Source organism: Erpetoichthys calabaricus, chromosome 11, assembly GCF_900747795.2.
Source record: "Erpetoichthys calabaricus chromosome 11, fErpCal1.3, whole genome shotgun sequence".
NCBI classification, from domain to species: domain Eukaryota; kingdom Metazoa; phylum Chordata; class Cladistia; order Polypteriformes; family Polypteridae; genus Erpetoichthys; species Erpetoichthys calabaricus.
In genome coordinates this window covers 91,501,812-91,613,488 of record NC_041404.2, presented here as the reverse complement: position 1 = coordinate 91,613,488, position 111,677 = coordinate 91,501,812, and the positions used below count along the sequence as shown (strand labels likewise).

The 111,677-nt window shown below is 38.8% G+C and overlaps 2 protein-coding genes across 2 annotated transcripts; one reads left to right on the top strand and one right to left on the bottom strand.

Annotated features, from left to right (window-relative positions):
* Positions 1-4,542: 4,542 nt before the first annotated feature.
* On the bottom strand, positions 4,543-45,848 carry scaf1 (SR-related CTD-associated factor 1). The gene is made up of 9 exons (XM_028813608.2): positions 45,701-45,848; positions 13,796-14,050; positions 12,347-12,471; positions 11,654-11,775; positions 7,020-11,483; positions 6,534-6,616; positions 6,134-6,415; positions 5,828-5,956; positions 4,543-5,414 (listed from the first exon to the last, which is right to left on the bottom strand). Exons 2-9 carry the CDS (start codon positions 14,048-14,050, stop codon positions 5,214-5,216), a joined length of 5,661 nt encoding a protein of 1,886 aa, XP_028669441.1. The 5' UTR covers positions 45,701-45,848; the 3' UTR covers positions 4,543-5,213.
* Positions 45,849-47,382: 1,534 nt separating this feature from the next.
* kcnj11l (potassium inwardly rectifying channel subfamily J member 11, like) lies at positions 47,383-110,639 on the top strand. Its single transcript, XM_028813606.2, has 6 exons — positions 47,383-47,980; positions 65,405-65,784; positions 66,316-66,555; positions 66,657-66,926; positions 95,264-95,471; positions 109,624-110,639. The coding sequence occupies exons 2-6, from the start codon at positions 65,626-65,628 to the stop codon at positions 110,043-110,045; spliced, it is 1,299 nt and encodes a 432-aa protein (XP_028669439.1). The 5' UTR covers positions 47,383-47,980; positions 65,405-65,625; the 3' UTR covers positions 110,046-110,639.
* Positions 110,640-111,677: the final 1,038 nt, after the last annotated feature.

Sequence of the window (111,677 nt, the reverse complement as noted above, 5' to 3'; positions counted from 1 at the left end):
GGTTAATTACAATCAGATGCATTACACTAATAAACAATATGCAGTTAGTTTCAGTGTATTTATAAAGCCTCGTCAGGAATGTGGATCTAAGAAAGAAAGGGTGACCACACAGGAACAGTAGCACTGCTTTGATGCTAGGTGCCGCCAGTCTGCAAAACCGAGAGGAGAAATTGCGTACGCCAGGGTATGAGATACTGTGGAAATATGCGTGGCTTTACGCCAAGTTTAGGTTTTATACATCGCAATTTGAGCGTGGAAACGTTCGTAAGCAACATATCTGTGTGTACACACTGTTTATACATGAGGCCCCAGGTGTGTGTATCATAAAATGTCTTGGTTATGTAATGTACTGTAAAATCCACTTTTTTGGAGAGAAATCCCTAAATCACAAAATATTTGTGTTTCAGTTAGCTGATATTGGTGTAAACAAAGGTTTTTAATCATATAGACTACTTTCTTTAAAATTTTGGATTGTTGGACTCACTACTCTTCAGCCATTTGCAGTTCCTTTATTACAAAAGCAGAGTAATAGCCGTTTATTTTTAGGTATGTAATTTAGGAGTAATAATAAAATCAAAAACCCCTTAGTAAGGAGTTAATCGAATATAAAAATTCACTTCCAAAATAGAGCAGCACAATTGGTCTTTACATTATGTATTTCTCTGTTCTACATTACACAAACTTTACAGAATGTATTTCCTACTTATTAATGAATAAAACAACTGAATCAGATATGCACTACATTTTGGATCCATTGCAACTGAGCCATTTTTACATTCATTAATTTAGTGTAGGCTTCACCCATGCCCCACATTATGCACTGCATTTTGGATCCATTGCAACCGAGGTCATTGTTTTTAGTCCCGACTACAAACAGATTCCATCTTTTGGCCTCGACTCTCTTCCCACTCCAGTAACTTCGTCTGTCTTTAATCTCGGAATCAAAATTGATTCGTTCCTGAAAATGGATGCTCAAGTCAACAGCACAGTAAAATCCTGTTTTTTCCAGCTCAGGCGTATCGCCAAACTCAAGCCTATTCTGTCTAACCATCTCCTGGAATCAGTAATCCATGCATTTATTACGTCCCGGCTTGATTACTCTAATTCCTGCCTTTATGGTATCAGCAAAGCCACTCTTTCTAGACTACAACTGGTTCAAAATGCGGCTGCAAGGCTTCTAACTGGGAGTGGCAGAGGCCAATATATTACTCCAATTTTAAAAACCTTACATTGGCTGCCGGTTAGATTCAGAATCGATTTTAAGATACTCCTCCTAACTTATAAGGCATTAAATGGTCTAGCCCCCGCCTATTTGAGTGTTTTTCTCCATCGATACAATCTCCCTCGCGTTCTTAGATCCGCAGATCAGCTGCTTCTAACCGTTCCCAAGGCACGTTTCAAAGCTCGTGGTGAAAGGGCTTTCTCCGTCAGTGCACCCAGGCTCTGGAACTCCCTACCCTTAGTGGTTTGGGAAGCCACTTCAGTTGCCACATTCAAATTACGCTTAAAAACGCACTTCTTCACATTGGCTTTTAATTCTTAACTTGTTTCATTTTCTACTTGTTTTTCGCTATTTTCTCTATTTTATTGGGTCCTCTGACCTGTTTTTAGTTTCTTAGTTCAAATTCTCTCTTAATGTTTGCTTTTAATATTTTGTTTTTAGTCCTATTTGTTTTAACTGTACAGCTCTTTGGTCGGTTGTAATGCTGTGTTTTTAAGCGCTCAACAAATAAATATGGTATGGTATGGTAGCCTAAATATGTCCATTTTTACATTCATTAATTTAGTGTAGGCTTCACCCATGCCCCACATTTGCAAAATTAATTGATTTATTCCTTCACTTGTCCTTTTTTTATGTTGTGTACTGTAATTACTTCAGCTTCAGTATAGTCTCTTTCACTTTTGTAATATGTCTCCCATTTTTCTTTATATTCAAAGACTGGTTTTGAGTGTTGCAGCCGACTATAAATATCTTTCCAGGCTGAAGAGCAGTACCTCATCTGTCTAACTCACCATTCAGCACTCCAAACCTCAATGCACTTTTTACAATAGCCCATGCCGTACCTTCAATATGAAAAGAAGGCACTTTTCTCCTATTACAGTATATGACAGCTTTGCTTCTAGCACTTATTTAAGCACCTATTAGTTACCCTCACACTAGTATGTTCTACATTTATGTGTAATTGTGCAGTTACCATTTAATTTCTCAGTTTGCTTTTTTTAATTTTCTTTACTCACTTCTTGGATCTCTCTCTCACCCTAACACCATAAAAGCCATCCAACTTGTCTTGCCTTTTTTAGTTGTATTTTTCTATTGGTGAGAGTATCCAGTTTCTCTTCTTAAATAACTTAAAAAGAAAATTTCCAACCTGTTAGTATTCCAGAGATGTTGCTAGAAGCATCTGACATGGTGCAGCCTATTACAGTTTTATGTTTCTACCAATGTCTACACCAGGGGTCTCCAACCTTTCTTCCCCTGAGAGCTACTTTCACAAAATGAAAATAACCGAGAGCTACTCATGTTTTCTGAAGTTTATTCTCATAGCTTATTTCAACCCAAACAAACTGAATAAGCTTGGTTTACCTGAACATTTACAAAAGGTTGGTGTTCACAACTTTACATTAAAACATCACAAAAAATATTTGGTAGTTCACCTGTAAGTGCATTTTGTATGTCTGTATGCATTTTCTAGTGTTATCTCACACTATTGAATTAAAACATGAATGCTGTCAAATACAAAACAATGCAATTCCGAATACACAGATATTACGTATTCATTTGTCATTTTGTTACATGTCACTGTTTCACTTCACAAGAGTATTCACATGTCCAGTTGCATGTGTGATGTGTTTTTTAGTTAGTGAGATGACTGGCACTGCATGGAGTCAACAAGAGAGGTGTATGGTGGAGTGTAGCCACTTAGGTTCACTCTTATGGAGTCATTTAAATGTTCATTTGTCAGTCTTGTTCTGAACTTTGATTTCATGACATTCATGTCAGAAAAGGCAGACTCGCAGAGGTATGTAGATCCAAACAAAACAGACATTTTCAGAGCTGCTTGGTGAAGATTCTTATAGTTATCTGGCTCTACTAAGCTCCAGAAATGCTGAGAATGCTGTTGAGACTTTAACTGCACATTATTTTGAAGGTTTACCAATATATAATATATAAAATCCAATGTCTCTCTGTTTGTCCGCTTTTCATGAGAGAACTACTTAACAGATTTAGATTGGGTTTTTTTCTCTAATCTGCTTGACCATTCTGGTTGATTTTGCGACTTCTCTCATTTCACTATGTATCATAGTTTGCTTGCAGTACCGATTTATTTGCGCGAATCCGAGACAAAGGCAGCGGGCCGAGGGGAGGGGCCTTCCTCACTCACCTGCCAGCTTCGTGGCGTGTTCCTTAACTCCGCTTAGCTAGCGAACGGGAGAACAGTTGAATTCAACTTTACTTGATATTTAAAATAAAGTGTTACTTAGGTCTTGATGAGTTTGAGTCCGGATATTCTCTTATGTGTATGCCACATTGAAAAGATAGATTGCAATTCAGATTGTGGATCGTGATATGATTTTTTGGAAAGATCGCCCACCCCTAATTTGGCTAATAAAGTTTTCAATTTTATGTAGGATTCATTAACACTTAAGTGAGCTACTTGGAAAGGGGCTGCGAGCTACCAGAAGCTTGTGAGCGACGTGTTGGAGACCCCTGGTCTACACAATACCCAAGTTCATTTATTCAAAAATTACTATGTTCACAAACCACATGCAATACAAAAAAATCTTGCAACGGCCACACAGCATCAAGATCCTCTACCAAGATGGACCTTGCTTGGTAGTTGAGCCGTCAGCAATTACTACATATGGAGTTTGTTGATCATGTTCCATACCTTGCCAGAGAACTGCCTTAAAATGCAACCACTGAGGAAGAACTTCAACATAGAATCAGCTATGCCAGCATGTCTTGAAGTCAGGGTGACATGGGTTACTTACCACTGTAACCTTAAAACTACTGAAAGGATCCATCAGTATTGCCTCCAAAAAACCCTCCTCATTAACTGGAAGAACATTTACATCAATTCCAGTCTTTACCAAAGAAAATCAGCATTGAAGACATGCTCTTGTTGGAGTAACTTAATTGGAAAGGCCATGGAATCTGAATATCAGATTTCCATCTCCCAAGACATGTCCTCTACATCTAAATCAGTCAAGGTCACAGAAACTGGAGTAGCAATAGGATCAGATCAAAGACACTCTTAAAGCAGTATTAATATCTGGGAGACTTAAGCTACTGAACAGTTTTTTGGCGCTACATGATTCATGAGACAGCACTTAAACTTGAGAATGACTACAACTCTTAAAAGAAGGAAACAACATAAAGACAGGGAGAAGAACCCAGATTTGCTGAAGCAGCTTTCAACAAAACCTCCTGTACACACTGTTGATCAAGGGGTAGACTCCTCAGTCATCTAAGACAGTTTGATAGGCATCATTCTTGAGTGGCCACATAGAAAGAGAAATTAATCAATACAAAGTAGTAGAAAAAAAAAGATTTATGATTTTCTTTAATGGATAACAATCATACAATTTTACAGCATTACAGAAATGTCACACAGGGTGGAAGCATTTCTGCTGTCCCTTTTTGACATACTGTCTTTTTCCTCCATTCCCTAAATAACTGTACAGAAGGTTAAAAAGGAAGAAAGGTATAACTTTAAATTCCAAAAAAGCAAAATTGATCTGCCCCCACACAGCTAAATATCTGCAAGAGTTTGTGTATGTGGTCTTGCTTATTAGCTGTGCATCCTTTTACAAAGACAGGTGATTATTACTTCCGGTATAGGTAGATACACAGGAAGAATAAAAAAAAGACCATTCCTATTCACAAAACAAGAATATGCACTGGGGGACTTAAAAAATAAAGTTAAATTAAAAATCTATCAGAATGATACACTGCAGAATCAAAAAAATGATGATTACTTGTGATCATCTCAGAAAATTGATTGCCACACGACAAAATGTGGCTTGAGCACGCTCACCAGGTCTTGCTAATATTTCCTTGTCTAGGTGCCTATTTTAAAGAACATGTGCAGAGAAACTTGCCTTCTAAAGCACCTTCCGGCTCTAACAATAATCCTTTATAGTCCCACTGTGATTGATTACTTTGAGTAGGAGCAGCATCTCTGTGAAGTTCACCCAAACAAAGACAAGTCTTACATTGGTGGCAGTGGAGGCAGTCCAAGCAGATCAGTGCTTGAGGAACCTCCCCCTACCGCCCCTCCACTGCCTCTAGAGCTGTCATCATCATCCATTCTTCGTCCATGTTTCCTGAAGTATTTGTACCGCTGGACGTAAAGTTTAACCAGGTTGTTGACTTTGACTGGATTGATCTCACCTTTTTTGCTGTGACATATCTGAAATCAAATAACAAAGGCATTCAGTGCTGAGGAGCCTGGCTATTTGTGGGATCAAGAACCTGAAACTAATTAAACAACCTTATAGTTACTACTGCATTCAATTTTTTTTAAGAAGCAGGGATACATTTTTGTTTTATCCAGAGCAGAAAGAGGCTTAAATATTTGGTTTTAGAGAACAAGTTGTTTTTATTAAGTACTATTTTATCTGACAAAATTTAAGAATCTTCACTAAGGAAAAAAACTTCATATGGTCCACGAAACAGAATCCTTCCTCATAGTTTTATGAAATTTATATGGAGGGAGGTTGGGGCAAAAGGCGAGACATGCTTAATTAAATAGTTGTTAACATTCCACATGCCAAAAGATTTACAGATTATAACTTGCTAAATTAAGACAAAGGAAAAACTGACCTTATGTACAGCCTTTCTCAGAATGTCTTTGTACTCTTCCTTGGTGATATCTTTTCTCTGGTAATATGGCTTAATGGCAAGCTTGACCTCCTCTACAGCACGCTCCTGTGTATGTAATTTCTTCAGGTACTGCAAGAATCAATACAAAAATTGAATAAACAATAACAAAAAGTGTTAGAACATAAGGATTTAAAACTATTTTACCTTCTTTATGAAGAGTAAACATGAGTGCCAAAATAAAAATTAAATAAAAAAAAAAAATCTGGAAGTTTAATTCACTAAATACAGGGACTGGAATATGCTAACCTTATCTGAATCTTTGCCTTCTACATCTGTCCATCTGTGCTCATCTGAGGTAAGTATTCCTTTTGTTCCAGACATTAGCTGTGAATCATTGACAGTTGAAGGAGGCGGAGTTTGCAAGACATGGTGAAGGTGAGGAGAATTTTGAGTATTGCCCATAAGTGGTAAAGAACTATGAAGGATATATTGTGATGCAGGTGCAGAAGGTGGGATCAACGATGACGAAGTTGATGAGGACGAGCCACTGATAGGAGCCTGGGAGTTTTTACTGGCTTGAGACAGAATCTGAGAAATTAAGTAACAAAAAAAAAAAGACAATACAACCCATTAATAAAATCCTAAAAGAATCGTATAAAGCTTAAAAAGGATGATATACAATTTAGGAAGCAGACAAATACTATACCTGACTAGTTGCCTGAATAAATTCTTGGGCTTTGGCACGGCTGGCAAGATTAGCTTCCTCCATCTTAAAAAGCAGAGCTGTCACTGTAACAATATGACATGAATTGCATATCATTAATTTATTATTTGTCCAATAATGTGCTTTTCATTGCATATATAAGTAAAATTTATGTGAAATACTTCTGAACTGTAAAAAGATTAACACAGGGCACAGCAGACAAGCAAATCAGGCAAACATTTAATAATTCAGAGACAGCATAATGGTGGTTTTATCAGGATGACAACTGTGAGAAATTTGAACACAAGAAACTGTGCCTCACATGCCTGCTATTCCTGCCAATAATAACCAACAAAAAGAAACACTGTTAATTTCATTCTTTTGTTTATAAGGCAAATCTGAGTAGGGGAAAATGCACTTAGCAATTAGATCTTTTTAGATGACATAAGATTATCAGCAAGAGACAGAAATAAAAAGGTAAGTACTCACATGCCAATACTCCACCTGCTGCACAGTCTACACCAGTCTGTAAGTTCCATGGCATTATCGCTGCACCAGGAGGTGTTGTCTGACTTGGTTTAGAAGATGTTGCTTCTCCTTGAGCAAGACTAGAGTCAGAAGCTGTCAGTAATGGAGGTACCTTTTTATCATCAATTACACATGCCTTACTCCCATCAAAAATATTTCCAAGGAGTCCAGTGCCACTGTCTAAGCTTTCGGAACTTCCCTCTCTCTTTTCTGACTCCTCTTTGATGTCTCGACTCTGAGAAGAGGGTTCATCAGACAAGAAACTAGGTTCTGGTGTCTTGCAACTACTATCAACTGTCTGAGAGTCTGGTGTTAAATCTTGTGCATCTTTTTTGAGGCCAATGGCAGAAACTAATGGTGAAACTTGCATTGGGGGAGGAAGGGGTGGGCTAGGTGGTTTTACTTTGCCCTCTGACTCAGACCATGACACCCCACCTATGCTGTGTCCAAGTCCTTCCTCTTGAGTGTTAGAAGAGGTTCCTCCGATACATTTACTCTTGCCAATGTCTTGCCCACTACAACTGTCAGCCTTAGATTTTTTAAATCCACCACGCATCCCATCATCTTTCTGTACTGAAGATGAACTGCGAGATTTTTTCTTCTTTGGCTTTCCAGTCACAGTTATGAAAACCCCAGTCCTATCACTCTCTCCACCAGTGGATGATGCTGCCATCTTTACCTTTTTCCCACTGCCACTCTTGGAGATTTTGTTTGATTTATTTCCTCTTATCTTTCTACCTTCCCGCTCTAAACCAGGAGGTGGCAGCAGACCTTTGCTGTTGGCCCCCGTGTCACAAACTGCACTGGGTTTCAGAAATGGGGAACGGCTTTCCTTGTCACGACAGAAAAGAACAGCAATTGAACTTCCACCAGGAGTTACAGAACAATCCTTTGATGATGGCAGGCTAGCTACACTTCCTGCAAGTAATGAGGATTTTGTGCTGGTACTACTAGTGGTGCTACTCACACCTTCTCTAATTAGCACAGACACCTTAGACTGAAGCTTTGCCTTGTGTCCTACTGTGTGGCCTGCAGCCGAACTTTTTTTGGGGACTTTTACTTTCTGCTTTGTTGCTTTCATACCCTTGAAGGATTTAGTCACTCTTGGAACAGCAATAGCCGTGCTCAGCCCTTCAGTGCTATGAAGGTCAGCCATGTGGCTTCCAGAACTGCTGACTCGTTGCTTGATCTTCTGGTGTTGTCGCTTAATAGGTTCTGCTTTAGAAATCCTGCGTTCACCAGAAATGGATGTGTCCCTGACTCTCAATTCATCACTCTGTGTTTCAAAAGAGTGGTCCTCATCTTCTTGATAGTAATCAGACATATCCATCTCTTCCCCATCTAAAGAGAGAATTTCCTCCTCTTCTGGGCTTTGTGTGTCTAGTTTTCTGTCTCTTTCTCGTTCTCTTTCTCTAACCTTCATGCTAATGTTTTCTTCTTTCCTTCTCCTGTGCCTTCCTCCTCCCAAATGTAGCATCTCATCATCTATTTCTGAATAGCCTTCTGAATCATATGCTAATGTGCGGGAACGTGGTGTGGTGGAGGCAGGAGATGCAGATGAGAGTGGACTCTCTTTTCTTCTTCTATGTCGTGTCTCCCTCTCCCTCTCTCTTTCCCTCTCCCGCTCCCTTTCCCTCTCCCGCTCCCGCTCCCTCCTGCTTTTCAGGTCTGCTCTGCTACTGCTTGAATCGCGAACTCTGGAAAAGATACCACTACTTGATTTTCCATCTCCCCTTTCCAATCTGTGCTTGTCAGATTCAGAAGATCTCTCATTTGTTGGTGAGGTGCTTGTCTGTGGGACAGTAGTAGTGGTGGTGGTTGTCACAGTGATGGTGCGTTTGATAGCAAACAAGTCTGAGCCATTGAGATCTTGAATAGAAGGAGGAACTACCGGGCGTCCATCACGAATGCTCAACCTCTCTCTTTCTCTGTCCCTATCTCTCTCAGAAAGCCTACTTTCAGTAAAATTGGATCTTCTTCGCTTTTGGCTATGGCTGTGGTTTGAACTCCTACTTCTACTCCGTTTTCGGCTCTTTTTTCTTCCTTTTCTAGACTTTCTAGTGTCTTCCTCTTCTTTCTTATCTCTGTGCCTTTTTCTTCTCCTGTGATCTCCTTCACGGTCACCCCTGTTTTGGCTTCGGCTGCTGCTTCTTTCTCTCCTTTTCTTCTTATCTCTCTCTTCTCTAGGTTTTCTCTTATTAGATCCACGATCAATAGACCCAAAGCCAGATGGGGTCGACCATGACCGTGAACGATGCTTAAATGAGTCACGAGAATTGGAAACAAAGTTATGTGTTCTTGTTCGACTGCTGCGACTTCTGCTTTTACTTCGGCTTCTCCTTCTCTCCTTCTCCTTTTTCCCTCGTTTTCTACTTGCATTTTCCCCCTTTCCCTTCCTGTTCTGTCTAGTCTCACTCCTTGCTCGCTTTTTATTCTTCTTGCTTTCTCGTTTGTTTTTTCCTTCCCTGCGATCACTTCCTTCTTCTTTTTTTGGAGTAGAAATTGTTTTACTTAAAGTTTCCTTTCGTTTTTTCTGAGGATGACTACTACCGCCATCATGAACTGGGCCTTCAGCTGAATGAGAAGTAACAAGGCCTCCATCCACAGTGATGTCCTCTACTGAACTCCCTGTCACATTTGAAGCACTAGTAACAGGCCCATGAGAACCAGTAGCATTTAGCACCACTGCTGTTAAATTGCTACAAGAAGTAGGAGAGGACTGAGAGGGTGAAGTACAAGTAGGCAGTGGACGTGGTCTATACCGTTCTTTCCTACGGGTGACAATTTTTCTTCTCAAGTCAGCCATGCCAACACCCCTTCTCCATGCCCCAAACCCATCATCTTCAACTAGCTGACTTCTTGTGTTTTCTCCAATTCCCCCATCTTCTTCATCCCCACCAACAACTACTCCATCCTCTTCTTCTGCATGAATCGAGATGAAGTCATTGCCTTCAAGCACACGAATAATACCTACTGCCTTACCATGGTAAGGAGAAGAAAGAGAGGTTTCTTTTGGCCTTGTAACTAATCGGCATGGTGTCTGAAAATGTCCTCCAGAATACTGGCTTTGCACTGGATGACACAGTCTTCTAGGGAGTCTCAAATTGTGGTCATCATCTGCTGGTACAATTTCTCCTTCCTCAATTTCCGAATCAGAGTCTAGAAATTTGCTTATGACAACTCCACTAGATTTAGAAATGCTTCTCCCAGTTTGTTTCCTAAGCATATTCTTATCCATATCTCCATCTTCACTTTCCACTGCTGTATTTGGCAATGAAACATGTACAGGTGACATTCTTGGACTTGTTTTGTCAGTTAATTTGAACGAGTCTCTTGCAGTAACTGTTACTCTTCTGTCAAGTGCTTGTATCTCTTCCTCATCGGGATGATCTGCTTCTGCGGGAGAACTGTTTTTTACTGCAGAACTGCTTGGTAAAAAATCCTCCCTATCTTTTGCAATTCCAAATACCTCCAAAGTATATCCTTCTGTTTCACTCTCTCCACCTGTCCTATCTAAGTGAGACAACCCTTCTGTTCCTGAATCATCATCACTACCATCTTCGTCCTCTTCTTTTACTAAGGGTGAAGAAACTTTGCTGCCTGATTCTCTAATTCTTTCTGATTCATTATCCCGGGTATCTCTGTTATAATCCTCTATTCCTTTGCTGTCTCTCTTTAAATGAGCATCAGTGTCTTCAACAGTCTCTGTATCCATTGTCTCATCTTCCCCAGTGCTAATACTGCCATTACTATCTTGATCAGTCTTTTCACCACAGTTGTCTGATTTTTCTTCAGGAGAACTAGGATTTGAGCCTGTTGGCTCAAAAGGGTCATACATTTCTTTTCCTTCTTCTTCTTCTTCTTCTTCTTCTCCTTCCCTCTCATCTGTTGGATGAAATGGATCATAGAATTCAATTTCAGAACTTGAACCAGAATCATCACCTCCTCCTTGCTGTAATACAGATGATTCTGTAGGTGAAGTAGAAGAAACAGGCTCTCCTCTTTCCCCAATATTAGAATAAAGAATTGATGTACTGCGATTAGAATGTCCTTCAGAATTAGCGGTGGAAGAGGATGATAAGGGCAATGCTGTACCCTTGCTTCCTTTCTCTTTATGGACATCTCCAGTCCCCAACTGAACTCCAAAATCTACTACATGTCCATCATTAAAAATTATTCCTCTATTGTCTTTTTTAGGTTTTGAAATCAAGCATGGAATTCCTTTGGTCATCTGACAGTCATTTTTCTTTTTCCTGCAGCTGTTCTCAGATTTTCTAGTTCCAGTAACTGATAACTTTTGAAAGTTGCATGATTGTATCCTTGTCTGAGCGTCATTATGAGATATCCAGGGATGAACCAGCGCCAAGGATTGTTCTGGCAAAGATGATGATCTCCCATCAGTGATTTTCCAGAAGCCCAAGATGGCTAGAATCGGGTAGGCAAAAATAAACACTTAGTGGCTTACACTTACTTTACACAAAAATAATCATTTCTTAATAAAACCACATCAATATCAATATACAAGACATTTATAACATGAAAATATGAAATGCAGTATTAGCTAAGTACGAAAAATACTTTTAAAATTTATTTACCTGATTTTGTCTGATCTGTCCTGCAGAATGATGGGACAGAAGAGGAGAGGAGAGATAGTGAGGATGTTTCTTCTGTTTGAATTTCTGTTACCAGCTGAAGTTCAGCTACCTCACACTGAGGACTGTGAAGAAACAATAATGAAAAAACTTAAAACCACCTCTACTAGCAAATAACTATACCTATATATGTATTCACTGGTAATAAAGAAAACAGCAAACTGTACAATGAAGATTAGAATTTGTTGAACATATTTAAAGTAGCAGTCATTTTTCTGATATAGAGTGACAATTACTTTTTTAAATAAACTGTTTTGTGTTTTGCAATGTCTTGAGTACATAGAAAACCTCTACTAAAAAAACATCAGCAGTTACTTTATTCTCAGGGAAAATAAACATGCAAGTATTTCAGTATGTTTTATCATATCTGTAATAGTATAACAACAGATTACAACAAATAATACAGTTTACAAGATGGCATCATTACCAAGGTTGTCTTTGTATCCAAAGCCCTACCCTTATAAACAGCCAAGTGATAACTACAGATCACTCACTGCCCCTTCTATCCTATACTAAGGACCATGAGAGGCAAGTTGGAAATGTATCAGTAAAATGAGTTTCTCGTAAGTAAGCATTAATGTCAGCCTCTGATAACAGTATCCTTTCCGGCATCACTACATTCAAACTTACACTCACCAGTCAAAATCCAGGTCCGGCCTGGAAAATTCTTGAAGTGTATGTGGGACAACTGAGCATAAACTCAAGAGTGAAAGAATGGCTTCTGTTAACCGGGAGGCTATTTCTTTCTGTAGTTCCCCTTCCTAATCCAAAAAGAACAAAAATATTTCATACTTCATACATAAATTTAACACTACAAAAGACACAAATACATTGGTAATATTCCTATATCTTCAATGTCAGACAAACATCTGCTGAACAGCTGAATTCCATTAGCCTAAGCATATATAATATGTGTTTTAAGTTTTTTTTAAATCAATTTGAAGTACTATTTTTTTTTTCTAAGGAGATGAGGCTACAGTCTAAAGTGAAATTATACTAATGGTGTGGAAGTTTTAGTTGTAAAATCAATCTGTCTTTAGTTTGTACAACAGTACTGTTTAATTAATATTGTTAAAGAATGCATTACACTGATTTATTTCCAGTGTCCACATAGATACAACAGCAGTAGATATTAAAAAAAAAAATCAAATAAGCAGAACTTATTTATGGTGAAAAAAGTGTACCCACCCATAAATACAAGTAAAGCAAAGTAATGAACAGAAGAGAAAAGCGAGGAAACGGCTAAGAATCCAATAATCAAATTCATGTTGCCAGCTGATTCAGAGCAGGAAACACAGGTTTTTAGTATTTATATGCTGTTTATTCATCCTGCTCAAGCCTACTTTGAACTAACTGTATTCATCTCGCTGAAATACTGTATATTGTAAAAATTCATTATCAAAAGAGGGAGTACTATGGATCATAGATTTCATGGTTTGAATCATATTTTGATTTTAGGTTCATAATTCAAATTAAATCTCAGTTCAAAAATTAAATGAATCAAATGTTTAATTTACCAAACATGTTTTTAATTTTATATAAAGGTTAAAAAAAATCAAGTATCGCACTTGAAGAAAAACAAAGAATTAGCTATCCTTTACAGTTTTCGAAAAAATATTAAAAATTACTCTTCCCAATGATAAGATTGGGGCACTATACACAAATACAGCTAAAATGAAAACATAAAAGAACATGTAGCAAAACACTGAAATATACACATGCACATGTATTTGGGTACTATAAAATGATTTTAAAAGATTATATAATTAATTGTACATTCCTTAACCTGTTCAAATAAAAAAAAAGGTTTTCACTGAAATACAGTGAACTGGATTTGAGAGTCAATGAAAATGAGAAACAAATTAATTTGAATTAAATAATATTACTTAAAAGCATAATATCATCCACTGGAAAGACAAAATACACATGTAAAAATCTCTGACCAAAATTTTCCTGAAGACTCCTTTTTTCTGGGAGATATGGGAATGTAAAGGTTTCACATTCTTCAATCGAAAATCAGCCTAATGCAGTGAATGAGTATTCTTGTTACTAAACAAAACTAAACAAAAAAAAAACACTACATACTTCAATTTTCTCTCCATCTCCAAGAGGCTTGCTAATTTTGCATTTCAATTCATTTTCACAGTCACTCTTCTTGCAGCTTGGCTGGAGTTTTTGCTCACATCCCCTTTCACGGCGACACCTCTGCTGCACTGATTCCTCCTCTGACGAGTTCTGCTGTTCTTCAGACTCTCCCTCTACTGGTGAAGCATTTGCATTTTCACCAGTTTGGGAGGTGGACTCTGTTTTTGGGGGTGTCCGAAACCCCTTTTCACCCATCTACAACAAGATTTGGAAGATACATTAGTAGGAACTTGACAAATATATTTTTTTATTTTTAAGTGATTAGATGTAATACTTACAACTCATACCGTAGACTATTAATGTGGTGTGTTACTGAATAACAAAATGTTAATTTTGGCACACAGTGCCTTGCAGGGATCACTTGCTTTACTGAACCTCAAGCTGCTTACTTGCAATTTCAGAGTGACCTATGAAGATCACCGCTTCCTTGTACTCAAACACCTTCTGGTTATAAGATTATTCGCTAACCAAGAAGAAAACTATAACTGCCAGCATAACTTTCCTATTAAAGTCAGTACTTGCATTTGTCAACAGTACCTTCATGCAGGCTTTAGAAGATCCCAAAGAACTAACAACATAAATTTTTGTAGAACAACAAATAGAAGAAAAATGCTGGGAGCAGCAGCACAACCTATATAAATCCTTCATTAACTGACAAAGGTATCTGACTCCATAAATTGGAAAGCAACTTAGAAGATCCTCTTTCTTCAGATGTCCTACCACATGTAGCTTTAGGCTGCTGTAAGACCAGATAAATGCAACTGTCCTTTGCAATGGAATGGGAACACATCCCTTCCTAAACTTGGTCAAAAAGGGTTGTATTATTGCATTGACCTTTTTTATTATTTATCTCCATATTACCCTGCTTCTAAACTTGATTCATTAGCCCTATTTCATTAAAATGTAATAAGGGCTGAGCCATTTGTTCATGATACCATCCACTGCTGTTTAGAGGGACACACCATCGATTGGCTCCAAACAATTTCAAAACCATTACTTTTTTTTTTTTTTTAATATAAATCTTGCGCGTCTCACAAGAATGCTGTCAGACACTCAAATCTGCAGCAGGAAGACGTGTGAGATTCCCATGCTTAGCTTGGTTAGCTGGAATGCACTATGATGGAGTGAAGGCATCCTGATTGGTGCCTCACGAACATAGTGACAAAATGACTACCTGCAACCAATGATGGTCACAGGAGAGGGCCCGGTGTTGGCTCACTATGCAAAGAGACAAAGAGTTAAAAACAGGAGGCACAGCAGGCTGTGGAAGTTGGAAGGGTCACCAAGTAATGAACAGGACTGAAACGAGCAAAAGTGCGCAAATCACAATAGCGATTTGGGGCCGAATGATACACCAGAGCAGCCATAACAACAAGGAAGTGGCAGTCATGGATATAAACAGTTACAGCTTACGTCTTTTCTTACTGTGACATCACTTAAATACACTATTCTTTTTTTTTAATCTTTATTGTAACCTTAAAGAAGACTAAACCTTTGTTTTTTTTCTTCCACAGTCCACGTTGTCCTCTCTTGTCTATCTACAAAGAGGGTTGCTACAAAAGAAATGTAACTGTACTCTGTACAAAAGATATACACCTGAAATAAACTGACTACACTATACATCAAAGCAGTGTCTTATATTTTTGTAAAAAGCCAGTGCCATTGACCACCTGCATGTACATCGCACATTTCAAGCTCACAATACCAATCAACACTCAGCTTTATGTGCTCTTTACAGCATGTCACATGCATGCATTATAAGAAAAGGCACATTATGCATTATACTGAAGCCAAGCCATGATCTAACATAATGAAATATGTTTTTGTTCTATAATGCATGCAAAACTGCTACTTTTTGATCAATAGGTGGTAGAAAGGGAACAGCTGAGGAAGTTGTGTCTCAGTGAGTACAAGCAATTAACTTCTAGTATCCCGTTGGTAGACATTTATTGAAATCCATTTTATGAGGCGGCAGATCTATTTTTAGTGTTTCATGCCAATACGGCATTGTAATTTGCAGTAATTTTATATGAACTTAGAACGAATCACTTTTCAATCACTGTAATAACATTACTGAATACCACTACATCTGCTGAGCTGTAGCAATCTGTGAGACAACAAAATTACTACATTCTGAGCTAAAACACCCAACACAACAATTCCCCACCACACCCCTCACAGCCCAGTGTAGACACTTTCCACGGTACATTGGTAGAGAAGCTAATTATTCATAATCCAGAAGAATCTCTTTATCTCTACACACCCAAGGTGATGGCATTGTACACTATCATGTTTTGAAATAACAATATGAACTTAAGACATTGTACAGCACTAGACTGAATGCTGATTTCCACAAAAAAAATCCAGTGTTGTTACCAAGTCAAAGACAACTATCAGTGAGGCCATGATGCTCCAAAACCAACTCTGACAGATGGGACATTAAATCAGAATGCTTGACTCCTGTCTCCCAAAACAAATCCTGGATTCAGCTAGGCCAATGTCAGATAATCAGGCATGACCAAAGAAGAAGCTCAAAGATTCCTTCAAGTTACGGATGGTATGCTAACTTCATTTCTCATTTGATAGCAGTGCATGAGTGAGGTTTCTGATATAATTCACTGTATACTAAAACCTTTTAACCCATATCGCCACAAGTAAATGGAAGCTGTTTCCTCTATTCTCAAGAACAACCCACTATATAATAAAATGCAAAGATCTGTGTGTGTGTCTGGCTCCTCCAAGGAATCTGATTAGTGACGTGATCACAAAAGGAACTGAGCGTGTGCGACACACAAGGAAGAGTAAAAATGTAGGAGGCACACTGAGAGTCACCTTCAAAGAAGGAAGTATTAAAGTGGACAGGAGATGAACAAGACACCCGAGTCTGAAAAATGGGCTTTACAGGAAGGTGTTCGACAGAGAAAGTGCTGGTCAAAGGAGGTTCAGTCAAACAAGGATACCAAGGAATGGTGGTAATGGTACACGTAGGGCAAGAGACCGCAAATATTTTAAAATTTATTTTATTATTTGTCTTAACAGGTAATGTGGCAGGTGGAAGGTATTTCAGGGTTCCCACTCTTTTTAAGGAATCATTTTCCAGGACATTTCCAGGACATTTCCAGGAGCTTTTTCCGGAAATTCATGACAGGATCTGGTCATACAGTCATACACTTTAGTCGCAGGCTTAACGCCATTTTAATTTCTCTTTGATTATGCAGGGACTTAGTGTCACCGATATGCTAAATTACATAAAGGCAACACCAATTAATGCACTGATATATAATGGAGTTGTTTGACCTCTTTTTGTTACACACTGTTTTAAACTGCAAAACTCTTTTAAAGAAATAAATGCCTCTTGGATTGTGGAAAACTATCCAAACACTGACATATACTGAGCAATTCCATAATGTTCAGTATAGAGCTGTTGATCACACCATGAAATAGGCTACCATAGTGACCTAATTTCAGTAAAAGTTACTTGCATATTACATATTATGTCATTGTTTGTATCAAATAAATTTATGTACAATGTTAGTATTAAACAAAACTGCATAAAGCCAATTCATTGCCTATATCATGTGTATGATGCCTATAACACTAATATATGCAAAAATTGGCACGCGACAAAACAAAGTCAGAGTTAACTTTCAACTGGTAGCTTTACTGGGAATACAGCAGCTGTAGAATTTGCATAAGTCAACGACAAAGATTATAATAAAGAACTTATCTTTGTGGGAAAAGAAGCAAAATACATCCATTTTAAATCATGATAGCCTTGCCATCAATTCCTGAGTTGAAAACTTGGTTAAACTAGAAAGAATACTAGGAACAAAGGATAAGAGCCTGAACTCCAGTATATTGGAAAAAAAAACAATCTATAAGTCACTGTAGTGTAACCTATGAAAAAGACATCTGGTGTAGGCCTAGGTTTAGAAACAATGCTGGTGTTGCTCCTTGAGGTCTGATAAAACTGCATCCAGACCGATGACCTCTTTCTTTTTTTCAGCAACACTTTTACGATAGGCATTAGATTTTGTGAGCAGTGTAATGTCCTGTTTTCTCTCAGCCTTCTCTGCCATTGCATCTGCTTCTTCTTGCATTGCCTCAATGCTAGTGATTATTTTCTGTCTCTTTGCTGCCACTTTTGTGATTTCAGAGCGGAGCTCTTCTCTTTGCTTGTCATTTTCAGTTTCCTTTTTCTTCTTTTTTTCATCATCAAGGTATTGGACATATCGCATCCTGGCATTTCTGCAATGCTGCAAGAGGGGCTTTGGCAATACTCCATCAAATGAGCCACCAGTCAAAGAATCATTTATAAATATAATTGCCTATACATGTCTCAGTAGGTGGAGACATTGCGCAGCAGAGGCCACGACCTGCTCAGCTGTCATCATATCTAGACTTACGAACAGCAAGCTGTTTCAAACAGAAAAATTAAAAAGCGAAAACAGAAATAAAATTCCAGGACAAGAAAGATTATTTCCAGGACATTTGGCCATTTCGATCAGTTTCCAGGTCATTTCAATGACTGAAAAATAACCCTCAAAATTTTCAGGTTTTCCAGGACGCGTGGGAACCCTGTATTTGCAATTAGACAGATTTTTTTTCTTATTATAACAGGATTAAAATTGTGCTTTTAAGAGGTTTTTACTGTTAGTCCCAAAAAAACCTTGTAGGGAAAAATAGAAGAAACCTTGGGAAAGGCAGTTCAAAGAGAGACCCCTTTCCAGGTAGGCTGGGCGTGCAGTGGGTGTCAAAAGAAGGGGGTCAATACAATACAATGCAGTTCACAGAACAGAACAATTCCTCAATATAGTAAGAAATAAAAAATATAAATTTTAGAAGTACAGAGCAGAATTTAACAGTAGATGATATATCCCATAATAAGATTTGGATTTGTGTAGAGTCCTGGAGACCTCATCCTTCAAGCTGCCTCCCCCATTTGGCCATTCCACGGCTGAAACAGTGCTGGGCCAGCCAATCCGATGAAAGGACCCCTCTTTCCCACGATTCCTGCGATCCTCCATCTGGGATGACTTTTAAGTGTGCCTCTAATGTCTGTCTGGGTCAGGTTGGGTGGCTGGCACACAACCCAGTGGTCTTGTTACAATATATACAGTATATATTATATATCTCTCGTATATACTCGGGCATAAGTCGGATCTTGAAACTTGAAAATCGATCAGAAAATCAGATCCCGACTTATACGCCCGTTCAATAATACATTTACATTTTTACTTATTTATTTATTTTACATCTTCTTGCTTCCTCCAATCTCGCACCACTACCTCAGACACATAGAATTTTGTTGCAGCAGGGCAGTTACCAATTTATTTCGCCATTTCAATGGCTTTTAATTTAAAACCAGCTTCATATTTTCTTCTAATCGAATGCTCCATCATAGATAAGGGATGCTGTTACGATAAAGGTGTGTAAGGGTGTGAGATATAAAAAACACAAATCAGTGCAAACATCGCTTCGGAATAGTTTGGGTATTACCGTGTGGTCACGTAGGCACAATACAAAGAAAAAAAAAAAGGCAGTGTGCTCCGTGGTTTCTCTCTCAGGAGGGCGTTAGCATATCATAATCTCTTGGATCAATAGCGTTAAGTTTTCCGCATTTGACTTATATGACTGACATTATAAAATACCAGAAATTATACGGTAAAATTAAGCCCCGACTTTTTTGTGGGAAAACTTAAATGCGAGTATATACGGTGTATATACACACACAATGCATAAACAGCAAATATATATATATTTACCCCTGTCTGTCTATCTCTATATAAAGCTATGTATCCTTGATTGACTTACGAACTGCCTAACTGAAAGGAAATTCTTACCTATTTGCAGACAACCTAAGAAAAAATTGTTTTCACTAAAAGATAAATGTCATGGCATTCAGGCCAACAAAAATTCACACTCACTAAATGGTTAATTTTATTTGAAAAAAATAAGAGGAATCCACAAAAATGTTTTGCACCTAATATTTGGAGAAGGCAGTCTTAAAGCCTAGATTATAGCTTTTGTAGAAACCCGCAGAAAGTAGCCTGTACAACTGCAGTTCAGCAACACTGTGGTTCAAGTCGGGCTGTAACCCTTTTGTTTTTTAATTTTCACCTTATTTATGTTTCATATATAAAATATATACATAAGACTAATTATAAATGCTACATAACTAATATCAAAAAGTAAAAACTTATGTGTTACAGTAAAATCATTGTCCTATATTATTGTAAATAATTTAAGACTGTGTCTTTCAACTGCCAGTCCATGGACTGTAACCAGTCCAAAGAGATTTCTGCTGGTCCATAGAATGATAGCGGTCCTATTCAAAGGAGTGACATGTCATAGGAGTGACATAAAGGAGTGAAACCTCAGATATAAATTTCAAAGGAGTGACAACCATCCAACCAACCATCCAAGTGGTAGCAACGATTTTTTTGGCGAGTGTACTTTCAGTTGTGTGTGGTAGGTGTCTCCAATAAAATGTCACTCCTTTAATACGGTATTTATGTCACTCCTATGAAGTGTCACTCCTTCGATACAGATCCAATAACAAGCTTGGAAATTTTATAAATCCTGCTATTACTGACACCCAGCAGGTAAAGTGGTGTCTATGAAATGTCTCTGCGAAGCTCTTCCATTGAAACTCCAAGGGGTACCTGTTCTTGTGGGCCACCCAAAACGCTAGGGGGAAAGCAGCTAAAAACTCATCTTGTCCCTAAGCATTTCATACAATATAAAAAAACTGTCCACTTCACAAAAAGGTTGAAAACCACTGATTTAAGATATTCACTCCATTCTGCCTTTTCTTCTGTTTCTTGTATGCATCCAGATATTTCAGACTTCAACTTTATTGTTTTATATATTCAGTACAATGAAAATCTTAATTCTGTGAGTTCTCCAGCAATAAACAAGAATACACAACAAAAGACACGAAAACACAATAAACAAAAACACTCAGGTGAAAAAGTAATGCAAAAACAAACAGAAGTAAGACTGCACATACAAATAAATGATTTAGTGCAAGCTCTGCAGGTATATGGTCTCAAAATGGCCTTCCATTGTCCAAACACGCACTAGCCTGCACGGCTGAGGGGAAGGGCAGTGGATGGGTTCTATTTACAAGCCTGATGGCATAAGGGAGAAAACTGTCTTTTGGCCTTGATATTCTAGCTGCTATGCTTTTAAAGCGTCTTCCTGATGGTAGCAGTATGAACAGGTCATGAAGTAGGTGGGTTGTGTCCTTAATAATGTTATGGACCCACCTGAGAACTCTGGTGTTATGGATGTCCTCTAGTGCAGGGAGTGCTGTTCCAATGATATTTTGTAGGGATGCACCGATACCACTTTTTTGGAAAACGAGTACGAGTACGAGTACTTGCATTTCAGTACTCGCCGATACCGAATACTTAATAAAAACATGATTTAAATTTACAGGTAACAGCTTTAGTCATATAATTTAACAAAAAAAACAAGAAACTCTCGTCTATCCACTGGGAGGTTAGGCTAATTAGCGACACGGGGCTAAACTGCTTGTCCAAATATCTGTGGTGAAACTAAACGCAGAGGAGGCTTGCAGTAGACTGTGGATATGTTTTTTCACGGAGTCGTGTAGTTTAGGCAGCTCCGTGTCAGTCATGTAGCGGCGGCTTGGGACATCATATCTGGGCTCCAGAACATGGAGGAGACGCAGGAATCCCACATTTTCTACCTCCGAGAGTGGCTGGTCACTCAATGCAATGTACTCGATAATTGCCTGTGTTATTTTCACAGCACGTGGATTGTCTCTGGACATTTTCTCTCGTCTTGCAAGAGTTTGCTGCAGCGTGGGTTGTGTTGGTTTAGAAGCGTGGGTAAACTCTTTGTACTCGTTGTCGTGTTGGGATTTTAGGTGCTTGATTAAATTACTTGTGTTAAATGCGCTACCTTTTGAGCCACCTCTGGACAATTTTGCTGAGCACAATTTGCAGTCCGCCTTTGTTTTGTCGTCTTCATTCACTTTGAAATAGTTCCACATGGCTAACATGTCTCGCCTCGCCTTCTCCCCGCTCTGAGCTGCAGCCGGGGCCTGGGGGCGGGCACTCGGCGCCTGTGATTAACCAAGAGTGTTATGGAGGTGAAAAGAGTGTCAGAGTATTGATTATGAGCTGGAAACTGGAGGTGTGATGATGAATGTTGTTAGCGCATATGCCCCGCAAGTTGGGTGTGCAATGGATGAGAAAGAAGATTATTGGAGTGAGTTGGATGAAGTGATGAACAGCGTACCCAAGGGACAGAAAGTGGTGATTGGAGCGGATTTCAATGGACATGTTGGTGAAGGGAACAGAGGAGATGAGGAGGTGATGGGTAGGTATGGTGTCAAAGAGAGGAATGAAGAAGGTCAGTGGATAGTGGATTTTGCCAAATGGACAGACATGGCTCTGGTGAATACGTAATTTAAGAAGAGGGAGGAACATAGGGTGACGTAATAGAGTGGAGGAAGATGCACACAGGTAGATTACATCCTATGCAGAAGAGTAAATCTGAAGGAGATTGAAGACTGCAAAGTGGTGGCCGGGGAAAGTGTAGTTAAGCAGCATAGGATGGTGGTCTATAGGATGACGTTGGAGATCAAGAAGAGGAAGAGAGTGAGGGCAGAGCCATAGGTTCAAATGGTGGAAGTTGAAAAATGAAAACAGCAAGGTTGCGTTTAGGGAGGAGGTGAGACAGGCACTGGGTGGCAGTGAAGAGTTACCAGACAGCTAGAAAACTACAGCAGATGTAGTAAGGGTGACAGCAAGAATGGTCCTTGGCATGACATCTGGAATGAGGAAGGAGGAAAAGGAAACCTGATGGTGGAATGAGGAAATACAGGCAGTCCCCAGGTTACGTACAAGATAGGGACTGTAGGTTTGTACTTAAGTTGAATTTGTATGCAAGTCAGAATAGGTACTTAATTTTAATAAATGCTATTGTTGACCGACTGTGACCAAGTGCTCTGCCAATGAATGATGGAGTTTCACCTCTCTCTGACCTTTGTATTATTTCTACTTTATTTTCAATGGTGATGGTTTTTCTCTTCTTTACTGTATCACCAGCACTTGCATCAGATTTGTGTTTCAGAGACATTCTTGAAGGGTGAAGACAAAAGGTTAAGATGATCTCTTCTGCACAGCACTGTACAGCTATCACAGCAGGCAGGCATTCCTCGTCAGCACGTCTGGTGTACTGTCAAGAGACAACTTCCTGCTATGTACGAAACAGTATAAGCAGGCTTGCTATTGAGAATGAATGGGAGTAGCGAGGGGCAGTTCACCACCCACCAACCATACAGTCACCTCCATTACAGTATGCAGCCTGCAGCATGTGTCCGCCCACTGAGACCAAACACGGTGCGGCCAAAGGCGTGTAGTGAATTGCCCAGCACCACCCCTATTCAACAGGCAGCCACCAGAAGCACACTACAATGCTACCCCTCGCCACCCCATTCACCCTCAATGGCCTCCGTTCAGCCACAACCGGGTCACCGCTTGCAGCATTACCAGCCGCCCACCGAAAACGATTCGGGGGGAGCCGTGTGTAGTGGGCGGGCAGTGAAACGTCTTACACCGCTCCATCCAGCCTGCGTCCAGTCAGGAGCAGTAGCTGCGGCGGTGTAGTGGGCGAACAGCGAACCGCCCCATTAAGCCTCCGTCCTGCACATGAGCGATAGCTGTGGCCCCAGTGACTATGGACCACGGGTCACCGCTCGCTTGCCGCCAAGAGCTGCCCAAGGGACACTACACTGCGCGAGCAGCTAAATCACACCCCTCCGGCCACTACTTGCAGCGTCCTCCGGCCAAAGATGACGGAGCGGCAGTTAATGAGGCGCATGCGTCACAGCTGCGGCCTCGTTCGTAAGTCATAGGTTGGATGTCCGTAACCTGGGGACTACCTGTACAGGTGAGTATACAGAAGAAGAAGATGGCAAAGAAGAAGTGAGATAGTCAGAGAGATGCAGAAAGTGGACAAGAGTACAAAGAGATAAGGCACAAGGTGAAGAGAGAAGTGGCAAAGGATAAAGAAAAGGCATATGATGAGTTGTATGAGAGGTTGGACACTAAGGAGGGAGAAAAGGATCTGTACCAATTGGCTAGACAGAGGGACCAAGCTGGGAAAGATGTGCAGCAGGTTAGGGTGATAAAGGATAATGATGGAAACGTACTCACAAGCGAGGAGAGTGTGTTGAGTAGATGGAAAGAGTACTTTGAGAGGCTGATGAATGAAGAGAACGAGAGAGAGAAGAGGTTGGATGATGTGGAGATAGTAAATCAGGAAGTGCAATGGATTAGCAAGGAGGAAGTAAGGACAGCTATGAAGAGGATGAAAAATGGAAGGGCCGTTGGTCCAGATGACATACCTATGGAAGCATGGAGGTGTTTAGGAGAGATGGCAGTGGAGTTTTTAACCAGATTGTTTAAAGGAATCTTGGAAAGTGAGAGGATGCCTGAGGAGTGGAGAAGTGTACTGGTGCCGATATTTAAGAATAAGGGGGACGTGCAGGACTGCAGTAACTACAGGGGAATAAAATTGATAAGCCACAGCATGAAGTTATGGGAAAGAGCAGTGAAAACTAGGTTAAGAAGTGAGGTGATGATTAGTGAGCAGCAGTATGGTTTCATGCCAAGAAAGAGCACCACAGATGGAATGTTTGCTCTGAGGATGTTGATGGAGAAGTTTAGAGAAGGCCAGAAGGAGTTGCAATGCGTCTTTGTGGACCTGGAGAAAGCATATGGCAGGGTGCCTCGGGAGGAGCTATGGTATTATATGAGGAAGTTGGGAGTGGCAGAGAAGTATGTAAGAGTTGTACAAGATACTGTATGTAAAAGGGAAGTGTGACAGTGGTGAGGTCTGCGGTAGGAGCGACAGATGCATTCAAGTTGGAGGTGGGATTACATCAGGGATCGGCTCTGAGCCCTTTCTAATTTGCAATGGTGATGGACAGGTTGACAGACAAGATTAGACATGAGTCCCTGTGGACTATGATGTTTGCTGATGACATTGTGATCTGTAGCGATAGTAGGGAGCAGGTTGAGGAGACCCTGGAGAGGTGGAGATATGCTCTAGAGAGGAGAGGAATGAAGGTCAGTAGGAACAAGGAAGAATACATGTGTGTAAATGAGAGGGAGGTCAGTGGAATGGTGAGGATACAGGGAGTAAAGCTGGCGAAGGTGGGTGAGTTTAAATACTTAGGATCAACATTACAGAGTAATGGGGACTGTGGAAGAGAGGTGAAGAAGAGAGTGCAGGCAGGGTGGATTGGGTGGGGAAGAGTGTCAGGAGTAATTTGTGACAGATGGGTATCAGCAAGAGTGAAAAGGAAGGACTACAGGACGGTAGTGAGACCAGCTAAGTTATATGGGTTGGAGACGGTGGCACTGACCAGAAAGCAGGAGACAGAGCTGGAGATAGCAGAGAAATGAGTCAAATGACGGTGGTATCGTCCGCAAATTTAATAATACTGGTGTTATGCTGGGAACTGACACAGTCATGAGTAAACAGCGTGCACAGCATGGGACTCAAAACACATCCCTGTGGGGTTTCTGTATTTATGATTATTGTTTTGGAAATGTTGTTCCCCAGCCAGATTGACTGGAGTCTGTCTGTTAAAGTCCACAACCCAGTTCTACAGAGTAGTAGGCACAACTAAAGTGGAGAGCTCGTTGTTTAGCTTAGCTGGTATCACAGTGTTAAAAGCCAAGCTGTAATCATTAAACAACAATCAGGTGTAGCAGTCCCTGTTCTCTAAGTGTGTAAGAGCTGTATGCAATACTGTGCTAATTGCGTCCTCTGTCGACCTGTTTGGCCTACATGCAAACAGTAGGGTGTCCATTGTGTCTGGTATGAATGTCTGAATATGGCTCATAATGATTCTCTCAAAGCATTTCATCACTATAGGAGTCAAAGCAATGGGCCAGTAGTCATTCAGTTAGCTTTGCCCTTTTTTGGCAGTGGAATAATGGTGGATGTTTTGTATCAGGTGTGGACTGTGGCTTGCATAAGGGAGAGGTTAAATATGTCAGCCAGAACATCAGCCAGGATTGAAGCACAAGCTTTGAGTGGACATCCAGCGATGTTATTAAGGCCAGCTGTCTTGCTGGGGTTTATCCTCCTCAGAGACTTTTCCACATCTGTGGATGATATTATGAATGGTGGCAATGAACCCTCACTAGCTCCTTTCCTGCACATTGACTCAGTATTGTGGGCTTTAAAGCAGGCATAGAATTCGGAGAGAAACAGCTGTCAGTGGTTGACCCACTACTTCTGTCTTTATAGCCTGTGATGTTTCCCAATTCCAACCACATACAGCAGTAGTGTAGTGACCTTACAGTTTAAGTCTGTATTTCTTCTTGGCTTCTCTAATAGCTCCTTACAGATTGTAACTGGATTTTTTGTACTCACTGGTATCGCCCGAGGCATATGCCTTGAAGTGAACACGAAGCGGGGAGCGGACCTCTGAATTAATCCATGATTTATTATTTGGATATACCTAGACAGATTGGAAGGGCACAATAAAGTCAGTGCATGTACTTATGTACCTGGAAACCACTAAACTGTATTCCTCCAGGTTAACTGTGCAATCCTCATTTATAGAAGCTGTCTTAAAAACATTCTGCCAAGTACACTGAAAGTTGTCGTGAAGCTCCTGCTCAAACTCTTCTGTCCACACTTTAATAGTTTTTCCTTACAGTGGGAACTTCTTTGAGGAGCTGCCTGTATGCCAGGAATACAGAGACATGATCGGACTGTCCAAAGTGAAGGAGGTACAGCCTTTTACGCTCCCTTCACTTTACTGTACATGTGATCCTGTGTGTTCTTCTCACATGAAGGAAAAGTAATGTGTTGTTGGTATGCTGGCAATACTGTCCATATATTACAGTGGTTAAAGTTACCAGCCACTACAAAAACTGCATCAGGGTATTTACAGTATATCGTATTATTATCCAGAAACATAACATTTTAATTCCCTTTGACCTTTCATAGCAGTCTTCTGTATTCAGTAATTCAAACTGAATACGTTTCCAATGTCCCTTAAGAAATCAGAACTATTGCTGCCTCTGTCAATCCTGCATTGCTCTTTCTGACTTGACTTGACTGATTGTTACTGAACTATTATTTAGCTGGGAGTTTAAAATCATCACTCTGAATTGCAATTTACACCACAAGGTACTTGTGCCTCATATGCATCTATGTTTGTTTCTTTTTCATTCATTTCATGAATCATTTCCCAATGAAACAGACACTGAACAAACAAAAATTAAATTAATTAGCACCATACATTTATGTTCCACATCAAACTAAATCAAATGAATACAGGTGGAATCCCCTTATAACAAAACTCACAGGACCATAAAAATATTTCTTTATAACAGATATTTTGTTATAATGAATACGGGGAAATATGTATAATATTGTGACAGGGCCCACCGGCAATTCGCCATGTCTAACAGCAGCGGTGCAAGGACAACTCCATAGCTGCTCTGCTGTGCCTGGTAAACAGTCAACCAAGGGCAAAGCAATTAGCTGTCCTCTACAGGATCAGGCTTAACGCATACTGTACTTGTCCAACAATGTTTAACATAAGTGGACTTTAACCTGCTCTTCCTCACACTCTCCTGATCTGTCTTCTTCAGACCGTGTCTGCCACACTGGTAATTCCGAGCCTAAACTGTAAACATATTTTATTTGAAAATGAGGTGTTAGACATAACTTTTTTTTTTTTTATATATAGAAATACAGGTATGAAAATACAGAATGAAAACGAGACGTTAGATGCAACCATTTAAATTAGAAATACAGGTATGAAAACAGAACAAAAATGAGATGTTAGATGTATTTTTTAATAGAAATACAGATATGAACACAGAATGAAAATGAGACGTCAGATGTAACTTTTTTTGAAATAGAAATACAGGTATGAAAATACAGAATTAAATGCTATTGCCACGTCATTTTTCTTTCTCAACATTTTTTTGTTCATTTGATAAGCACTATGAAACTCAAAGAGTACGGTATCTACACACAACTACCCACGCTGTCCCTCGGTGGAGCACTGACTCAGAACTCAGCTATACCTGTATGTTGTTGCGCCTACATGCTCGCTGAGACAGGAAATTTTGCAACAGATTTTCTCCCTCTTTGAAACGACTTGTTGCAGGGTTCCTGAGACTCGGCCTGGAAAGTTCAGCAGTGGCACTAAGTATTTTTTGCATCACATTAGCTTCTTCAGTGGCCATTTTTGGTGGAAAAAATGTTCATTATACTGAGATTTACATTTTGTTAAAATGAGATTCGTTTAACATGATGTTCTACGAATGTTTGTCCAGGCCCACAAAAAGTACTCGTTATTCTGAAAATTTTGTTACTTTGGTATCCCCTCTAACGGGACTTAACCTGTATTAGCGCCCCTTCTCTACTCAATTGGGAGGCATATGTGAGCACAAAACATAAAAAGGACCAATTTGTGTATATTAATTTAAAACATTAACAAATTCTAGTCAAATTTTTAAAAAAAAACACCACCACTTTGTGCAGTTCTGCATAGAAAAAAATGCCTTTTCATAGTTTAAGTAAAATAAAATGTTATTTTGTCACTGTGTTATAGAGACACGAATAGAGTTGTGTCAACTGAGTAAGATAAGACAAAATGCAGTAGTGTAAGATATAAGAAAAGTTTGTTTTCTTACTGTCTGTTATCCCATCAGGTGCTACACAAAACAATGTCATCATAGGATTTGAAGCATCTGTAAATCCAAACCTACCTGACAAGTATGAAAAACTTTTCAGTATGGTCTTGAAATTAGCCTATTCCTAAAGCATTAAAGAGCAAGGTAGGTACTTCATGACGACATTCACAATTCAGGTCTTCTTCTTCTTTCGGCTGCTCCCGTTAGGGATTGCCACAGCAGATTATCTTCTTCCATATCTTTCTGTCCTCTGCATCTTGTTCTATTACACCCATAACCCGCATGTCCTCTCTCACCACATCCATAAACCTTCGCTTAGGCCTTCCTCGTTTCCTCTTCCCTGGCAGCTCTATCCTTAGCATCCTTCTCCCAATATACCCAGCATCTCTCCTCTGCACATGTATAAACCAACGCAATCTCGCCTCTCTGACTTTGTGTCCCAACCGTCCAAATTGAGCTGACCCTCTAATGTACACATTTCTAATCCTATCCATCCTCGTCACACCCAGTGCAAATCTTAGCATCTTTAACTCTGCTACCTCCAGCTCTGTCTCCTGCTTTCTGGTCAGTGCCACTGTCTCCAACCCATATAACATAGCTGGTCTCACTACGTCCTGTAGACCTTCCCTTTCACTGTTGCTGATACCCGTCTGTCACAAATTACTCCTGACACTCTTCTCCACCCATTCCACCCTGCCTGCACTCTCTTTTTCACCTCTCTTCCACAATCCCCATTACTCTGTACTGTTGATCCCAAGTATTTAAACTCACCCACCTTCAGATAGATAGACAGATAGATACTTTATTAATCCCAAGGGGAAATTCACAATAGGAGTGATCAATACAAAATAATAAAAAAAAGAGAAAAATAAAAGGTAGAAAAATAAAGTCGTAAACTGAGCTGCTGAAAAGGCTGCCACTCTCGGCGGCACCTGAGTTATTATAATATTATTTATTTACACACATGTATTCTGTCTTGTTCCTACTGACCTTCATTCCTCTCCTCTCTAGAGCATATCTCCACCTCTCCAGGGTCTCCTCAACCTGCTCCCTACTCTAGTTACAGATCACAATGTCATCAGTAAACATCATAGTCCATGGGGACTCCTGTCTAATCTCGGTCAACGTGTCCATCACCATTGCAAATAAGAAAGGGCTCAGAGCTGATCCCTTATGTAATCCCACCTCCAACTTGAATGCATCCGTCACTCCTACCGCAGACTTCACCACTGTCACACTACCCTCGTACCTATCCTGTACAACTCTTACGTACTTCTCTGCCACTCCCAATTTCCTCATACAATACCATAGCTCCTGTCATAACCCTGATATAACCCTGTCATATGCTTTCTCCAGGTCCACAAAGATGCAATGCAACTCCTTCTGGCCTTCTCTAAACTTCTCCATCAACATTCTCAGAAAAAAACATTGCATCTGTGGTGCTCTTTCTTGGCATGAAACCATACTGCTGCTCACTAATCATCACCTCACTTCTTAACCTAACTTCCACTACTCTTACCCATAACTTCATGCTGTGGCTCATCAATTTTATTCCCCTGTAGTTACTGCAGTCCTGCACATCCCCCTTATTCTTTAATATCGGCACCAGTAACACTTCTTCTCCACTCCTCAGGCATCCTATCACTTTCCAAGATATCATTAAACAATCTGGTTAAAAACTCCACTGCCATCTCTTCTAAACACCTCCATGCTTCCATAGGTATGTCATCTGGACCAACAGCCTTTCCATTTTTCATCCTCTTCATAGCTGTCCTTACTTCCTCCTTGCTAATCCGTTGCACTTCCTGATTCACTATCTCCACATCATCCAACCTCTTCTCTCACTTGTTCTCTTCATTCATCAGCATCTCAAAGTACTCTTTCCATCTGATCAACACACTCTCCTCTGTGTCAGTATGTTTCCATCTTTATCACCCTAACTTGCTGCACATCTTTCCCAGCTCGGTCCCTCTGTCTAGCCAATCGGTACAGGTCCTTTTCTCCCTCCTTAGTGTCCAACCTCTCATACAAGTCATCATATGCCTTTTCTTTAGCCTTCGCCACCTCTCTCTTCACCTTGCGACTTATCTCCTTGTACTCTTGTCTACTTTCTGCATCTCTCTGACTATCCCACTTCTTCTTTGCCATCCTCTTCCTCTGTATACTCTCCTGTATTTTCTCATTCCACCACCAGGTTTCCTTTTCCTCCTTCCTCTTCAGGTCTTGGACATATTTTGGATAATCCAAATCAGGATATAATTTTGTGTAAAAGTGTTAGTTCACCCCAAAAAAGAAATTTAGCAGGGAGTTATCTGGGGATAAGTGTGTATGTATTTCTAAAAATAATATATAGCATTGTAATAAATACAAATAAATGTCAACATAATTAATACCAAGAATGTCTTAAAAAGTTATTTTTAAAAAAGTGAATATTATGTGTGGCCTCCTTTAGAGTGTAACATAAGCAGCAGGAGATATCCAGAGTTTGTCAGGTACTCTGCTGAGTACGTTTTTCAAATAGTACTATGGTAAATTTTTCCATGCAACTTGCAGGACTTGCCATAATTCTTCTTTTGACTTTTGCTGTTATTTGTTTTTTCTTATAAAGCTTCAATTATGTTAAGGTCAGGGTTTCAAAGCGACCAATTTAATACTGATAGTGTTTCATCTGAAGACCTTCTAGAAAGGTTGGATTGCTGACACGCCGAAAGATATAGTTTTTGCCAATAAGTTGTTTTTCCAAAAGTACAACATGATGAATCAAAATTAATTTATAGTTTTTGTCCATCATCAATCCATCAGTTATGACCATATCCCCCACACCATTAACTTAAATACACTACTGGAATATAACAAGTTTATAACTGTGCTAATACAAAAGGTTGTGAACTGTACGGTTGACATGAAACTGAAATGCCTAACTTTAATGCAATACACTGAAAAGTATCAATACTCAGTACTATTTTTGATACTACAAAGAAGTGGAGTTGAATTACACACAGAAATTTGAAGATACATTGTAAAAAAAATTTTTAAAAAGATAAAACTATACAAAGATAACCACATTTTCAAGTGGGTGCACTTGTATAATAGCCTTATGAGATTGGCACACATTCCAAAGTCAATTAAATTCCAAAAAAGAACAGTAGCATAGTCTTCTGTACACATTAACAATAGCTTACAAATTTTACATTAATGCAACAAAATACTGTTTTTTGTCAAGTTACACCTGTACACACACCTGATACCCTCAGATCATACTCTCAATCCTTTACTATCTGTCTTAATCAAATACTAACAAGATGCACCACTGAATAGGAAATTTAGTAGTGAACTCAATTAAATGAACTGCAGGAAGACAAAGGAGACTAAATATGGTATCCACCTCACATTCAACAAGCATGTAAAGTGGGCATTACTGCAAGCTATTTAATGCTCCCTCTCTTTCAGAGATCGAGCTTTCCCAGTTACATACTACTGAAAACAGCAATTGAGAGTTGTAACACATCACTAATGCATTTCCTAAGCGAGAACACAATGGCAAATCAGAGGTACTCACATCATATGGCTCATAACAAGCAATCGCACCAAGTGTATTTTTAGGAGTCTGATCCCTAATAACATCTTTTTAAAAAAAGTATGGAATTCTTTCTCTTGTGTTTGCCACAGCCCCAGAAAATACTGAGAAGTATAAGGAACACTGAACCTAAATCACCTGACACTCCTTTAAAATGTTTTACTATCAAAATGAGGAGAATTCTTCATAATTTGGTATTATTTTGTTTCCAATAGGGATGATGTTAATCAAACATGCAAATGGTGCCAACTGCTACAGCACTGCAGAAATGCGCAACTTGTGCAGAAAGGGCACAGATTAGAAAAAAAAAACAATTAAAGCATTGAGGGTGTCATTTGTGGGTCACAAATACTCCTGCTTTTAGACTTTGGAAAGAATCAGATAGCAATGAATCTAGATCTATGTTCTCAGCCATGGAAATGAAATGCTTCTACTATCACCAGACAGAGGCATCATTCACTCAAAATGTGGAAACAAAGTACCCTAAGTTCTTGTCTATAAGCCGCGGCTTATCTAAGGAAAAAAGTTGTGAAAATGAAAAAATAGAATATCAGCTTATACATAAATCTGGCTTATACAGTAATCCCTCCTCCATCGCGGGGGTTGCGTTCCAGAGCCACCCGCGAAATAAGAAAATCCGCAAAGTAGAAACCATATGTTTATATGGTTATTTTTATATTGTCATGCTTGGGTCACAGATTTGCGCAGAAACACAGGAGGTTGTAGAGAGACAGGAACGTTATTCAAACACTGCAAACAAACATTTGTCTCTTTTTCAAAAGTTTAAACTGTGCTCCATGACAAGACAGAGATGACAGTTTTGTCTCACAATTAAAAGAGTGCAAACATATCTTCCTCTTCAAAGGTGTGTGTGTCAGGAGCACAGAATGTCACATAGATTGAGAAAATAATCTCTAGCAAACAAATCAGTGGTGCTGTTTGGCTTTTAAGTATGCGAAGCACCGCGGCACAAAGCTGTTGAAGGCGGCAGCTCACACCCCCTCCGTCAGGAGCAGGAAGAGAGAGAGAGAGAGAGACAGAGACAGAGACAGAGTTTGTTTTTCAGTCAAAAATCAATACGTGCCCTTCGAGCTTTTAAGTATGCGAAGCACTGTGCAGCATGTCTTTTCAGGAATCAGCTTTACAAAAGATAGCAACGTGAAGATAATCTTTCAGCATTTTTAGGCGAGCGTCCGTATCGTCTAGGTGTGCGAACAGCCCCCCTGCTCAATCCCCATATGTCAGGATCACAGATAGTCAGCGCAAGAGTGAGAGAAAAGTAAGCAATCTAGCTTCTCAGCCATCTGCCAATAGCGTCCCTTGTATGAAATCAACTGGGCAAGCCAACTGAGGAAGCATGTACCAGAAATTAAAAGACCCATTGTCCGCAGAAATCCGCGAACCAGCAAAAAATCCGCGATATATATTTAAATATGCTTACATATAAAATCACAATTTAAATGACCGCTACGTGCGCGTGTTGACTCGGCAACGCCCAGAGCAGAAAGAACGCGCTCCGGCCGCTTCAACCACGCCATGCGGGGAGTGAGAGAGACGCCAATATCTCACACTCTCTCCCCCTTAAAGAAATTAAATGGGTGCGAGTGAGACCACTGGCCTCCCTCCCTTCTATTAGTTATAGGTTATAGTACGTTCGGCTTATCCATGAGTCCGGCTTATCTATGATACGATTTTATTTTAAAAATTCGTATGATTTTTGGTCTCCGGCTTATACATGAGTCCAGCTTATAGACAAGAACCTAGGGTAATAAACACTTTACAGCTAGAAGATATTCTCAGCTGCTCCAATGCACAATAATCACATATTAGAACCTTACGCAACCAAACCTGTACATACATCTATATTGACCACAAGTGTGCATACTTGGAAAAACTACACTGCAAGTGTAATCTTCCACCAACAGACTACTTCTTCCATATGTAAGTTAGAACCTCTGTGAAAAGGTATTTGTCCAGTTTCCCTAATGTTTCTACAATATCTATGCTTGTCTATCTATAGACTTTATTGTTAAAGCACCAACAGGGGGTGAAGTCTGACTGGATTTAATATTTTGTAATAATCAGGACAGAATTGAGGGTGTAGGGTCAAATGACCACAATATAATACAATTCTCAGTGTTTTGTAACAGTGAGGATGCAAAGACTAAAATTGTAAAGTTTAACTTTGGGAGGACAAATTTTGAGCAGATGCGCCAATCTCTAAGGAGAATAGACTTGGATAAGATTTTAAGTGTGGAGACAGTCACGGAGCAGTGGAACCGGTTTAAAAATGTTTTACATGAAATGCAGGACAGGTACATACCTAAATTTGAAACTAATAGGAAATTAAAAAAAAACTCTGCAGTGGGTTAATAAAGAGTTAAAAAAATCTGCAAAGGAAAAAAAAACAGCTGTATAAAGCGTTACAGAGTGATAACTCCAAAGTGAATCTTAGCATGTATGACAGGCTAAAAGACACCTGGAGAGGAATATAGCAGATAAGGTGAAAGACGACCCTGAGTGGTTCTTTCAGTATTTTAGTAGTAAAAGAACAGTCGGTCAAGTAGGAGCTGAAGTGCATCAGGAATAGTAAAGGGGAATTAAAAGATACAGACAGTGAAATAGCGAACACTGTAAACTAGTGCTGGGCGGTATGACCAAAATTCTATATCACGGTATTTTTCATAATTGTACTGGTTTCACTGTATTCAACGGTATTTTTTTCCCCGTGCATGAGTTAACCACATTTTCCACTGCAATTACTGCAGTAGACTGGCTAAGAATAACCTATTCCACTGTCATGAGAATTGTACATTGTAAAAACAAACATTTTAATGTGCACACAAGTATTAATACAGGTTTGCATGGCCCCATAATGTGATAGTTTTCAAGGAGGGGGGCACTAATGAAGAGAAGGAATCACATTGCATGACAGTTGCTGTCAAAATATACAACCTTTTTATTGAACAAATTTTGCAAATAGCTCAAACTAAAATTTTGACAACATATTGTCAATCATCCAAAGAGGCATTTAGACTTAGTAAAATATCCAGAGGTGCTTGTCAAAAGTTGTATTGCACTGAACATGTCTTAGAAAAGGAATAAATGGTAAATATTTTTTGTAAACCAACTACACTTTCTGTTAATGTTAACAATCTCTGTCCAATGACACGTTAAAGTGACTTTTTAAACAACTTTACCATCATTAAACTGCATAATATTTAAACTAATAAATAATAATAAAATAAATAATAGTGCAACTTCCAGTAATAATACTACTACTTCAAAACTTCAAGTCCAGGTACATTGCACAGTATTCACCAAAATAAAATAAAACAAGTTCAACTTGGTGGTGACATCTTTACCAATTGAACCGTCCTTAAGGCAAATTGCATTAATATGGACCTTGCTTCAAGCTAAGCTATATACAGTGCATCCAGAAAGTATTCATAGCGCATCACTTTTTCCACCTTTTGTTAAGTTACAGCCTTATTCCAAAATGGATTAAATTCATTTTTTTCCTCAGAATTCTGCACACAACACCCCATAATGACGTGAAAAAAAGTTTACTTGAGGTTTTTGCAAATTTTTGAAAAGTAAAAAAACTGAGAAATCACATGTACATAAGTATTCACAGCCTTTGCTCAATACTTTGTTGATGCACCTTTGGCAGCAATTACAGCCTCAAGTCTTGTTGAATATGATACCACAAGCTTGGCACACCTATCCTTGGCCAGTTTCGCCCATTCCTCTTTGCAGCACCTCTCAAGCTCCATCAGGTTGGATGGGAAGCGTCGGTGCACAGCCATTTTAAGATCTCTCCAGAGACGTTCAATCGGATTCAAGTCTGGGCTCTGGCTGGGGCACTCAAGAACATTCACAGAGTCACTTCTTTGATATCTTGGCTGTGTGCTTAGGGTCGTTGTCCTGCTGAAAGATGAACCGTCACCCCAGTCTGAGGTCAAGAGCGCTCTGGAGCAGGTTTTCATCCAGGATGTCTCTGTACATTGCTGCAGTCATCTTTCCCCTTATCCTGACTAGTCTCCCAGTCCCTGCCGCTGAAAAACATCCCCACAGCATGATGCTGCCACCACCATGCTTCACTGTAGCGATGGTGCCAGGTTTCCTCCAAACGTGACGCCTGGCATTCACACCAAAGAGTTCAATCTTTGTCTCATCAGACCAGAGAATTTTCTTTCTCATGGTCTGACAGTCCTTCAGGTGCCTTTTGGCAAACTCCAGGCGGGCTGCCATGTGACTTTTGCTGAGGAGTGGCTTCCGTCTGGCCACTCTACCATACAGGCCTGACTGGTGGATTGCTACAGAGATGGTTGTCCTTCTGGAAGGTTCTCCTCTCTCCACAGAGGACCTCTGGAGCTCTGACAGAGTGACCATCGGGCTCTTGGTCACCTCCCTGACTAAGGCCCTTCTCCCCCGATCACTCAGTTTAGATGGCCGGCCAGCTCTAGGAAGAGTCCTGGTGGTTTCGAACTTCTTCCATTTACGGATGATGGAGGCCACTGTGCTCATTGGGACCTTCAAAGCAGCAGAAATTTTTCTGTAACCTTCCCCAGATTTGTGCCTCGAGACAATCCTGTCTCGGAGGTCTACAGACAATTCCTTTGACTTCATGCTTGGTTTGTGCTCTGCATTAACTGTCAACTGTGGGACCTTATATAGACAGGTGTGTGCCTTTCCAAATCATGTCCAGTCAACTGAATTTACCACAGGTGGACTCCAATTAAGCTGCAGAAACATCTCAAGGATGATCAGGGGAAACAGGATGCACCTGAGCTCAATTTCGAGCTTCACGGCAAAGGCAGTGAATACTTATGTACATGTGCTTTCTCAATTTTTTTATTTTTAATAAATTTGCAAAAACCTCAAGTAAACTTTTTTCACGTTGTCATTATGGGGTGTTGTGTGTAGAATTCTGGGGAAAAAAACGAATTTAATCCATTTTGGAATAATGCTGTAACATAAGAAAATGCTGAAAAAGTGATGCGCTGTGAATACTTTCCGGATGCACTGTACATAAATAATAAAACTTCAACTTGTATTTATAATGCTATTTGTGGTTTAGTAGGTCCATGGCTTCAAAAAAAATATATGGTCCGTTTTTAAATCCAGTTCGTATCCATCTCTGTGGGCGCGATTGCACGAACGCAGGGAGTTGATGAGGTGATTGGGGCGAGTCACACCCGATCGTTCTCAATTGCTTCATCGGCTTACTGCGGCGTGTGAATAAGGTGCTGCTCCCACGGAGATGTATATTTATGGGCCGGCAGGATAGGGGGAAGGAAAAAAGAAAAGATAGAACACAAGAAGGTTAAAGAATGGAAAAGGCAGTCATGGGAGACGATCCAGACACCAGGAAGGAGAAGGCAGCACGAGCTGGGGCTCCGTGAGGGAGCGTACGCTTAGGCGATCTAGGGGCTGGTTCATCCCAGTGACTAAGCATGTAGAGTGGGGTGATTGAAATGTAAGGCCTCCCATGGTGTTTTGGCGGCAGCCAAAACAGGGGTTGGCAGAAAGCAGTTTGTGTTGCAAACGCTACGCCAGCAATGGGTGAACCGTGGAGACAGAATGTGGTGTGCTGCGATCAGGCGAGGAGAGAGACTGCATTTTAACGGATTTATTTATTATGGATTTTATCCCCAAGTTTCACTGGCTTTATGAATTTGCTATTTATTTGGGTACTGTATATGCTGAACACTGCACAACGGCTATTTAAACCAGTGTTCCGGAATAAGAAAAATCCATATCATAACAAAAATAAAAAATGTTTTTTGGTATGAACCGGTATACTGCCCAGCACTACTGTAAACTTGCATTTTTCTGAGGTCTTCACAAGTAAGGAAGTGGGTAACATCTCAGCAGTAAACAGGACTACTAAAGATGTTCTGAGTGGTTTAGAAATTGTAGAGAGAGAAGTACTGCTCAGATTAAATAGGCTGAAATCAAACAAATCACCGGGACCAGATAATATTTACCTTCGAGTTCTTAGAGAGGTTAGCGAGTACAGATATAAATCATTGACACATAATTTTAGGAAGTCACTGTGCACTGGGAAAATTCCAAAGGACTGGAAAATGGAAAATATTATCCTGTTATATAAAAAGGACGACAGGGAAGATCCAAGCAACTATAGGCCGTTAAAGTGCATCACAAGAACATTGATGGAAGGAATTATTAAGGATAAGATTGAGAAGCACATGACAAGTACAGGAATTTTTCTGAACAGTTAGCATGGCTTCAGAAGATGGATATCATGTTTTACTAAAATCCTGGAATTCTATGAGGAAGCAACAAAAAGGATACAATCAAAGAGGAGCATACGATAATATTTAACATGACTTTCAAAAAGCATTTGATAAAGTGTAGCGTGGTAGACAGTAAGACTTTAGGGACTTTCTAAACCAGACAATGTTTTTTTTAGAAGAATTAAGTGGATGGGAGTGTCGATCTTTATTGGGCTGAATGGCCTGTTCTTGTCTTGATTGTTCTAATGTTCTATCAACTAGTTTTACAGTGAAGTCCCCTAAATGATTAGATTTGATTGGATAAAACTAAACTTTATTAATCCCAAGGGGAAACTTAAATCTTATATAAATGATGGGAAAGAGACTGCTCAATTAAAATTTCAGCTAAGGAATGGATTTCACCCATTCACAATATACATTCTTTTTCAGTCTGTGCAAAGAATGGGGCAATTCAGAATAAACTTGTATATCACATACTAACTGAAATAAATTATCTACATTTCAACAGAGACAAGATTCTCACTGTAAGTGATGCCATCTAGTATCAGCCTCTCTAGGCCATATCTTTGGAAATTACCCTCACTCAGACCAATTTGGGGGAAAATACTTTCTTATTTCCCAGATAGTGCTGGGTTTATAATTCTTCACAATCCTTTAACAGCATAATTTGGAGTAACACAAGATAGACTAAGATTAAGCAATGAAAAAAATATTGCCAGTGAATTGGGAAACCTTTTTATTTTTGTTCTCCCCATCAGATGACTAAACAGCCATTTTTCTTACATACACCTCTATAAATAAAAACACAAAAAAGGCTATAACTCTAAAGTTAGGACTGGTTTATACTTCACACTCAGAACACGTACACACACGTGTTATGAGTGCTGCACGTTCCCAGTGTTCATTTGACGAGTCCTCTGAGCACGTCCTCAGAAGTACCAGCAAAAAGTCATGGTGGCACAGTGTGATCAAGTCAGAACGTGATGTCAGAGTCTCTGTTTACTATCTACATGTTACAGAAAGCAGCTTTGCAGATCTTACGGTATTGATGTGCGTGCTTCGATGGTTGAGGAATGGTTCGATGTGGTGAAGCAAAATGTCGATATACAAATGCATTCATGGTGCTTTTAAATTCAAGTGTTGCATATTCCCCAACATAATGACACGATACATTTTAAAAGTCTCACATACCATCTTCTGTGCCATTTTTTTTTTTTTTTTTTGCACCTTCACAACAGCATCAGAATTTACGCCAGCGTATTTGAGCCACAAAGAAAAAAATGAAGGACACAGTGAAAAGGTCTATTTTGTGATTAAAGTGGAAATTTCGGCTTTAATCTCGAAATGTCCACTTTAATTTCAAAGTTTATTTTGTCATTAAAGTAGAATGTCGCAAACGTCATCTTAAAACCGACCCAGCTGTTAATCGCTACGTGCTTCTGGGGCTTCCTCCTCAACTTACAGCAGTGGCAAGCAGCAATTGCTACACAGAACACATTAAATTTATGATATTCCAACTCTCTGCACATTTAGAATCCTTAGATTTATACTTGATATTCACTTTTATGATGAAATTCATTAAAGTATGTATGTTACTTTATGCATAAGTCGTTAACTTCATTTAAATAATGAATACTGTTAATTACACAAGTGGGAGCAGCACGGCGGCGGAGTGGTAGACGGCCGCCTCGCAGGGAGTCACGTCCCTGGTGTTCCCTCCCTCGAGTTTGCATGTTTTCCTGGTGGGTTTCCATAGTGTGCTCCGGTTTCCTTCCAAAGACATGAAGGTTTTGGGATTTGGTGACGCTAAAATGACGCCAATGTGTGTGTGCTTGTATTCACCTTGCGATAAGCTGATGCCCTGTCCAGGGATTGCTTCTGTCTCTCTCCCAATTCTTGCTAGAATGGGCACATTCCTGGAATGATGGATGTAATCATTAAACATCCTTTTCAGAGATATTGTGGCAAAGCTTCCTCAGAATTTAATAGATGTTTCAGGCAATTCACAACACAGCGAAGCCTAACGTTTTCTCACTGTGAAAATAATTCGCTTGCGTAGCAGTAGCGTCCACAGGAGCACAAATCGTGTCACATGAAGTATAAACTCGGCCTTAGGAGGCAAGCTGAAGTAAACTCTTTGTTTGGAGGGTGTGCCGCCAAAACTGTACAATGGAAGATGGGAGATTAGACAAGAGATATCTAAAAAAGATTTGTTTAAAGGGGACCAAACACTGAACAGAAAGGTTAGAACTTCAATACATACTAATGAAGAAAAAGCAAATTGCAATGTTTTCTGGATTTAGAAAACATAGTTATGGCATATGTACTTTGCAAAAGAAAATAGATAAGAAAGGCCATCAATCAAAGCTTGGGTCAAAACAAGACAATCCCCACACTTAGCAAAGTCTTCTGTACTTTACATAATAAACTGAATGTCACCAGCAGCAAGAGAGAGGACCACTAGCATTGTGCAGGCAGGGATGGCATGTGCCAGCGTTGCCAAACACAATGAATTAAGCCATGTCAGTATCTTCCAACTGCAGGCATAGTTTCAGAAAAACTGTAGGACTGATAACCATCCAAGCTCTAGCTTTCTTCAACTGACCACAGCAGAGCAGGAACAACATATAAGATTGATCCATCTGATAGACTGTTTCAGATCTTCCTGTGTAGACACAGTGATTGCATCAGTGACAGAACAATGAGGGACAGGCTGAATACTGCTGTACTTAGAGCAAGGCAACCTGTCAGAAGCCCACTGCATAAACCTCTTAGATGTCTGACCCTACAGTAGGACTAGGCCATACCACACACACCTGCTGTGATGACAACTACACTGAATGATGCAGGTGCTTCCTTGATTTTACTTCTCTCCTGACATTAGCCCCTTGCAACACCTTTGCGATGCTCTGGACCACAACACTCAGAGATGGCTTTGTGTATCTGAGGTTTCAAGCAGTGGTGGCTACAAGAATGCTATACTTCTTTTTTCTATCATTATATTTTGGAAATTTACTTACGGACATTTATTATGAATACAAATATATTTTTCTTAAATGTAACAATTACTTTTTTCACACAATCTTTAAAAATTGATCAAAGCCTGCAGACTTCTAATGAGATCACTTGCTTTGAGTGGTAAAAACCCAGTTTCCTATTATGGTTTTATTATGTACTGTAGTTCTATGGCTAACAGAAGTTTCAAAATTTCTTTATTGATCTTCATGTCCAAGCACAAATAGTGTATGGGTACTATATTCTACTTATCTCAGACACAAAAAAAACTGTAAAAAAAAAAAAATTGTAAATTAATTTTAAACAGCTATCCATTAACATTATTTCTGGTGAAAAGTAACACAAGTCCCATAAATACCAAAAAGTGCATTTCTTTTTATAGGGAATCTGGACAAAAACCAAGTATTTCAGAACTTTCCTTAACTGTCTTGTTAACATCTTCTCATCCTGCCAATTCAGTAACTTCTTAGAAACACTTTCTAAATGAAGTATAAAATACAAAATTACCATACACACTGCAAAAATTACAAAGCATACAGTGGCAAAAGGAATAAATACAAAATAATACACTACAAATTAAAATATGAAAGGAGACTAGACTGACCTTGCAAATATCCTGGCAACCAGTTATGTTTTGATAGTATTATAAGTTAAAATAAGACACATTCACACGGTAGAAACCTTTCAATGCTTTGTCACATAAGTGTGTACACTCTTTATAACAGGAGTGTTGTAACTGTCACATTAAAAAATCACATTCAAAAGTCTAGTATTAAATGGAGCAAAGATCCTATATCCTGTGTATGGGTTATAGAAATAAATGTTGTTGTTGAAAGGTGCAAAACAGGAGACAGATATAAATGTATAACGTATCAACATAAAAATTGTCACTAAGCAGAGCAGGATAAATGGCATAACCAGAATATTGTAAAAAATCTGATCATTCCAATAAAACTGACAACTGAACGATAAAACTACCATGAGTATAATGACAGATTTATACAGCTGTCAGAAATTAGGTTACACACTTCCTGCATAATGCAACTATTCTGCATGTTCTTCAATTGCCTAAAATGGTGATGATAGGTGATCATTTTCCAATCCCCCTTAAAAAAAAAAAGAAATCTTCCAAAATGTTGTTGGAAGTGTCTCAAGGTCTGCAGAGAACAAGGCGATATATATTTGGTCATAATCCAAAGAAATCTGTCCCAACTGTCTCACATGTTGGTGTCAGCATCATGCCATGGGGCTTCCCTTTAAAAGCATCAGCAGCTCTCTTACAATGAAGAGTTAACATGAATAGCTCCACAAACAAGATAACTTGGAACAAAACCTGCTGTAAAGCTGAAAGAAAAATGTCACCTTCCCTCACAATAATGATGTAAGAATTCAGCCAATTCAAAGAATAAATAATTTTTAAAAAAAGAGTATAGTGCAGGCAAAAGTTAAACTCAATTGTATGGAAAATCTGTGCATTCACCTAAAAGCGGCTGAAGAAAGCAATCTGAATGACTGCAAAAACGAGTTGCATAACAGTATAAATTCAGGTGAGCCAACACCATATATAGTCCTAACCAAAAGATATGCAAACTAAAGAACCCATAGCATTACAAGGTTTTTTTTTTGTTTTATTTTTAGGAAAAAAAGTGCAAAACGTTTTTTTAAATATTGTCGATTACAAGATATTACTAACAATGACAAAACAGATTTTGTCTTGAATAGCCTTTCCATAAAGAAAAACTGAAATTTCGATAAGCACATAGACTTTTGACATACACCATGGTCATTTTTAAAAGCAACATTAAAAATAATTAACAATGATTAAATTAATAACAAGTCTGAATTAGCATAATTTGGGGTGTTCATAAGATATGTAATGATTTATTTCATGATGTAGAAGTACACAAAAAACAAGAAAGTTGTATCAGAAGTTTGAAATATTAAAATGTGTGCAACAAACATTTAAAGTAAATATTCTTGGTTGTAACAGACATGTGTTATTTTTTATCTTCTGAAAGTGGCCCATAGTGGGCTAGATCCCTAGTGAAGAATTAAAAAAAAAAAAAAAAAAAAATTGCATCATAAAACAAGAATTACCATAGTTGTGTTCAGTGACCTCAAAATAGCATATATGCATATGGACTGTATGTTTATAACCAACTACCATTTTTGTTTAAGTTTTGTTTAAAGGAGTATCTTTGATCTCTGCATACCATTAAGGGGTGAACCCCTTAGGTCAGCTGATCATTTACACTGAAGACACCTAATAATTTACTCTTTATCATGAGGGAGGAATTCCATGCATAAAATGTGGTACATTGTGGCCTAAAATGCGAGTTTTTCTAGTCTAGAGGGTCAAAAACCTTGATGACTTGCATTACTAGAGAACAAGACAAGTCAAATGGTGTCATATTGTGGAGATTTTCTCATACCGATAAGTTGGGTGGGGTGGGTCGCCAAACAAAAAAAAAAAAAACTGATTACAAAGCCTTCATCTGTAATTCTTGCCAACAGGCAACTCTGTGAAGTGAGATGAAAGCAGAGAAAATTGACTGGCGTCTCCATCTGCTTTGTTATGTTCAGCTCAGCTATAGTCTCCTGTGACCCAGAACTGTATTACAAAAAAATGAACAGATAGTTAAATACTTAATGTTGGCTATTTTAGATACCAGTTTGGCAGGGAATTTCTTTTTTTGCTGTATATTATAAATAAATCGTCACACTACATACAAGTGACTTGTTACATTAATCTGTGAGGTATTTTACTTTAAATGACACAAAGTTGGTGTAATTGCCTTAATATCTAATGTGCATAAACTGCCTGTAAAAACAGCAAATAAATATTTACACAAAAACGCTGAATGACTCTAATGTTAACGTATATAAAAACTTAATTGTGCTTCATTTTCAGTCAAACGGACGTTCTAGCAGGATAAGGAAGAGGCGGGTTGATATGCACAACTTCGATTCGATCTCGACTTGTCAAGTAACAGTAGCACTTGCTACTACTATTGCAGGACCTGCAAAACTGCCCGACAGCAGTGAAGAGGAGGGAACTGGGATCAACCTACGTTATTTAGGTTTTCAAAATTAGTAATTAACCACAAAGGGTCATAACAGAAATATCAAAGCAAAAATTCAAATCTAAACAATGCGTCAAACCGGCAATCTCGATGGCAAATGTGCAATTAGAAAACAAAAACATGAAAAATAGCTGCTATTGCTACTTTCGGACCTACTCCCTCACGATTCAATTAATGCAAATAAGCCCCTTACTGTACCTATGCACGTGATAAAAATGTAAACCAAAAATCAATAGATGCACACAGAAAAAGAGGATGAAATTCAGTGGCCAACAAATCAAATTGTGATGTAGATCGAATGTCTAAAAAATATATGCGACTAAGACCGTTTCAGCAAGTGTACTTTCACACCGCTTCACTTCACTTCACCAAACGTCTGATTCGTTCAGATGACTAACAGTTGGAGGACTGAAAACTGTGCCGAATAAACATCTCATATAAACCAACACGAATCATATAAGCCCTAATCGCGAACTTCATAAAAACGCCAATGTTTTCTAGGGTTTGATCACATCATGTTCACCATGCTGTTAATTGGATTCTATCACATAAAACAACAACTCGTTTGTACTTTCCAATAAGAATCGAGATTCAGGGCAAAGTTAATCACTTTTAAAGTAACTAACATCGGTTTCATCGACTGGCTAAATCACGGCGGTCAGCAGTACCGGTTTTCGTATAATCAAATGTGTGAATTACGGCGAACGCAAGCACGCACAAGAGGCGGTGCAACCGTGAACTGAACAGATGGACATGTCTGCGTAACAATTTGGGATCCGACAAACGGCGGGGTACACATTGTGGCGCAGGGACCAAACATGACCTCAGAACACACTATTATAACATTTACATATGCTAAAGCACACAATCACTGCCACCCGCGCAGTTTGTCTCTTATGTAACAGTACATCATTGGACAACAGAGCACGGGAACGCACCGGACCTCCAGGTGATGCCCTGCAAAGCAAAAAATAATCTACTGCAGAATTTTTTTCAACTGCGTTTAGATCATCATAAAAGCATGACATATTAATGACCATTTCTCTCTTGGAAATACAATGAAAAAAAATCTAACAGTAGAGGTTCTTCTGAAAATCAGCTTTGAGCGAATATATTTGTACCCTCCCCCTCTTCCTATGTGTAAGAAGCGTAGTGGTTGAAACCAACTCTAAACACAAAAAATATAAAAAAGGTACCTTTTGCTCCTGTTTTAAGAACCAGTAAATCCGTAAAATCCGACTATACTTATTAAAAACAAATATTAAGAAATTCGCAATGCCTCCGCGCACAATAGACTCTGTTCCGTCCAGACCACTGCCACCATTTTAGCCCACTGCCTTGAAGCACCAAACGTGTTTCTGGGAAATGTAGTTCTTTAACGCCCAGTTACCTATTAGTGCTAACTGGTCATGGAGCTTCAAAGAACTACAATTCCTACACTACTGCGGAAAGGCAAAACGATAGCTTCCTTTCTGAGCCGGCTTTTCTCCGGAGCTCATGAGATTTGTAGTTTCCTTTTGAACAATATTTATGAGGCATGTCGGGAAATGAGTCCCTTCCGATTTTTTTTTCTCAAGACGTGATAGTATTTTTGGAAACCAATAATCATTCCCTGTTTTTGCACTCAAACCAGAAACCTTTACAACATTTAAAACGTATATAGATGAGATATTAGTACAATTTAACTATTGGTGAACGAAACCTATTTGTATAGTATACACTCGAACTGAGCTGTTTACAGTTAGACTGTGCTATGACATCAAATTGTTATTTTCTCTGGCCACCGCACAGTTAGGGTTTAATAGCACAAATACGGGTTACATTTACAATGACTTTGTTTGTAGAACTCATACAATACCTGATTCACCAGGCACATATATGTAAGAATCCTACTAAAGAAGCGCATAAAAAAATATATACTTCATTTTTCTAAAAAAAAAAAAAAAAAAAAAAAAAAAAAAAAACGGTTTCACATATACTGTTTTTCCTCGAGCTGAACAATTTTGAATAAATATTAATTCAGTGTAGTTTCTCTTTTATTAAATGTGAAGACTGATTTGCTTTAATGGTTAAGTTGGGAAGAAATTGATTTTCCTTTTATTTCTAGGGCTGGATAAACCATTAAGAAAAAGAAGTTCAGTATGTGCTTAGGATATCAAGGGAAGGGAGCACCCCATAAATTTTTCATTGCTGGATTAGCCATGGACCATATTGTAAAAAACTGCAAGATAAATATTATTTTCCACCTTACTGTAAGTTTTGTTTCATTTATAACATTTTGTTTTACAGTTTATTATTGTTTATATTTTAATTATATGGGGGCACCAAAATTGTTTACGTACTTTGGGCCTCTAAAGGTCTTAATCCGGCCCTGCGTATTATGTGCTCTATATGTTATCATACCGATAGCTTAACCATACTTAGTTTTTGTTGCATATAATCTGCAATGTCGCAATCATCGTGTCACCCATGGTACAAAATGGCAAGTTATTTATTTATTTATGCTAGCGTCATACACTATACAAATGATCGACACCACTGTGCACAGTGTCCAGTTAAAATACATTGTAACCAGTTCCTTCCAGATTGAGTACAATCTTTTATTTACCAAAAAAGCAAGCAGGGTGAAAATACAACCATGTGCATCTTCTATCTTTATACATAACCTTGATATAGGTAATCTAAACCAGGCAGGCTGCAGATCAGCTACAGGATATTTCAGGTTTGAGTTATTAAAAGGAAAAGGAGAAATTCGATTAAGGAACCGTTTAATTAATATAAGGTATTTACCAATGCCAGGGGGTGAAGGCAAAAGGTAATTAATAGATGGGTGTTCATTTCTCAAGATTCGCCATGTCCATCTTTAGTATAATGCCACTCTTCGGTGTTCACGGTTGTGCTTCGTTTACTTTGTCGGTTGCGGAAACAATGAGATGAGACGACATACTGTGCCAGCAATTATGGGTGTCATTTTTCTTTTAGGTTTATAATAGGTCCTGGATGTGATCAAAATGGTGGAAGTATGTTGAAAAATGAAGACGGAATAAAGGACTATAAACTACTTTACTATAAGAGATATATCACCGGTATAACCAGGGTAACGGTGTCACATCACCATCGAAGCAGTAACAACAGTGAAAATAAAAACGTGAGATTAACTGCAAAGCGAATTTTACTCCTACAATCTCCGAGATACTGCGGCTCGTCCTTTAGTGTCGATCATTAGCTGCCGTCCAATCGGGAAGCCTTCGGGGGCCGGCCTAGAGATAAAGAAATAGGCTTTACAGCAGTTTGCCGAGAATGCGAAGGTTTGGTGTTATTTTCGCCTTTCTGACAAACCGGTGACTTAACGGAGTAAAACACTTGGGAGTATACAAAGCAAAGACTGAGAAGAACAACGTACATTGTTCAGATCCGCTGAGGCTGGAACAGAGATGCTAACGTAAAACAACGGGTCACACGATGTACCTGACCAGGTAGGAAACATTTTGTAACTTGCTGTGTGATGAAGCCTAAGTTTGAGGTGCAAACACGAGTACCGTGAGATAACGTGTACCGCCGTGACAATGGCGCTGCTAGTAGTACGTGGGTTCAAACAAGGGACATCACCTGCTTGGAAGGACAATGGGCCATACGACGATGTCGTCTCACCTAAACGACAGTGCGGCCAGCTGTATGTCATAAAATCCATCTTTCATTATGAAGGCCCCAAACGTGGCATTTTTATTTTGTTTTATGTATTTATTTTTATTATTATTATTATTATTATTTTTGCTCTCTTGTTACATCACGTAATAAAAATGACTTCTACAGATGATATTTTCTCCCTCGGCATGAATCAAAAGACCCGTAACACCACAAAGCGCTATGGTAGTGGTACTGTTTAAAGTTTTTTTTCTTTTTCAATCTATCTTTATGTAATAAACTTAATCCAGTTATTCATTTGTTCTTCACCATTCTAATTCGCATGGTTACCTCTAACAATGAGGATTAAACATCCCATTGTTTATTTTTTTTATATATTTCCCCCATTCTTTATTTTATAAGACATGTCGCGGCGTACACCATCGCACAGAACTTTTAAAACGAACACAACATATACCAAGGTAGTTCAACGGTATTGACTTTTTAATCCATCAATGCTGATACCTTCTCTGGTGTTTGGTACCTTGTACAGTAAAGTGTGATGTTCTGCTGCACAGTTATAGTTAATGCGTGAATAGATAGTCAAGCCTTTTTGAAACCTTCACTCTATGAAACCTAATCATGAACCAAGCAAAATAAAAGTTTTTTTTTTTTTAAAAATCCACCGGTCAGTATGTCCTCAATTTGTCCAAATGTGTTCAAGGCATATATTGGTAGCTTTGTGAGGTCCTTCAACATTTATTCAACCTTGCTCTGAGCCTGCAGAGGGTGTCACAACTGGAACGCCTCCTGCATAGTCCCAGTGCCTAAACATGGGCACTATTATGGACTACATACAGATCAGAAGCTCTCACTTTACACCTCATGAGTCCTGGATCTGAAATAAGTGACTCCTGGTTACAGACTACTTGTATCCCCAGCGATTTGCTCTCCAGATACATATTTGAGTAGATGTTCCACAGAGCTTATGCATACGTACGTGTGGCCTGTGTTTGTTGATTTATATGGTGCTTTTAACTCTATCAAACCTTTCCAGTTAGAGAAAAACATGATGCAGGTTAACATCCTTATGTTGACCTGAATTATGGGCCATGTAGCTGACAGAGAAACAGTCAGTGAGGCTGAGACACCCCAGGAAACTGTCCTGCCTCCCTTCCTGTTCACTGTATAGACATCCATCCATCCATTCATTATCCAACCTGCTATATCCTAATACAGGGTCACGGGGGCGGGGGTCGAACTCAAAATAAAACTCCACTTGAAACAGAACATTAGCAATAAGGAGGAGTTGGTGCTGGACTTTGGTCTTGCCAAGGAGCTCATGGCATCACTGGGCTGAACTCGAGGACAATGCAATAAAAGGACCAGAACTGGCTTATTCTTTCAAAGGAAAATCGTCTCATTTAATGCAAGCATTTAAAAGCTGGGATATTCTGCCAATCTGCCATTTTGGCAGGCAGTGTGGTGTTCTGGTGAAGGTTTTGGACCTAGGACTTCAAAGTCTGAGGCTGTGTGCTCAAATCATGTGACTGACACTGTATGACCAAGAGCAAGTCACTTCGCCTGCCTGTGCTCCAATGAGAAAAACGAAACAAATGTTCTTAAATGTTGTACGTTGCCTTGGATAAAGGCATTAGTCAAAATAATAAGTAAGTTAGTAGAAAGTTACTGTAAAGTTATATATGGTAGTCTGCTGGGGGGCACAGCTTTGGCAATGACATACACATGAACCTACTTATTACAGGACTGTCCCTAGACTCACTGGGCACTTTGGTAGAAATGTGGCTAATTGCTAAATGCTATTCATCTATCTATTATGCATTGTCCTTGAGCATCTTTAGCCTCTGGCTCATTACACCATGATGCCCTAAGATACACTACTGGGGATGTTTTTGCCTGTTTCCAAAAAAAATTCTACAATTCCATCCATCCATCCATTTTCCAACCCGCTGAATCCGAACACAGGGTCACGGGGGTCTGCTGGAGCCAATCCCAGCCAACACAGGGCACAAGGCAGGGAACCAATCCTGGGCAGGGTGCCAACCCACCGCAGGACTCTACAATTCCTCTTTCCTTTTTATACAATAAAAAAATTGGGGCAATATTTCTTTCCATGTGTTTTAGGTATCGTGCGTGTGCATGTTCTTTTTTTAATGTTTTTTTTTAAATAATATTTGCTGTTTAGCAAAATACTTTTGTTATTTGCTGCTGCTGAAGAAACTGAATTTCATAATATTCATTCTGTCAGTCCATCAGTCAATCCTATGTTTCTGAGTGGGGCACGGATAAAATTGGATAGCAATGTTTTGCAGACATCTTGCTTAGCTGTGTTCTGTATAAAGTAAAGTGATGTCAAAAATGATAACTAAAAAAATCAGTAATTTCAAGCAGTAATGGCAATTATGCACACTCATCATGCCTTGTTTATATTTTTAAATCAGTTAGATTTATTAGTTAGATTAAAGAGGTATGAATTTCTATCAAAAATCTGAACATTTCTGTGTGACTGAAGGCACACAACTTTCAAGACCAAAGTATTTTATCCCTGCCAACATGAATCATCAGGCTGCTTTTTAGCACCTTAGCCTGTTAAAGTTTGGGTTTAAAAACTGTAACAATAGTTATTGTGGCTTTTTTATATTATTTATTAAAGAAGTTAGAAATATTGAGTAACATTAAACAAAAGACAAAACCTACAAAATTAAAAAAAAGGTTATATTTGTATCAAAAGAATAAAAGAAAAACTATTTGAATTAGTATATGTAAAATTGGAAATTTTAGCACATTGTTTTACAATTTACTAGGGGGCTTTGCCCCCTGCTCGCTTCGCTCACCATCCCCAGTGCCTGCGCTACCACACTAACCTGTTTGGGGTTCTGCCGCTTGCATATGGGGATGCGGATGTACAATTTATTAAGTATTTTACATTACAGTGAGTAATTAACCATATTAAAAAATAGTAAAACATAATAATTTGAAAGTAAATTATGTTTCATGTTGCATTGGAGTTATTCATTGTGTAACAACAACATATAATACGATTTTGTTCTGTTTGGCTTTGAAATTAACATGCAAAAACATTTTAAACTTTCACTATAAAACTTAAGTAAAAACAATTTTTTGAATTACATTTTGTCAATATCGCATTGAATTTTGATTCTTTGTTTGGACTTTAAACGTGACAACGTAACATATAACTGCCCGTGATTGAATTTCATTTCTTTGTCTCTATTAAATAAACAACTTTTTCAAATGTTTGGTTTTGAGATTTGTTAATTGTCTTTGCAAAAGATATTCTAACGGGAAACTGTAAACGTTTTAATTCGAATGGCATATCAAGATCTCCTTTGTTGTTTAATATTATCAGCGGAAGATGTACTACATTACCTTTCTTGGATACATCTTTCTTTCAACAGTAATTCAGGCTGTAGAAGACCGGATGGTGTTAATGGTTGTAGATATTCTTCAGGATATCGTAAGTTGATGTTTTCATCTTCCGCATGCATAATCACCACCAACTGTTTAAGCATAGTCTTTTGATACGCATTTGACCAATTTGCCCTAAAACCCATCAACATTTTTGGCGTTAATTCGTTTGACTTCATCGTTTCTCGGTGCTAGGATTGCCCGTGTACTCATTTTTACTGTTGATAACCCTTCGTGATGAAATTCTTCAATAAGATTTGGATGTAATAAGTCATCTTTAATTGGGAACTTCAAGTGAGAAAAATGTTAATTTATAAGAGCTGAGAGAGCAAGAACTGTGTCTGTCAAAAGCATTCACACAAATGAAAGGTGAGAGTACTGTGTGCGTGGTTGAATATGGTTGAGAGGTGGGCGTGACTTGAAAACATCTCATGGCCAAAGTCTCGACTCGCGCGACTTGAAAAAATCTTCCAAAACGTCTCGTCTCGTCTCATCACAGTATTTTTTTTATATAATAGACATATAGTTGTAATCAGTGCATTTTAACAGACTCCGACTCTAGTAACTCGATAATTGCTTCCAACTCCAACTCTGACCCCACGACCCACTACACAGTCCTGGTTACAGGAAAGTTCATTTGAATCCAACTGAGATGTTCACAATTTGATCATGTTCTTTGAAAATTGATTTTTTTTCTTCTTAAATATAAAGGCCATGTGAAACTCAAGAAACATAAATATAACATTCTGTGAAAAAATAATCACTTTCACATTTTGTGAATATTTGCATATTTTTTTATGTCTACTGTTAGAATGTGAATAAAAGTAACCTAATAATAAGAACCTTGTAACACAGAGCACAGAGTTATGACAAATATTCTTATTTTATTAAATAAATATTACACTTTGAGGTTCATGAATTGATTGCAGAACTTTTAGCTGCAATATATGTACCCAGATGTTTAGTCTCTTTATTGTGTTGGATCTTTGGCTTATTTCATTGTCCTTAAATTTTTGAGGATTGTAATATTTTTAAGTATTTTTAGGTATGGCATTTATATGAATTTTATACTGTATCTGAAGTTTTTGTCATGTTACTTGACTCTGCTTCAGTTTACAGATAGGATTCACTTACATTTTCTTGCAGCATTCTTTGGCATGAAGTGGAATTCGTGTGCCTCCAGGTCCTGAGGCAACAAACTTTCCCTAATCCGTGATGCTGTATCCACCGTTATGAAGGTTTGTTTTTATATGTGCTGTAATGTTTGCTTTTTTAGCAGGCATAATGGAACCCATGTAATCCATTTTTAAATTATTTTTGAGAGATCTTGAGGATTACCAAGGTACATTTTCTTAACCTTGAGTGTGTTTCTTAGTGAATGATGGTTGCCACTTTGTTACCGTCTCAAAAATCTCATTAAACATTTTTTCCTGATAGTGGATTCATAAACGCTGGTTTTCACCACAACCATGGTACTACTTTGTGATTTCTTGCTAGATTTGTACTTTGCTGATGGAATAATGTTGGCCCTTAACCACCCCTGTAAATATGTACTGTTGCACCAAATTTTCTTACATTATAGAATTATGCCTGTTTGTGGAATATTGCATATTAGGAGATTTTATTGATAAAATATTCAAAATAATTCTCTTAATTGTATATATCAGCAGCATTTGAATCAATGAAATTTCAGAAATTCAAACTGGTGACTATCTTTCCACACAGACATAACATGTTTATCTTCATGCAGTTTAGAAACACATGGATCATTAACGTATATGAAATGTACGTTAAACAAGTAACAAGTTGTTACTTAAACATGTTAAAAGAGAAAAAACAATACATTTGAAGATTTATTTGTACATATTTATACAATACTAGCAAAATACCCGCGCTTAGCAGCGGAGAAGTAGTGTGTTAAAGAGGTTATGAAAAAGTAAAGGAAACATTTTAAAAATAACGTAACATGATTGTCAATGTAATTGTGTTGTCATTGTTATGAGTGTTGCTGTCATATATATATATACATATACACATATATTTTATATATATATATATATATATATATATATATATATATATATATATATATATATATATATATATATATACACATATATGTGTATGGGGGGGTGGGTGGAGGTGACTAAGTCAGTATGATCAAGGGGGGGGGGGGGTGTTGTATAGTTTAATTATTGTGTACATGTCCTTCTTAAGTTGGCATATGCTGGATTTATGTCCAAGTGTCTGTTGATGGCATTTTCATCTGATAGCCAAGACTCGGCCAACTCTCTGGCACTTTTAGTACTGGCCTTAAATTTTACTTTTACGTTGTCCCAGTTGAATGTGTGTCCTGTCGATTTAGTATGTGCATATATCAAAGATAGTGCGTCCTTTCTTCTGACGGCGTTGCGATGTTCCTGTACACGTGTTGAAATTCTTTTTGACGTTTGTCCTATGTATACCGCTGAGCAAGAATTGCATGGAATACTATAAACTGCGTTTCGTGTTTTGGCTGTCGATTTCTTGTTTTTAGCATTAAACAGGACCATGCGCAGATTGTTCGTGGGTTTATGTGCTATTCTGATGCCCCACTTGGTCAGGGTGCGTGCCGTGCCTTCTGACACATTATGGTGATACGGGAGTGAATGCCAGGTGGGGTGGGGGTTCTGATTTAAGTCGATTGTATGCTGATTCCTTTGGCGTCTGCTGTGTAGACTCCGATTAATGAATGTTTTTGAGTATCCGTTCGAGGTGAAAAGTTGGAAGAGATAGCGTCTCTCATTAATTTTTGTTTCCTTGGTATTACAATGCGTGTGGACTCGTTTAAATAGGGTTTTCACGCAGCTCCGTTTATGACATACTGGGTGGTTGCTGGCGAAGTGTAGAATCTTGTCTGCGTAGCATTGTTTGCGGTAAACACTTGTGGTCAAGGTGGTGTCACTATTTCTTTTGATGTAAATGTCCAGGAAGTTGATGTGTCGATTGATTTCTTTTTCCATTGTGAACTGGATTGCAGGGAATACTGTGTTAATAGGATTGTAGAACTCATTCAGCTGGTTCTTTCTTAATATGACGAATGTGTTGTCTACATAGCGTATCCAAATTTTGGGTGTAATCTGGGATAAAGCTATGTTTTCAAATTGTTGCATTACCAATTCAGCTAGGAGTCCAGATAACGGTGATCCCATTGGCATGCCTTCTTTCTGTGTGTAATACTTGCTGTTGAAATGAAAGTGAGTTTTTTGGCAAAGTGATATTAGGTGCATTATGTCTTTGATGGACAGTTTGGTTCTTGTCTCTATGGTGGGGTCACTATCCAGTTTCATTAATAGTGTTTCTGTGGCCAGTTGGATCGGGATCATGGTGTATAGCGATACAACATCAAACGAGACCATGATCTCGTCCTCGGCGATGGATAAGTCTTTCAAGCGCTGTAATGCCGACTCCGCGCTGTTGACGGAATAATCTGAGTCGTCAGTTAAATGTTTAAGTAGTTGGAAAAGTCTTTTTGACAAGTTGTATGATGGGCCGCCTATTAGGCTAACCACTGGTCTGTATTTTAGTGGTGTTTTTTCCAAAAGACGGCTCTCCACCACAGAACACAATATTCTCTCCAGAGGATTAAAATTCAATTACAAGGACGCATCTTAGTAACTGAAAAAATACCAACAGAACAGGCACAAGAAATAAGATGCAACGTCGCCAGCCAGCTACACACAAGACAACCAACCACACGTATTCTGGCAAGTGAACAGAAAGCTCTAAGATCTTTACGGAATGATAACAGCATTATTATCACACCAGCTGACAAAGGAGGCGCAACGGTTATCCTAGACAGAGAACAATACTCCACAGCTATGGAAGAAATGCTTTCGGACACTAATACTTATCAACAGCTAAATAACGACCCAACAAAAACTACACAGAATAAAATAAACTATACTCTGACCAAACTCCGAAATGGTAACCGCCTGGATGTACAGAACTTTCACAAAATGAAATCGAATGATGCTAACTGCCCGGAATTTTATGGACTCCCAAAAATACACAAAACACCACTAAAATACAGACCAGTGGTTAGCCTAATAGGCGGACCATCATACAACTTGTCAAAAAGACTTTTCCAACAACTTAAACATTTAACTGACGACTCAGATTATTCCGTCAACAGCGCGGAGTCGGCATTACAGCGCTTGAAAGACTTATCCATCGCCGAGGACGAGATCATGGTCTCGTTTGATGTTGTATCGCTATACACCATGATCCCGATCCAACTGGCCACAGAAACACTATTAATGAAACTGGATAGTGACCCCACCATAGAGACAAGAACCAAACTGTCCATCAAAGACATAATGCACCTAATATCACTTTGCCAAAAAACTCACTTTCATTTCAACAGCAAGTATTACACACAGAAAGAAGGCATGCCAATGGGATCACCGTTATCTGGACTCCTAGCTGAATTGGTAATGCAACGATTTGAAAACATAGCTTTATCCCAGATTACACCCAAAATTTGGATACGCTATGTAGACGACACATTCGTCATATTAAGAAAGAACCAGCTGAATGAGTTCTACAATCCTATTAACACAGTATTCCCTGCAATCCAGTTCACAATGGAAAAAGAAATCAATCGACACATCAACTTCCTGGACATTTACATCAAAAGAAATAGTGACGCCACCTTGACCACAAGTGTTTACCGCAAACAATGCTACGCAGACAAGATTCTACACTTCGCCAGCAACCACCCGGTATGTCATAAACGGAGCTGCGTGAAAACCCTATTTAAACAAGTCCACACGCATTGTAATGCCAAGGAAACAAAAATTAATGAGAGACGCTATCTCTTCCAACTTTTCACCTCGAACGGATACTCAAAAACATTCATTAATCGGAGTCTACACAGCAGATGCCAAAGGAATCCGCATACAATCGACTTAAATCAGAACCCCCACCCCACCTGGCATTCACTCCCGTATCACCATAATGTGTCAGGAGGCACGGCACACACCCTGACCATCAGAATAGCACATAAACCCACGAACAATCTGCGCATGGTCCTGTTTAATGCTAAAAACAAGAAATCGACAGCCGAAACACGAAACACAGTTTATAGTATTCCATGCAATTCTTGCTCAGCGGTATACATAGGACAAACGTCAAAAAGAATTTCAACACATGTACAGGAACATCGCAACGCCGTCAGAAGAAAGGACGCACTATCTTTGATATATGCACATCCGAAATCGACAGGACACACATTCAACTGGGACAACGTAAAAGTAAAATTTAAGGCCAGTACTAAAAGTGCCAGAGAGTTGTCCGAGTCTTGGCTATCAGATGAAAATGCCATCAACAGACACTTGGACATAAATCCAGCATATGCCAACTTAAGAAGGACATGTACACAATAATTAAACTATACAACACCCCCCCCCCCCCTTGATCATACTGACTTAGTCACCTCCACCAACCCCCCCCCCAACTGAATGTGTTGCTATATATTGCCTTTGATTCTTGTAAGTCTAAGCATTATCCTCTGATGAAGACCCCTGATAGGGGTTGAAAGCTCAGGAAGAAAACTATTTTATGATACGTGATTCGTTTTTTCTCCCTTCGTGGATCTCCAACTGCAAATATATATACAGTGGTGTGAAAAACTATTTGCCCCCTTCCTGATTTCTTATTCTTTTGCATGTTTGTCACACAAAATGTTTCTGATCATCAAACACATTTAACCATTAGTCAAATATAACACAAGTAAACACAAAATGCAGTTTTTAAATGATGGTTTTTATTATTTAGGGAGAAAAAAAATCCAAACCTACGTGGCCCTGTGTGAAAAAGTAATTGCCCCCTTGTTAAAAAATAACCTAACTGTGGTGTATCACACCTGAGTTCAATTTCCGTAGCCACCCCCAGGCCTGATTACTGCCACACCTGTTTCAATCAAGAAATCACTTAAATAGTAGCTGCCTGACACAGAGAAGTAGACCAAAAGCACCTCAAAAGCTAGACATCATGCCAAGATCTAAAGAAATTCAGGAACAAATGAGAACAGAAGTAATTGAGATCTATCAGTCTGGTAAAGGTTATAAAGCCATTTCTAAAGCTTTGGGACTCCAGCGAACCACAGTGAGAGCCATTATCCACAAATGGCAAAAACATGGAACAGTGGTGAACCTTCCCAGGAGTGGCCGGCCGACCAAAATTACCCCAAGAGCGCAGAGACGACTCATCCGAGAGGTCACAAAAGACCCCAGGACAACATCTAAAGAACTGCAGGCCTCACTTGCCTCAATTAAGGTCAGTGTTCACGACTCCACCATAAGAAAGAGACTGGGCAAAAACGGCCTGCATGGCAGATTTCCAAGACGCAAACCACTGTTAAGCAAAAAGAACATTAGGGCTCGTCTCAATTTTGCTAAGAAACATCTCAATGATTGCCAAGACTTTTGGGAAAATACCTTGTGGACTGATGAGACAAAAGTTGAACTTTTTGGAAGGCAAATGTCCCGTTACATCTGGCGTAAAAGGAACACAGCATTTCAGAAAAAGAACATCATACCAACAGTAAAATATGGTGGTGGTAGTGTGATGGTCTGGGGTTGTTTTGCTGCTTCAGGACCTGGAAGGCTTGCTGTGATAGATGGAACCATGAATTCTACTGTCTACCAAAAAATCCTGAAGGAGAATGTCCGGCCATCTGTTCGTCAACTCAAGCTGAAGCGATCTTGGGTGCTGCAACAGGACAATGACCCAAAACACACCAGCAAATCCACCTCTGAATGGCTGAAGAAAAACAAAATGAAGACTTTGGAGTGGCCTAGTCAAAGTCCTGACCTGAATCCAATTGAGATGCTATGGCATGACCTTAAAAAGGCGGTTCATGCTAGAAAACCCTCACATAAAGCTGAATTACAACAATTTTGCAAAGATGAGTGGGCCAAAATTCCTCCAGAGCGCTGTAATAGACTCATTGCAAGTTATTGCAAACGCTTGATTGCAGTTATTGCTGCTAAGGGTGGCCCAACCAGTTATTAGGTTCAGGGGGCAATTACTTTTTCACACAGGGCCATGTAGGTTTGGATATTTTTTTCTCCCTAAATAATAAAAACCACCATTTACAAACTGCATTTTGTGTTTACTTGTGTTATATTTGACTAATGGTTAAATGTGTTTGATAATCAGAAACATTTTGTGTGACAAACATGCAAAAGAATAAGAAATCAGGAAGGGGGCAAATAGTTTTTCATACCACTGTATATACATGCATACATGCACTTACAATAACATAGAAATCAATATTAACATCATTATCATATGAGAATATGAAGTAATATATAAGAAGCTCATTTCATATAAATATAAGTTATTAAACAGTGAAATCTTCTTCTATAATTTGCTACCGTGGCTATTCGTTTGTCTGTCCAGGATTTTAAATCACCTGTAGCTCGCAAACCGTTTCACCTATTGACTTGAAATCTGGTACATATATAGTACGTCATGTCTGCTATCCGCTTTATGGGTGATGATTGTATTACTCTTTTTATGTTTATTTTATTTTATTGTAGAATCAACTCCTATCTGCGCACACCAGGGCGGCCATGGACGGATGCGTATGGTGTATTCAATCCATGTTATCGTGCATTGCGCTGTCACTGGTATTTTGATAAAAGAATTTGAACAACATATAAGAAGCGTATAAATTATTAAACAGTAAAACATTAACATTTAAGAAGTAAAGTTACATTGAGTACTACTGCAGTGCCTTCGGGTATACCTCATTTTTTCTTTGCCCATTACATGCTTAAATGTATACATTTTTTGGTGTACCTACCCGAGAACACGCGACATATAACCGACCGTGGGAGAAACATGGATTTTAAACACGCGTTGAGTTCATCTGCTGGTCTCCCTCGTGGAATAACTGGTAATGTTTGACTAAAATCTACAGCGATTAAAACGACATTACCTCCTTTTTTTTTTTTTTTTTTACGATCTCTGAGATCTTGCTTTTTTCGGTTCAAGGCTTCATAAGCTCTTTTATGTTCCATGGTGCACTTATCCCAAACCATCATCTTTGAATGTTGCAAGACTTTCGCCTTGTATGTAGATCGGAGTAATTACATTCATTGCATTCCTAGTCTGAATCACAATCTGATTGTATGGGTGGTTACCTGGCAGGTAACGCTTATGCTTGGTCATCAAGTCGTCTAACATCTGCTACGTGCCCTCTTTTAATTGCGAGAAGCAGACATATATAGCCAAATTGTCGCACTTCGTTGCGGCGAAGTACTGCTCTTAATTTTTTATTAAGAAGAAAAGAAAACCTTTTTAAACGGATCGAAAATATACCAATAACAATTTGTTAAGGATCTGTTTTTTTTGTGAAGCTCCCTTTTCACAGCTGTTGCGCTACGGCGTGTGTTTCGTTTATTTGACAGTATGTAGATCGTGGTAATTACAATCATGGCATTCGTTTTCTGAATCACAATCTGATTGTATGGGTAGTTACCTGCCAGGTCACGCTTGTGGTTTGTCAGCAAGTCGCCTTACGTCCGCCACGTGCCCTCTTTCTGTTCCCAGAAGCAGATCATAGAATGGTTTTAATAGTTTACTTTCAAATAATGCAAAGAGTATGCGACATGTGTTTCTCCCTAATTCTGGGCTCATCAGGTGTACACACTCACTGCATCCCCTCTCGGGAATCGAATCTCTATCGTCCGCGCCAGAGGTGAAGCCCCTAACGTTGCGCTACGGCGTGTGGTTCGTTTATACCTCGTGTCTTCTCATTAAACTTTTATCTCGCGAATATGTTATTGCAATTCGCAGCGGGAGCGTTTCTGTAAACTTAATTTAAACTTACGTTTTACACCGTGCTTTTTTCCCTTATGAAGATGCTTGTATGCTTCACTCGCTCGCTTCTTATTGTTTCGCTCCCTTCTCAATTGTTTAATGAATTTTTTGTTCTTCGCGGTTTGCGGCTCTTCCTTCATTTCTCCCTACTGCGTTCTTTTATGTCGCGAATATGTTATTGCGATCCGCAGCGGGAGCGTTTCTATAAACTTAATTTAAACTTACGTTTTACACCATGCTTTGTTTCCCTTATGAAGACGCTTGTATGGTTCACTCGCTCGCTTCTTATTGTTTCGCTCCCTTCTCAATTGTTTAATGAATTTTTTGTTCTTCGCTGTTTGCGGCGCCAGAGTTGAAGCCCCTAACGTTGCGGTCGGCTAACATCCGCCGTGTGCCGTCTTTCAGTTGCGAGAAGCAGATCATAGAATGGTTTTAATAGTTTACTTTCAAATAATGCAAAGAGTATGCGACACGTGTTTCTCCCTAATTGTGGACTCATCAGGCGTACACACTCACTGCATCCGCTCTCGGGAATCGAATGTCGAACGTCAGCACCAGAGGTGAAGCCCCTAACATTGCGCTACGGCGTGTGGTTCGTTTATACCTCGTGTCTTCTCATTAAACTTTTATCTCACGAATATGTTATTGCAATCCACAGCGGGAGTGTTTCTATAAACTTAATTTAAACTTACGTTTTACACCGTGCTTTTTTCCCTTATGAAGATGCTTGTATGCTTCACTCGCTCGCTTCTTATTGTTTCGCTCCCTTCTCAATTGTTTAATGAATTTTTTGTTCTTCGCTGTTTGCGGCTCCTCCTTCATTTCTCCCTACTGCGTTCACAGTCTTTTCACGTGATTACGTGGGAGGCGTGATGACGTGACACTCAACTCCTCCTCCCACGGCCATCGAGCTGCCGTCCATTACAGTATATTGTGAAAAAAGAGGTTCCAGTTATGACCATTACGCGTTGAATTTCGAAATGAAACCTGCCTAACTTTTGTAAGTAAGCTGTAAGGAATCAGCCTGCCAAATTTCAGCCTTCCACCTACACGGGAAGTTGCAGAATTAGTGATGAGTCAGTCAGTCAGTCAGTCAGTGAGTCAGTCAGTCAGTGAGGGCTTGCCTTTTATTAATTAGTATAGATAAGATGGAGACATCATTCTTTGAACTAATTGGTGTTTAAATTGATTACACAAGAAAGGTGTAGCTCCCCTCAGTAATACAGGAATAGGATGGATATATGGGCAGAAGATTGGAGCCACAGGGCTTGCAATAAGGACTGAACTGTGGTGTACAGTTTCTATGGTGCATGAAGAGTCTGATTGTGCCACAAATAGCAAGGATTGAGCAGAACTAGAGCTTATGCCATGCTGAAAGAGTTGCTTACCGGTAAAATGTTTAAAAAACACAGTTGTGGTTACGGTTTATCCATTCGTGAAGAGCTGCTTTTGCTTCTGTGTATCTTGAGACTGAAATTAATATTTTTAAGTTTGGTGTTGCTTTTATCCTTTTATGGAGTATTCTTTCTTTATCCTTATTGTCATTTTATTCTAGATTTAGTGATTTTTGCATTTATAGTTTTAATTCTTGTGGTAATTTCACATTATTGTTCATATGTTGGCATTTACTGGGTAACAGAGTGGTGCAGTATTGTTAATATAGTTGAGAAAGAGGGACATGTATTTACCGCACTAAATACTTGTCAGAGTGGTTATTGGATTTTTGTTTTTTTGGATCACTTTTATACTTTTAAATAAAACCTTGTATTCGATAATAAAACAATATTTCTCTGATGCTACAACAACAACAACACCATTTATTTATTTAGCACATTTTCATACAAATAATGTAGCTGAAAGTGCTTTACATGATGAAGAAAGAGAAAAAAGACAAAATAAGAATTAAAATAAGAGAACACTAATTACCATAGAATAAAAGTAAGGTCCGATGTACAGGGAGAACAGAAAAAACAAAAAAATTCCAGACGGCTGAAGGAGAAATAAAATCTGCAGGTGTTCCAGGCCATGAGACCAGCCAGCCCCCTCTAGGCATTCTACCTAACATAAATGATCAGTCCTCATTGTATTCAGGGTTCTCATGGAAGGACTTGATGATGACGGTCACGTGGACTTCTGGTCTTTAATCCATCAATGTAGGGACATCACGGTGCTTTGATTATGTGGTGGCGGCCACCACAGAAAACCAGAAAAAGAACAGAAGAGAAAGTAGGGATTAGTACGGATTTTTGAGCCACCATGAATAATAATGATAATTATTTGAATATATAGAACGTTAGGATTAAACTAAAATGAAGCTATGAGAAAGCCATGTTAAAATAATGTGTTTTCAGCACTGTTTTAAAGTGCTCCACTGTATTAGCCTGGTGAATTCCTATTGTTAAGCTATTCTAAATTTTAGGTGCATAACAGCAGAACGCCGCCTCACCACTTCTTTTAAGTTGAGCTCTTGGAATTCTAAGCAGACACTCATTTGAAGATCTAAGGTTACGACTTGGAGTGTAAGGTGTAAGACATTCCAAAATATAAGATGGAGAGAGATTATTTAAGGCTTTATAAACCATAAGCAGTATTTTAAAGTCAATTCTGAATGACACAGGTAATCAATGTAGTGACATCAAACCTGGAGAGATGTGCTCGGATTTTCTTTTCCTAGTTAAGATTCTGGCAGCTGCAGTCTGCACTAGTTGCAATCGATTGATGTCTTTTTAGGGTAGTCCTGAGAGGAGTGCGTTACAGTAGAAAACAAAAGTGAACTAATTTCTCAGCATCTTTCAATGATATAGGAGGTCTAAATTTTGCTATATTTCTTAAGTGAAAAAATGCTGTCCTAGTGATCTAATTAATATGTGATTTAAAATTCAGGTCCCAGTCCTTCTTGACTTTTAATCCTAATGCATCAAGTTTATTTCTAATAACCTCATTATATTCATTATTGCCAATCACCAAAATTTCAGTTTTCTCCTTATTTAGTTTGAGAAAATTACTACTCATCCATTCAGAAACACAAGTAAGACATTGTGTCAGTGAATCAAGAGAGTCGGGGTCGTCAGATGCTATTGATAAATACAATTGTGTCATCAGCATAGCTGTGGTAGCTCACATTATGCCCCGAGATAATCTGATCTAATGGAAGCATGTAAATCGAAAAGAGCACCGGACCCTGGATAGAGCCTTGTGGAACACCATATAGAATATCATGTGTCTTTGAAAAATAATTACCACAACTTAGAAAGAATTTTCTACCTGCCAGGTAGGATTCAAACCAATTTAAGACACTGCCAGAGAGGCCCACCCACTGACTAAGGCGATTTCTAAGAATATTGTGATCAGTGGTATCAAATGCGGCACTCAGATCTAAGAGGATGAGAAGAGATAAACGGCCTCTGTCTGCATTTACCTGCAAGTCATTTACTACTTTAACGAGTACCGTTTCTGTACTGTGAATTGTTCTGAAACCAACTGAAACTCATCAAGAATAGCATGTTTATTGAAGTGATTATTAAGCGGCATAATGACTGCTTTTTCTAGAATTTTACTTAAGAAATGCAAGTTAGAGAGAGGTCTAAAATTTTCAAAAGCAGAGGAGTCAAGATTATTTTTCTTGAGTAGGGGTTTAACTACAGCAGTCTTAAGACAATCTGGGAAAACCCCTGTATCTAATGACAAGTTTACTATGTCAAGAATACAATCAATTAGTACGCCGGATACTTCTATGAAAAAACTTGTTGGTATTGGGTCAAGGACGCAGGTGGAGGGTCTCAGTTGAGAAATTATTTTATATATATCAGGTAAATCTATCGAGGTGAAAGAATTTAATTTGTTTATAATGGAGTACCGGGGTTTAAGAGGATCATATGGGGGAGATGTACTATATTATTTCTAATATCATTAATTTTTTGATTAAAAAAAAATACAGCAAAAGCCTCACAAGTTTAACTGGAAGTATTTTGGAGGCATTCCATTGAGTGACCTGGGTTTAGCAGACGATCAGTTGTAGAGAATGAGACTCTGGGATTACTAGCATTATTTATAATTCTAGAGAAATAACAGCGCCTCTCAAGACGGACATACAAAAGCTCCATACCTGCTCTTCATTCTGGTCTTAAGCAGCTGACAATTTTACTTCAACGGAGATTTTTAACTCTCTATTGGATACATCTTTTAAAAATGTTTAGTCAATGACCCACCATAACTAACAATAACAAATCAGTTGATGTAATTCTACCTTACTTCAGTTGGATGTTGCTGTCTATGAAAGCTATTGAACCTGGGCAAGTGTATTTGGGCTACATTTTTAACCACATCAAATTGAAAAGCTCTGTTAAAAGCACATATTTAATATAGTCTACTAGTTCATGTAATTGTGTGTATTATATGAATATGATTTATTGTTGCAAAAGATATTATTAAAAAAATTGATAAATAACTCCTTGATGAGGTAACTAACAATGTAAAATCAGTTAAGTTCCCAAGCACTCCTGAATGTAAGTCCATGTGTACATTTTCTTACTTTTTGTAGCTCAGTAAATGATCCTTTCATAAACTGAGCTGTAAGTATAACATGACAATCTATGTTACCTGTCCAGCTGTCCACTCTTTACTACAGAAATTAGCATGTTTTGTTTGATTTACTGCAATACAGTAGAAAAATAATCTCTATTTTAATTTAATATTTCAACTTTTATTTTAATTTTAAAATAGAAACATTAGTTGTTGGTAGTATAGTTAGTTGCACCCTTTGGCAGAATAGATTGCAGTCCTTTCTTGTTCCACAGTTAGCCAGACGATTACAGTTGTTAAGCATATCATTTTTACCTGAAGCTTTGAGTGCGTACATTATATTTAAGAAGAGGTGTTGGGAGACACAAATCAACACGTAACTATATGTCTAAGTCTCAATAAGACACTAAATTTTATTCTTTTCTATTTCCATGTAGGAATGAATGACTTTGGAAGCTGTACCAGATTAAAGAGCAGCCTCAGAAAGGGTCTTAGGCATATGGCTACCTGATAGAAGTTTCAAAAGTAGAGCTGTGGTCTTTAAACAGTTTGAGCACTCTACCAAGAACCACTGTTAAGTCCTGCTCCCTGTGAGAACTTTATTGCTGAGCAGATCTGTTTTAATCTTGCTGGAAGCAGTCCTGACCTTTCTGATAGCATGCTGGCACGAAAAGGCTTGTTGCCTGAAGAATTCCTGTTAACACGGCTAGTAGAGGAGAATTGTGTTCAGTCCCGGTATAGGCCTAAGGCACAGAGAGCTCGCTTTATTACAAAAAATGGATCATGCAATGTTGCCCACAAGAACATCCGGGAACAGGTGAGTAGTGGTCTATGTGGCAAAACCAAATGGTAAATACTGGTAATAAATGCTGTTACTGTTAATCCTTGGAAAGCATCAAGACTGCAAGAAGTGTAATTATGTTGAATTTTGAAGTCTATCTGCTATATAAAAACATGACACTAGTATTAAAAATTGTTTTTTGTGCTAAAGGAATGGGCACAGTTGAATCATGAAACCACAGTGTTGTAGGTTCTGTTCTTATCCATGGCAAACTTAGTGTCCCAGCCTTGCACAAAATATGTACTTTTTTATGTACTTAGAATAGAACAGTTCATTCTTTTGGCTTTTTCGGTATATTTATGTCAGGCTCAATAATTATTTTGTTGAAAAGAGTGCACCACCAAAGTAAAGAATTTCATTGTTTGTATTATGCTGTCTATTTTTTGTTTAGGTGGCACGTATGGTTTGCTGATCTTGAATCTTTTTACCAAACAGCTTCCAGACTTCACCCTTTGGAATGTTTGTATAGTTTATTAATAAGGTCCATTTTATCAACTTCTTTTCCAGGGACGATTTTTGCAAGATGTTTTCACCACTATGGTGGATTTGAAATGGCAGCATTCCCTTCTTATTTTCACTTCAGCCTTCCTCTTCTCTTGGATGCTTTTTGCTATGGTGTGGTGGCTTATTGCTTTTGGCCATGGAGATCTGGAATCTCCTATAGTTGAGACGTCAAGGATGACTCCACCCTGTGTGACTTCTATTCACTCGTTTACCTCAGCGTTCTTGTTTTCCATTGAAGTGCAGGTATGTTAGAAATGGGTCTGTAGTGTATAAAGCTTGCTTTGATGTTCTGGGTTTCATAACAGATTTTTCCACTCTTACTAAAAGTTTGATTTCCTGTTTAGGTGACAATTGGTTTTGGAGGGAGGATGGTTACAGAGGAGTGTCCCCTAGCAATTACAGTTCTCATCATTCAGAATATTGCAGGCCTTCTTATTAATGCTGTCATGTTGGGCTGCATTTTCATGAAGACCGCACAGGCCAATCGGCGAGCTGAAACTCTAATATTTAGCAAAAATGCTGTGATTGCTCCACGAAATGGTCGACTTTCTCTCATGTTCCGTGTTGGGGATCTGCGGAAAAGTATGATAATTTCTGCTACTATCCAAATGCAGGTAATATATAGATACACTGTCTACATTTATAATTTGTGGGTTTTTTTCTCTTAACAATCCAAGTGCTTTTGAAATCCTAAGGAGCAATCATAAATCAAAATACCCACAGCTATTTCTTTAGACTGACAAAAATAATTAAGATTAGTGTATAAAATATTTAAGGTATCAGAATCATATGTGTAACTGTTAAGTTCCACTGTTATTTGAATGCTTTTTGTGTATTTTTAAAATATTTGTTTTATTAACAATTTTTTTTTTTTTTTTTTTTTGTTTACTGATTTTGCTTTATCCCAGCCGTTTTTCATGTTTGCGATATAATCACACCATCGTGATGATTTGGTAGGACACAAACTCACATGTGCCTAGGGCACAGCACACTTAGACTGGCATGTAATATCATGGTATTTTCACAAAAACAAGGTTAGAAATTCATCTCTCCTGATTTCTCCATAGAGAGGCAGACACCATCTTTCTTTGTGGTTTACCCAAATTGGTATATGAAAATGTTTTGTTACCTTAATTGCTTCATTTGTTTATTTTGGTTCTTGTTACTTCTGTTTCTCCAGTGTTTTCAGCATAACATCATTCTTTGTATGCCCATTAAGGACTAGTGTATTAGACATTAACCATGCTAATCATGCATAATCGTATGGACAAATCAAATCCTTGCTGGCTGTACAACATGAACTACAGTTTAACTTTATTTTACTTTTAATGGCAGTACTGGTGTTGCAAAGGTTGCACCGCATGCTCCTTTTTACATCTCACTTTTGTTTCTTGAATTATAGGATATGTGAGACGTTTTGCACTATTTGGAGTAATATAGCATATGACAATCTAATATTTCTTGACTGTAAAGGAATTTATAAGCTTTGTGAGCAGTGTGCTAGGTACACCTACTCTTCCCATCTAACCGAGGGCTCGATTAGGTACAACATTTAACAGTGCAGAGGGGGTACTTTAGACCAGGCAGCTTTCAATAGATAGTGATTGTGTGTAACTCATGAAGATAATGGCTAACAACTTTAAAATGAGCATGGCAACAGGTACTCAGTGTACTGGCATGTTTTTGTTTTTTTTTCACAGATATTAGTGTCTCCAATACACTGAGAATTGTTCACCCAAAAAATCTAGTTATTGATACAATAAATATGTTGGAGAGTGGCACACATTTTGTAGAATACTAGAAGAATTAGAGTAAGTCAAGTAAATGTGCAGAGATGCAAAATGATCTATTAGTCAATGGTAACGCATTGTATCTTGTCCCAGAGTGTCTGTGTAGCAGATGAAAGCACAACTAAATTCCAGTACTGTTGGTGGAAAGATTTTGTGATGTGATTAAAATGGGCTGTGGAATATATACGTGTGTGTGTGTGTGTGTGTGTGTGTGTGTGTGTGTGTGTGTGTATATGTATGTATATATATATATACTGTATATATGTATATATGTGTGTGTGTGTATATATATATATATATATATATATATATATATATTATATATATATATATATATATATATATATATATAAAATATGTGTGTGTATATGTATGTATATATGAATATATATGTATATATATGTGTGTGTGTGTGTGTGTGTATGTGTGTATATGTTTTCTTGATTTTGTAGAATGTGTACACACATGCATGCATACATACATACATATATATATATATATATATATATATATATATATATATATATATATATATATATATATATATATATATATATATATCAGCACACACATATATACAGTGCATCCGGAAAGTATTCACAGCGCATCACTTTTTCCACATTTTGTTATGTTACAGCCTTATTCCAAAATGGATTAAATTCATTTTTTTCCTCAGAATTCTACACACAACACCCCATAATGACAACGTGAAAAAAGTTTACTTGAGGTTTTTGCAAATTTATTAAAAATAAAAAAACTGAGAAGTCACATGTACATAAGTATTCACAGCCTTTGCTCAATACTTTGTCGATGCACCTTTGGCAGCAATTACCGCCTCAAGTCTTTTTGAATATGATGCCACAAGCTTGGCACACATATCCTTGGCCAGTTTCGTCCATTCCTCTTTGCAGCACCTCTCAAGCTCCATCATTGGATGGGAAGCGTCGGTGCACAGCCATTTTAAGATCTCTCCAGAGATGTTCAATCGGATTCAAGTCTGGGCTCTGGCTGGGCCACTCAAGGACATTCACAGAGTTGTCCTGAAGCCACTCCTTTGATATCTTGGCTGTGTGCTTAGGGTCGTTGTCCTGCTGAAAGATGAACCGTTGCCCCAGTCTGAGGTCAAGAGCACTCTGGAGCAGGTTTTCATCCAGGATGTCTCTGTACATTGCTGCAGTCATCTTTCCCTTTATCCTGACTAGTCTCCCAGTTCCTGCCACTGAAAAACATCCCCACAGCGTGATGATGCCACCACCATGCTTCACTGTAGGGATGGTATTAATAATAATAATTCATTACATTTATATAGCGCTTTTCTCAGTACTCAAAGCGCTATCCACACAGGGAGGAACCGGGAAGTGAACCCACAATCTTCCACAGTCTCCTTACTGCAAAGCAGCAGCACTACCACTGCACCAAATTGAGCTCAGGTGCATCCTGTTTCCCCTGATCATCCTTGAGATGTTTCTGCAGCTTAATTGGAGTCCACCTGTGGTAAATTGAGTTGATTGGACATGATTTGGAAAGGCACACACCTGTCTATATAAGTTCATGTCAGAGCACAAACCAAGCATGAAGTCAAAGGAATTGTCTGTAGACCTCCGAGACAGGATTGTCTCGAGGCACAAATCTAGTGAAGGTTACAATAAAATTTCTGTTGCTTTGAAGGTCCCAATGAGCACATTGGCCTCCATCATCCGTAAGTGGAAGAAGTTCGAAACCACCAGGACTCTTCGTAGAGCTGGCTGGCCATCTAAACTGAGCAATCGGGGGAGAAGGGCCTTAGTCAGGGAGGTGACCAAGAACCCGATCGTCACTCTGTCAGAGCTCCAGAGGTCCTCTGTGGAGAGAGAAGAACCTTCCAGAAGGACAACCATCTCTGCAGCAATCCACCAATCAGGCCTGTATGGTAGAGTGGCCAGACGGAAGCCACTTCTTTGTAAAAGGCACATGGCAGCCCGCCTGGAGTTTGCCGAAAGGCACCTGAAGGACTGTCAGACCATGAGAAAGAAAATTTTCTGGTCTGATGTGAATTTCCCATTGGGATTAATAAAGTATCTATCTCTCTATCTCTCTATCTCTCTCTCTCTCTCTCTCTCACGTAGGAAACCAGGCACCGCTCATCACCACGCCAATACCATCCCTTCAGTGAAGCATAGTGGTGGCAGCATCATGCTGTGGGGATGTTTTTCAGTGGCAGGGACTGGGAGACTAGTCAGGGTAAAGGGAAAGATGACTGCAGCAATGTACAGAGACATCCTGGATGAAAACCTGCTCCAGAGCGCTCTTGACCTCAGACTGGGGTGACGGTTCATCTTTCAGCAGGACAACGACCCTAAGCACACAGCCAAGATATCAAAGGAGTGGCTTCAGGACAACTCTGTGAATGTCCTTGAGTGGCCCAGCCAGAGCCCAGATTTGAATCCGATTGAACATCTCTGGAGAGATCTTAAAATGGCTGTGCACTGACGCTTCCCATCCAACCTGATGGAGCTTGAGAGGTGCTGCAAAGAGGAATGGGCGAAACTGGCCAAGGATAGGTGTGCCAAGCTTGTGGCATCATATTCAAAAAGACTTGAGGCTGTAATTGCTATCAAAGGTGCATCGACAAAGTATTGAGCAAAGGCTGTGAATACATATGTACATGTGATTTCTCAGTTTTTTTATTTTTAACAAATTTGCAAAAACCTCAAGTAAACTTTTTTTCACATTGTCATTATGGGGTGTTGTGTGTAGAATTCTGAGGAAAAAAATTAATTTAGTCCATTTTAGAATAAGGCTGTAACATAACAAAAGGTGGAAAAAGTGACGCGCTGTGAATACTTTCCGGATGCACTGTATATATGTGTGTATATATATATATATATATATATATATATATATATATATATATATGTATATGTATGTATGCATGCATGTGTGTACACATTCTACAAAATTAAGAAAACATGTTGACATGAGAATCAGGATATGGAGAAATTAGCACATGTTCATGTATCTATGCTGTATGGTATTGTTAATGAAGGCTTGAGGTTAGGGTGTATTTAAATATTTTCTTGACAGTGTCTGGTCCTCTTGATACAAGTACAGTAATTATATCTAAATACTACATCTGAACACTATTAGATGTAAGACCATATTAGTTTTTTGTCAATGTGCCTAGAAACAAGGGCACTCAGTATATGTCTATTTATTAAACAGTAACTGATACAAATTGAATTAGGACAAAAATATATACAGTATACCGGCTGTATTAACTAGCTTTGCCAAGGAAAATTTCCTAAGGCCGGGGGAGTCAGGTACAGTGCTGTTAATTGAATGTATCAGAAATACTATATAACTGAGTACTTTTCTATATACAATATTTTTTATTTTTTTCCCAGGACTTAATATTATTAGTGTGCTGGAGCGCTTAGTTTTTAATATATTACATACAATTGCCCAAGAATAAAACATTTATGCTGTAGATCAGTTCTTGCTTTTCCTTGTGACTGACCTTGCCTTTTGTTGATGATCTTTAGAAAAATATTTTACAGAAAACTATATTATTTTGAATTCATAGAGGTAATTAGTAGGAATAATGGTCATTTGGGGTAGAAATAGAATTTCATCCTGTAGCATATCCTGTGAAAAAGTTAGCTTCAGTCAGAATGTAATGTAATTTTCTGATGTGGGATCTTGTACCATCACAAATTTTTGGAGATATTAGATCAAAAGCAATATAAACACAATCGTGGTTTGCTTTAATTTACTACATACAGCATTGACTTTTATACACTGAACATTTACATGGGAGGTACAATTAACTGAATGTTTTAAGCATTGTACAGGGTGAGCCAAGAAAGTATAACATTTCAAACATTTATTCTACAAAAATGCTACAAGATAAAATAAATTTCATTATGACACAAGAAAGGGAATACAAAATAGTTTTTTTTTTTTCACCGTGTTTTAAAAATGATGTCAAGGTGGTGGCCACCAGATACACCTCTTCAAGATGATTTCTGAACACAATTTCATGATAAATAGCGTCCTTGAGGGCTTCAAGGTTTGAAGGTAGGTGTTTGTATACCTTCAACTTGAGATAGCCCCACAAGAAGAAATTGCACAGGGCGAGATCAGAAGGCCACCAGACATCACCCCGTAGGGAGATCAACTTCCCCGGAATCATCTCCCATAAAACATGCATGGATCTCCACGCCGCATAAGCAGTTGCTCCATCCTGTTGAAACCAGGCATCCAACACACCCATTTCTTCCAGTTGGGGCCGCAAAAAGTTCTCTAGCATTTTAATGTAATGTTTTGAAGTGATGGTGACTGCTGTTCCCCCCCTTCTCAAAAAAGTAAGGGCCTACAATGGCACACCAAACATGCTCACTGTGCAGGGGTCTCTGCTGAGGTTCACGAGTGTTGGTTTCAGCCCAGTAGTGAAAGTTTTGCTTATTTACATAACCATTCAAATGGAAATGTGTGCAAACATTCTGCAAACCATTTTTTGACATGCCATTGTCTTTTGCAGCGACAATGCACAACTGTCTATGGCTCTCTCAGCGAGTTACTGCTCTACCATTATTTTGTATGGATGGAAATTAAGGTCCTCATGCAAAATCCTCCTCAAAGACGTGTTGGAAATGCCTAAGGCAGAAGCATGTTAGCACTCTGAACATCTAGGAGACTGCAAAATTGATGCCCTTACAGCTTGGATATTTTCAGGCGTTCCAAGGATGGCCTGGTGATTTTCTGTTCAATGTTGTACTCATCTGTCTAAATTTATCCACCCACTGGAGAATCGTTTTCTGATTTGGGACGTCACCTTTAGGAGGAATGCTGAAGTGCATTCGGAAGGCGCTTTGCGTAGCGATGATGGATTTGTTGTGTTTGAAGAACTCTTCGACAGCGAAGGCATGGTGCGCACTGGACCAAGCCATGTTGCTGACTGAAAACTACAAGGGATCACCTATCAAAGGACCCCCCACCCCAATCCACTCAGCTGCCTCTACCTCATGCAATGACCTTGAGAAATGTGGTACAGTGATCCCTCGCTATATCGCGCTTCGCCTTTCGTGGCTTCACTCTATCGCGGATTTTATATGTAAGCATATTTAAATATATATCGCGGATTTTTTGCTGGTTTGCGGATTTCTGAGGACAATGGGTCTTTTAATTTCTGGTACATGCTTCCTCAGTTGGTTTGCCCAGTTGATTTCATACAAGGGACGCTATTGGCAGATGGCTGAGAAGCTACCCAACTTACTTTTCTTTCTCTCTCTCTTGCGCTGACTATCTGTGATCCTGACGTAGGGGGTGTGATCAGGGAGGGGGGCTGTTCGCACACCTAGCCGATACAGACGCTCGTCTAAAAATGCTGAAAGATTATCTTCACGTTGCTACCTTCTGTGTGCAGCTTTTAAGTATGCTGCACGGTGCTTCGCATACTTAAAAGCTCAAAGGGCACGTATTGATTTTTGACTTTGTTTCTCTCTCTCTCTCTGCTCCTGACGGAGGGGGTGTGAGCTGCCGCCTTCAACAGCTTTGTACCAGCGGTGCTTCGCATACATAAGCCAAATAGCCCTATTGATTTGTTTGCTTTCATCTCTGTTTCCTTTGAAGAGGAAGATATGTTTGCATTCTTTTAATTGTGAGACAGAACTGTCATCTCTGTCTTGTCATGGAGCACAGTTTAAACTTTTGAAAAAGAGACAAATGTTTGTTTGCAGTGTTTGAATAACGTTCCTGTCTCTCTACAACCTCCTGTGTTTCTGCGCAAATCTGTGACCCAAGCATGACAATATAAAAATAACCATATAAACATATGGTTTCTACTTCGCGGATTTTCTTATTTCGCGGGTGGCTCTGGAACGCAACCCCCGCGATGGAGGAGGGATTACTGTACTTCATTTTGGTTCACCCTGTACATAAAAAGACTGGTGAAAAGAAATAATATCATGAACTATGTACAATGTCACAATGCTTGAAGTGGAAGCAAATTGCTGGTAGTACTCGGTTTACTTGGAAGAAAGAGTGGTTGGAGCGTTGTGCTACACTAATATTCCATCTTGTTAGAGTTGGGTTGTGCCAATATCGGTCCAGTTAAAAGCACCGCAGTGTTCATCTCCTGTATGTTCTGTATTTTGAGTACTCCTTTACTGAGATGAGCAGGCATATAAACTTACCAAGGCATACCGTCGCTCCTGACTCCTGTTGTACCCAGTGCTTGAAGTGAGCTGGTGCTCTGTACTGGCCCTTTACTCTTTCTGTTCTGTGAACTGGAACATAGCAGCACATAATGGTCTAGCTTCCAAGGGCACACTGCAGTTCTCTGTAGTATTGCATGTATTCCAATACCATGGGCCCATTTTTTCCCTTCCATTGTTCAAAGTATTTGTTCTATATGAGTGCAACCAACCATCCACAGAAGACAACCTCCTTCAAATTTGTATGTTTTATACTGCATCGCAAGGAGTAAGAAGCCAACTGAAAAAAGGAGTACTGCGTGTGTCCAAGGATGAAGCTTGCTAAGCATGAAGAGAATGTTCATCCTTTCTCTTCGCTTCTTTTAGTGATCTTCACTTGCATAAAACGGCAGCCCCACTTCTGTATGATTCCTTTCCTTCCTTTGTGGCTCTCTGAAGAAAAAAGGACGCAATCGCTAAGAGTAACCAATTCATAAATCATTACCAAAAAATATGGACAAATTAATCATTTTTTTTCAGCAAACATCACCAAATTTTAATCGTATCTGTCAAGGTGTTTTTGAGATTTTGGGGTATTTAGTTTTTCTGTTATGTTTTACCCATAATATTCATATACAGTATCAAAATTATCCTTTTTTTAGCAGATGCCCACTAAATGTACCATCCTGCCAAATTTCAGCTTTTTAACTAAATGAGGAGAAATAGTGTTTTTGTTGATGGGTGAGTGTGTTAATCCTTTTTTTTTTTTTTTTCAAAAACCAATGTAGTGCTAGAAAGGATATCACTCAATAATCCCATGGGATTTTAATATTTTTTAATGTTGTAATTGAACTGAGTTTAATATAGATGTCAATCAAGACATGGAACAATTTATAAGGAATTTTGTGAAGCATATCTTGAGAAAATACAACATATATTTAAGTCAAAATATATGACTGTTTGAGGAACAAAGACCAGTCTTCTTTGGGGTTACAGGACCTGCATGTAGTTTGTTTTCTCCATTTCTATGGGGCTTCTTGGGTGTTCAATTATTTGTGCTGCTTCACTTTATCTGGTCCATTCAGTCTTAGCATTGCTGCACAACTATTCCCGTTTTTATTCACCACATTTGAATTGACAAAATGGCTGCTTCTAGTTGAGAATTGAGGCCTTGTAGCCAAATGTCTGTCTTTTTTTTCTTTTTTTTGAGCTGTTAACGGTTAACAGCTTCAGTGTCCGTGCTTATAAAAATGACAAACATATCCGGATTTTGTGTGACCAGTAGTATGTCATGTGATTATAGCACCCATATAGTTGGCTGATAACAATTGGCTGAATCCTGAATGCCAGCCTTTGACTGTGTCTGATATAAAAAGATGGCAGTGGTCTTTGGATTTGGCTAGACTTGTTATTCACATTTCAGAGACAGATTCCAAAATAGGTAGCACTTTATAATAAGCATTATGCAATGTTTAACAGATCATGAGTTCATGTTCATTCAAATAGTTATAAATGTTATTAAATGATAATTCATACATTAGATAACATACTTTTAAACATTTACAAATTATTTAAAAAATGGTTAGTAAGGCATTCTTTACCATTTGTTAGCACATTACTCATGTTGGCACTGCATTCACTAATATCTAGCTGATTAGGGACACATATCTTTAAATATTAAGTTGCATATGATTTATCATATGCAAGTGTGTTGTTCATGAGTTGTACAGCCTATAAAACTGGCTATTCCATGTTCTGGCCTGCTTATAACACTGCAAGAATTTTTGCCAGCGTTTATACTTTGCATGTTTTTAAATCGGTTATTTATTAATTGTAGATGTTTTAAACAATTCATCCATTCTAATCATTTGTGTATTTTTATAAACCATTTATTCATTAGTTTTAAATGTTTCTGCAGTACCCAGTTGAAGCCCTTCATGCATTATACAGGTTTGCACATGTTTATAAACCATTTTGTTCATTAGTTGTGGAGGTTTTAGCAGTACCTAATCTAAAGTTGCAACTACAGTACTCGTGTATCATAAAGGTGTGTAAAGGGGTAATTAATACATTAATAGGCACTGGGCTGCAACATGACCAGGTCAGCGCCCTGCTGAAGGAAGAAATGTGATGTAAGGAGCAGTTTGTTGAACCCTTTAGTTTTATCCTTGTAACAGAAATTTGGAAATAAAAGGTAATTCAAAACTAGACATTTTTACTTAGTTATCTTGGTTGTTCAGGATTTATTGTCTGCACTGTGCAGACTATTTCATAATATTTCAAAATGACACAAATAAGGATTAAATGCACCAATTTCTAATGAAAAGAAATGTGAGGTACATGCTAAATATACTTGTTTAGAAACAACCATTTAGGTTTGCTTTGTCTGTACAACAGATAACATTCTTTTCAAAAGTTAAAAATTATTGTTTTATTAATTTACCTAATCACTCTTATATTAAAAAAATCTTTCGACCTGACGAGATCTTTTGGAAGAGAGATATTTTCAAGTCCCGCGAGACAAGACTTTTGGCTTGAGATATTTTCAAGTCACTCCCTTCTCTCATACATTTTCAAACAAGACCATGGTTCTCCATACTCTCATTGGTGTGAATGCTTTTGTTAGACACACTTTCTGCACTCTCAGCTCTTATACATTTTAATGTTTTCCTCACTTTACATTCCTAATTAAAGAAGACATATTATGTCCAACTCTTATTGAACAATTTCATCTCAAAGGGGTATCAACATAAAAATTGAGTACACGCGCAATCCTAGCACAGAGAAACAAGGAAGTCAAACGAATTAACACCAAAAATGTCGATCGGTTACACATCAAATTGGTTAAATGCATCCAAAAATGTCGAACGGTTACATGGCAAATTGGTTAAATGCACAACAATAGACAATAATGAAATAGTTGGTGGTGATCATGCGGAAGATGAAACAACAACTTATAATATCACGAAGAATATCTACAACCATTAACAACGTCCAGTCTTATAACGCATGAATTACTGGCACATGAATTACTGTAGAAAGAAGGATGTATCCAAGAAAGGAAATGTAGTACATCTTCTGCGGATAACATTAGACAACAAAGGAGATCTTGATATGCTATTCGTATTAAAACGTTAACAGTTTCCGGTTAGAATAGCTTTTGCAAAAACAGTTAACAAATTTCAAAGCCAAATATTCGAAAAAGTAATTTTATTTAATAGAGAGAAAGAAACGAAATTCAATCATGGGCAGTTATACATTGTTGATGCATATGTAACAATTCCCATGAAAATAAAAATCTGTTTACATTGTACATCCACATCCCCATACACGAGCCACAGAACTGCAAAGAGGCTAGCACGTAGCACAGGCCAGGGGGTTGGCGAGTAAAGAGAGCAGGGGGTAAAGCCCTCTAGTAATTCAATAATGAAATCCTGAACTACTAAGATGACTTAGTGAAAATGTCTAGTTTTTAATTACTTTTTATTTCCAAATGACAGAGACATATTTATTGAATCCTTTAACATCATGATTATGCAACACATAAATTGATGCTTAATAACCTTAGAAGACAACTTGCAGTGTAAAGACACTTTCAGACCTTTTATGTGTTTGTAATTTTTGGTGGTAACTAAAACGAACACTGCTCCAGTGATTGAGGACACTGAGTCCTACACAGAGCCACCTTCTGCAGATTCTTCATCTTCAGCTTCAAGCACCTCAAGCTCTAGTTCATCTGAGTCATCCAGTTCATCCCAATTTACTTCAAATAAAAAGCACAAGGACAAAAAGTGAAGGAAAGAAAACGAGAAAGAAGTCTTAAGAGGAAGAGTAAAAATGAAAAAACAATTCACCAAAGAGGTAAATCCCAATTTATTTCTAACGTACAGCATCTTTGAAACTTTCACCACTAATTGTATGCTCCTTTTAAGGAGTCCATCTCATATTGACAAGTCAGGTATCTGTATGTGCGTGTATGTGTTTTATATATATTATTTGCTTATTCCCCCACAGCCCCACCGCACCAGTACTGCATTAGAGGGTCCCTAGAAAGCTAGGTGCTATTTGCATTGTTACTCAGTTAACTCCCTTTCTAATTTAATTATTTCCTCCTAGTCACATTTACAGTTAAAATGAGTTAAGTATGATGGGCTGGAAAACAATTCTGCCCTAATTTCTTTAGTATAGTTTTGACTGATTTAAGTCATTCTAAATTTGACCTTGATTATTATGCTTTTAATGAAGTTGCCAAAATGAAAGCTTGCTAAATTATACTTAGTAAATTGTAAGCTGACATGCATAACATTTTCAAATTGTGGCCTGTTACTTAAGAGTGCACATGTCCAGTTGCATTGTTACTGTTATCTGTAACACATCTCCAGCTACTAACTGATCAGAATGTAAATGGTATCCAGCCTTTTATTAGTGCTGAATGTGAAAATGTCAAAGTAACATTTTAAAAGTTTTTTCTAAAATATGATTGAGCAAAACATTTTCCCCTTCTGCATCAACAGCATATGATATAAAGTGCTTTAAATATGTGCCACAATAACTGAACCGATAACTAATAAATAATTCATTTTGAATTAATGGTTCTTAAGAGGTATTAATATTTTTGGTATTGATGTTAGCTATACTAGTTTGTTGACAGTAATTTTCTATATTTATTCATTTATCACCACAGCAAGTGATCCTGACCAGGTTGTCCGAAGGTACAGAGCCGTTCTCAAATACTCCAAGAACACAAAATTATTTTTTTTCTGCATATTAGGCAGTGGCTACTGACAGAAACACAACTGTGTCTGTGGAACCAATAGCCAAGTTGGCCATCACAGTCCCTTTGAAATATGAAGGATTAGCCAGTGGTTTCAGTAGAAGGGTAAAACTTCTTTATTTTGTGAAAAGGTGCTCAATAGCTTTAAATCAAGCAGATGTTCAGAGGAAAATTGAAAAATACAAAAATGATTTGTTGCTGCTCACTCAAAAAATGGCAGTCAGCTCATATTGTCCCACTATTGTTTAGTCAAAGCCTTTGTTGCTAGTTTTAAATATACAATTAGTTTTACAAGTTCCCTGAAAGTTTAAGAAACTCTTCAATAGTAAACTGTAATATTTGATACTGTGGTTTGTATGGTGTAAACAAATATTTTGTTATTTATTTTTACATAACGTTGAAACCTTGTTTTAGGTAAAGCATGTACAGCTTTTGGTGTAACATTTCTGATTATGCTATACAATTAAAACTTGATTTTTTATTGACCTTGTTAAATGCTGTTAGGATTAATTGGATTTTTGTTTTCTGTTTTGGAAAAACTGTGCAATGCATCTGTAGTGGAATTTAAAAATGTTGATGCTCCCTTTAGTAATATATACTGAATATTGTTTTACAATTGCTTTGTCTGAATTTGCTAGTATTCTCAGTTGTACAGTTCAGCATCAATAGTTTTATTAGAAATATTTTTGAAAATGGAAATAATGTTCTTCAGGTAGAAAAATGTTTCATAACTATTTTTGGAGCTGAAACTGATAGAGAGGTCTGTTGTATGTTTCCTGGAGACGTAACTTGAATGGTATAAAATCTGATATATTTGTTAGTCTTAGATAAAAAAATTTTGTTCTTTAATTTTATATAATGTAAAGATTTTTGATAGTCGTATTACTATTTCTTTATGATGAAATAGGCATATATATATATATATAAGATATAATGTGTAAGCAGTAAATGTATTCCTGAGGTAATAAACATAATGTATTGATTCAAACTGAATTGTTCCTGCCGTTAATTTCTCTTACAAGGATAAAACTAAACTGTTCAACAAACTACCCCTTACATCATGTTGCTTTCTTCAACAGGGCACAGACCTGGTCATGTTGCAGCCCAGTGCCTATTAATGTATTAATTACCCATTTACACACCTTTATACAGTAATGCATGAAGAGCTTCAATTTTAGATTGGGTACTGCAAAAAACATTTAAAACTAATGAATAAATGATTTATAAAAATGCACAAATGATTACAATTGATGAATTGTTTAAATTAATGAATAACTAATTTGAAAACATGCAAAGTGTGAAAAATGGCAAAAATTCTTGCAGTGTTAAAAGCAGGCCAGAACATGAAATAACCAGTTTTATAGGCTGTACAACTCATGAACAACACACTTGCATATGATAAATCATATGCAACTTAATATTTAAAGATATGTGTCCCTAATCAGCTAGATATTAGTGAATGCAGTGCCAACATGAGTAATGTGCTAACAAATGGTAAAGAATGCCTTACTAACCATTTTTTAAATAATTTGTAAATGTTTAAAAGTATGTTATCTAATGTATGAATTATCATTTAATAACATTTATAACTATTTGAATGAACATGAAATCATAATCTGTTAAACATTCGCATATGTGGATTTCACTTTCACCAAACAACAAATCTTTTAATTTTAATGCCTCTTCATTGGGAAGAAACACTACTTTTCCCTGATGGCAACACAAATTAGATGATCTACAAGTCTCCGACTTAAAGTTTAAATCCGAACAAAATATATTTGATCTCTTTTCGCTCTTACGTTATTTCACAGAGTAATAATTATCATTTGTTTGTGCTAATGTGATCTTTACTATCATTTTTTTGAGACTTTCAAATTTTAGTACTTTCATTATCTCTAACCTGCTCTGTCTGTTTATCGCGCCAACGTTTTTGAATTCTTTACGATGTTATACTTTGTCATCTACTCTTTGTCTTTTATTTCCGGCCCCGGGCGTGGTTAAATCTCTTGACACAAAGTCACGTGTCGTCCCAGGCTAAAAAGTCTCATCTTGGCCCAGGATTTTTTTATTATAATAGAGATAATAATCTCAGACTTACCTATAAGTGACTTTGACAATGCTTCCTTGATTAGAATTCTGTCTTATTATGTTATCAGTCTCTAACATCCATCTGAGAAATCCATTTCTATGGAGAAAATTAATTTTATACTGTGTGTTGGCTAAGAACCTAAAGGTAATCATTGCAGGCTGAGCAGCAATAAGGCAGCAATAGTCTTTGATATAAACAGAAGACACATACTGTGTAGGTACTGGATGAAATGTATTTTCTAATTTCAAAGTGTATACATTATTCATAATTATCATCTAAAGAGAAACCATTCTGAAATTGTGAAGAAAAGGTTATAAAGCTTTTGTCTGAGTTGTCCTGGGAGTCTGCCGTGACCAATCATGTGTCTCTCAATAATATTGATCCTGAGGGTGCACCATTAGATGTATGATCTATCGAGGTACATCAGTAAGGAGGAGGATGATTAATGGATGTCAGACCTCCTATGAACCAAGAGTGATGGCTCTGTTCAAAAAATATAAAAAGCAATAGCTGCCATAGGATCTGTGGGGAGTACAGATACTACAATAGAGCCAGAAGAAATATCAGTGGCAGTCAAATCTCAGTGTGAGAATTATATACTGTATTATGTACAGAAACTGCAGTGCTTTTATTCACAAATACTCTTAGATCTGCTCTAGCTGCTTTTCTCTCCTCTTTTTCCTTCTTGACCTTTCATCACCTTTCAGCATTGTTAACTACACCTTGCATACCTCTTCCCTTGATAAACTCTGAATCTGTGGTTCTGTTTTGGACTGGTTCACATTCTACTTTTCTGACTGATCCTTTCGTGTCTTTAAGTCAAACTCCTTATCTTCTCTACAGAAACTCTCCACAGGTGTGCCTCAAGGATCAGTGCTAGGTCCACTTCTCTTTTCTCTCTATTTTTGCTCCTTAGACAATGTGATTTCTTCTTGTGGCTTCTCCTACCACCTCTTTGCTGAAAACACACAGATCTTCCTCTTATTTCCTTCTCAGCTCAGATTTCCAACAGTCTCTCCGCTATCTCATCATGGATTGAAAGCTCATCACCTTATAGTAACCTTTCAAAAATGTGATACCCTGTAATTGCCTTCTGATTATCCTTCTTGAAGATGACACCATTTCACCATCAGACATAGTCTAGAATCTCATTGTGAATCTGGACTTGTCATTTTCATTCACCAAATATTTTTCCTCAGTGAACCAGTTATGTCATTTATCCTCTTAATATTCAGAGGATTTGACCCTTCCTTACTAATTATGCCATCAACTCCTTGTTTTGTCATGGTTTCTCTCCTGGATGGACTACTGCAACTGTGTCAGCTGCTGAGTCTTCCTTCAACTGCCATCTAACCTCTCCAGCTCCTCCAGAATTCATCCACTTGACTGGTGTTCTCTGTTCCTCGTTTCATTCCTACTACCCCTTTACTTCAGTCTCTTCACTGGCTTCTTATGACTGCAAAGATCCAGTTCAATGCCCTTGTCTTGACCTATGGTTTGCTGAATGCTCCTCAATATCTCCAGTGTTTTTGGTCTCTCCATATGTCCCTTCAAGAAGTCTCTGTTCCACCTCAGCCTGTCCCTCCTCTTGCCAGAAGTGCCAAAACTGGACAGTACTTCTCCATTTGTGCTCCAAAGCTGTGGTATGATCTACTTTTGACTATTCAAACAACACCCAATATACTTATGCTTAGGTGTCTTTTGAAAATCACCTTTTCATTAAATATTTTGGAACTGCTTAGTTGTATCTTCCTTAGAATAGCTGCTGTTGTACTGACAAAAGAGTTTAGGATACTGATTTTGTCTTAGTCTAGTTGCAGGTACAGTCATATGAAAAAGTTTGGGAACCCCTCTCAGCCTGCATAATAATTTACTTTCAACAAAAAAGATAACAGTGGTATGTCTTTCATTTCCTAGGAACATCTGAGTACTGGGATGTTTTCAGAACAAAGATTTTTAGTGAAGCAGTATTTAGTTGTATGAAATTAAATCAAACATGAAAAACTGGCTGTGCAAAAATTTGGGTCCCCTTGTAATTTTGCTGATTTGAATGCATGTAATGGCTCAATACTGATTACTTGCAACACTAAATTGGTTGGATTAGCTAGTTAAGCCTTGAACTTCATAGACAGGTGTGTCCAATCATGAGAAAAGGTATTTAAGGTGGTCAATTGCAAGTTGTGCTTCCCTCTGAAGAGTGACAGCATGGGATCCTCAAAGCAACTCTCAAAAGATCTGAAAACAAAGATTGTTCAGTATCATGGTTTAGGGGAAGGCTACAAAAAGCTCTCAGAGGTTTAAACTGTCAGTTTCAACTGTAAGGAATGTAATCAGGAAATGGAAGGCCACAGGCACAGTTGCTGTTAAACCCAGGTCTGATAGGCCAAGAAAAATACAGGAGCGGCATATGCGCAGGATTGTGAGAATGGTTACAGACAGCCCACAGATCACCTCCAAAGACCTGTAAGAACATCTTGCTGCAGATGGTGTATCTGTTTGCACAAAGAACATCTGTATGGCAGGGTGATGAGTAAGAAGCCCTTTCTGCACTCACGCCACAAACCTAGTCACTTGTTTTATGCAAATGCTCATTTAGACAAGCCAGATTAATTTTGGAACAAAGTGCTTTGGACTGATGAGACAAAAATTGAGTTATTTGGTCATAACAAAAAGCGCTTTGCATGGTGGAAGAAGAACACCACATTCCAAGAAAAACACCTGCTACCTACTGTCAAATTTGGTGGAGGTTCCATCATGCTGTGGGGCTGTGTGGCTAGTTCAGGGACTAGGGCCCTTGTTAAAGTCGAAGGTCAGATGAATTCAACCCAATATCAACAAATTCTTCAGGATAATGTTCAAACATCAGTCACAAAGTTGAAGTTACGCAGGAGTTGGATATTCCAACAAGTTTGAAATCTACAAAGGCATTCATGCAGAGGGAGAAGTACAATGTTCCGGAATGGCCGTCACAGTCCCCTTACTTGAATATCTTCGAAAATCTATGGGATGATTTGAAGCAGACTGTCCATGTTCGGCAGCCATCAGATTTAACTGAACTGGAGAGATTTTGTATGGAAGAATGGTCACAAATACCTCCATCCAGAATCCAGACACTCATTAAAGGCTATACAGGTAGTGCAGAGGGTACAGACCTGGGAGTGCAGCTGGAAGATAAACTGGACTGGACTGGCAATACTGATGCTCTGTGCAAGGTTTGCTGGGGATGCAGTATAAAGAAGAGGGATGCCTCATTTGACATTTGACAATTTGACAGAGTTTGGCAGAGTGATGGGCACTAAGTAGGCTCCTGTCAATCATGGAGAATCCACTGCATCCACTAAACAGTATTATCTCCAGACAGAGGAGCAGCTTCAGTGACAGACTGCTGTCATTGCCCTTCTCCACTGACAGACTGAGGAGATCGTTCCTCCCCCACACTATGCGACTCTTCAATTCCACTTGGGGGGGGGTAAATGTTAACATTATACAAAGTTATTGTCTGTTATACCTGCATTTTTATCACTCTTTAATTAATAGTTTTTTTATCAATATGCTGCTGCTGGAGTATGTGAATTTCCCCTTGGGATTAATAAAGTATCTATCTATCTATCTATCTATCTATCTATCTATCTATCTATCTATTGGAGGAATCTAGAGGCTGTTATATTTGCAAAAGGAGGCTCAACTAAGTATTGATGTAATATCTCTGTTGGGGTGCCCAAATTTATGCACCTGTCTAATTTTGTTATGATGCATATTGCATATTTTCTGTTAATCCAATAAACTTAATGTCACTGCTGAAATACTAGTGTTTCCATAAGGCATGTCATATATTAAAAGGAAGTTGCTAATTTGAAAGTTCAGCCAATGATAAACAAAAATCCAAAGAATTAAGAGGGGTTCCCAAACTTTTTCATATGACTGTATATTATACAGTAGTAATATTACTCCTTCTTGCTTGTTTTTTTATCTTGTTCTCTGTTACTTTGGATGCTTGCACCTTCTAACCATTTTTGTATGTATTATAGTTGCTTTGGGTAAAAGGTGTCGGTCTGCTAAATAATTAATAATAATAATACAGTGTATGCAAGAATTGAGCCAAATATATCTATAAGGATATAGAACCTATAGGTTTGACTACAAAAAACTACATATAGAGAAAGCATTTTCCTCAGACTAATCTTCACACTGACACCTGGTGACTCACTATTAATGATTTGCTCCGTGGCTAATTATTCAGCCTTTCCTTAAGGCCAATGCCACATTACATGACTTTTCTAGAGATTTTCAGTCATGGACCTCATTTACATCTCGCTATTATAATAAAAAAATCCTGGGATGAGACGAGACTTTTTCAGAGACATGCTTTCAAAATGTAAAACTTTTGGTCCAGAATGATGTTAATTTGGTGCAGGTCCAGAACATGTGACCCAGTGAGGCTAGAACTTGATTGCAGCGTTCGCAGGTTGGATCTTGTCCTGGAAACATTTTGGACAATTTTAAATGAGACAGATATGCTGGATATGTAATTTTGAGTTGAATAATTGTATGTTTTGCGCATATGGAGCTCGAGTGGATTCTCTGCATTGCTACCTTCCACTCCTTTTCTGAGATACTGAGTGAGAGATCCGTTTCCCACTGTCCTCTTGGATCTTTGAAAGGGAGGGACTGTAAAATGGTTTTATATATTGCAGAAATGCTGTCTGAGTCCTCGAAACTGAGCAATATTTTTTCCAGCATAGAGAGAGGTGGGAGGTGAGGAAAATTGGGCAGGTTCTGTTTAACAAAGTTTCCAATTTGAAGGTAGTGAAAGAAATGTGTTGCTGGAAAATTAAATTTTGCATGTAATTGCTCGTAGGATGCAAAAACACTGTTTATGTATAGATCTCTTAAGTGATTTAATCCCAAATGTTTTCCAGATATTAAAAACTATGTATGTTTGCGAGGGTGGAAAAGGTGGTTCTCGTATAAAGGTGTCACAGATAGAAGCTTCTTTATCTTAAAATACTTCCTACATTGGTTCCATATTCTGATTGAGTGAAGCACAATTGGGTTGTTAGTATATTGGCGATAACTTGCATTTATTGGGGCACAAAGCAAAGTACTGCAGGATTTTATTTCTAGTGGTCCAAGCCTGTGTATGTTAATCTGTTTGTGTCCATGTCCAGGTTTTTATAGTTTGTATGTTTGATGCCCAGTAATAAAATTTAAAAGTTAGGTAGAGCCATGCCACCTTCTGCCTTAGGTCTTTGTAGGGTCGCTCTTTGGATACGTGGATGTTTTGAATTCCAAATAAATGAGGTTATGGTTGAATCTAATTTCTTAAAAATGGAATATATATATATGTATATTGGAATGTTTTGAAATAAAAAGAGAAGCTTTGGAAGGATATTCATCTTAACAATGTTAATTCTTCCAGCTAAAGTGAGATGAAGGGTTGACCATCTATGCAAGTCTTGCTTAATTTTTTCCATATAGACGGCAAAATTTTGTTAATAAAGAGCTTTATGTTTACTTGTGATGTTTACCCTTAGGTATTTAAACTGATCTGTGATGATAAAAGGGAAAACATCCAATCTAATATTGTGTGCTTGAGAATTCACTGGAAAGAACACACTTTTATTGAAATTAATTCTGAGACCAGAAATCTTTTGAAATTCTGTTAGTGCTGTTAGGACTGCAGGCACAGTATTTTGTGGGTCTGATATATACAGTACCATATCATTTGCATATAGCGAAACTTTTTGTTCCAGTCCTTCTCTGATAATCCCCTTTATCTCATAAACATTTCGACAGTGAACTGCCAGTGGCCGGATCACCCTTGGAGAATCGCGACACATAGCCATAGTGCCGTAACAAACGCTCCCACACAATGCAGGTAATTTGCCTCATTCGGGACTCCATGAGCAACCGCTTATTCGACACAAAATCAAACCAGAGGTACCCAAGGATTCTCTGATGAGATACAGTACCGATGGAGTCCAGTCTTCATCTCCGGTCACTGGATAGCGTCCATGTCTCGCAACCATATAGCAAGACAGGAAGCACCAGGATTCTAAAGATTTGGAACTTCGCCCTTTTGCAGAGATATTGGAAGTGCCACACACCCCTTTCCAGTGACCTCATGACCACCCCATGCTCTCCCAATCTGTGTACTAACTTCATAGGAAGTGTCACCAGAGACATGAATGTCACTGCCAAGGTAAGTAAACCTCTCGACAAGTTTGACACTCTCTCCGTAGACAGACACACTGCTGATGGCTGTGCCCAAGAGGTCATTAAAGGCCTGGATTAAAGGCAAGCCCAGACACTCAGACTCCTCTTTCAGTCTCTCAAGAGCCCCAATCAGAGCCACTATTGTCTCCGCGAAGATCACAGCATCATTAACAAAGTCAAGATCAGTAGACTCCACGACCTTGCCCAACACCCAGTCCAAGCAGTCCATAAAAACTCTCAGGCCCAGGATTCAGTCGATGGAAGATTTCTTATGTGTAAAACCAGCCTGTTCCGGTCACTGGTAGGTGAACAAGTGATCACGGATCCTATTGAAGACAGCCCTAGCAAGGACTTTACCCAGTGTTATCCACCTATAGTTGCTGCAATTCAGGTGATCATCCTTCCCTTTCCAGATAGGGACAAGTCCCATTTTCCAGTCAGTTGGAATGACGCTTGCAGTGCCAGAAAGACAGCCTTACCTCCAGCCTGGAGAAGTTCACCCCGGATACCACAGATCCCTGCAGCCTTTCCTATCCTCAGCTGTGCAATCTCAGTGAGATTGCGTGCTTCACAGCTAATTGGAGGATCACCCTCAAGAACCATGGACCCAGAGATATCCAGCATCCTAGCAGGAGGATCAGCTTTAAACAACTGCTCAAAGTAGCTAGCCCAGCGGGTCACAACTGCATTGTTATCCATAAGGACTATTCCATCCGCTGCTTTGACTGCAACTCTCCGAGGAACAGATTCAGATGTGCGTAATGCTTCGATTCCTCTGTAAGCGGGATGTGAGTCGCTAGACCATAGATGGTGTGTCACTTGCTAACAGATTCCTCTAACAAAAGCCTCCTTATCTGCCTTCAGAACGCTTCTCAGTTCCCAGTACAGACTGGAGTTGCCATCAAGCCATGCACTGCGACACCTCTCGATGATATCCAGCATGCCCTGCGAGATGAAACACTTCCTTCTGGAAACACTGGTAACGCCAACACAACCCTCAGCAACCTTCAGGGTCTTGTCACGGAAGGTCTCCCACATCATATTAGGATTGGCAGTCGCACCCATATCCGCAAGTTCCTCAGTCAGACTGCATGCAGACTTGTCAGAAACTGCCTTATCTTGGAGTCTGGCCAAGTCCAGTCTCATTTTCCTAGTAGGTGGTAACCTACTGGACCCAAGCTGGATCTTCAGAGTAGCAACAACAAGTCTGTGGTTAGAATTCACACACTGGGCGCTTCTGTGAGTGCATTGTGCTGGTTTATTTCAAACAGTAAAGTGTCCAACGTGCAGTGCAAAATCTTCTTAATAAATAAATTCCATATTCCATTAAAAATACTGTGCAAGTGAGGAAGTTAAAATCAATATCAATGAAATAAATGTCATTAAAATCAAGGATAAAAAACAGCCAGAATTAGGATTTTAAAATCAGAGGACCAATACTCTATCAACTTCAAAGCGTGCCTGCACAAACAGAGCCCAAGTCGCACTGTTTTTATTCTAAAACCTGCACACTGCCACTGACCCTTAATGTGCATCAGCACAAACTCATTGCAACAAATCTACAGCTAAGTATCCCAGTTTATTATGAAACCGATAAAAAAATTGCTCTCTTTTTTCTTTTTTTCCCACTTCAGCATTAAAGAGAGTAATTCTTCTGTTTGAGCCATCACTTTTTCTGGAGGTAGGTTGTAGGGAATTTTAAAACAAATAAATGTTATATTCTTAAAAAGGTTAGGAAACCCCTATTTATGTGCTTGTGCTCTACTGATATGTTGCAGGGTAAGAGTGCAACATATTGAGGGTGCACAGTGTCAATTGGGAAAACACAATGAAATGGTGAGAAAGAGTACATGGAACCAATGTAGGAAGTACTTCAAGATAGCGAAGCTTCTATCTGTGGCACCTCTGTACAATAACCACCTTTTTCCACCCTCTCAAACATACACAGTTTTTAATGTTTGGAAAACATTCGGGATTAAATCACTTAGAGATCTGTACATAGACAACAATTACACTCCAAATTTAACTTTCCTGCAACACGTTTCTTTCACTGCCTCCAAATTAGAAAGTTTCTTAAACAAAGCCTGCCCAGTTTTCCTTACCTCCCACCTACCTCTATTCCAGAAAAATATTGATCAGTCTCAAGGACTCGGACAGCATTTCTGCAGTATATAAAAAGCTTTTGAAGTCCCTCCCTTTCAAAGATCCCAGAGTACAATGGGAAAAGGATCTCTCACTCGACTCAGTAAAGTCATGCATAGAATTCACTCGAGCTCCATATGTGCAAAGCATACAATTTTTCAACTAAAAATTATATATCGAGCGCATCTGTCTCGTCTTAATATTGTCCAAAATGTTTCCAGGGCAAGATCCAACCTGCAAACGCTGCAATCAAGTTCCAGCCTCACTGGGTCACATGTTTTGGGCCTGCACCAAATTAAAATTTTGGACCAAAATTTTTAAATGCCTTTCAGACAGCCTTGGTGTCACAATCCCTCCTAATCCATTAACAGCTGTGTTTGGTGTTCTTCCAGATGGGCTTAAAGTGGAGAAGGACAAACAAACTGTGATTGCGTTTACAACACTATTGGCACGTAGACTTATCTTGCTCAACTAGAAGAATCCTAACTCTCCTCTTTTAAGTCAGTGGGCAACTGATCTATCTATATAATACGCTGCCGTGGCTATTTGTTTGTCTGTCCAGGATTTTAAATCACCTGTAGCTCGCAAACCGTTTGACCTATTGGCCTGAAATTTGGTACATATATACTATGTGACGTCTACTGTCCGCTTTCAGGGTGATGATTGACCTCCAAGGTTATTCCTCTCTTTATTTTTATTTTATTTTATTGTAGAATCAACTCTCGGCAGCAGCCAGCAGGGCAGCCATGTGGCGCATGCATACGGGCGCCTTTCTAATCCTTACTACCTTCACTGTCACTTCCTCTACCTCTTCATATCTTAAATCATTCTTGAGGCAGATTGAAGACTTAAGTGCCAGCTTAAGTGAAAAATAAAAAAAAAACGTACAAAGTAATTGCAATACAAATGCTGACTTAAATCAGTTTTAATGCGAAAAGATGCAGACGAAAGAAGAGAAGAAGCGGGCTGCTAGGGTGGAGAAAAGAAGAGCGGCTCAGGAAGCAGCAAGCGCATCAACCTCTGAGCAAACGAATGCTAAACATACAGAGAAAGAGGATGAAAACTAGGAATGCTCAAGTCAAGTGTATTCACTGCACGTTATTGCGCAGTGTGACGTTACTGGTGTTACAGTATATAATATCTGAAATTGGAAAAAATCTAACTCGCCCTTAGAGAATCTGTGCAAAACATTTTCAAAACCTGGCAGGGTCTGATCAATAACATTTTAGAATAAGCATTTAAATTGAGGAAGTGGATTGTCTTCCCTTTTTTTTTTTTTATTCAGTTTATTTATTTACATATCTATTTACTTTCCTACTACTAAAGTTTTACTCTGCTAAACTAGCTCTCTTTCTCAGGGGTGGGGGTTGATTAGTTTCAAATGTAGTTTTGTAAAACTTGACTTGCTTGTATGGAATGTTATTTGATTTTAATAAATTCAATAAAATAAAATGAAAAGAAATGGTGAGAAAGAGTGGGGTTGTTCAGACATAACATCACTGCTTTTATGGCAGGAGCTAGCGACCAAGGGGCTTGATGAGAGTGGGGAGTCTGAGAATTTACATAAGTGTTTGCAATGTTTGCTTTTATCTTGACAGCTCACACTGTCATGTGTTTTCAAGCAAGCTGGCATGTCACAGTCTACAAAATGATTTTTTTTTTTTTTTTGCTGCTAAAGCTATAGTTCTGTAGGAGATCAAGACGTCTTTTTTTTCTCCTTTGCCAGTAGGTAAGGCAAAAGGCATTTCATATCATGCAAAAGTGTCCATTTTAATAATTTGTGTGGCTTAATTCCGGAGAGTTTTGTTGGTTTCTTTGTATCAGGATGGTGAAATGCAAAAATTCTAATGAAAAAACGTCTCAGGACATTGAAGATTATTAAAGAACTTGTTCATATTAAGCAGTAAAGTATAGTTGTGGATGACGTTTCCTGGTGTTTACTACGCATTTTCTTTTCTGTTAATGACAGCCATACACACAGAGCTTGAACCTGGACAAAGTAGTAGACATATTTGTTAAACGTCACAGTAACAGAAGGGTCATCTTGGCATAATTGCCTAACATACTGAAGCAATGCACGTCTGAAATTCTGTGAAGTAGAGGACAACTGTGAAAAGCAGAAAGTCGTGCTTATTTTGTAGAATTGTACAATGATGCTGTTCATTGCATCATGTTCATTCTGCATTTTATTTTAAAAAGTCATGCAGCATAAAATGAAATTATTTATGGATAGCATTTAAGCTACGGTAGTGTGCTGTGAGGTGTACATTTGCTGTTACATTAAATACCAAATGTTCATTAACTCGATGGAAATCTCTCTGTTTGCTCTTTCATCTTTTGAAGATGTAGTATATTAGGAAAAGAATTGGTTAGATCAGGATTTCTCATTAAATTAAAAGAACAGAATTAAAAGTAGGAACTAATTTGTGTTCAGGATTAAAATGTACCAACTCCTGCCTCATCCTGCAAAAAGTTCTGGTCATGTAACTATAAACCACAACAATGGGTATGGTCATTTTTATAATTGATAAAAAATGCTTCACTTTAGAACACTATTTAAAATGGAAAATTAATATATACTGTGAACGCCAGGGGTCGCTGTTGCCCCTTTAAACCCAACAGACAGACACTCAGGACACAAAGTAAAAGCACCCAGAAGACTTTTAATTATTTTCTTCTTAATACTGTAACTGTGCCCAAAGCACCACAGCCAGAATGAACACAAGCACATAAACAATCACAATTCTGTCTCCTCCACACCTCCCAGAAAGTGTTGTCCACCTCCTTCCGACTCTGGCTTGCATGCTGGGTCTCCAGCAGTCCTTTAAATAGTCCTTGACCCGGAAGTGCTTCTGTCCTTCCATCCACGTGACTTGCTAGCACTTCCAGGTCAGATGGAGAACTGGCTTTTTCTTCAGCCCGAAAGTACTTCGGGGCTCCTGTCCTCATGACTTAGGAGCACTTCAGGGCTATGGATGAGGCATGGCTCCTCTGGTCCTCTCACAGATCCTCCTGGCGGCACCCACAGTACCCAACAGGGCTGAGAAGCCACACTGCAAGTCCCCGGATGCCCGGTGGGAAACCGGGGCACTGCTACATTCCAGGGGAGCTGCCATCTAGCGTTTTGGAGGAGGCAGCGTCCTGGAAAAGCTGCCTCTCCCCATTCTTCCATCTCATGGGCGTCCCGACGGCTGTCCGCCAGCCACAATACCATAAATTGTGAACAAATAACTTCAACTTGGAAAAATATAGCAAACATCCTTTAAGCTAGTTCCTTTTCCAATGAGGCTCTCTTAACAGAATATGCACTGAGCTGACCTATGAAAACCTAGCAGAGGGCAGACACTGCAAGCTATGTGTCTGCAAAATATTATACAGTGATGTGAAATCTGGGTAATGCTGCTATTGCTTTTAGCATAATATTCTTCTCAGTGTCTGAGTAAATTGATTTCTTACAAATTTTTGACCCTTCAGATTTGCATGGTAGATACACAGTATTAAAATATCATGGAAAAGGAGGTGGCAACTCACATTTAACTGGATCTAGAAATATGTTTGTGATATTTTCTGTCCCTATAGCAATATAGTTACCTGCACTGTGTAAATCACAGTCCCTGTTTTTACATTAATAGGGAAATCCTGAAAGATACGACACTTGATGTAAAGGAATTTATTCTTTAATGTACCAAGCCAAGACAGCCACGTGATTGTTTTTACTTGGTGGGAAACAATTATAATTCTCCAATCTGTCATTAAATTTTTGTGTAATTGCAATCCAATACACACAAATGACAAACTTTTTTGCACAACGTCACAAGACACTGTCACCAAATGGAATGCAGTGTCCTTTGTCAGCATTAAATTAGCTTTATCACTTGTGGTTCTACTAAGCCAGTATTATTTTGTTAGGTTTATTGTAACAGAAAATGACCATTTAGTTAACAGCAGAATATACAAAGTCAGGTTGTGGCTAGAAAGACGAGTCCAAAAAAAAAGAACAAGAATGGGAATGGAAGAGTATTTTTACTAGACCTTTTCTTTGCTCTTTTCTTAGTTTTGAAATGACTGTAATTTGTGTTATTTTTTGTCCAGGATGTTAGAGAGTGTACACTAATGCCACCTACTGACCAAATGTGAAGTGTGTGTTAAATTATTGTATTTAAAAGAAAAGCTAATAGTACTAGGGTGTTGTACCGTGTTAGCCATTATGAATGTAGAGAAAAGCCAAGCAAAATGGCACCTTTTATTGGCTAACTAAAAAGATTACAATATGCAAGCTTTCGAGGCAACTCAGGCCCCTTCTTCAGGCAAGATGTAATCAATTAATTATCAATCAGTAATCAATCAGTAATTGATTACATCTTGCCTTAAGAAGGGGACTGAGTTGCCTCGAAAGCTTGCATATTGCAATCTTTTTAGTTAGCCAATAAAAGGTGTCATTTTGCTTGGCTTTTCTCTAAAGAGAGGCTAAGAAATAATATTAGAAATAAATAGCATAGTAGTCGTGCACTGCCTCAGCTCTACAGTTCGGTGCTCAAGTCCTGGCTTTTCACAGACTATGTGCAGCTAACATATTCTCCTCGGATACACAGATTTAATTCCCACCCAGCCTCCCCCGTATACTTGGATTTTCCTCTCGCCACCCAAACATATGCAGTTTAGGTGGACTGTACATTCTAAATTGATCCAGTTTGGGCAAGTGCCAGGGCTGGTTACTTTTCCACATCTCTGTATTCAAATGAACAGCTTCAGAAAAATATGTAATTATCTATTATAATAGTATATACCAAAATCATTCATACAAATACTAGGATTTATGTTCAAGTTTTGGAAGCATGTTCTCAAAAGCAATACTGCAGAAGTTTTGTTTTTTAGGGTCAGAGACATAATTTTGCATAGAATTTTATGGCTAAATAATTGTTTTGTTTTGTTTTGGTCTTTTTCCCAGTCTGTAAGTACATTGTAGTAAATTACAAGTCTGTACAATTCAACTACGGTGGGTTGGCGCCCTTCCCAGGATTTGTTCCTGCCTTGCGCCCTGTGCTGGCTGGGATTGGCTCCAGCAGACCCCCCGTGACCCTGTGTTAGGATGTAGCGGGTTGGATAATGACTGACTGACAATTCAATTATTTGTCTTTAACTTTTTTACAGAAGGAGACATCATAATTGGTAATTAACCAAGGATTTACAATCATTTCCAATGATAACTGTTATGTAAATTTTGAGCATTCCAGTACATTGATTTAAATGGCATAACAATAAACCATATCCAAGATTCAGCTTGCAGAGCCACTCTGCATTTGACTGTGCAGGACATGTCATCTCCGAGCTTTCTTTTGTTATGATCTCCTTCAAAGAATTATTATAATAGATGGTCAGAGCAAATGAAAAAGTAGTGTGTGTGTGTTTTCCTGCTTTTTTTTTAACCAAACATTTTTATTATTGTATTCTTTAAAGAATGTTAAAACATTTGGACAATACAAGATGTGAAAAAAATCATTGCATAATGCACTATACAGTCATTATCAGTCATTATCCAACCTGCTACATCCTAACACAGGGTCACGGGGGTCTGCAGAACCATAAAAATATTTAATATTTGGATTTGGAAAAAGTACTTTCCCCCTTTAAAAATGAGAAAAGTATCCCTAAAATATAGGTGGTCCATACAGAACTCCAGAAATTTGTAAAGCAGAGCATTACTTTTTGTATTGAATATGTGCTTAATATATGTTACCATATTCAAAGTTAATATTTTTCATTGCAGGTGATCCGCAAGTCAGTGACAGCTGAAGGTGAAGTAATTCCCGTTTCTCAGTTGGATATACAGATTGAAAACCCAGTGCACACAAATGCCATTTTCCTAGTATCTCCGCTGATAATATGTCACAACATTGACCGCAGCAGCCCTCTTTACGATGTGTCAGCACAGACGCTGCTCTCTGAAGACATTGAAATTGTGGTCATACTGGAAGGTCTGCTTTCATGCATCTTTATTTTATTTAGTTAGGAAATGTATATTTTGTTTCACTTATACTAAAACTATACTGTATATATTTGGAAAAAGTAATAACCCAGCACAGAATTATTGAATTATTTTTGTTTGCACAAGTTAATAAAACTATGTTCTATACATCTGTACATGGTCATATAGGTACATGTGATAATTTAAACTGGTTTTCTTTTTAAAAGGGTGGAAAGGTAGTGCAGAAAGCAGCATTTCCACAGCATAGCATTTACACAACAGTTTGAATTTGTTGTGAAATATATGTTAAATAGTTTGTGTGTGTGCGTGTGCGTGTGTGTGCGTGTGCGCGCACGTGTGCTGATATATATTATGAAAGAAGCCTGAGCACAGACAGACACCGAGACAGTCAGATGTCCAAAACACACACGTTTATTCTTCTTTTCTTTTTATACAGCACACACAGTACCCAAAACACCACAATAATGCTCACATTCCTTTCTTCTCTTCTGCCACCTCCACTTCCCTCTCACAAGCTCTGTCCTCTTCCACCCAACTGCGGCTCCCTGAATGGAGTGAGGCGGCCCCTTTTATGTTACACCCAGATATGCTCCAGGTGCGCCCCGATGAACCTCCAACAGCGCTCCCTGCTGTGGCGGAAGTGCTGCCATCCAGGGTTCCGGGATCGTCCAGGCAGAAGTGGGTAGAATAGCCAAAAATTGTACTCAAGTAAGAGTAGCGTTACTTCAAAATAATATTACTCAAGTAGAAGTAAAAAGTAGTCATCCAAAAAATTACTCCAGTAAGAGTAAAAAAGTATTTGGTGAAAAGACTACTCAAGTACAGTGGAACCTCGGTTCACGAACATCTCGGTACACGTACAAATCGGTTTACGACCAAAAAGTTCGCCAAACTTTTGCATCTGTTCATGACCACACACTCGGTATACGAACAAGCCAGTTTCCCTTTCGGTTTGTACGTGTTCAGTCTGTCCCTGTGTATTTCCTGTGCAGCGAGCGAGCGAGCAAGAGAGAGAGAGCGAGAGAGAGCGGGACACACACACAGGCACGAGAGCGAGATACACACACACGAGAGACAGAGTGAGCGAGAGAGAGAGGGCTGGACGCTTAAGGTAGGAAGGCAGTTAAAGAATGCACTGGGCTTGTTTTTGTTTTCACTTCTGTTTGCAGCGATCGGTTCGTAGCGTGCATTGTTGTAATGTTACTTTTCTTGGTGGTTTATTAAATTATGGATTTTTCAAATGTTAATTTTTTCCCTGTGCTTAAAACTCTTTAAAAAAAGTGTTTTCAGCGAGCAGTTCGTAGCGCTATAGCGCAAACTATTGCAGTGTTAGTTTTCTCTGTTGTTCAAGGTTTTCTCAGTGTTATTCAATGTTTTTATATTTAGTTTACTATTACGCTGTGCATTCTATAGTATAATTAACTATATTTGTGCTTAAAAACTTTAAAAAAAAATATATATTTACATACAGTTCATACGGTCTGGAACGGATTAATTGTATTTACATACAATCCTATGGGGGAAATTGCTTCGGTTCACGACCAAATCGGGTTACGACCAGAGTTTTGGAATGAATTATGGTCGTGACCCGAGGTTCCACTGTACTGAGTAACTGTTTGATCATAATAAATTGTTTATTTTTTAGAAATGTTGTAATAAGACAGACAAAAATATAAAATAATGTGCAAATTCTGCTATTTCCAAATAATAAAATAAAAAATGAGAAAAAATAAATAACATCTTTACAAAATAAAGATGCGCAAATAACACAAAGTTCCAAATCTCAGTTTTTCACAACAAAGCTTTTGAAGCCAATACCTACAGTAGGTAACATGTATGTTGGAACAGTGCAAACTACGACTAACGACTAAAGAAGGGATTTAAAAAAAAATTTGTTTGTGGAGGGTATGGGCTGGATATGGAATTGGAAGAGAATTTTTTTCTCTCACAATGTCACAATCGAAGTGTGTTTGTCTGATCTGTCAATCTATCATTGCTATTCCAAAGAATGAAAATGTGGAAAGGCACTTTCAAACTGTTCATAAAAACTACGAAACTGACTTCCTTCCAAAAAGCGATCTGAGAAAGAGAAAAGAGAGGGAGCTAAAATCTCAGTTAATCAGACAGCCGTCATTTTTCACTCGGCTGAATTCAAAAGCAAAGGCAGACACCCCGAACCATCGTTCCGGGTGAGTCACTCGATCATTAAGCATAAGAAGTCCTTCCAAGATTGAGAGATGATAAAAGAGGCCTTTCTTGAGGCAGATGGCTAGGGAGAAATTCCTGCTGAGATTTCAAGACCCCTGGCCGGAGAAAAAGGAGTTTCTCCTAGTCATTAAACATGCAGAATACAAGCAACTTAATAACGATCAATGTCCGCTAGACTTAGCATTTTTTTTCCGATCTGACCAACATGTTGAATGAGCTTAATTTACAGCTGCAAGGAAAAGAGAAAACCATGGTCAATATGATTAGCTCAGTTAATGCTTTCAAATGAAAAAATGCAACATCTGTACTCAAAGCTGCAGCGCCTTGATTTGGGGAACATCCAAAACCTCGCGTCAGAGCTGGAGACGCAATGGAAGGCGTGTGCGCAACTTGACAGCATTGTGACGATGCGGTTTCTGCTCCACGCTCCCATCGGCTGTTAGGGAGCCCTTGAACCCAACACCGTCGGTAATGTCACCGATGAGCTAAACAGTGAGGCAATAACAATGAGCAAGGGGATGGTTTAAAAGTGCTAAGTGCTTTTATTTACAACAAATCCAAAACAGTGTTCAAAGTAAAGTGCTGTGCAGTTCATTCAATAAATAAATAATCCATAAAACAGTTGTGAAGTGGAGGTTAAAACCAATAGAAAAAACTCTTCTAAAAACCACGAGGTAAAATAGCACAGGAAGCAATATGTTAAAATCAAAAAGCCCGAAGTCTTCTGTTTAGCCTGGCGGCTCCCCTGCTACACCCATCTGGACTGTTCTACCGGAGAGTCGTCCTACATGCAGCTGACCTTCTCTCTGCCTGCTTCAGCTGTTTGGATCGCCTCACCGACCCCTGGCTCCGGTAGGCTCTTCCAGACAGCGACTTGGGTTCCTCAGCAACCAGGGCGCCCACACTGGGGAATACACACCCCAAGTCTTAACTCCCGCTGCCGTCCGTGGCCTTATGCGGAGAGTCATCCATCTTCCGGTCACTCCCGCCCTTCAAAATCAACGCTGCGGGAGCGACCACTACTACTACTCCTCGGGTGTCGGCCTAACACCCGAGCTACCTGTACAGCTGCTGCACGAGCCTGCACTCGCTCGCTCGCTCTCCCGCACCGACTTTCTCTCTCCACTGCTTCCTGCCTCCTCCTGTAACCTCCGTTTCTTTCCTTTTCTCTTCTACTTCTTTTTTCTTTTTTTTTCTTTAACCGGCTCGTGCTTCTCTATGTAGGCGGAGAGGACATGGCAGCTGCAGCCCATTAGCCACAGGAACGATCACGGATGTGGGCAGTTTCTCACCTGTGCACTTAGGTGAGAAACGCCCACACCGCAGATCGCCCTGCGGCTCGCTACAGTCACCACGCCCCCTCGCTAAGCCGCGAGCGCAGCGATTATTTATTTAACTGGCCATTGCTGGGAGAGCTGTGGACCCATAACACCACAAGCATATGCTACACAGAGCAGATTGTAAATTGTCTGTCAGACTTTGACAGACGGTTTCAAGACTCAGCTTTACTTGAGCCAATCGCTACATTTAAGTGCTATCCATTTAGGGAAGATGTTGAGGGTGAGTCACCCGCATCAAAAATTGCAACACTGTTTCACCTAAAACTCCTCTACAGTGGAGGATGAGATTTTGACACTACAGGATGACATTCAGCTGAAGTCTGGGGCTCTTGGACAGTTTTGGAACTTACTCACAGAGGAAAAGTACCCAAACATGAGGAAATGTGCTGCCTCCTTGACTGCATTATTCGGCTCTACTTATTTATGCAAGTCAGCCTTTTCCCACATGAAGATTATTAAATCCAAATACTGTAGTGACCATAAATGTATGTTATTGTGCCATAAGGGTTATTCAGTTATGCAAGGTACGACAACAAATATTTTATGTATAAAGTATACTCAGTATCCATATTACTAAACGAGAATGGTAAACCGGATGGACGCAGGGACATGGGCCGTGGACGCAAAAGACGTAGTGCACAGGCGCCACACAAAGCCCTCCTCCAAGCACCGGAAAATAAGAAATGATGCGCCACGCCCATAGCAACAGACCCATGCAACAAAGCGCCACACGAAGGCCATACCACACGAAACAGGACACACACAAAAAAGAGGATTCAGACCCACGACACACAAAGCACCCCTCCACTAACAGAAATAAGAAATGAGGCAACGCGCCCTAGCACACCAAAAACAAAGGAGTCAGACGCAAGCGCCACATAGCACACGAAACGGTACGCACACAAAAATGAGGATTCACACCCACGACACACAAAGCCCCCCTCCACTAACAGAAATAAAAAATGAGGCAGCGCGCCCCTCAAAAAAAAAAGCTCGATTACTTATCCATTTTACTCACGATAAAGAACAAACAAGTCATGCATTCACGATCAGAAAAGGCTCTATATTGGCAGTCAGTGCGATCGTCCTTATTAACGTTTCATATTACTAACGATAATGAACAAACAAGTCAGGAATTCATGATCACGGGTGCAAAAACGATACGGCTCGAGTAACGGAACCACAAACACGAACCCGCATGAAAAAAAACAATACACGTCGGCGCCTACAACGCACTTCTGAAACCGCGGAAGAAAAAATGTCTCGGCTCCAAAAACACATGTCACTCCTTATTCAAAATACCGGTCCCAATCACACAAACATCGGTATCCACTATGAAAATGAACAGTAACAATGCACGTGACATCCGTCTTGCCAAACTATTAATTATAGATGAATGTACAATGGCATCCAGTCACTTACTCAACACCATTGATAAACTTCTACAAACGTTAATGAATAATAATATTCCCTTTGGAGGAAAGGTACTTTTATTAGGAGGAGATTTTAGACAGTGCTTAACTATTGCTCTACATGCAATGCGCTCAGCTATTGTTCAGTCCACCTTAAAATACGCGGACGACGTCATACATAAACAACAAGAGACCGGACTACAATACATATACAGGCGCGAGACCTGATTGGTGATAATACGAAGAAACGAACAGTCCGCATATTAACAGTGAGTGCGATCCTCCTTATTACTTATCCATATTCCTAATGTTAAAGATCAAACAAGTCATGAATTCACGATCACGGGTACAGAACGAGACGGCTCGAGTAACGGGACCACAAACACGAACCCGCATCAAAAAAAAACAATAAACGTCGGCGCCTACAACGCGCTTCTAAAACCACGGAACAAAAAATGTTACGCGGACAATTGGCATTGCTTTCAAAAGATACACTTGGTACAAAACATGTGATGTCCAGATCCAGAATATAACAATTGGTTTTTACAACTGGGAGATGGTACACTCACCAATACAGATGGACTTCACCCAGATATTATTACAATTCCTCAAGCCTATATCTGCAACGACTTAGTTACGGAGATATTTGGAACAGCAATCTCATTAGACCAAATACCCCTTTTAACACAACGGACTATATTATGTCCAAAAAATATTAATGTTGATCACATAAATAACCAAGTCAGTGCATTACTTCCTGTAGAGGCACGGCTCTTTCTAAGCTCTGACAAAGTTGACTCTGCTGACAACAATGACCATCTTAATTTCCCCTTACAATATTTGAACACTATTAACCCAGCCGGATTACCACAACACAATCTTAACCTTACAATCGGAACAATAATCATGCTATTAAGAAACCTTAACACTAAACAAGGTTTATGCAATGGTACACGTTTAGTCGTCAACACCATGACACACAATGTTATTGAGGCAAAACTTCTTACAGGATCACATGCTAACAATACTGTTCTGATTCCTACAACTGACCTTATAAGTTCTGACCTAGAATTACCTTTTACACTTAAACGGCGACAGTTCCCCATTAAACCTGCATTTGCCATGACCATCAACAAATCACAAGGCCAAACCATGGACAAGATTGGCATCTACCTCTCTGACCCCGTTTTTGGACATGAACAAGTTTATGTGGCCTTCTCACGAGTTCGACGTTCATCTGACGTTAAAGTTAAGGTTATAAATGATCCATGCCAAGAGAAACTCATTCAAGAACAAGACACCATCTTTACTACTAATGTTGTGTACAAAGAAATTTTCCGATAAATCTTTACACTGTGCCTTGCAATTTATTCTTGGCTTCCTATATGCGTCATCTACACCTTCACACTATGCTATATCTCATACATTCATCACGCTATTTATAATTACCCAAGACCAGGGGTTGGCGAGCGAAGCGAGCAGGGGGCGGAGCCCCCTAGTATATATATAATATATATATATATATATATATATATATATATATATATATATATTATATATATATATATATTATATATAATATATAATATATAATTTTAAATGTAGGTAGATCATTTCGACCTGGTCATTTTAAAAGTAGCTCGCAAGCCGAAAACAGTGTGGGCACCCCTGCTGTACACTGACAGTATAATACTGCATATTCACTTGCCCTCCAAATAGCACAGTTGATAGAAAATAACATTTGAATAAAGCAGCTTGTGCACATACAAGAAGTCTCACTTTACCTTGACTGTCTGCGTCTGTGCATGTTTGGTTAAAACGTGCTTGTTCTTCACTCAGTGAAGTGATAGTTAAGCTTCAGCAGAAGTTGGCTCTCATTTTTCATGTACAGTATTCTTTCTTTCCCTGTCCGCTGTCTGTGAGGAATTTGTGCCGCTAGGACGTGACAGTTTGTGTGTGGTCATGTGACTGCATGGCTACGTCTGATTTGTGAAACGGAGCCATGTGATTATTATTGCTACGTCTGATTGGTGAAACAGTCATGCCGTAGATCCACTGGCAGATTCTCTCTGGCAAAAATATAGCGTACTGTATCTAATGGAAAAAAGTAATGATTGGAGCGTTGCCCAATGTAGCAGAGTAAGAGTAGCGTTTCTTCTTCACAAATGTACTCAAGTAAAAGTAAAAAGAATGGTGCAGTAAAACTACTCTTAGAAGTACATTTTTTTTTTAAAGTTACTCAAGTAAATGAAACGGAGTAAATGTAACTCGTTACTACCCATCTCTGCATCCAGGTGCCCTGTGGTAGTGGCCACGGACCCCAACAGGGTTAAACTTCTAGCTCCTAATCCGTGACACCGATGTAATCCAGGGGGACTGCCCTCTTGCGCGCCCCAGGGATGATATTGCCCCGCTCCCAGTTCTTCCCTTCTCCAGGCATCCCAGTGGGGCAAGGTCTCTGGTCGTCTGCCACAATATATATATATATATATATATATATATATATATACACACACACACACTAGGGAGCTTTACCCCTTGCTCACTTCGCTCGCCAACTCCTTTCCCCCCCTGCCAGCGCTATGCGCCATTGTGAAGAGGGGGGCTGAACGCACACCAAGGAGATGCGGGCGCTCCTCTGAAACCCCTCTTAAATGGCGATACTTTGGGAAACAAGTAACAGTTGTTTTTTTTTACCTCCTGTTTGTTCGATCAGCTGCTGGCTTGCTGCTGCTGCCATGCCACATGATCTGCATCTCGTGCAGCGCTTTGAACGATTAAAAGCCTGTACAGCACCTGAATATTCAATCTCTTTTCGCTGTTCTGTTATTTCCCTGACTAATATTTTCAGATTATTTGTGCTACTGCAATCTTTACTCTCATTTTTTGAGACTTTCGAATTTTCCTACTTCCATTATCTCTAACCTGCTCTGCATGCGTATCACTGGACTTGATTCCAAAGGTTTTAAGTATGACATGACTTGCCCGTCTCACAGGAAGTGAAAGTGTCTCTCTGTCTCTCTTCAAAAGATTGCATCTCGTCACAGGAAAAAAGTCTTGTATTTTTTTTATAATAGAGAGATATATTAATAGCATATGCAGTCAATTCTCATTATCTGTGGTGGTGTGTGTTCCGGGCGGCACGGTGGTGCAGTGGGTAGCGCTGCTGCCTCGCAGTTAAGAGACCCGGTTTCGCTTCCCGGCTCCTCCCTGCGTGGAGTTTGCATATTCTCCTCGTGTCTGCTTGGGTTTCCTCTGATTTCCTTCCATAGTCCAAAGACATGCAGGTTAGGTGCATTGGCAATTCTAAATTGTCCCTAGTGTGTGCTTGGTGTGTGTGTGTGCGCGCCCTGCGGTGGGCTGGCACCCTGCCTGGGGTTTGTTTCCTGCCTTGCGGCCTGTGTTGGCTGGGATTGGCTCCAGCAGACCCCCGTGACCCTGTAGTTAGCATATAGCGGGTTGGATAATGGATGGATGGATGTGTGTTCCTGAAAAACCTTAGGAAACAAAGTATTGAGACAATGTGAAAAATAGGTTTAGGTGCTGTCAGGATCAGTGAAGAGAGGCAGGACTGGGTGGATAGTTCGTCCCTTGAGGTCTGGTAGTGATCCTTCTTCAGGTTCACATATAGAAAGCTTCTTACAACTTTTAGTTCTTCTATAGTCAGGTTTGGTCATCTTCTAGGTGTTCCAAAAGATGTAACAAGCAACCAGAGTAGGGCTTAACTGAAGAACTCACTGAACCATGCAGTCGGTAGTAGCATTGGGTGGTGTGTACAGTGGGCAGGGTGAGCTTATGACCCGCACTTACTGGTAATTCCTTATTTGTGGGGCAAAATTACAAGTCCCAGTCCCCATCGTGAATTGAGCTCAATGGGTTACCCGCACCTCTCAGTGCAGGGTGGACACCAGTAGATCCATTCAGTGTAGGGTGCATGCCTCCCAGGAGATCTGTTCTCGCTCAGTCTCATGTGGTGCTCATGCATGATAGGCCTCTTTGAATTTTTTTTTTTTGGCTGCACATTGCTGTAAATGCAACCCCCTGATGTCTGAGCCTGAGGACTTTATCCACGAGTAGGCGTGATTAGACCGCAGGTATTGCAAAATGGGTTACAATTTTATAATAACGGATAAACGGATCCTCAGGTACAGAATCTACAGATAGCAAGGATTTACTCTGTGTATGTGTATGCATGTATGTTAAAAGGTTTTGAACATGCAAATTGCGTGTTTTGTTTTTTTTAAGAACATGCCAGTCTTTATTGAAATTTAAACAGTTCAAGTCCTGTGGATAACCTGAAATAGTGTCAAAATAAGCAGTAAATAACTAGGTTGCCAAAAGCTGAAAATTATTTAATTTCCAGAGTTATGCAAAATGGCATTTTTCAGAGAACAAGCAATAGGTTAACAAATTAGTTTTTATGCAGAAAACATAAGTTTATTAAGCCTCCACTGTTTATGTAAACAATTCTTGCAGGTGTCCCAACTTTTGTCAATTACTTACAAACACTCTTTCTGTATAAAACCAGTGTTGGAACATCCTTTGAAACATTATTATTATGGACAATATTACACTAGATATTACTATCATAATAGCAAGGAAAAGGCCATTAACAAAGGAAAACAGACAGACCATTACAGTAATCCCTCCTCCATCGCGGGGGTTGCGTTCCAGAGCCACCCGCGAAATAAGAAAATCCGCGAAGTAGAAACCATATGTTTATATGGTTATTTTTATATTGTCATGCTTGGGTCACAGATTTGTGCAGAAACACAGGAGGTTGTAGAGAGACAGGAACGTTATTCAAACACTGCAAACAAACATTTGTCTCTTTTTCAAAAGTTTAAACTGTGCTCCATGACAAGACAGAGACGACAGTTCTGTCTCACAATTAAAAGAATGAAAACATATCTTCCTCTTCAAAGGAGCAAACAAATCAATAGGGCTGTTTGGCTTGTAAGTATGCGAAGCACCGCGGCACAAAGCTGTTGAAGGCGGCAGCTCACACCCCCTCCGTCAGGAGCAGAGAGAGAGAGAGAGAGAGAGAGACAGAGAAAAAAATCAATACGTGCCCTTTGAGCTTTTAAGTATGCGAAGCACCGTGCAGCATACTTAAAAGCTGCACACAGAAGGTAGCAACGTGAAGGTAATCTTTCAGCATTTTTAGACGAGCGTCCGTATCGTGTAAGTGTGCGAACAGCCCCCCTGCTCACACCCCCTACGTCAGGATCACAGATAATCAGCGCAAGAGAGAGAGAAAGAAAAGTAAGTTGGGTAGCTTCTCAGCCATCTGCCAATAGCGTCCCTTGTATGAAATCAACTGGGCAAACCAACTGAGGAAGTATGTACCAGAAATTAAAAGACCCATTGTCCTCAGAAACCCGCGAAGCAGCGAAAAATCCGCGATATATATTTAAATATGCTTACATATAAAATCCGCGATGGAGTGAAGCCGCGAAAGGCGAAGCGCGATATAGCGAGGGATTACTGTATAACCTTTTAATTTGTGGGTCTTTCCTTTAGAAATTGCAAAGTAAGCCAAAGTGTCAGTGAGTACAGTTTTTTACCCCATCAAATGTAAATTGGAATCTGAAGGAAATGGACAGGAATGGGACTAGTAGACCCAAAGCCACAACAGTATCAGAAGACAAGTTTCTGAGAGTCAGCCTCTTGTGTAATAGGCGCCTCACAGGACAACAGTTTCAGGCACAGATTAACAGTCTCATTTTCTTTGCTTTAGTTTCCGAGTACAGTGGAACCTCGGGTCACGACCGTAATTCGTTCCAAAACTCTGGTTGTAACCCGATTTGGTCATGACCCGAAGTAATTTCCCCCATAGGATTGTATGTAAATACAATTAATCAGTTCCAGACCATACAAACTGTATGTAAAATATATTTTTTTTTAAAGATTTTTAAGCACAAAAATAGTTAATAATATCATAGAATGCACAGTGTAATAGTAAACTAAATGTTAAAACATTGAATAACACTGAGAAAACCTTGAACAGAGAAAAGTAACACTACAAGAATTCACGCTATAGCCTTACGAACCGCTCGCTGTAAACACTTTTTTTTTAATGAGTTTTAAGCACAGGGAAAAACATGAACATTTGAAAAATCCGTAATTTAATAAACAACCAAGAAAGGTAACATTGCAACAATGCACGCTACGAACCGATCGCTGTAAACAGAAGTGAAGTGGAGGTTAAAATCCAATAGAAAAAAGTCTTCGTTAAATACGAGGTTAAAACAATGCTCGAATCAGTCTCTTTAAAAACAAGCCCGGTGCATTCTTTAACTGCCTTCACGGCCTTACGCAGCCAGCCCTCTCTCTCTCTGTCTCGCGCGCTGCACAGCGAATGCACAGGCAGAGACTGAACACGTGTGGAAATCATCGGCGTGTACGAACCGGAAGGGAAACTGGCTTGTTCGTCACCCGAGTGTGTGGTCATGAACAGATGCAAAAGTTCGGCAAACTTTTTGGTCGTAACCCGATTTGTACGTGGTTCGAGACATTTGTGACCTGAGGTTCCACTGTACTTCGAGACGTTAAACTGTGCAAACTTCAACAAACACTGGAAAAATTGAAGGTGTTCTCAAACTCTTGTCCATTTTAGCAATGGTTTTTTTTTACTGCCACTCAATATGTCAAACCTGCAACTCGAAGTCTTCTCCTCACAGTTGAAAGCTGTCAGTTGACCTCTATCAGTCATTGCTGGCCATGGTTGTGCACCAAGATGATCTTAGTTAATCTAGTGTGTGTTATTGGGAGACCAATGTAGGAGTGACAGTGTGTACAGTGGCACTGACAGCATGTGTAGATAGTGGTACTACAGTGACCACTGCCAGCCAGTAGAGCCTCTCCTGCGCCCTTGTTTGCACATGTTATGATTCTACCTGATGTAGATGTTATAACCTCCACCTAGTGCTAGGTATTCTGGTATATTTAAAATGCAATTTATCCTTCTAATCAATTCTATACAGAATATATTTTTTTGGAATTTCAACTGCCTTACATAATTATTGGATGTGATGTTTTCTTATTACTTCAGTCTCCAGCACACGATAGTACCTCAGCTTTTACTAACACTATCAAACAAGGATATGCCAAAGATCTGTCAAAGGCAGCACAAGTGAAGCAAGACAGGTCTGCTCTCTATCTCTCCTTCTTTTAAATTATCTCTTAAATTGCTTTCAATTGCCATCTGAAACTCCTAGGTTTTAAACGCAACTACAGCTTTTAATTCTAGTAGTATAATAAACTTACACATAGATAATATACTTCATTATTTAGGTAATTACCTAATTACCTTAGAATTAGTCTTGTCTAAATCTATTGGATCACGGCTTCACTTTACTTCATATTACAATGTACCACCAAGCCTCTCCACCCCTCCTTTATCCCTGTATCTTATAATCTCAAGAAAGTTAGTAGCTCATAGTAGTTGATATTTCAGCCCCAGTCTTAAATATATCTTCTAACAACTATCCCTGCATCTTCTCTTATCTAAAAAGCTCCATTAACAACTGAAACTTACTGTTTCTGTCTCTTCTTGCTATTATCAATATGAATATTGTATCATGATTTCATTTATAAATACTATTCCTTCTTCCAAAAAACATTGGGATGAAGTTTGGTCATTGATTTCCTTGTTTTTGTGAAACAGAAACCGAACCTAATCTATAATTTTGCCATTGGGCCTTTACCCTGTATAGTATTTGTGCATGATTTTATCCTCTTTCCTTCCCATTTCCATGGCTCCCTGTAGTATACATCCCATTTCCACACTTTCTCTTCAATGTATTCTGTTTACCTTCCTAAGTCAAAACCCTCCAACCTATCCTTGGAATCTGTCTTGTCATATACCTCTTGTACGGTTATGAAAGGCATCTTTCACCCTCTGAAAGATGGAATCATCTCACTGTCATATTCCATATCCCTGCTCTATCAATAGATGGTCGGTCCAGTGTATTTCTCTCCTGGCATTGTATTGTTATTAATGAACTTGGGTAACTGTTCAGCCACTCAGGACTCTCATCACTACACTCTTTGCAGGCTTGTTTAAAACTTTCTCTCACAACTTCTACCAGAACTCTGATCATTGCTTGGGACATATGGGATTTCGCTAAATGCTCTTCTACCAACTCACCAATTATACTTTCTGTCTTCACCCAAGGGAAAAAAGCCCCTTTACACATTGCTATGTAATGCATCTTACTAACATTTCTAGTGGTTTGTCTTTGGTACAGAGATCTTTGACCTCATATCCAAATAAACTGAAAACTATCATCTCCAATGTTACATACCTACCGAGAAATTCCCAACTACCAGTACACTCAATTCGGAATTCTGCTTAGACTTTACTGTCTTCCAAGTAAGAGCCATCTGATGTGCCTCAACACCGATCCTCATTGCCAGATATGTCCTCTTGGTAATCCTGGTGCACTTCTCCACATGTTCACATGGTACTGTCTTCCTGTCTTTTCCTTTTGATCTCACATATGTCACTTATTGTCTTCTTGCCATTCTTTATGTATTTCACTATAATCTCAAATGTTTCTACTTTTAGACCTTGCTGCGCTTCAACTTAACATCCATCATCATAAAATGTTACGTATTCTGGCCACCAAACTATTCTTGCTTCTCACTGGAAGACTCCTGAATGTGTTATTGTGGATGATTGGCTGTGCTCCTCCTATAATTTAACTCACTTTGAATTGTTTATGCCATGGACTAATGCTGCTTCCAGCAATTCAATTGAAAAATGTTTAAATGTTTGTTTGCCATTGTCCCTGGTAGTGTTTTCTGTTAATGATGCTCTTTTTCATATTGATGGTGCGTTCTGATCCTTTTATATGAAGACTGGATTATCCAATAACATTTACCCCTTGGCTAAATTTACGATAGTGTGGATTAGATTTTGTTGTTTTACTTTTATTGTAATTTCTTCTTATTTCCTGTTGTAGTGCTGCTTTAGATTTTATTAAAAATTGATGACTGAAAAAGGTTGTGCACATGGAACCACTTGACTTTCTTTTCTATTCTAGAATACAAAATTTAAAACAAAATTGTTGACTGCTATGAGCATCGCCTTTTGTAATGGCAGTCGAAATGCATACTTCATTCTAGCTTTCTTCATACATTTCTATTCAAACACCTTTTTCATTTTCTTCTTCAGGTGTTGTAGAAACTACAGGCATCACTACACAAGCACGAACATCATATGTTCCGGAGGAGATCCTGTGGGGACACCGTTTTGTTTCTATTATCTCAGAGGAGGAAGGCCTTTATTCTGTTGATTATTCAAAATTTGGCAACACTGTGAAAGTACGGTGCTCCACTCTTAGTGCCCATGAACAAGAACAAGAGCGAGGACTAAGAAGCCAGGGAACAACAAGGTCAGGAGATCAAGGTCCAAGTCCTCAAAGAGAGTGGGGCATGAAAAGGGCTGGCAGGGGAGGGGCCCGGAGGGGTTTGTCTGCAGTAAACTGGGAGTGCTACACCCCAGCAGTCACAAAATGTGAAGAAGAACCTGGCCTGGAAACACAGGAGGTGAAAGAAGTACATTTTGTGAAAGGAGAAACAGAGTTACAAGACTAAGGAGGAGAGTAAAAAATGGAGTTTGAAGACATTGAAGAGACAAGTTAAAGATCATGAGGTCATTTCATTTGGAATAGCTTGTTCCAAAAATGGTAATGTTTCATACCAGAACTACTATACTAAATCTGTAGGATCATGGACACACTATAGAGAATGGTGTTGTGATGGGTAGCTAATAGAAAAGATGGAAGCTTGAAGTTTTGGGAGGTGTAAAAGGACTGGACATATCATTATCTAATTTATTGTAATGTGTATGTACGAGTGTTTGTTTTAACATATTTTGAAATTAAAGGTTTATAAGATTAGGTCATTATTCCAGCTCTCTCTCTTGTACTTGCAGTATAAAAGTAGCTTCTCCGTATTCTTATTTTATTGTCCAGTTCTTGGTCTATTTCTTTGAAAAACTGATGTTACAATAACTGACTGGTACGTTGGAAATTAGTTTAATAGTAGATTAATCTCTAGTCCAAAATTTTATTTTTTTGTACATTCTGTTTTAATGCCAGTTTATTGCCAGTTTTTTTTTCCAGAATAGACAACAAGTACATTTCATCAGGCCAGAAAACATTTTACTCCTCCACGTCCAATTTAAAATTTTAAAAAAAAATTAAAAAAAGGCCCAGCATAGACACAGAGACAAAAGTATTTAATATTTTTGTTGCATTTCAATGAAAAAAATAAGATGCACTTGATTGTTATTGCTAAACATACTAGATAACAAAGATATGAGGGACGTTGTGAAAGCATTACAATGGGTGATACATTAATATCCAAGGATACTTTCCCAATACCGGTCAGTACTCCTCTCCATGACTGTCACTAAGTAACCCTAAATCAAGGTATATGTGATTACCATCAGTACACAATATGGAATGTACTTTCTTATTAGGAATCAACTTTTATGTTAACTCTTTGCTTCCTCATCTGGCTAATAGCCCCTCTGAGTAAGACAATCAACCAGCATTAGCACCAGTGCAAATGGGTAAGCACGCTTAACCAAAGCTTCTAGTCTGGTACAATTTCCACTATTGTGAACCCTATTAAATGATTTTCTTAATAATACACTCTTTTATTCTTATATCTTTCTATATCTTTGTTTATCCCAATAAAATCTTGAGATGTATGAATACAAATATGAAGGAATAACACCAGCACAATGTGTGCTCTTTCTTAAGGTTATCGAATAAATGTTTAGGTCAAAAGTAACAACAGATTAATCTATTTCATTATATGAAGCATGTGGTCCTTTTTTAAGGTCTGCAAGGTGCTGAAGAATAGACTTCAAAATAACATCTTATGTTTGCTAAATGATTCAACTCCATTCATCCTTCTTCATAGTTCACAAGTTGCAGTTTCTTTCTTAATTTTTGCAATACAGAGCTGAAAACTGCACGTAACACTTCAGCAGATGTTGCTTGATAAGTCCTTTAGTCAAGACAGCCTCTGCTGACTTAGTGTCCACATGTTATAAAATCCAAATTCCTATTAGCCTTTTTAATTGCTTTTTTTATATTGTCTGGCTGAGGCCTGTAAAGGGTCCCCTAGAGATCCTAAGCTTTTTTCATATATAGCTTCAGACCGCTGTTGTATAAACATACAGATGATTTTTATGTAGTAATTAAAAGTTTAAGC

Excerpts from the sequence above, each read along its gene's own strand:
- kcnj11l (XM_028813606.2), top strand. The coding sequence starts at position 65,626 with ATGCTGGCACGAAAAGGCTTGTTGCCTGAAGAATTCCTGTTAACACGG. Across the intron at positions 66,556-66,656 it reads TGTTTTCCATTGAAGTGCAG|GTGACAATTGGTTTTGGAGG; the intron begins GTATGTTAGAAA and ends TTTCCTGTTTAG. Across the intron at positions 95,472-109,623 it reads AATTGTGGTCATACTGGAAG|GTGTTGTAGAAACTACAGGC; the intron begins GTCTGCTTTCAT and ends TTTCTTCTTCAG.
- scaf1 (XM_028813608.2), bottom strand. The coding sequence starts at position 14,050 with ATGGGTGAAAAGGGGTTTCGGACACCCCCAAAAACAGAGTCCACCTCC. Across the intron at positions 12,472-13,795 it reads GAGATGGAGAGAAAATTGAA|GAAGGGGAACTACAGAAAGA; the intron begins GTATGTAGTGTT and ends TTTTTGGATTAG. Across the intron at positions 11,484-11,653 it reads GACAGATCAGACAAAATCAG|CCATCTTGGGCTTCTGGAAA; the intron begins GTAAATAAATTT and ends ACCCGATTCTAG.